We start from the raw sequence: 144179 nt of genomic DNA on the forward strand, positions 1-144179 counted from the left end.
AGAGTGGAACATTGTTCGCAGATAAAGAATTATGCCAAGCAGATACGGTACAATTCAATAGATTTTGATGGTATTTGGTAAGAGAATGGTAAGCTGGTATTAAACAAAATATGTTTTATTATTCACTCCTCGTACAGCCTAATAATTATAATTGATATCCTAATGCAGGTGTATTCAACTGAACTAGCCCAGAGTTATCAGATGAGATTAGAAGAGACACATACCTACTAATATCAATGTTAATTTCTGTGGGGGGCTGTTTGTTGGTGTTAGAGAGGCTGAAGCTCTGTCATTCCTATTGAATCCTGTTAGATGAACAGAGGAAGGATGCTACATGGTGTTATGTAAGATGTATTTTCAAATAAGCTCCTGTGGTTTTGCTCCCTCTACCTAACACCAGAAGGGGGCACTCTGTCATGTGGCTGCCAGAGCCGTTCCTCCAACCCCCCTCAGATAGCAGACCAGGAAGGATTGATGGGCAGGGGATTTGATCAGTAATTACTGGCAGTTTGTCACCATTAGAGAACATAGCAAATGGGTTTGATATGGCTATTAGGTATAACCATAACAGTTGTGATTATATTGTGTGGGCATGGCTGTGTGCTGGCTTTATATCTCCCCTGAGACTACTCAAGTCAGATCATGTTGTCAGTGGTATATCACATCTCTATGAAGACACCAGGAATGGGTTATTCTACAAAAATAGCAATATAGATAGTTGTACTGATATTGACATTTAACTTATTTCTTGATGTGTACATATTGGACTTAATTTGATATTGTAATATTACCCCCAATTTCTCTAGATTACAATGAAAATCAAACTTTTAAAACTTGTTGGGTATGATTTGATTTGGGTTGTACATGCAAGAGGTACCATTTTCCAACACAAAGCGTTAGTCATAGGTGCTGGGAGAAATGTGTTCAGGGCTCAGACACTGTTCAGGGTTTCTAGGAAGAAAGCAATGGAAATGTATTACCATGGAAACAGGTTCAGTATCATTCATGCTGGGCAAATTAGTAATGATGTTCGCCTCCTACAGATGTTGTCTGTTTGACTGTTGACAAGAAGAAAAAGTTCTTGTGACATTTTTGCAAAAATGGAATAGCATTTTTCTGAATTGATTAGGCTACTTTCAAGCTTTAAAAAAGAAAAACCCAGTAAGATACAGTATGCTGAAAATTGAAATGTTGAAAGCATTGACACGTACTAAAATAATTCATCTCATATTTAGGACTGCATGAATCATTGAAGTCATCAAAAGCAAATACAATATGGTTGTGTACCATAGCTATACCTCAACAGCTCTTGGTACAGTATATGATGTTGGCAAACACATAAACACTTACTGTGGCTTGAAAGGGGTCCACTAAAACACATACAAGTTTGCAGAATCACATTCCATAGTTAATTATTTTTCATTCATATGCCAGGCCACTCAAAAGTCTCCTTAAAATCGACTCTTCTGTTGAATCCAACACATAAGAATAATACATTCGGATTTTCGACTGAATTGTGTACACCATAAGATTATGCATTGCAGCATTAATTTTCTAGCATGAATGAAAATACGACCTCATTACTTAAACTGTATCTCTAACACACTGTCTGTCAGTCATTTGTAAGTATGAAGCAATGCATTTCCTAAAGTATGTATTATTAAAATATCCCTAAGAACTGGCCAGATAGATTCCATGGCACATTTTGAGATAATTACCCGCAGAGATTGATTATTCTAACCAGGACCATTTCCTTACCTGCACAGAAATCCAGTAAGAGGATTATTCTAAGCTATCACCTTCAGCTCTCCTATGTTCCTTTGACTATTGACTTGTTGATCTGAAAGCTACAGTATGACGGTAAATGTAGAGCTTTAGGGAGACTTTTCTCTCTGCTTTGAACCTTGATTAAAGTCCAGAGGGTTCATACTTCCATTCAGACAGATAAAGGACCATATTTGAGCTCAAACATAAATAAGAACTGCAGAGAAATCAGTGACTGAAAATGGAGACATCAATATAGAGTTGAAACAGTTCTGCCCAGTGGCCGTAATATGTGACCATAATATGAAGAATAATAGTCATGGGAATCTCAAATTTTATTAAAATATTTTCGGAAAGCCATGGTTGCCTCTAACTTGCATTCGGTCAGTAACGTTAAAGGCGTCATAAGTCAGTCACGTAACCATGTTAGACAATGGCATGTTCATGGCTGCACTAATTATCATTCTGAGAATGTACCAATTTGTTGCATTCAAACTGACAGTCAGCCTTGGGCCCTGAAAGGGGCAGTACACCAACCATTGCAGTCAAGTAAGAAGGGGCCCTTTCATTCAGGGTAGTGGGACAGGAATGACCCTGTCATCGCATATGTGGGCAAGGAAAGGGCAGCGTGCCAGCATCACCAGTCTGCTCCCAAGCTTCATCACTCAGGCCATTAATCCACCGTTGGGCTGTGACTTCAGTGGATGTCACGCTGGGCCGCCAAAATAACCGCCACTGTTGCTAGGATTCGGAAATGCTGGCCTCGTGAATATTTCAATTTTGTAGGTTTAACCCCCGCTCTCTTTTGCATCCTGCGTCTTACAGAAGCATAGGGCCCACTTATTGGTCTGTATTTACATAAGCACTTTCTTGGAGTGTATCAACAAAATAAACCACCGAAAATGCTATTATTTTGACATGTAAAACATTTGTTGGCATATTTCATGACATTTATCACTCCGTATAGGTATTTGCCATAAACATAAAAGTAAAAACCCTGGTGGAGTATTTTTGTTGTTGGACAGCATTGCAATAGCGAGAGAACCTTTTACTACAGCATTCTCTCATCATGCTGCAAAAAGCTGACTGTCACTTTGTTTGTCTGTCTTTGTTGTGGTGAGTCTGTCAGAGCACAAGAATGGAAGCAGCCTGTCAAATGATGGACTTTCTATCTTTTACTGTAGGAACAATATAGCAACATCTACCAGCTCTACAGATGTGCCTTGATGGTTCTCTTCATAACACCATTAAATGACAGGAAAAGATGCTGTTGGCTGTGTGAGAGAAGTTTGTATGGCCAAGCATTTTGTGTTCTGCAGACTCATGAATGCTATCTTGTTAACCAATGCAGACCTAGAGCGATGAGGACCATTTGTAATTTAAAAACCTGCTTCCTTCATTCATCTGCCAGAGTAAGAAGTATTGTCCTACAAATGGTCATATATCAGTGGGGGCATGTCGTTTATATGCATCTGAATCTGTTGTGTAGCTTATAGTGTGCCAATGTCTTCAGCTTCCTGAAAGAAAATGTTGCATAAGGACAGGGAGAAATGATGCATAGCAAAAGTTTAGGTACGTGCTGTGAACATTATCTCAAAGGTACTGACATAAAACATGTCTTTGGCTCCTGAATATGTGCCTCCAACATTTGGCAAGGAGGTGACTGAGAAATATTATGCTTGGCACAAGACACTGAACCATTTCTCCACCACAACACACCCCCCCCTCCTGCCCCCAAACTTGGGGACAAACATTTCTCTAATGAGGCCTGTCCGGGCCGGCTCTCCACTGGTAGGGAGAGCTTAGATAATGATCAGGCTGGGTCTGAATCACTGGCCTGACCTATGGCATAGTTAGAGTGCCATTAATATGCATGGGGCCTCCTGTTTGTGAGGCTGCTCTGTGAACCAGGCTTGACTGGTGGACATTGTTTTGCTCCCAAGTTTGAGAATGGTGTTTTGGCAGCAGAGAGGGTCCCCAAGCTCAACCGCCCTCCACAGGGAAGACTCATTATGACATAATTCCACATTGATCCACTATTAATAGTTCATGACATTGGCAGTAGTTTCATCCAAGTTCTTTAGACAAACTGAATGTACAGTATATGGTAAGAAACTATGCAACTGCCCATACTAAGACATCTGGTTGCAAAGTACAGTACCTACATACATTATAATCTCACAGTTGCCCTGGGATAATGGCTGTGTAATGTGCTGCTATCTATTATTTTGACATTGCATTGATATGCCAGGCTGAGTGGGTTATCTGTGCCAGGTATGGTGGCAGTCGAGTGAACACCAGCCATGTGTGTTCTGGTGGCCCAGACACATACAGTATACACACCAGTGTGTTACTGGCCTTACTTGTTTTGGTGGTCCTGGCCAGAGCACGAGTGGTTAATATGGACAAATAGGAGGCAGGGAGACTGGGGGATTATGGTGGTGGGGGGCTTGGTTTAAGGTCACAGACTTGGCTTCGGGACTGAATGAGAATGTCTGTGGTTGGGTTGTGGGGCCAGAGGGGAGAGGAGATGACACATCAAGATTGTCTTTGTCAGTCACAGTCCCTCTTTCTCTTCTTCCCACCTCCAGTGGTTGCGAAGGGAAAATGACTCAGCTTCTGTTCCAGTAACTGTCCCAGTTTACCAGATTCCCAGGAACACTTGGGCAATTCCACGGTAACAGAGTGACTCTAAGACTCACTTAAGTCAAAGACTTAAGTCATGCGTCCCCCGAAACATGACCCGCCGTGCTTCTTAACACCCGCCCGCTTAACCCGGAAGCCAGCCGAACCAATCTCTCGGAGGAAACACAGTTCAACTGACGACCGGGGTCAGTCTGCAGGCGCCTAGCCCGCCACAAGGAGTCGCTAGAGCACGATAAGCCAAGTAAAGCCCCCCCCCAATGTTTCACACCTTTGGGCAGTAAATCAAATCAAATCAAATCAAATGTATTTATATAGCCCTTCATACATCAGCTGATATCTCAAAGTGCTGTACAGAAACCCAGCCTAAAACCCCAAACAGCAAGCAATGCAGGTGTAATAGCTACTGTACAGTAGAGTACAGTACAGTAGGGCGCAGTACAGTAAAGTAAAGACAAGAAGAGTATTGTTAAGTACAATACAGAACAGTACAATACAGTAGAGCACAGTACAATATAGTAAAGACAAGTAGTGTAGGGTATAGTTCACTACAGTACAGTAAAGTACAGTCCTGTAGAGTATATTACATTATACTGTACTCTACACATGTTTGCTCTTCTGCAGCACTCCATCACTCTCCTTCTTGGTCAAATAACCCTTACACAGCCTGGAGGTGGGTTGGGTCATTGTCCTGTTGAAAAACAAATGATAGTCCCACTAAGCACAAACCAGATGGGATGACGTATCGTTAGAGAATGCTGTGGTAGTCGTGCTGGTTAAGTGTGCCTTGAATTCTAAATAAATTCCAGACAGTGTCACCAGCAAAGCACCCCTACACCATCACACCTCCTCCTCCATACTTCATACTTCATGATGGGAACCACACATGTGAAAATCATCCATTCACCTACTCTGTGTCTCAGAAAGACACAGCGTTTGGAACCAAAAATCTCAAATTTGGACTCATCAGACAAAAGGACAGATTTCCACCGGTCTAATGTCCATTGCTCATGCTTCTTGGCCCAAGCAAGTCTCTTCTTTTTATTGGTGTCCTTTACTAGTGGTTTCTTTGCAGCAATTCGACAGTGAAGGCAGGATTCACGCAATCTCCTCTGAACAGCTGATGTTGAGATGTGTCTGTTATTTGAACTCTGTGAAGCATTTATTTGGGCAAATTTTGAGGTACTGGTAACTCTAATGAACTTATCCTCTGCAGCGGAGGTAACTTTGGGTCTTCCTTTCCTGTGGCGGTCCTCGTGAGAGACAGTTTCATCATAGCGCTTGATGGTTTTTGCGACTGCACTTGTAGAAACTTTCCAACTTCTTGAAATTTTCCGCATTGACTCACATTCATGTCTTAAAGTAATGATGGACTGTTGTGTCTCTTTGCTTTTTTGAGCTCTTCTTTCCATAATATGGAATCTGCTATCTTCTGTATACCACCCCTACCTTAGGGACTGTCATTGTAAATAACAATTTGTTCTTAACTGACTTGCCTAGTTAAATGAAGGTTACATTTCAAAATGTACCTTGTCACAACACAACTGATTGGCTCAAATGCATTAAGAAATTTAAAAAATCCACAAATGAACTTTTAACACGGTAGAGCCGTTAATTGAAATGCATTCCAGGTGACTACCTCATGAAGCTGGTTGAGAGAATGCCAAGAGTGTTCAAAGCTGTCATCAAGGCAAAGGGTGGCAACTTATACCTTCTAAGACTTTTTCCACCTGTGTGACCAGAAATCAAAGCCTTTGCTTATTTCTTTGATTATACAGTGCATTTGGAAAGGTTTCAGACCCCTTCACTTTTTCCACATTTTGTTACATTGCAGCCTTATTCTAAAATGGATTAAATAAATGTTTTTCCTCATCAATCTACACACACCCTGTAAGAACAAAGCAAAACAGGTTTGAAAATCAGCAAATGTATAAAAATTAAAACAAATACGTTATTTACAAAAGTATTCAGACCCTTTGCTATGAGACTGGAAATTGAGCTCAGGTGCACCCTGTTTCCATTCATCATCCTTGAGATGTTTCTACAACTTGGTTGGAGTTAAAGTAAGTGGCCTGGATCCCCAAAACAAGTAAAGCCAGTAACACACTGGTGTGTATACTGTATGCGTCTCTGCCACCAGATCACACGACTGGTGTTCACCCTTTACTTCAACATGATTGTGTTTTGACCTATTTCTAATACCTTCTAAGACTTTTTCCATCTGTGTGACCAGAAATCAAAGCCTTGGCTTATTCCAAATTTTTAGGATGAAAAATGAAAAACATATACAGTGCATTTGGAAAGGATTCAGACCCCTTCACTTTTTCCACATATTGTTACATTACAGCCTTATTCTAAAATTGATTAAATAAATGTTTTTCCTCATCAATCTATACACAATACCACATATGGACAAAGTGAAAACAGGTTTTTAAATGATCAAATTTATTAAATAAAAAAACAGAAATATCTTCTTCGCATAAGTATTCTGAGCCTTTGCAATTAGACTCGAAATTGAGCTCAGGTGCATCATGTTTCCATAACTTAATTTGAGTCCACTTGTGGTCAATTCAATTTAGACATGATTTGGAAATGCACACACCTATCTTTATAAGGTCCCACAGTTGACAATGCATGTCAGAGCAAAAACCAAGCCATGAGGTCGAAGGAATTGTCCGTAAAGCTCAGAGACAGGATTGTGTCAAGGCACAGATCTGGGGATGGGCACCAAAAAATGTCTGGAGCATTGAAGGTTCCCAAGAACACAGTGGCCTCCATCATTCTTCAATGGAAGAATTTTAGAACCACCAAGACTCTTCCTAGAGCTGATTGCCGGGCCAAACTGAGCAATCGGGGGAGAAGGAACTTGGTCAGGGAGGTGACCAAGAACCCAACGGTCACTCTGATACAGCTCCAGAGTTCCTCTGTGGAGATGGAAGAACCTTCCAGAAGGACAACCATCTTATCAGCACTCCACCAATCAGGCCATTATGATAGAGTGGCCAGACGGAAGCCACTCCTCAGTAAAAGGCACATGACAGTCCGTTTGGAGTTTGTCAAAAGGCACCTAAAAGACACTCAGACCATGAGAAACAAGATTCTCTGGTCTGATGAAACCAAGATTGAACTATTTGGCCTGAATGCCCGTCTTTATGTCTGGAGGAAACCTGGCACCATCTCTACGGTGAAACATGGTGGTGGTAGCATCGTGCTGTGGGGATTGTTTTCAGCGGCAGGGACTGGGAGACTAGTCAGGATCAAGGGAAAGATGAACGGAGAACCCCCGAGCTGACAAGGTACACATCTGTTGTTCTGCCCCTGAACAGGCAGTTAGGCCCTCATTGAAATAAGTATTTGTTCTTAACTAACTTGCCTAGTTAAGTAAAGGTAAAATAAAAGACAATACAGGAGTGGCTTGGGGAAAACTCTCTGAATGTCTTTGAGTGGCCCAGCCAGAGCCTGGACTTGAACCCAATCGAACATCTCTTTAAAATACCAGAAAATAGCTGCTTAGGGACGCTCCCCATCCAACCTGACAGAGCTTGAGAGGATCTGCAGAGAATAATAGGGGGAACTCCCAAAATAGGTGTGCCAAGCTTTTAGCGTCATACCCAAGAAGACTCGAGGCTGTAATCACTGCCAAAGGTTCTTCAACAAAGTACTGAGTAAAGGTATGAATACTTATGAATATATATATATATATATATGTATTTTTTCAAAAATGTCTCAAAACATATTTGTGACCGACTGGCTTGATTCTGTCTTTTGTAGCAACATTTTAAATGGTGTTTTTATTTTATTGTTTACGTTGGATAAAGGTAGAGAAAGAGCTAGAAAATGGTACATCATACACTATAGTTGAGGAACCATGGGAAAGTAATTATGCTTTGAAAGTTGATAAACTTGTAACCTCACTTTTGAGAAAATGGCCTTTGAATGTTTTGGTACACCCTCTGGAGAGCTCTTCTTTATCTTCACCCTGTAACGGTTTTCTAGTGGTGATGAAGGAGAGTCGGACCAAACTGCAGCGTGTCGATTGCGATCCATGTTTAATACAACAAAGAAAACACGAACACTACACAAAACAATAAACGAAACCGAAACAGCCTATCTGGTGCAAACTAACAGAGAGTACACATAGGACACTAAGGACAATCACCCACGACAAACTCAAAGAATATGGCTGCCTAAATATGGTTCCCAATCAGAGACAACGATAAGCACCTGCCTCTGATTGAGAACCACTCCAGACAGCCATAGACCTTGCTAGACAACCCACTAAGCTACAATCCCAATACCACCACCAAAACCCCAAGACAAACACACCACAATTACAAAAACCCCATGCCACACCCTGGCCTGACCAAATACATAAAGATAAACACAAAATACTTTGACCAGGGCGTGACAGAACCCCCCCCCCTAAGGTGCGGACTCCCGAACGCACCTCAAAACAATAGGGAGGGTCCAGGTGGGCGTCTGTCAATGGTGGCGGCTCCGGCGCGGGACGTGGACCCCACTCCTTTAATGTCTTAGTCCCCTCTCCCTTCGTCCCTGGATAGTCCACCCTCGCCGCCGACCATGGCCTAGTAGTCCTCACCCAGAACCCCACTGGACTGAGGAGCAGATCGGGACTGAAGGACAGCTCGGGACCGAGGCAGCTCGGGACTGAGGGGAAGCTCGGGAGTGAGAGAAAGCTCAGGAGTGAGAGGAAGCTCAGGAGTGAGAGGAAGCTCAGGAGTGAGAGGAAGCTCAGGAGTGAGAGGAAGCTCAGGAGTGAGAGGAAGCTCAGGAGTGAGAGGAAGCTCAGGAGTGAGAGGAAGCTCAGGCAGGTAGATAGATCTACCAGCTCCTGGCTGGCTGGTGGTTTCAGCAGATCCTGGCTGACTGGCAGATCCTGGCTGACTGGCAGATCCTGGCTGACTGGCAGATCTGGAAGAGTCTGGTTGACTGGCAAATCTGGAAGAGTCTGGTTGACTGGCAGATCTGGAAGAGTCCGGTTGACTGGCAGATCTGGAAGAGTCTGGTTGACTGGCAGATCTGGAAGAGTCTGGTTGACTGGCAAATCTGGAAGAGTCTGGCTGACTGGCAGATCTGGAAGAGTCTGGCTGACTGGCAGATCTGGAAGAGTTTGGCTGACTGGCAGATCTGGCGGCGCTGGGCAGACTGGCGGCGCTGGGCAGACTGGCGGCGCTGGGCAGACTGGCGGCGCTGGGCAGACTGGCGATGCTGGGCAGACTGGCGGCGCTGGGCAGACTGGCGGCGCTGGGCAGACTGGCGGTGCTGGGCAGACTGACGACGCTGGGCAGACTGGCGATGCTGGGCAGACTGGCGGCGCTGGGCAGACTGGCGGTGCTGGGCAGACTGGCGGTGCTGGGCAGACTGGCGGTGCTGGGCAGACTGCTGGGCAGACTGGCGGTGCTGGGCAGACTGGCGGTGCTGGGCCGACTGGCGATGCTGGGCAGACTGACGGCGCTGGGCAGACTGGCGACGCTGGGCAGACTGGGGGCACTGGCGGCTCTGGGCAGACTGGCGGCACTAGCTGCTCCATATAGGCTGACAGCTCTGGCGGCTTCTTACAGACTGACCGCTCTGGCGGCTCCGTGCTGACTGGCAGCTCCTTGCAGACTGGCAGCTCCTTACAGACTGACAGCTCCGTGCAGACTGGCAGCTCCTTGCAGACTGGCAGCTCCATGCAGACTGGCAGCTCCATGCAGACTGGCAGCTCGATGCAGACTGGCTGCTCTATGCAGACTGACAGCTCTGGCTGCTTCATGCAGACTGACAGCTCTGGCTGCTCCATGTAGACTGGCTGCTTCATGCAGACTGGCAGCTCGGCCTGCTTCATGTAGACTGACAGCTCTGGCTGCTCCATGTAGACTGACTGCTTCATGCAGACTGGCAGCTCGGGCTGCTTCATGTAGACTGACAGCTCTGGCTGCTCCATGCAGACTGACAGCTCTGACTGCTCCATGCAGACTGACAGCTCTGGCTGCTTCATGCAGACTGGCAGCTCTGGCTGCTCCATGTAGACTGGCTGCTTCATGCAGACTGGCAGCTCGGGCTGCTTCATGTAGACTGACAGCTCTGGCTGCTCCATGCGGACTGACAGCTCTGGCTGCTCCATGCAGACTGACAGCTCTGACTGCTCCATGCAGATGACAGCTCTGGCTGCTTCATGCAGACTGGCAGCTCTGGCTGCGCTGAACAGGCGGGAGACTCCTGCAGCGCTGTGTCGGAGGAAGGCTCTGGCTGCGCTGAACAGGCGGGAGACTCCGGCAGCGCTGGAGATGAGGAAAGCTCTAACAGCGCTAGATAGGCGGGAGACTCCGGCAGCGCAGGAGAGGAGAAAGGCTCCGACAGCGCTGGAGAGGCGAGGCGCACTGTAGGCCTGATGCGTGGTGCTGGTACTGGTGGTACTGGACCGAGGACACGCACAGGAAGCCTGGTGCGGGGAGCTGCTACCGGAGGGCTGGGGTGTGGAGGTGGTACTGGATAGACCGGACCGTGCAGGCGCACTGGAGCTCTTGAGCACCGAGCCTGCCCAACCTACCTGGCTCGATGCCCACTCTAGCCCGGCCGATACGAGGAGCTGGAATATACCGCACCCGCACTGGAGACACCATGCGCTCCACAGCATAACACGGTGCCTGCCCGGTCTCTCCAGCCCCCAGTAAGCACAGGGAGTTTGCGCAGGTCTCCTACCTGGCATAGCCATACTCCCTGTGAGCCCCCCCAAGAAATTTTTGGGGCTGACTCTCGGGCTTCCATCCGCTCTGCCGTGCTAGCTCCTCATAATGCCGCCTCTCTGCTTTTGCTGCCTCCAGCTCGGCTTTGGGGCGACAATAATCTCCAGGCTCATTCCAGGGTCCTTTACCGTCCAATTCCTCCTCCCATGTCCATTTCTCCAGGTGGTGCAACCTCTCCCACTGTAGCTGCTGCTGCTCCTGCTGCTGCTGCCTCTGTTGCCTCTTCTCCTGTTGCTCCTTTGGGCGGCTACACTCCCCTGGTTTAGCCCAGGGTCCTCTCCCGTCGAAGATCTCCTCCCATGACCAGAAATCCTTGTTGAGCATCTCCTTTTCGGCTGCTCCTGCCTGTTGACACGCCGCTTGGTCCGTTGGTGGTGGGTGATTCTGTAACGGTTTTCTAGTGGTGATGAAGGAGAGTCGGACCAAACTGCAGCGTGTCGATTGCGATCCATGTTTAATACAACAAAGAAAACACGAACACTACACAAAACAATAAACGAAACCGAAACAGCCTATCTGGTGCAAACTAACAGAGAGTACACATAGGACACTAAGGACAATCACCCACGACAAACTCAAAGAATATGGCTGCCTAAATATGGTTCCCAATCAGAGACAACGATAAGCACCTGCCTCTGATTGAGAACCACTCCAGACAGCCATAGACCTTGCTAGACAACCCACTAAGCTACAATCCCAATACCACCACCAAAACCCCAAGACAAACACACCACAATTACAAAAACCCCATGCCACACCCTGGCCTGACCAAATACATAAAGATAAACACAAAATACTTTGACCAGGGCGTGACACACCCGTTCAGCATAATTCACACCGTCTTAAGCTATAGCCCCGCCTGTAAACTCAAAGCTTTGTCAGATTGTTCGTTCGTAAAATTCAAAGCATTTCACTCTCGGTGAATTCACAGCGTATACTAGATGCTCTGGTCGAGGAGTAGTGTTGATCTGATCACTCTGTCCTGACAACAGCAGTCAAGCAACCAAGCTATCTGGCTAACATTGGTTAGCTTGCTAGCTACTTCCAGACAGAAATGAAAGAACAGATCACTCTGACCATTTTATTCACCCTAACAGAGCTAGTTGGGCTGTTTTTATTTTATCCAGAGCATTGGTGACTGTAACTGTGCTGCTGGCAACATTTTTTAATGCTTTTTTTTAACCAACATTTACTAACACCGTTCATATTCAACAGGTGTTGAGCATTCGTAAATTCGTCAGTTATTCGGCTTTTTGGCACACTCAGATGAGAGTGCTCTGAAATCGGATTAGATAGCCAGAGCGAATTTACCAGCTACGTCTATCAACAGTTGTTGCAGTGATATCATTAGCATTCTATTGAAGTGGTTACTTGCATAGTGGAGTCTTTTGTTAAGACATGTAGCTAGCTAGCTAAACAATGAACCATAATCCCAACTCATGACGTAACTATCCTGCATGAATCTGCAGGTAGCTAACCAACCAGGTTCAATGTTAGCTAGCTAACATTAGGCTATAACTAGCAAAGCAAATGGCTCTGAGATACGAATATTATTATGACACAGATCATGCGCGTAACGTTAACTAGCGAGCCATCCAGCTAATGTTACCTAGCTAGCTAACAGTACACTTTAACTTGAAATGAAAACAACTTTCTGACAAAATTAGAAATGTGTAATATTGGAAAATGTAGCTAGCTAGACTATTTTACCCATATACATGGATGGATGCTTCTCCACAGATGCAATGCTTGCCCTTAGTTTGAAGATGTAATCCAGAGACAGGTGTTTTCTCCATCTCCTTAGCTATCATACTCTAATTCCACTGATTTCAAAACTCGACCTCTCGGCATGTCCAGCCAACTCATTATCTCAGCCAATCATGGATAGCGGGAAGGTTGATGTTTTTTTCAGTGGCTAGACCAACTAGGCTCGTAATTTAACAATTTTATTTGTATTTACAGATGTCATACAAGTTTGTTAATAAGGTGCATGAAAGTTCACATGTTCCAGAAGGCATTTCTGCCAAAAAACACATTTTGATAAAAAAATATAAAGTTTATTTTCAAATGGCTCTCCTGTGAAGTAGTGACGCGCGACATGAACCTAGTTTCCTGAAACGAGTCACATTTTTGCTTTGTCATTTGTTTATATTGTTTGTAGATTAATATGGGGGAAAAGGCTATTCGATCAATTTTAGAATAAGGCTGTAACATAACAAAATGTGGAAAAAGTGAAGGGGACTGAATACTTTCCGAATGCAATGTATACAGTGGGGGAAAAAAGTATTTAGTCAGCCACCAATTGTGCAAGTTCTCCCACTTAAAAAGATGAGAGAGGCCTGTAATTTTCATCATAGGTACACTTCAACTATGACAGACAAAATTAGAAAAAAAATCCAGAAAATCACATTGTAGGATTTTTAATGAATTTATTTGCAAATTATGGTGGAAAATAAGTATTTGGTCACCTACAAACAAGCAAGATTTCTGGCTCTCAGAGACCTGCAACTTCTTCTTTAAGAGGCTCCTCTGTCCTCCACTCGTTACCTGTATTAATGGCACCTGTTTGAACTTGTTATCAGTATAAAATACACCTGTCCACAACCTCAAACAGTCACACTCCAAACTCCACTATGGCCAAGACCAAAGAGCTGTAGACCTGCACCAGGCTGGGAAGACTGAATCTGAAATAGGTAAGCAGCTTGGTTTGAAGAAATCAACTGTGGGAGCAATTATTAGGAAATGGAAGACATACAAGACCACTGATAATCTCCCTCGATCTGGGGCTCCACACAAGATTTCACCCCGTGGGGTCAAAATGATCACAAGAACGGTGAGCAAAAATCCCAGAACCACACGGGGGACCTAGTGAATGACCTGCAGAGAGCTGGGACCAAAGTAACAAAGCCTACCATCAGTAACACACTACGCCGCCAGGGACTCAAATCCTGCAGTGCCAGACGTGTCCCCCTGCTTAAGCCAGTACATGTCCAGGCCCGTCTGAAGTTTGCTAGAGAGCATTTGGATGATCCAGAAGAAGATTGGGAGAATGTTATATGGTCAGATGAAATCAAAATAGAACTTTTTGGTAAAAACTCAACTCGTCATGTTTGGAGGACAAAGAATGCTGAGTTGCATCCAAAGAACACCATACCTACTGTGAAGCATGGGGGTGGAAACATCATGCTTTGGGGCTGTTTTTCTGCAAAGGGACCAGGACGACTGATCCATGTAAAGGAAAGAATGAATGGGGCCATGTATCGTGAGATTTTGAGTGAAAACCTCCTTCCATCAGCAAGGGCATTGAAGATGAAAAGTGGCTGGGTCTTTCAGCATGACAATTATCCCAAACACACCGCCCGGGCAACGAAGGAGTGGCTTCGTAAGAAGCATTTCAAGGTCCTGGAGTGGCCTAGCCAGTCTCCAGATCTCAACCCCATAGAAAATCTTTGGAGGGAGTTGAAAGTCCGTGTTGCCCAACAACAGCCCCTAAACATCACTGCTCTAGAGGAGATCTGCATGGAGGAATGGGCCAAAATACCAGCAACAGTGTGTGAAAGCCTTGTGAAGACTTAAAGAAAACATTTGACCTCTGTCATTGCCAACAAAGGGTATATAACAAAGGATCGAGATAAACTTTTGTTATTGACAAAATACTTATTTTCCACCATAATTTGCAAATAAATTCCTTAAAAATCCTACAATGTGATTTACTGGATTTTTTTCTCTCATTTTGTCTGTCATAGTTGAAGTGTACCTATGATGAAGATTACAGGCCTCTCTCATCTTTTTAAGTGGGAGAACTTGCACAATTGCTGGCTGACTAAATACTGTTTTGCCCCACTGTATGCCTTCATTTCCCAAATATATAGACTCTTAGCTTTCATTTAACACCAAATTTGACATGCTCCTATAAACTTTACATATTGGTGCTCATAGGTCCTTTACATGGAAATGCCCACTTGTATCTTTGGGTGTCAGAGCCCAAATAATTGCATCATACAACTGTGCTGAGATGGCTTGGATGACCAGTGATGTTTGACTAAATGTGTAATTTACAGTTTCATTGTAGATGCATTTTAATGGAAATACGAGTATTCCTGCTTAAATGAGTTACATTTAGAGCCAAGTTGTGGTGAGGCAAATATGAACTCAGTGGTGTCAGAGATGAACCAACACTATTGTTTCTAATGCACATGAGTATGAGGCAGAGCAGCCATTGACATCATATGACTGTGATGTGTTTGGAGTAAGGGAAAGCACATGCTGAGGACTATGAGTATTTGACTCATTCTGTATTTTCATTTTTCACACATCAAACATTCGGCTAGTATCTGGAACATGAACCACAGCACTTTGGCCTGGAACAACCGTTCAAAGATGAGCTTGGAACCGTTTGGCAATATGCTACTTGAACAATGTGTTCACATTTAGATTTTGCAGCAAAAAGGTTTGTTAGAGAAATTGGAGAGGAGCCATTATTCATTGAACCATGTGGGTTTCCTGTCTGGAGATGATCATGGTGCAAACACAGCTCTGTGGTGCACAACAACATCTCACTGGAAGTTGAAATGAAGACTACACACAGTATTACAAATATATAATTGTATGTCATGACACCTTTTTAGAAATGTTTGACAGTATGTGCTGGTTTGATATTGTTGACTGAACATGAAAAATCTAAATGTAGACCAGAGCTGGTGTTCAATACTGGGAGAGGGAGTGTCTGTTGGAGACACGGGCCTGAGTGACTGAGTGTAATTTCGCCAGTGGGCTGCGTTTGTGTGTGGCTGGAACTTCGGCCATGGCAAGGCAGAGAAGAGTCTCGTGTCGGCAGGTGCATGCCACGAAATTACCGCCTGCAATTTGCATTTTCCTCTGCTAAGAAGCATACCATTATCATATCAAAGGGACCCCGCAGCACCATCTAGCTTGGAGAGATGTGGCAAAGCTTCAATTTGAGCAATTAATGCAAGATGAAGACACTTGTCACACGTCCCAGTTTTTGCTGCATCCAACCACGTTGTCCCTGGCTCGTGTAGATGAGCCATCTTTTTTTTTTGCACACGTGCACACACACAACACTGTGATAATTTGACAAACACGGGGAAGAATACCCAAACTGAAGAGCTATTTCTTTCAAGGTCATTACGTATTTGTCCATTTAATTTTTCCATTTAAGTAGTGGATTACATTGGAGATAGAGCATTCGTACTGTATGATACATGATTGAATGTATTTCAGCATTGTATCGGCTTAATGAAGACATATTACTGCTCAGTCACTTCTCTTATACTGGACTATAATGCATTAGTGTTGTCATCATAGATGTCCAATGCTCCAATTCTATGATCTACCCTGCACATTATATTACATTGAATAGATGTTGAGTGAATCTCTTTGTTTTAACATCGACTTCAACATCCTAAGCCACTCTGATACAATTTGGCAGCCATTAAATCCAAAGTATAGTTCAATCAGGGCCATAATTGTACATATTTTTCCTGTTAGAATAATCTTTTTTTCTCTCTATTTTTTATGTTCAGGATTGTTCTGAAGCACTCCACATTTTCTTTGGGTCTAGCACTTACAAGACGGTATTAGTCACAGCTGTTCTCTGCGATTTCCATCCCTTCCTAGGCCTGGCATCTCTGCTAAGTGCCTATGAGTGGCTCTCTCCTATTCACTCAGCCTCCTGCCGGATTGCTTCCTCGTCTCTAGGACAGTCAGGTGTCCCTTACCAGCTTTGAATAGAATTTGATGGGAGTATTTTGTTTGGATTCCTTGGCAGAGATCCTCGTTCAGGATAATATGTCTGGATAATATATGGCTCCATGCAGTTTTAGTGAAGGATGAGAATATCATGTAATATTATGAGGCTATATTCACCCGCAATACAAGTTTACCCTTTCTTATGGATAACATAGGACATCCTTGGAGTCTGTCACGACTACCGCCAAAGTTGGCTCCCCTGCCTGTTCGGGCGGTGCTCGGCGGTCGTCGTCACCGGCCTACTAGCCGCCACCGATCCCTTTTCCTTTTTCTGTTTGTTTTGTCTTATTAGTTGCACCTGTGTCTAATTGTGTTTCCCTGATGTGCTTCCTTATTTAAGCCTAGTAAACGCGCCCTTGTTTTGTGCGGGATTAATTTTGTGTTACGTGTTGTGTCGTTGGGTATGTTAGTGCTCAGGCCCGCGTACCCTGTGTTTTGGGTTGGTCAGTATTTTCGTGCCCTGTGTTTTGGGCATTGTATTTTGGTGTCAGATTAAAGTGCACTTTTCCCTTTGGAACTCTCTGCTCTCTGCGCCTGATTCTTACTTCACACACCCAGTCAGCCGTGACAGAATCCCGCACCTTCTGTTATGGAATCAGCAGGAGCAGCCGCACCTCCTCTCCCATCGATGGAGGAGAGGGTCCTCCATCACACCACCATTCTCCACCGAATATGATTGGCAATGGATCTGATGATGGAGAGGATGGACCGATAGGAGAGGAGTGGCCTTCCCACCTCATCTCCAGCAGCACCACCTACCCCTGCTTCAGCATCCGGCTCCGGGGCCCTGCGTCTGGCGCTCCCCAGGGAGTATGATGGGACGGCGGCTGGGTGTCAGGGGTTCCTCCTCCAACTAGAATTATACCTGGCGACTGTCCGTCCTACTCCCTCAGGGGAGGAGAGCGTGAGCGTCCTCGTCTCCTGTCTGACTTGATGAGCCCTGGAGTGGGCTAACGCAGTGTGGAATGGCCCAGACTCGGCGAGGGATCACTACCCCAAGTTCACCCGCCGATTCCGAGCTGTGTTCTGAACGGCTGTTCCACCTGCGACAGGAGACGAGGAGCGCGCAGGACTTTGCCCTGGAGTTCCGGACCTTGGCCGCAGGAGCGGGGTGGAACGACAGGGCTTTGATGGACCACTACCGATGTAGCCTCAGAGAGGACGTCCGCAGGGAGCTAGCATGTCGGGACACCACACTCACCTTGGATGAACTCATAGACATGTCCATTCGTCTGGGCAATCTGCTGGCTGCCCGCGGGTGTCCAGAACAGGCCCTGTTGTTTCCACCCCCAGGCCCTCCTGCTCCCATCCCCATGGAGTTAGGGGGGGCTGCATTGAGGGGGACCGGAGGAGGAGTTTCCTCCTGCACCAGTTGTGGTCGGCGAGGACACACGGGTGACCGGTGCTGGAGAAGCTCATCTGGGAGTCGGGAGGGCAGGCGGAGCACTACTCTGTCACCCCAGGTGAGTCAGCACCAGACTCACCCAGAGCTTCCTGTCGGTCATGTGTTTGTGTTAACCTCTTTTCCTGGGTTTTCTCCCTCTCTACAGCATAAGGCGCTAGTCGATTCAGGCGCAGCTGGGAACTTCATGGATCGTGGGCTCGCGTTAAGGCTAGGGATTCCCGTGGTGTCGTTAGACCTACCTTTCCCCCTGCACTCCTTAGATAGCCGACCATTAGGGTCAGGAGTGGTCAGGGAGGCCACGGTGCCACTGGACGTGGTAACGCAGGGGGGTCATAAGGAGCGGATTAGTCTGTTCCTTATCGATTCACCTGCGTTTCCAGTGGTGTTGGGAATTCCCTGGCTAGCTCATCACAACCCGGTGATTTAATGGCGACAGGGGGCTCTTAGAGGGTGGTCAGAGGAGTGTTCAGGCAGGTGTATAGGAGTTTCAGTTGGTACAACTACGGTGGAGAGTCCAGACCAGGTTTCCACCGTGCCCATTCCCTCTGAATATGCCGATCTCCTTCAGTAAGAGGAACGCGACCCAATTACCACCCCATCGTCGAGGGGACTGCACGATAGACCTCCTGGTGAACGCTACACTTCCTAGGAGTCACGTGTACCCATTGTTCCAGGAGGAGACAGTGGCTATGGAGACATATGTCGCTGAATCGCTGGGGCAGGGGTACATTCGGCCCTCCACATCACCTGTCTCCTCGAGCTTCTTTTTTGTGAATAAGAAGGAGGGAGGTCTGCGTCCGTGCATTGATTATCGAGGTCTAAATTCTATCACAGTGGGGTTTAGTTACCCACTACCTCTCATCGCTACGGTGGTGGAATCATTTCACGGGGCGTGCTTCTTCACAAAACTGGACCTGAGGAGTGCGTGTAATTTGGTGCGTATCCGGGGAGGAGATGAGTGGAAAACCGCATTTAGTACTACATCTGGCCATTATGAGTACCTCGTCATGCCATATGGGTTGAAGAATGCTCCAGCCGTCTTCCAATCCTTCATAGATGAGATTCTCCAAGACCTGCACGGGCAGGGAGTGGTAGTGTACATCTATGACATCTTGATCTATTCTGCCACACGCGCAGTGCACGTGTCTCTGGTACATAAGGTACTTGGGCGACTGCTGGAGCATGACCTGTATGTCAAGGCCGAGAAATGTGTGTTCTTCAAACAGGCCGTTTCCTTCCTGTGTTATCGTATTTCCACCTCCGGGGTGGTGATGGAGTGTGACCGCGTTACAGCTGTGCGTAATTGGCTGACTCCGACCACCGTGAAAGAGGTGCAGCGGTTTTTAGGGTTTGACAATTACTACCGGAGGTTTATCCGGGGTTTTGTGTGCTGAAGGGAGGTCCTGCGCGCTTGCGTTGGTCAGCAGAGGTGGGCAGATCTTTCAGTCGTCTGAAGGAGCTGTTCACCAATGCGCCGTGTTGGTGCATCCGGACCCCTCTTTAGCATTCATAGTGGAGGTGGACGCGTCCGAGGCTGGGATAGGGGCCGTGCTGTCCCAGCGCTCGGGCGTGCCACCAAAGCTTTTTTCGAAGAAGCTCGGTCCGGCGGAGCGTAACTATGACGTGGGGGACCGGGAGTAGTTAGCTGTAGTCAAGGCTCTGAAGGTGTGGAGAGATTGGCTTGAGGGGGCTAAGCACCTTTTTCTCATCTGGACTGACCATCGTAATCTCGAGTACATCCGGGCAGCGAGGAGACTGAATCCGCGTCAGGCTAGATGGGCCATGTTCTTTACCCGGTTTCGCTTCACCATCTCGTACCGGCCAGGCTCCTAAAACACTAAAGCCGACGCGCTGTCCCGCCTCTATGATACCGAGGAGCGGTCCTTCGTCTGTGGCACCAGTAGTATGGGAGGTGGACGCGGAGATAGAGAGGGCATCACGGTTAGAGCCTGCCCCCCCTAAGTGTCCAGCAGGGACTCAGTACGTGCCAAGGGGGGGTCTGTGATAAATTAATACGTTGGGCTCATACTCTACCCTCCTCGGGCCATCCTAGCATCGAGAGGACAGTGCAGAGTCTTAGGGGGAGATACTGGTGGTCCACGTTGGCTAAAGACGTGAGATTTTATGTCTCCTCCTGCTCGGTGTGCGCTCAGAGCAAGGCTCCTCGACACTTGCCTTAAGGGAAGTTACAGCACCTCCCCGTTCCACAATGGCCGTGGTTACACTTGTCGGTGGACTTCCTCACCGACCTTCCCCCGTCCCAGGGAAGTACGACGATCCTGGTCATTGTGGATCGGTTTTCTAAGTCCTGCCGTCTCATCCCGTTGCCCGGTCTCCCTACGGCCCTGCAGACTGCGGAGCCCCTGTTTACCCATGTCTTCCGGGCACTACGGGGCGCCTGAGGACATCGTTTCTGATCGGGGCCCCCAATTCACGTCCAGAGTTTGAAGGGCGTTTATGGAGAGGCTGGGGGTATCGGTCAGCTTGACCTTGGGTTTCCACCCCAAGAGTAATGGGCAGGTGGAGTGAGTAAACCAGGATTTGGGCAGGTTTCTGCGGTCATATTGCCGGGACCGGCCAGGTGAGTGGGCGAGGTATGTTCCTTGGGCTGAGCTCGCTCAGAACTCCCTCCGCCACTCCTCAACGAACATCTCCCTACCAGTGTGTGTTGGGCTACCAGCCGGTCCTGGCCCCATGGCATCAGAGCCAGACCGAGGCTCCTGTGGTGGAGTAATGGGTACAGCGCTCAAAGGACACCTGGAAAGCCATCCAGGAATATTTGAGACTGGCGGGGGGACGGCAGAAGAAGAGCGCTGACCAGCACCACAGTGAGGCCCCCGTGTTCGCACCGGGGGACCTGGTCTGGCCCTCGACCCGAAACCTGCCCCTCCGCCTGCCCTGCCGGAAGCTGAAGCTGCAGTGTGTGGGGCCATTTAAAGTCCTGAGGAGGATAAACGAGGTGTGTTACAGGTTACAACTTCCTACTTATTATCGGATTAACCCCTCGTTTCATGTGTCTCTCCTCAGGCCGGTGGTGGCTGGTCCCCTTCAAGAAGGTGAGGTGCCTGAGGTCCCTTCGCCCCCTCTGGACATTGAGTCAATGGACATAGCGAGTCATAATCTCAAGATTTGGCTTTCTTTACTTGGCTACAGGTTAGTATTAAACATAGTTGAGTTCAAAACAATGAAGTGCTAACATACTCCAAATAACATGCCTAAATCACCTCAAAGTAACTTCCAGCCACAATAACCATTTTAGTTATATTTGATTTACTCTTTGATATGCATCCGTTAAAAAAAAAAATCATAGCCATTAAATACTGATGTAATACTGTAATACTAAAAAGTAAAGCTATGTTGTAACTGACGGCTATTGCTACTGTAACGCGCCGTTTGGAGGGTTCGGAGAGTGGACCCTTGACTATAAGAAAGATACGACTTGGACACGAGACAGCAAAGGGAGCTCATATTCCAAGACATGCAACCACCTTCTCAATTAGTTCACGTGACACAGATTAATTTATAGGCACAGGTCAGGCATTAGTAATCAATGATGAACATCCAATTCTCATCCTTACACTACGATTACTTATATAACGGATACAGACAGACACCATCATATACTAAATAGATACAGACTCTACCATGTCATACTGTACATTGTTCATTGTGATAAGGAAGAGTAGTTTTACCTGCAGACTAATTAGCCAGTTATAATGTGTGTGTTATTTCAATAGATGACAACCTTTTAGCTCTACCTGAAAATAGTCAAATATGGTCTCCTCATCGTGGCTTCTTATAAATGCAATTTACTTAACTTACTTCTCAACTTTTAAACATGGTAACACCCTCTTCTCCCTACCAACCTTATCTTTAATTCTTTTGATATGTCGCTTTCTCCTCTTCCCTTCCTGTGGGCTTGCACGGATCCTTGATGTTTGTGACAGGCCACGATAGGAGAAGGCTCTTATCGCAGTGGGGTTCGGAGGCCTTGCTAAATTGAAAATTGCAAATGAAATCCGCTGAGTTTAAATTCATCAGCTATTATGTCAGATGACCTTTGGTAGCTGCTGATAAAAATGAGCGAATGTTAGCTCTGATCCAATTTTCGACACTATCCGTTCTTTTCACTTCATTCACAGTCAGACAGCAGACCCACTGGAAGTGAAAATGATAGGGTTTCAAGAGAGCACCATTGTGTTGCAGATTAAGATTTTTTTCTCCCCATTTTCTGAGGTCGGTCTTGTGGTCCCGTCTGGTATTTTACCATTTGTCCAATCAGTTTCAATATCTGCTTCAGAGGACATGTAAGCCATCCTTACAGATAAACACTTTCAGGGGGAAATGTTGGACTTAATGGTTTTGCTTCAAAGGTACCTAGGGTCAGTATGTACCAATATTGACTGGCACATGTTAGTTTAATCTGACATTCTCCAGGACTCTGACAGGCCGCTCTTCCTTCCCAGAGTTCTGGAGCTGCTCTTGCTTCATTACAGGCTTTGGGATGATGTAATCTCCACACTAGATTGAAAAGTCCATCAATCGTAATTACACTATTTTTGCAGCAATGGGTTGTAGCCAGGGCCTTAGCTTCATATGAGGACACTGAGGTCCGGACGTCAGTAATTCTTTCAAATGCTGAGGGGGTGGGAGTGGGGGTGGGGTACTCAGTCAGAGTCTCAATTTACTGTTGAGAGTTAGAGTGGTAGAATACACAAAGTGCAATTTCAAAAAGTGATTGTGCATCAGCAGTTTTCCTCTTGTTATGTCACTCACTGACAGTCACTCAATTAGCCCATGTCAGCTAACATGTTTTAGATTGGTAAATTAGCTGGCTAGACTAACACGATTATCTAAACTTGTAGAAATCATGGCCAAATTACCGCCTGGGCATGCAGGGCACATGTCCCGGGGCCCTGACCTCAAGGGGGCCCCAATTGATTTAGTTAGTCACTTTCACTCAGCTATCAAATTAACATGGCATAAGTCATGACAAAATGTGTAGAATTGCAGGAAATTTGTTGTTAAACTGGAATATGTTTTCTCCGACCCATGGCAAAATGAGTAGATTTGCCTGAAATTTGTTATAAAATGGTAACAATTAGCCTACTCTCCGCTACAGCAACCAAAGTGATAGCAGCTGGGGTCATTTTGGCTTGCTTTTGCTCTTCATCAAATAGCATCTTCAAGTTTTTTAATTGTATAGAAATGCAGTCAGTAAATGAGCTTCAACTTTCTTAAAGAATCTTGGACCCTGGGAAGAAAAATATTTCTGGGAAGATTGAATTCCTGGAGTCTACCTCAAAAGTATTACATGTAACCCATATGGCAGTACGACTACTAGAACAGAGGGATCCCTAGGGGTGTGTTGTTCTGGATGTCGCCTGGTCTGAGTATAACATGAGCGTTGGCCTGAGATAGACAAGGCTTATTATTAGCACTGTCCCAGGCAGCTAAGTGATACAGTGATGGGAGAGGGGGGGGCAAGAAGGCTCAACCTTATTCAAAGTTATGCAGTCCTCACACATTTACATATGAAGTACTTTTGATCATACATACATGTACAGTCGCTAGTGAAAGTCATCCCACCCCTTGCACAGTCTTCACACTTTTCTGCCTTAATATTAAATCTAAAAAGGATTACATTTGTTATCTTCCCTACCGAGCTACACAACCTACTCCGCATTTTTGTAAGTGAAAGAAAAATCCAAATTAATATATATTTTGGGGGGGATATATTGATTGTGTATTTCTTTACAACCTAGAGTTAATACTTGATAGAAGCACCTTTGGCAGCCATTACAGCTGTGAATAATTTTTAAAAGATTCTACCAACCTTGCATAACTCTTCGGGGAACATACAGTGAGGTCCAAAAGTATTAGGACAGTTAATTTCCACTACATGTTGGAACATTGCTGCTGGGACTTGCTTCCATTCAGCCACAAGAGACTTGGCGAGATCAGGCACTGATACTGGATGATTAGGCCTGTCTCACAGTCGGCATTCTAATTCATCCCAAAGGTGTTCGATGGGGTTGAGGTCAGGGCTCTGTCCAGGCCAGTCAAGTTTTTCCACACCAAAAAAAGCTAAAGTTGTTTATTATGTGAATCAAACAAGCAACGTTTGGGTTGCTAGACCTTCGTGTTATACACCCACTCATTCTCCCTGACCAACCAATCTCCTATCATTTCTGTTTTAAATATTCAACCACCTTTATGTGATTGAGATGTACTGTATACAAACTTGTGACTTTTTTGTGTGTCTGGTGAATTTCATGATCATTTGTGATGGTGGGTTGAACCACAATACTTGAAAATACAGAGAATCTACTACATTGCATTCACTCTACAATACTGGCCTGTATGACAAAGTAAAAAGAAGCAAGCCTGTGTATAACAATCCACTTCAAATCATCAATTCTGTTTGAAACAAGGTCATTAAGTAAAACTGCAAGACAACACAGCAAATTCAAATCTACAGGTTTGGGTCAAATTCAATAAAACACAGCACTGAGTGAAATCCTCTATATTTTCAAGCATTGTGGTGGCAGCATCATGTTTTACATTGACATTTTATTAATTTAGCAGACACTCTTATCCAAAGCGACTTCCAGGAGCATTTAGGGTTAAGTGCCTTGCTCAAGGGCACAGACAGAGTTTTTTAAACGTTTGGCATGGTTACATAACACAGTTTACTTGAGTTAAAAAAAGGTGGGAGGTTGGTCAGGGTGGGGGCGCATACCTCGAACGTCTAGAAACCCAAAGGTTGCGTGTTCGAATCTCAATACATTTGTCCCTGATCAATCTACACACAATACCACATAATGACAAAGCAAAACCAGGTTTTGAGATTTTTTGCAAATGTATATATAAAAAAAACATAAAAAGTTTATTTACATTAAAGTAAGTATTCAAATCTTTTGCTATGAGACACAAAATTGAGCTCAGGTGCATCCTGTTTCCATTGATCATCCTTGAGATGTTTCTACAACTTGATTGGAGTCCACCTGTGGTAAATTCAGTTGAGTGGACATGGAAAGGCACAAAGCTAACAAAGCTAGCAAAAGCAATGAGGTTAAAGGAATTGTCTGTAGAGTTCCGAGAGGATTGTGTCGAGGCACAGAACTGGGGAACGGTACCAAAAATGTCTGCATCATTGAAGGTCCCCAAGAACACAGTGGCCTCCATCATTCTTAAATGAAAGAAGTTTGGAACCACCAAGACTATTCCTAGAGATGGCCGCGCGGCCAAACTGAGCAATCGGGGAGAAGGAACTTGGTCAGGGAGGTGACCAAGAACCCAATGGTCACTCTGACAGAGCTCCAGTTCCTATGTGGAGATGGGAGAACCTTCCAGAAGGACAACCATCTTAGCAGCACTCCACCAATCAGGCCATTATGGTAGAGTGGCCAGACGGAAGCCACTCCTCAGTAAAAGGCACATGACAGCCTGCTTGGAGTTTGCGAAAAGGCACCTAGAGGACTCACAGTCCATGAGAAACAAGATTCTCTGGTATGATGAAACCAACATTGAACTCATTGGCCTCAATGTCAAGCATCACGTCTGAAGGAAACCTGGCACCATCTCTACGGTGAAACATGGTGGTGGCAGCATCATGTCGTGGGGATGTTTTTCAGGGACTGGGAGAATAGTCAGGATCAAGGGAAAGATGAACGGAGCAAACTACAGATAGATCCATGATGAAAACCTGCTCCAGAGTGCTCAGGACCTCAGACTGGGGTGATGGTTCACCTTCCAATAGGACAATGACCCAAAGCACACAGCCAAGAGAATGCAGGAGAGACTTCAGGACAAGTCTCTGAATGTCCTTGAGTGGCCCAGCCAGAGCACGGACTTGATCCCGATCGAACATCTCTGGAGAGACCTGAAATTAGATGTTTAGCGACACTCCTTGAGAGCTTGAGAGGATCTTCAGTGACAAATGGGAGAAACTCCCCAAATAGGTGTGCCAAGCTTTTAGCGTCATACCCAGGAAGAATTGAGGATGTAATTAGTGCCAAAGGTTCTTCAACAAAGTACAGCGGACACGGTCTGAATAATTATGTAAATGTTATATTTCAGTTTTTTTTATTTTATAAATGTGCAAAAATGTCAAAAAATATGTTTTTGCTTCATCATTACGGTGTATTGTGTGGAGATTGATGAGGGGAAAATTATATTAAGGCTGTAGTGTAACAAAATGTGGAAAGTCAAGGGGTCTGAAAACTTTCTGAATGCAGTGTATGGTTTTTTTTCACCTTTATTTAACCAGGAACAATTGTCATTTACAACTGCGACCTGGTCAAGATAATGCAAAGCAGTGCGACGTGAACAACACAGAGTTACACATGGGACAAACAAACGTACAGTCAATAACACAATAGGAAAATACACAGTGTGTGCAAATGTAGTAAGATTAGGGAGGTAAGGCAATAAATAGGCCATAGCGGCAAAATAATTACAATTGAACAATTATGGAGTGATAGATGTGCAGAGGATGAATGTGCAAGTAGAGATACTGGGGTGCAAAGGAGCAAAAATAAATAACAATATGAGGGTGAGGTAGTTCGGTGGGCTATTTACAGATGGGCTATGTACAGGTGCAATGACCGGTAAGCTGCTCTGACAGTTGATGCTTAAAGTTAGGGAGAGAGATATAAGACTCCAGATTGAGTGATTTTTGCAATTCGTTCCAGTCATTGGCAGCAGAGAACTGGAAGGAAAGGCGGCCAAAAGAGGAGCTGGCTTTGGGGATGACCCGTGAAATATACCTGCTGGAGCGTGTGCTACTGTGCTGCTATGATGACCAGTGAGCTGAGTTAAGGAGGGGCTTTACCTAGCAAAGACTTATAGATGACCTGGATCCAGTGGGTTTGGCTACAAATATGAAGCGAGGGCTAGCCAACGAGAGCACACAGGTCACATTGGTGGGTAGTGTATGGGTATTTGGTGACAAAATGGATGGCACTGTGATAGACTACATCCAATTTGCTGAGTACAGTGTTGGAGTGTCACGACTTCCGCCGAAGTTGGTGCCTCTCCTTGTTCGGCGGCCGTTGTCACCGGCTTTCTAGCTGCCACCGATCCACATTTATTTTTCCATTTGTTATTTCTTGATTGTAAACACCTGGTTCCCATTACATTATTATTATTTCCCTATTTATCACTCTGATTCTCACTATGTTTTGTGCGTGATTGTTCCTGTTATGTGTTAGTCTTGTGTGTTAGGGTTTGTTATCCCTACGTGGACTTATTGTACTGTTTATTTTTCCTGAGTAAAGTACTTTATTTTTACTCAGTTCTGTTTCCTGCGCTTGACTCCGTCCTCACCTATACACCACTGATGCTGACATGGAGGCTATTTTGTAAATGACATTGCAGAAGTCAAGGATTGGTAGGATAGTCAGTTTTACGAGGGTATGTTTGGCAGCATGAGTGAAGGATGCTTTGTTGTGAAATAGGAAGCCGATTCTTGATTTAATTTTGGATTGGAGATGCTTAATGTGAGTCTGAAAGGAGAGTTTACAGTCTAACCAGACACCTAGGTATTTGTAGTTGTTCACATATTCTAAGTCAGAACCGTCCAGAGTAGTGATGCTAGACGGGCGGGCGGGTGCGGACAGCGATCGGTTGGAGAGCATGCATTTAGTTTTACTTGCATTTAAGAGCAGTTGGATGCCACGGAAGGAGTGTTGTATGGCATTGAAACTCATTTGGAGGTTTGTTAATCAGAGAATCACCAGCAACAAGAGCGACATTATTGATGTATACAGAGAAAAGAGTCAGCCCGAGAATTGAACCCTGTGGCACCCACATAGAGACTGCCAGAGGTTCGGACAACAGGCCCTCCGATTTGACACACTGAACTCTATCTGAGAATTTGTTGGTGAATCAGGCGAGGCAGTCATTTGAGAAACCAAGGCTGTTGAGTCTGCCGATAACAATGAGGTGATTGACAGTGTCTAAAACCTTGGCCGGGTTGATGGAAACGTCTGCACAGTATTGTATTTTATCGATGGCGGTTATGATATCGTTTAGGACCTTGAGCGTGGCTGAGGTGCAACAGATTACATAGTGGAGAAGGTACGGTGGGATTCGAAACGTTCGGTGATCTGTTTGTTAACTTGGCTTGCCCCAAGAGTTGTGCAAAGTTGGTAAAATCTTATTCAAAATGAGTCACAGCTGTAATGGCTGCCAAAGGTGCTTCCACCAGGGATTAACTCTGGTGTGTAAAGACATTTTTATTATTATTATTTATATATAACTTTACTTTGAAAATGTGGAGTAGGTTTTGTAGATCTGTTGGTAAAAAAAGCTAATTGAAACACTTTTAAGATGTAATTTTAACCCCCAAGCTACCATCATTTGGTTCCAGAGGCAATTTTTTTTTATCATAGCCAAAAGGTGGTTTAGTAAATTCTTCAAATTTTTCATGACCTTGTCAATCAACTTTTTCTTAAAAAATCTAAATAATTGTTTAGTATTTCTGTAATAATATGGACTAATTCAAGTAATTTAGGGTAATTCTGTCCCCAGACAAAAGCATATACTTCTGCCTTTGAAAAATAAGGCCTTTATTTAAATCTAGGTTTCTAAGGACACATAATTACAAGTATCCATACCACTAGAGGGTGGAGGGGGAACTGTATAAGTGATTTTGACCAGATAGATAGACAGATCGATCATCTGCAGAGATATATACTGTAGCTTCCCATGTACTCGCCTAAGATTGTACTTTTCTATATCACGTATCGCATGACTGTGTGCAAAACCAAAATTACCTTAGTTTTGTGAATATCCAGTCTGCCAATTGTATAAATATTTGATAGAACTGCAATACAAAGCTCAGATACAATCTGAATCTACAGTACAGGTAAAAAATTTAGACACACCTACTCATTCCAGGGTTGTTCTTTATTTGTATAATTTTCTAGATTGTAGAATATTAGTGAAGACATCAAAACAATGAAATAACACAAATGGAATCATGTAGTAAGCAAAAAAGTGCTAAACAAATCAAAATATATTTTATATTTGAGATTCTTCAAAGTAACCTTGATGACAGGTTTGCACACTCTTGGCATTCTCTTAACCAGCTTCATGAGGTATTCACCTGGAATGCATTTCAATTAACAGGTGTGCCTTGTTAAAAGTTAATTTGTGGAATTTCTTTCTTTCTTAATGCGTTTCAGCCAATCAGTTGTGTTGTGACAAGGTAGGGGTGGTATACAGAAGATTTGGTAAAAGACCAAGCCCATTTTATGGCAAGAACAGCTTAAATAAGCAAAGGGAAATGTCAGTCCATCAAGACTTTAAGACATGAAGGTCAGTCAATCTGGAAAATGTCAAGAACTTTGTGCAGTCGCAAAAACCATCAAGCGCTATGATGAAACTCTCAGGAAAGGAAGATCCAGAGTTAACTCGGCTACAGAGGATAAGTTCATGAGAGTTACCAGCCTCAGAAATTGCAGCCCAAATAAATTATTAACAGACACATCTCAACATCAACTGTTCAGAGGAGACTGTGTGGATCAGTTTGGAGTGCTGTATCAGATGATCTGGCTTCCACAATCACCCAACCTCAATCCAATTGAGATGGTTTGGGATGAGTTGGACCGCAGAGTGAAGGAAAAGCAGCCAACAAGCGCTCAGCATATGTGGGAAATCCTTCATAGTACAAATTAAGATAAATCATTGATGAGTAGGTGTGTCCAAACTTTTGCTGTTACTGTACATAGACCGCTGTATTGGTGTATATTCATCTTGAAGTTATTTAATACATCTTTAGACATTTTTATTTTTATCCAGATTTCTCTGGAGAGATGAAATTAATTTATCATCAGAGGGGGGAGGGGGACATGCATCAATGACTTTGACCAGATAGACAGATCGATCACCTGCAGAGATGGAGCACCATGTGTATATTCCTATGGTTATAACTGGTTATAACTAGGTACGGTCGTATATTTACAAAATATAAATGACCTTAGCTATATGCTTAGTTGTGACAAAACAGCTCATAAAAGACTGTCAGTGGTATGAAATCTTGGTAAAACTGTAATACAGAAACCAGCTACCCTTTGAATGTACACAAACGACGCTGGGCCAATTGTGCGCCGCCCTATCGGATTCCCAATCATGGCCGGGATCGATGCAGCCCGGGATCGAACCCGGGTCTGTAGTGATGCCTCAAGCACAGCGATGCAGTGCCTCAGAACACTGCAGGAGAGGCCCTTATGTTAAGTATTTTTGTCGAAATTCTAACATCTTTCTCACCAGCGTTTTATACTTTCTTATGTGCGGTCTTAAAAATGTAATTTGTTACTGAATTTGTTATGAGCTTTCTCTATTTATGTGAAGCATGTCTCTCGCCTTGCATTGCATCTGTCACAGGTGTTGATCATTAATCAGTTATTACTACAGTTTTTCTGACGGCTGACAAGTTGCAATTTCTCCACTGATTCTGAGTCTTTTGTCAGGTGGGAATTACAGCAAAGCTCATATGACAAAATACGTCACCCCCCTTTTCCCCTCTGGTTCGTGGCTTTGCCTGCTCTTTCCCCTCTCTCCCTCTCTCCCTCTCCAGTTTTTCTACAAACAATATCTGGGACTCTGAAGTAATAAGGCGGAATGTATAATTAATTACCCAGCTTGCTCTAATTAGGGATGAATAAGTTGTGTCCCTCTCATCATCACAAATGTGGTGATGGGTAATACCAGTTTATGCTATATTAACTGCAAATATGCAATCCTTCTGAGAGCACTTTCCTTGATGAATTTGATGAATGTGACAATAATTAGCAGAGACAGATGAGAGCTAAATTACTACTGACAATGTAATGCTATCCTGCTCGAGGGCTTGGGGACATGGCAGGCTAACATGGCAGGGACCAGGCCCAATTTCTAATTAATAGTATTTTTGCCAGTGAAAAAAAGGATGGTAATTGTTTTCGTCAAAGGCTGTGGGGAGCTATCAGGGTAATAAAGTTAATTAGCAGAACAAACAACCTTTCACTGCCTCTACCGAGACTGGGAAAGTGTCATTCAAGCTGTGGAAAGATATGACTAGATTTCACGATAGGAAAGGGCCATTTTACACTGGAGGAAAACAGAAAAAAATGCATTATTAAATTTTCTTTCTCTCCATGGTATCCTGTATAGGAGGGAAAAAAACATTATATCCAATTGAATGGGAAATGAGGGAGGGGTGGAAACGTCTTTCCACCCCTCCCCTCTGCTATCTTTTCTGCTCATTTCGAAGCTCATTTATTTTGTGTCGTTCCTCAAGAGCAGCACAGCCGTTGTTGCTGATGGTGGTAGCTATCTCTCAGGGTTTTGGTTGGCTTCATCCACAAATTTGTCAAAAGCAATTTGACTTCCATCACTTCTGTAATGATAAAAAAATAGCGATGTTGTAATACAAAGGCAATCACGAAGCCACATTACACAATAATGAATTATTTTAGCCTGAAATACAGAGGGAGATACTGAAACAATCTGACATTTGGCTTTGTGGTGATATGGTGATGCCCTGTAGCAGCTCAGGTAATGAAACTATGTACCGAACAAGCATTGAACAGGGAGCTGTGTCTGAGGGCTATGCACCGCAGGATATCTCAACCTGATATGGTATGTGTTTCTCTCTGGGTGAGTGAAGTAAACACAGCACACCTCCACAGCAGCATGGTTTTAGTGCCATGTTTAATTTCCCAGATACTATAATAATCCAGAGTGTGAAGTGTTTGTACACAAGGTGGTGGTAGCTACGCTATTCTTCTTCTCTGATTGGAAACTATGAATACTAAGCAAATAAGTTGAGTTGCTTTTTGCATGATATTTTGTGTTTTATTACTTGCAAAATGTTTGCAATTGTAACTTAGGGTAGTTCCAATTGTATTGGAAATGTGTAAAGAGAACTATGGAATGCAATTATATTGACTCTTGGTGTTTCTAATACTCCTTTGTGAAAGTTGTGACATTTATGTGGATGAATATATATATATATTTTGTCACCACAGATTTTGAATAAACTAGATAAACTCAGCAAACGTCCCCTTTTCAGGACCCTGTCTTTCAAAGATAATTCATAAAAATCCAAATAACTTCACAGATCTTCATTGTAAAGGGTTTAAACACCAATTCCCATGCTTGTTCAATGAACCATAAACAACTAATGAACATGCACCTGTGGAACGTTCGTTAAGACACTAACAGCTTACAGATGGTAAGAAATTAAGGTCACAGTTATGAAAACTTAGGACACTAAAGAGGCCTTTCTACCGACTCTGAAAAACACCAGATGAAAGATGCCCAGGATCCCTGCTCATCTGCGTGAACGTGCCTTAGGCATGCTGCAAGGAGGCATGAGGACTGCAGATGTGGCCAGGGCAATAAATTGCAAAGTCCGTACAGTGAGACGCCTAAGACAGCGCTACAGGGAGACAGGACAGACAGCTGATCGTCCTCGCAGTGGCAGACCATGTGTAACAACACCTGCACAGGATCGGTACATCCGAACATCACACCTGCGGGACAGGTACAGGATGGCAAAAAACTGCCCGAGTTACACCAGGAACGCACAATCCCTCCATCAGTGCTCAGACTGTCCATAATAGGCTGAGAGAAGCTGGACTGAGGGCTTGTAGGCCTGTTGTAAGGCAGGTCCTCACTAGACATCACCGGCAACAACATCGCCTATGGACAACGTCGCTGGACCAGACAGGACTGGCAAAAACTGCTCTTCACTGACGAGTCACGGTTTTGTCTCACCAGGGGTGATGGTCGGATTTGTGTTTATTGTCGAAGGAATGAGCGTTACACCGAGGCCTGTACTCTGGAGTGTGATTGATTTGGAGGTGGAGGGTTCGTCATGGTCTGGGGCAGGGTGTCACAGCATCATCGGACTGAGCTTGTTGTCATTGCAGGCAATCTCAACGCTGTGCGTTACAGGGAAGACATCCTCCTCCCTCTTGTGGTACCCTTCCTACAGGCTCATCCTGACATGACCCTCCAGCATGACAATAACACCAGCCATACTGTTCATTCTGTGTGTGATGTCCTGCAAGATAGGAATGTCAGTGTTCTTCCACGGCCAGCAAAGAGCCCGGATGTCAATCCCAATGAGCACGTCTGGGACCTGTTGGATCGGAGGGTGAAGGCTGGGGCCATTCCCCCCAGAAATGTCCAGGAACTTGCAGGTACCTTGGTGGAAGAGTGGGGTAATGTATCACAGCAAGAACTGGAAAATCTGGTGTAGTCCATGAGGAGGAGATGCACTGCAGTACTTAAGGCAGCTGGTGGCCACACCAGATACTGACTGTTACTTTTGATTTTGACCCCCCCTTTGTTCAGGGACACCTTATTCCAGTTCTGTTAGTCACATGTCTGTGGAACTTGGTCAGTTTATGTCTCAGTTGTTGAATCTTGTTAAGGTCATACAAATAATTACACATGCTAAGTTTGCTGAAAATAAACGCAGTTGACAGTGAGAGGACGTTTCTTTTCTTGCTGAGTTAATATCAAGTATATATAAATACATTTAGTGTTTGTTTACTTTGCAGATAGATGTTCATTATGAACTTGCAAGGACACTTTTATAACCACAAGCCTGTGTGCTGCTGAGTGTTGTGGACATGTGATGAAGCTGGGTGTGTTTGGTTGCCAGGCGTCGCTGGGTCGTTTTGTCCTGATGTGATGTGCTGTTAGCCAGCACTCACCTGGGACCAGTGATAGCTTATCAAAGCCTGAGCAGTACCTCTCCAACAGGCACAGATAATAGAGCCTTTCAGTTCAATGGAGTGGCAGAGGGGGGAACCATGGGAACCACTGGTCACCTGACAGTTAGATGGACAGCTTGACGGCTTCTGCTGGGGCATCATGGGAAATGGCTGTCAGCTGACGTCCCCGCTGCCTGCTGAGATAACCTTCAGTGAGACAGGAAAAACAAAGATAATGTTTTGGTGGAGTGGTTTTAGCAGTGAGTGTCCCCCACTCGGACCGGTCAGAGCTGTGATGCACGTGATTGATCCTCATTAGGATGATCAATAATCAGATTGCTTATTGAAGAGCACTATAAGAGGATCCCATGTTCTCATGACCATCTGTATTCCTCAGTCACTCTGACCTGGTCAAGAATGCCTTTTCTCTCCTCTCTCTACAGTTGGTATCTGTTTGGTTTTGATCACAGTAATGTGGTTTTGCTTTGGTTAAAGTGTAGTGATCTTACTTCATGATTTTTTTTTTTTTAAATTTCAGACAGATTAACCCCATAGGGTTGTCTGTAAATCCAGTCAAATGTAACTGACTGCAGTACATGCACAGTGAATATCTGCACCCTGTTCTTGTATTTGGGGAATATGCTGACAGGTGTAGATTTCCTCTGGAATAGAATTCATTTCACCTCCCTTTGAAATCCTGTATTGTAACTGCTGGTTATTTGTTCAAGTCATTTAACATCCTTGGCAATATTGGGGATTCCACTTCATTTTGTAGTGGGAGTAATGATGTTCTTCCATGTGGGCCTTGCAGACACCTCCTTTCAGAGCGTGCTGCGGTGCTGCAGTAGAAGAGCCACAGACCACTGGCTTGTTTTCACTTGATTGCCTCTGTGGTGAGAGCTGGGCTTTGATCAGGTGGCTGTGTGTGTTTGCTACAATCAGCCGTATTTGTACATGTGTAACCCTGGTGAAATCTGTCAGACGCTGGAATCCAGGAGCCGCTATTCGTGGAGCTTGGTCAGCTCAAAGTCACAATATCATGCCTCTGTGACATGATAACATGTGAGAGGGGCTTTGAAGTGAACCTACTACTGTGTGATTCGGATGTGAAATTACAGAACACCTTTGGATTCCTCCTAACTATGATGGTCCCTTGTTTTACATATCACTAATTGATAGACTGAATGAGTCTGTGGACTGAGATCTGGGCAGGTACACTGGGGGCTGGCTGCTGTCCTCAGGGCTTTAGGCAATAGGACTATAGGCTAGTTCACCACATACAGGTACTACTGTACAGGTACTGTACAGCTGCTGTGGCATCTGTTATTTGATTCAATTTTTTATTTTTAAATAAAGCCGGATGATGATGTTCAGTTTAATCAAGTACAAGCCTAACTGAATGAACAATAAAGAGAATGAGAATGAAAAATGACATTTTATTAAATAGTTTGGGGAATGGCCTCGTCTCCGAGGGAAGATCCTCAGAGCCAGATGATGTGATGGCAGATAGCCTGGCATCGAACCTCCTGTGAGAGAACGAGAGTAAGTTGACCCATAAATCCATCCAAAGATGGAGCCCATTGGTTGAGAGAGAGGAAGGTGATAATTGCAAGAGTGACCCCAGGGTTAAACAGCAAGTGTGAGGAATGTGCACTATTGTGCTGCGCTTATAGCCTATAAGGTAAACAGGTCAATTACATTTCGCATATGGCTAATAGCATAGAGGTGAAGAAACAAAACCGCTATGCTGATGATGATACGTTTGTATTCATTCCCACTATGTCCATCGAATAGGAAACAAAGTGAATTGTGTTATGTTTACTGGATGAAGTTAAACGAGGATTCAGAACAGTTTTCCTGATTGAACTTTCATCAACATCATTTGTCATGCTAACTGCTGAGCGCAGAATTAGTCAGACTAGACTAGTATTTTGAGTCTAAATACCAATATTTTTGTTGAAATGGGTGATCTTGTTATTACTGTATACAGTGCCTTCAGAAAGTATTCATACCCATTGACTTATTCCACAGCCGGAATGCAAAATTGATTAAATCGTTTTTTTCTCACCCATCTACACACAATACCCCATAATGACAAAGTGAAAACATGTTTTTAGAAATGTTTGTACATTTATTGAAAATGAAATACAGAAATATCTCATGTACATAAGTATTCACACCCCTAAGTCAACACATGTTATTGGCAGCAATTACAGTTGTGCATCTTTTTAGGTAAGTCCAAGAGCTTTACACACCTGGATTGCACAATATTTGCACATTATTCTTTTAAAGATTCTTCAAGCTCTGTCAAGTTGCTTGTTGATCATTGCTATTTTCAAGTCTTGCCATAGATTAGAAACCTGATTTCATTCAAAGCTGTACCTAGACCACTCAGGAGCATTCAGTGTTGTCTTGGTAATCAACTCCAGGATATTTGGCCTTGTGTTTCAGGTTATTGTCCAGCTGAAAGTTGAATTTGTCTCCCAGTGTCTGTAGGAAAGCAGACTGAAGCAGGTTTTCTAGGATTTTGCCTGTGCTTAGCTCTATTATGTTTATTTTTATCCTAAAAAACTCTGTAGTCCTTGCCAATGACATGATGCAGCCTCCACCATGCTTGAATATAAGAAGAGAAGTAATGATTTACTGAGTTATGTATTGTGTTGCATATGCCCCAAACATTACACTTTGTAATCAGGACATTAATTGAATTTCTTTGCCACATTTATTTTTTGCAGTAATACTTTAGTGCCTTGTTGCAAACAGGATGCATGTTTTGGGAATATTTTTATTTTGTACAGGGTTCCTTCTTTTCACTCTGTCATTTAGGTTAGTATTGTGGAGTAACTACAATGTTGTTGATCCATCTTCAATTTTCTCATATCACATCCATTAAACTCTGTAACTGTTTTAAAGTCACCATTGGCCACATAGTGAAATCCCTGAGCGGTTTCCTTCCTCTCCGGCAACTGATATGTGTGGTACAGAGATGAGATATTCATTTTTTTTTAAATCATCATGTTAAACGCCATTACTGCACACTTGAGTCCATGCAACTTATTCTGTGACTTGCTGAGCAAATTTGACTCCTGAACTTATTTAGGCTTGCCATAACAAAGGGGTTGAATACTTATTGATGCAAGGCATTTCAGCTTTTTATTTGTAATTCATTTGTAAACATTTCTAGAAATATAATTCCACTTTGACGTTATGGGGTATTGTGTGTATGTCAGTTACACAAAATCTCAATTTAATCCATTTTAAATTCAGGCTGTAATGTCAACATTTAGAAAAATTCAAGAGGTGTGAGGCACTGTATACCATGTTAGTTATTCTAAGCCCAGTGTGAAAGGTAGCCCTGCTCTGCTCTCCACCTGTTTGACTGTTAATGAGTGTTGATGATAATGTTTTAGTGGGTGTTAAGCTGAGCTTTGTTAGACAACAATTCCTTTTAAATATGCTAGATTCTTCAGCCCATAAAAGGTAGCGTACACACCTCTTACTGTGATGCGGAATTACAGAGGCGACAGCAACAATATATTCAAAAGGTGCCAACTACTCGACAATGCCTTTCAGATACCCTCGCACAATGGCCCTTCTCCCCAGCGGCCAACAATGGCTGTTCCAGGGGGTTCTGGCTGTGTGTATGAGGGGCCAAACTGTCATGCAGATCTGTGGAAATGACTGTCTCCTCCCTAAACACTGGCTCTTTGCCCTTTGTTTTAAACATGGGGGGTTGCTAATTGCTTGACGGGTTCTCACTCTGAAAGAGATTAGGAAGTATTAGGCAGGTTAAGCAGTGACTAAGCCGGCCCACAATTTGTACTGGTTTGTCGGATACAAATTCCCAACTCAATGCTTACTACTGTATGTATCAATGGTTGTGTTGGATTGGTCACTTATCAGTTGAATGTTAATTAATTTGGATTAATATCTAAATCTAGATGGCATCATGGTTTAAAGGCCCAGTGCAGTCAGAAATGTGATTTTTCCTGTTTTATATATATTTTCCACACTATGAGGTTGGAATAATACTGTAAAATTGTGAAAGTTATAATAATGCCCTTTTAGTGGAAGTGTCACGCCCTGGTCAAAGTATTTTGTGTTTATCTTTATGTATTTGGTCAGGCCAGGGTGTGGCATGGGGTTTTTGTAATTGTGGTGTGTTTGTCTTGGGGTTTTGGTGGTGGTATTGGGATTGTAGCTTAGTGGGTTGTCTAGCAAGGTCTATGGCTGTCTGGAGTGGTTCTCAATCAGAGGCAGGTGCTTATCGTTGTCTCTGATTGGGAACCATATTTAGCAGCCATATTCTTTGTTTGTCGTGGGTGATTGTCCTTAGTGTCCTATGTGTACTCGTTGTTAGTTTGCACCAGATAGGCTGTTTCGGTTTCGTTTATTGTTTTTTGTAAGTTCGTGTTTCTTGGTTATATTAAACATGGATCGCAATCGACACGCTGCAGTTTGGTCCGACTCTCTTTCATCACCACTAGAAAACCGTTACAGAATCACCCACCACCAACGGACCAAGCGGCGTGTCAACAGGCAGGAGCAGCCGAAAAAGGAGATGCTCACCAAGGATTTCTGGTCATGGGAGGAGATCTTCGACGGGAGAGGACCCTGGGCTAAACCAGGGGAGTGTAGCCGCCCAAAGGAGCAACAGGAGAAGAGGCAACAGAGGCAGCAGCAGCAGGAGCAGCAGCAGCTACAGTGGGAGAGGTTGCACCACCTGGAGTTATGGACATGGGAGGAGGAATTGGACGGTAAAGGACCCTGGAATGAGCCTGGAGATTATTGTCGCCCCAAAGCCGAGCTGGAGGCAGCAAAAGCAGAGAGGCGGCATTATGAGGAGCTAGCACGGCAGAGCGGATGGAAGCCCGAGAGTCAGCCCCAAAAATTTCTTGGGGGGCTTACAGGGAGTATGGCTATGCCAGGTAGGAGACCTGCGCAAACTCCCTGTGCTTACCGGGGGCTGGAGAGACCGGGCAGGCACCGTGTTATGCTGCGGAGCGCACGGTGTCTCCAGTGCGGGTGCACAGCCCGGTTCGGTATATTCCAGCTCCTCGTATCGGCCGGGCTAGAGTGGGCATCGAGCCAGGTAAGGTTGGGCAGGCTCGGTGCTCAAGAGCTCCAGTGCGCCTGCACGGTCCGGTCTATCCAGTACCACCTCCACACCCCAGCCCTCCGGTAGCAGCTCCCCGCACCAGGCTTCCTGTGCGTGTCCTCGATCCAGTACCACCAGTTCCAGCACCACGCACCAGGCCTTCAGTGTGCCTCGCCTGTTCAGCGCAGCCAGCGCTTTTCTCCTCTCCTGCGCTGCTGGAGTCTCCCGCCTGTTTAACGCAGCCAGAGCCTTTCTCCTCTACAGCGCTGCCGGAGCCTCCCGCCTGTTCAGCGCAGCCAGAGCCTTCCTCCTCTACAGCGCTGCCGGAGCCTCCCGCCTGTTTAGCGCAGCCAGAGCCTTTCTCCTCTCCTGCGCTGCCGGAGTCTCACGCCTATCTAGCGCTGTTAGAGCTTTCCTCATCTCCAGCGCTGCCGGAGTCTTCCGCCTGTTTAGCGCAGCCAGAGCCTTCCTCCGACACAGCGCTGCAGGAGTCTCCCGCCTGTTCAGCGCAGCCAGAGCTGCCAGTCTGCATGAAGCAGCCAGAGCTGTCAGTCTGCATGGAGCAGTCAGAGCTGTCAGTCTGCATGGAGCAGTCAGAGCTGTCAGTCTGCATGGAGCAGTCAGAGCTGTCAGTCTGCATGGAGCAGCCAGAGCTGTCAGTCTACATGAAGCAGCCCGAGCTGCCAGTCTGCATGAAGCAGCCAGTCTACATGGAGCAGCCAGAGCTGTCAGTCTACATGAAGCAGCCCGAGCTGCCAGTCTGCATGAAGCAGCCAGTCTACATGGAGCAGCCAGAGCTGTCAGTCCGCATGGAGCAGCCAGAGCTGTCAGTCCGCATGGAGCAGCCAGAGCTGTCAGTCTGCATGGAGCAGCCAGAGCTGTCAGTCCGCATGGAGCAGCCAGAGCTGTCAGTCTACATGAAGCAGCCCGAGCTGCCAGTCTGCATGAAGCAGCCAGTCTACATAGAGCAGCCAGAGCTGCCAGTCTGCATGAAGCAGCCAGAGCTGTCAGTCTGCATGGAGCAGTCAGAGCTGTCAGTCTGCATGGAGGAGCCAGAGCTGTCAGTCTACATGAAGCAGCCCGAGCTGCCAGTCTGCATGAAGCAGTCAGTCTACATGGAGCAGCCAGAGCTGTCAGTCCGCATGGAGCAGCCAGAGCTGTCAGTCTACATGAAGCAGCCCGAGCTGCCAGTCTGCATGAAGCAGCCAGTCTACATGGAGCAGCCAGAGCTGTCAGTCTGCATGAAGCAGCCAGAGCTGTCAGTCTGCATGGAGCAGCCAGTCTGCATGGAGCAGCCAGTCTGCACGGAGCTGTCAGTCTGCACGGAGCTGTCAGTCTGTAAGGAGCTGCCAGTCTGCAAGGAGCTGCCAGTCTGCAAGGAGCTGCCAGTCAGCACGGAGCCGCCAGAGCGGTCAGTCTGTAAGAAGCCGCCAGAGCTGTCAGCCTATAGGGAGCAGCTAGTGCCGCCAGTCTGCCCAGCGCCGCCAGTGCCCCCAGTCTGCCCAGCATCGCCAGTCTGCCCAGCGCCATCAGTCTGCCCAGCATCGCCAGTCTGCCCAGCATCGCCAGTCTGCCCAGCATCGCCAGTCTGCCCAGCATCGCCAGTCTGCCCAGCACCGCCAGTCTGCCCAGCGTCGTCAGTCTGCCCAGCGTCGTCAGTCTGCCCAGCACCGCCAGTCTGCCCAGCGTCGCCAGTCTGCCCAGCATCGCCAGTCTGCCCGGCGCCGCCAGTCTGCCCGGCGCCGCCAGTCTGCCCGGCGCCGCCGGTCTGCCCAGCATCGCCAGTCTGCCAGACTCTTCCAGATCTGCCAGTCAGCCAGACTCTTCCAGATCTGCCAGTCAACCAGACTCTTCCAGATCTGCCAGTCAACCAGACTCTTCCAGATCTGCCAGTCAACCAGACTCTTCCAGATCTGCCAGTCAACCAGACTCTTCCAGATCTGCCAGTCAACCAGACTCTTCCAGATCTGCCAGTCAACCAGACTCTTCCAGATCTGCCAGTCAGCCAGGATCTGCCAGTCAGCCAGGATCTGCTGAAACCACCAGCCAGCCAGGAGCTGGTAGATCTATCTACCTGCCTGAGCTTCCTCTCACTCCTGAGCTTCCTCTCACTCCTGAGCTTCCTCTCACTCCTGAGCTTCCTCTCACTCCTGAGCTTCCTCTCACTCCTGAGCTTTCTCTCACTCCTGAGCTTTCTCTCACTCCTGAGCTTTCTCTCACTCCTGAGCTTTCTCTCACTCCCGAGCTTCCCCTCAGTCCCGAGCTGCCTCGGTCCCGAGCTGTCCTTCAGTCCCGATCTGTTCCTCAGTCCAGTGGGGTTCTGGGTGAGGACTACTAGGCCATGGTCGGCGGCGAGGGTGGACTATCCAGGGACGAAGGGAGAGGGGACTAAGACATTAAAGGAGTGGGGTCCACGTCCCCGCGCCGGAGCCGCCACCATGGACAGACGCCCACCCGGACCCTCCCTATTGTTTTGAGGTGCGTTCGGGAGTCCGCACCTTAGGGGGTTCTGTCACGCCCTGGTCAAAGTATTTTGTGTTTATCTTTATGTATTTGGTCAGGCCAGGGTGTGGCATGGGGTTTTTGTAATTGTGGTGTGTTTGTCTTGGGGTTTTGGTGGTGGTATTGGGATTGTAGCTTAGTGGGTTGTCTAGCAAGGTCTATGGCTGTCTGGAGTGGTTCTCAATCAGAGGCAGGTGCTTATCGTTGTCTCTGATTGGGAACCATATTTAGGCAGCCATATTCTTTGAGTTTGTCGTGGGTGATTGTCCTTAGTGTCCTATGTGTACTCGTTGTTAGTTTGCACCAGATAGGCTGTTTCGGTTTCGTTTATTGTTTTTTGTAAGTTCGTGTTTCTTGGTTATATTAAACATGGATCGCAATCGACACGCTGCAGTTTGGTCCGACTCTCTTTCATCACCACTAGAAAACCGTTACAGGAAGAGCTGTTTTAAAAAAACGACAGAAATTTCAGCCTGTTTTTGTGGGATGGAATTTTGGCCATTCTGGTGACATCCCCAGGCGGTAAATTAGTTAATAGAACAATAAGAAAAAGTTCCAAAACTCTATAAATAGCAGCCATTTTTCAATTTTCCCATCCACACTCCCAGACAGTCCTAGCAAAACTCTTGCTTGATATATTGCTCTTTGCTCATAAACTATTTTTGTTTGTTTTCAAATAAAATTGTAAAAAATAATCACAGGAAGGTACTTAGTTGCTACCCAGAAAATATTTGATTTTGAGATAAAAATGGCTGCATTGGACCTTCAAATCAGAATTGTCATTGATCACATTGTGTATTATTTGTCACCTCTATGCCTTTTCACTCCATAAAATCTTCACTGAAGGTTACATTGTATCCACTTTACCACACGTGACTCCCACATTGAAACCGCTCTACCACCCTGTTTAATAACACATTAATGTGTTAATAACCGGAGATGCTGCTACAGGCCCCAGGACATTAGTGGCTCGTTATCACAAAGCTGTCTTCCAGGTGTGAGCACAGACACTGTTGGGAAATGCTCTCACCCCCTCATGCCAGGGGGCTAAGACTCCCCTGCTGAGAGAAGGGAGTCCCTGGTCTAGCTCACACCTCACACCTTTCCCTCAGGGTTTAGTGTTGCTGTTCACTCACCAGGGTGTGAAAAGGCTTACCTCAAGTCCACACTGGAGCTTTTGTTTATCAAATCAATGTTTATTGGTCGCGTACACAGATTTGTCGATGTTATCGCAAGTGCAGTGAAATGCTTGTGTTTCTAGTATTGTAGCTGGGGACGTGTTCTACAACCACATGCAACACCCACCCAGGATAATTGCATGTGGTTGTAGAACACGTCCCCAGCTACAATGAATGTGGCCTCACTGTTGTACTCTGTGTTTACCCTGCAGCAACGCCCCCCTGCCACACACACACCCACACCACTCACTCACTCACTCACTCACTCACTCACTCACTCACTCACACAACTCATTTGGGGTGTTGTAATGGGTGTTGTCGTCAGATGAAGAGGAATCTGACCAAAGCGCAGCGTGGTAAGTGTTCACGACTTTTCATTTAAACTGAACACTAAACAAAAATAACAAAGTGAATAACCGAAACAGTCCTGTCAGGTGCAAAACACTAAACAGAAAACAACTACCCACAAAATCCATGTGGGAAAAAGCTACCTAAGTATGGTTCCCAATCAGAGACAACGATAGACAGCTGTCCCTGATTGAGAACCATTCCCAGCCAAAACAAAGAAATACAAAAACATAGAAAAAAGAACATAGAACCCTTACCAAACCAAAATAGAGACATAAAAAGCTATCTAAGGTGAGGTGTACCTAGGCCTATTTACCTATGGCCCTTTCAAACATTCTAAAACAGTTTGTAATATATTATTGTGTGACAGTGATAGGACAAGCCCAGATCTCAGGGGGCATGGAAAGGACTTTGCAATTGAACAATGTTATGATATTCTGATGCAAATCGTTGACCTAAGCATTACTAGAAATGTATGTTTTATGCTGGTGTCTAGATGTAGGCCTAACTATAAAGAGTAGTGTAGGTTCAGCCAGGTGGGATAGGCAGGCCGTTGACTGCAGTAATTTCTGCTTGGCAGTGCAAGAAGACAAGAGATCAGGTTACCTTACAGTCTCTCATGCTGCAGTGGAACAGTCCATATAGTTACACTGCACCCCTATGCTCCCATTGTCATTTTCCCAATTAGGTGTAGTGACGTGTATAGTGTCTTCTGAGAAATAACATCAGCCAGGCAGTGTTGACAAAGATCACCTCCCGAATGCAGTGTTATCAAACCTAACAACCTGCTGCTACTGAGACTTTCTGTCTGTCAGCAACAATATTAATGCCAAAGTGAATGCCTCTATAGCAGTGGCGGCTGGTGCTGTTTAAAATTAGGGAGGACGTTTTTTTAAATTATGAGCATGGCCTTATTTCTGTTACAGTATATTGGATGAATGTCATTCATATTCCATTCACCCAGCTCAATGTAACATAAATAGGTTTAGGCTAATACATGATACTCAGATTTGCCCTATTCCCATCATGAGGTTGCTCCAACCTAGCCTACAAATTAAAGTTTATAAAGTAGGTGCAAAGGTCGAGAGACAAATTGGAGTAATCAAGGTGACAGACAGTGACACAATACAGCCTTGCCTACTCTTGCATGCATATAGCTGATCCGGGGTGTAATCATTAGCCAAAACAGTTGCAAAAATGTCTGTTTTGTAACTTAAATGAAAGTTTCTATTGGACAAATTTGGGTAGGTCCATCCCCATTTTGTCCCATTTGCTTCCATTTAAGAAATGTTTTGCAACAAAATTGGCAGAATGAATACAATCCTGATCACCCGCACACTTTCATAACAGCCACAAACAGCATCATCACCTTGCTTGTTGCATAATTCATTCTCGCATCTACGTGCTCCCCTCCTCTCACCATTTTCCTTTGTTTGTGGACTTCAGTGCAGCTCTCTGTGACCAGGCGCAAAAATCTCTCCAAGCCAAACCTCCTTACCATAACCTCTAACTGCTACACAGCAGTGGTTGGAACCTAAATTATTTTCCAATTGTTTAGCTCTGAACAGCACCATTAGGGGGAGGGGAAGGTAGCCTACATGCACACACACTGTCAAATATTTTCAGCTGGCAGGCAGAGGCTAGAAGAAGTTTCTAATTGACAGAGGTAGGGCTTTGCATAGGCACTTTGTTGCGTTTTTGTGGGACTGGAAAAGCAAGCCCGGAACGTAACAGAACATTATTAACCCGGGATTCATCCAATGGCATTGAGGAATACACCTACTCAGTCATCAACTTCGTCAATAAGCGCATTGATGACGTCGTCCCCACATTGACGGTACGTACATATCCCTACCAGAAGCCATGGATTACAGGCAACATCCTCATCGAGCTAAAGGCCAGAGCTGCCGCTTTCAAGGAGCAGGAGACTAATCCGGAAGCTTATAAGAAATCCTGCTATGCCCTCAGACGAACCATCAAAAAAGCAAAGCGTCAATACAGGATTAAGATTGAATCCTATTACACCGGCTCTGATGCTCGTTGGATGTGGCAGGGCTAGAAAACTATTACGGACTACAAAGGGAAACCCAGAAGTGAGCTGCCCAGTGACGCGAGCCTACCAGACGAGCTGAATGCCTTTTATGCTTGCTTCGAGGCAAGCAACTCTGAAGCATGCATGAGAGCATCAGCTGTTCTGGATGACTGTGACAACGCTCTCGATATCCAATGTGAACAAAACCTTTAAACAGGTCAACATTCACAAAGCCGCTGGGCCAGACAGATTACCAATACGTGTGCTCAAAGCCTGCGTGGACCAACTGTCAAGTGTCTTCACTGACATTTCCCAACTCTCCCTGACAGAGTCTATAATACCTACATGTTTCAGGCAGACCACCATAGTCCCTGTGCCCAAGGAAGTGAAGGTAACCTGCCTAAATGATTACCGCCAATGGCACTCACGTCGGTAGCCATGAAGTGCTTTGAAAGTCTGATCATGGCTCACATACAGAGCATCCTCACGGACACCCCAGACCCACTCAAATTTGCATACCACCCCAGCAGATCCACAGATGATGCAATCTCAATCACACTCCACACTGCCCTTTATCACCTGGGCAAAAGGAACAGCTATGTGAGAATGCTGTTCATTGACTACAGCTCAGCGTTCAACACCATAGTGCCCAGGAAGCTAATCAGTAAGCTAAGGACTCTGGGACTAAACACTTCCCTCTGCAACTGGATCCTGGACTTCCTAACAGGCTGCCCCCATGGTAAGAGTAGGCAACAACACATCTGCCACGCTGATCTTTAACACTGGTGCCCCTCAGGGGTGTGTACTTATTCCCCTCATGTATTCCCTGTTCACCCACGACTGCGTGGCCAAACACGACTCCAACACCATCATTAAGTTTGCTGACAACACAACAGTGGTAGGCCTGATCACCGACAACGATGAGACGGCCTATAGGGAGGACTTCAGAGAACTGGCAGTGTGGTGCCAGGACAACAACCTCTCCCTCAATGTGAGCAAGACTAAGGAGCTGATTGTGGACTACAGGAAAAGGCTGGCCAAACAGGCTCCTATTAACATCGACTGGCTGTAGTGGAGTGTGCCAAGAGTTTCAAATTCCTTGGTGTCCACATCACCAACAAACTATCATGGTCCAAACATACCAAGACAGTCGTGAAGAGGGCATGACAAAACCTTTTCCCCGCAGGAGACTGAAAAGATTTGGCATGGGTCCCCAAATCCTCAAAAGGTTCTACAGCTACACCATCGAGACATCCTGACCGGTTGCATCACCGCCTGGTATGGCAACTGCTTGGCATCTACAGAGGGTAGTGCTACAGAGGGTAGTGCGAACGGCCCAGTACAAGCCAAGCTTCCTACCATCCAGGACCTATATAATAGGCGGTGTCAGAGGAAAGCCCATAAAATTGTCAGAGACGCCAGTCACACAAGCAACAGACTGTTTTCTCTACTACCACACGGCAATCAGTACCGGAGCGCCAAGTCTAGGACCAAAAGGCTCCTCAACAGCTTCTACCCCCAAGCCATTAGGCTGCTGAACAATTCATAAATTCAACACCGGACAATTTACATTGACCCTCCCCCACACAATAACAACAACAGGGTAAACAGATCAGGGTGTGACAAGTCTACTTGGTAAATATTTTCTTCTTCTTGAACTGCACTTTTGGTTAAGGGCTTGTAAGTAATAATTTCACAGTAAAGTCTACACTTGTTGTATTTGGCGCATGTGACAAATAAAGTTTGATTTGATTTGATTTTAACCGGTTCCCATGCTTTTAATATAACGGTTCTGTTCCGGAACATTATAGATAACTTATGTTCCGGGTCTGATTATTTTCCTTGAAACAGTTCCACCCCTGCTACACAGCCTACGTTGTTGTCATCATATTAATTAATGTTATAGTCAACATAGCTACAACATAGCTACATAGCAACTAACATGTTAGTAAACCCACAATCCAATCCATGTATACAATCACGCAGTACATTGTATATCAAGCAGTTTAGCAATAAATGAATAAAACTGAAAGCTTACCTTGGAAGAGTTGCAATGTTGGATAACCTTAGCCAGCTAGCTAACATAAATATTATTCCTTTCTGTTTGAGTCAGGTTGTTGAGTAGGTTAATGTGGCTGCATTAGCTAGCTAAGGAAGTGAAAGGTAAACTAAGAAGAAGAAAAAAACAAAGTATAGCTATCTCTCTTTCTCTCTCTTTGCTGCGTCTATTTATATTTTTAAGAAATGAATGTGTTCAAAACTGTTAAACTAGTGTCTTTCTCTCTCTTTGAGTCAACTACTCAACATACTTGATGTAGTGCTAGCTAGCTGTAGCTTATGCTTTCAGCACTAGATTAATTCTCTGATCCTTTGATTGGATGGGTAGCATGTCAGTTCATGCTGCAAGAGCTCTGATAGGTTGGAGGATGTCCTCTGGATGTCATCATAATTATTGTGTAAGTCTATGGAAGGGGTGAGAACCACGAGCCTCCTAGGTTTTGTATTGAAGTCAATGTACCCAGAGGAGGATGGAAAATAGCTGTCCTAAGGCTAGACCATGGTGCTACCCTAGGAGGGGCTGTTGAGGCTACTGTAGACCTTCATTGCAAAACAGTGTATTTTAATCGGTTAGTTGGTGACGTGAATATATTTAGTATAGTTTTATTTAAAAAGGCTAACTTTTTAAAATGTAAATAAATATATGAAATTCACTCAGTAGAATGGTACTCCCCTTCCTCCTCTGAGGAGCCTCTACTGCTCTATAGCCCACTGAGGAACCTGATGTTCTGTTCCACCCAAATCATATCATAGTCTTTTTTCCTCTTTGTTATTTGCATTCAGTTTCTTGTCTAGAAATATTATGAGAGTTATATTCTTAAAAGGTGTCTGGATTTAGCAAGCGTGGATACACTCAGCAGATGATCACGCTTCATGGATAATGGTCTGGGAGCAGGTAATGATGGCTATTTCAGGGCTGTTACTGTCATCCTCATTGATTGACAGGATCACACTGAGAGAGACAATTAGGGGTGTCTTGCCTTACCCCCAGATCTGACTTGTTTGGACAAGAGGCTTTGCAAAGTGTGCCTCCTGGGTGCAAGCAGCTCTCTGCTCAGCACCTACCCTCACACACATGTAATCACATTTCCCCATGGAGGGAGAGCCAGAGAGGCAAGGGGACAGAGGCCTCGGGGGCTGGCACTGGCACAGGCAGTCTCTTCATTCAGCATTTCCTATAGGCTCCATCATGGATGTTTCACACACACAAATCACACCACAATGGTAAAGCACATAGAGTGGGGCAAAAAAGTATTTAGTCAGCCACCAATTGTGCAAGTTCTCCCACTTAAAAAGATGAGAGAGGCCTGTAATTTTCATCATAGGTACACTTCAACTATGACAGACAAAATTAGAAGAAAAAAAATCCAGAAAATCACATTGTAGGATTTTTAATGAATTTATTTGCAAATTATGGTGGAAAATAAGTATTTGGTCATCTACCAACAAGCAAGATTTCTGGCTCTCACAGACCTGTAACTTCTTCTTTAAGAGACTCCTCTGTCCTCCACTCGTGACCTGTATTAATGGCACCTGTTTGAACTTGTTATCAGTATAAAAGACACCTGTCCACAACCTCAAATAGTCACACTCCTAACTCCACTATGGCCAAGACCAAAGAGCTGTCAAAGGACACCAGAAACCAAATTGTAGACCTGCACCAGGCGGGGAAGACTGAATCTGCAATAGGTAAGCAGCTTGGTTTGAAGAAATCAACTGTGGGAGCAATTATTAGGAAATGGAAGACATACAAGACCACTGATAATCTCCCTTCATCTGGGGCTCCACGCAAGATCTCACCCCGTGGGGTCAAAATGATCACAAGAACGGTGAGCAAAAATCCCAGAACCACACGGGGGACCTAGTGAATGACCTGCAGAGAGCTGGGACCAAAGTAACAAAGCCTACCATCAGAAATAATGAATGGGGCCATGCATCGTGAGATTTTGAGTGAAAACCTCCTTCCATCAGCAAGGGCATTGAAGATGAAACGTGGTTGGGTTTTTCAGCATAACAATGATCCCAAACACACCGCCCGGGCAACGAATGAGTGGCTTCATAAGACGCATTTCAAGGTCCTGGAGTGGCCTAGCCAGTCTCCAGATCTCAACCCCATAGAAAATCTTTGCAGGGATTTGAAAGTCCGTGTTGCCCAGCAACAGCCCCAAAACATCACTGCTCTAGAGGAGATCTGCATGGAGGAATGGGCCAAAATACCAGCAACAGTGTGTGAAAAACTTGTGAAGACTTACAGAAAACGTTTGACCTCTGTCATTGCCAACAAAGGGTATATAACAAAGTATTGAGATAAACTTTTGTTATTGACCAAATACTTATTTTCCACCATAATTTGCAAATAAATTCATTAAAAATCCTACAATGTGATTTTCTGGATTTTTTTTCTCATTTTGTTTGTCATAGTTGAAGTGTACCTATGATGAAAATTACAGGCCTCTCTCATCTTTTTAAGTGGGAGAACTTGCACAATTGGTGGCTGACTAAATACTTTTTTGCCCCACTGTACATATACACAAATATATTTATGGCAATAGCCTCTTTAATAAAAACAAATGTACATCTCATTTATTGTTTTGTTTTTACTTTCTCTGCAAAAGCTAATTTGATTAAAAACAATGTAGAGAGAAAATAAAATGATAACGCTGTATGGTTTGTACTCGACAAACAAGTCTGCTCTACTTTTTACAAGTGAATGTCTGCCATCATGGGCTTTCCATGTGCTCTGTGTTACTGTGGATGTTGTGGCAGGAGGCAATCGATGCTGAGAGACGTGGTGAGAGCACAGGTTGTGTTTACGCCAGGCCTGATGTGTGATAGATAGAGTGTAAAGGCTGAGATATTCCTTGTGTCCCAACTGTTCATCACTGATTTGTTCAGTCCTCTTCTCAATCAGTGGCTCGGACCTGAGGATCACAACACGCTGGAAAAGACGGCCAAAATGGAATTAAGACTGTTAGAATTGAAAATTGTATCATTCGATTTGGTTTGATTCCACTAGCTTTCTTTGTTTTTGGCACACATCCCTGATTTAGTTTTTTTTTTTAGGTGATTTTATTAGGATAAAATGTCACCAATTATATCAAGACATTACTAAAGGAAACAAGACTGTATGTATGAGAGGGGGTGAGAGGGTGAGAGGGAAGGAGAAAGGAGAGAGAATAGTAGTGTGTTTGGAGATGTGTTCATTGCGGACTACAGTATGCCTCAATATGTAAGACAGAAGTGTAATCATAGACATTGTGGAATATTTCCATGGTAACATGAAATGAGTAGCAATTTGGGTTCAGTTGCTAAGGATATAGTTATTATCCCGACCTGATGCTGAGCCACGTATTTAAATATTCATACCATGAATGAACAATTAAACCCAACAGATTGGTACTCAAGTGGAGGGAAACAGCATGGAGCCAATATCTACGCCATTTGCATCCCTTCTCCTGTTATCAATTTGTTTATATAAATTTGAAGAGTTCCCTACAGTGGTTCATTAATAAAACAAGGCCGACATATCATGTATCTAGGAATTTAAATCAAACAAATTAAAAGAATTAGGACGAAGTTTGCTCCTTTCTGTTTCGTAGGTACATTTTCAGAGATAACATTGAGTTTGGTGTCTCAGCAACATGCTTAAACACTGGGCTATTTGACAGAGAAGCTTCTCTCTCTAACTGGGATCCTTGAATAGAGGACTCTCCTCCTTCAAAGTTGATATCTTCTTGGTTGGGTCCCATCTGCTCTGATTGAGAGGCTGTGAAAAGGAAACGGGGTGTTTGAGGATTGTGCTTCCATACAAAGAGGAGAGGCCAGCCCTGGCCCCTGTTGGCAGCTGAGTGTTCTGGGCTGGGGCTGCCTCCATCACTGGCCGCCAGACATCCTCCTACTCCTCCTCCATCCCCCCTTTCTTAGTCGAAGTCCATACAGGATGTGCAGAGATGGGGTGGTATGTGCTATGTAGACTGAGCTAAATTATTTTTGTGGGGGGCAAAAATATTGTTTCAAATGTCACTGTCATTGCATTGGGTAGTCATAGTTAGTTGTAGTAGTTCTGTGTGAGTGTGTACTGTAGATGTAATGCTTTCAGGAGGGCTAATGATCTATTTCACTGACTGATCTTGATGTAACACAGTGAGCACTGCATGCATGAAAAAGTGACTCAAGCAAGCAGAGGTTTGATAAGAAACTGTGCTGTTTCTATTTGGCCTGTTTATTTGAATGCAGAGAATGCATTGTGCTTGTCTGAAAAGCTTAGCTACATAGAATCTCCCCCTCCCCAAGGTCACTTGCAGTGTCCCAGCTCTTATTCAGATATGGCTTATCTATTTTTTCACAAGCCCTCTGTTTTCAATGCAAAGAATGGGCCATTCTGGAGAATGGCCGTTCGGCCTGGTACCATCCCTCATTCAAGGCCCTTTGTGCTGCCCCATTTAAAGAAGCTGTCATGTTCTCTGTGCAGTTGGCAGGGAAGGCCAAATCTAGAGCGCCCCAGAAGTGACAAAAAGGAAACTTTTTTGTTTGCCTGCCATCGTGCGGACTGAGTCAAGGAGGAATTTTAGCAACATGTAATTTACTCTTGGGCCTTTTTACTGTACGTAGCTTTAGAGATGGTAATTTCTCCCTTTCTCGGTGTGAAAAGATAACCATCAATCAGTTGTCAATTGGTCAATTGCAGAGGTGATGAAAAGGAAGGGGTTGAACAATCCCCTCTCTCTGGCTACCTAGAGTATTCAGGAGCCTTGGGAAAACGTGGCAGCTGGAGCAGAGCAGGGAGAGGATCAGTCACACAGGTACAGCAGCCATGGTAAGATCTCTTATCAGCCTTTTACTCTTCGCCTGCTGCAGTGGTTTTAACTTGGAATAATTCATACCTGTTTTACAATTGTAATGTTGATGTTAAATTTGCAAACATTTAAGGGCTCATTTGGTTTATTGCTTAAATGCATGTGCACATTTAGTTTATTATATTTGCTCAAATTATATTACAATTAAAACACATGTGCATGGCAGTGTTTCTGTATTTGTCTGAAATATATTTCACATAAAAACACATTGTTTGTGTTGTAAAAATGTTTTCGTGAAGGGCACAATTTTACACATTGATTTGTTATGTTGAACTGTAACAAGCACACATTTTTATAGCAGTACAGTATTTAATGATAGTCATAATTTTGAAAGAGAGCTGAGATTGGCTTATGTGGAAGTGTCTCTTCAGGGCTATCTCCAAGTGGAGCATATCTGTAATATAAAGCCTGTCTGGTCTGAACCCCCCCCCCCCAAAAAAAAAAAAAAAAAAAATATTGTGAAGCGTGCGGCAATGTGAAAACATCCTGACACCCCCCTCACCCTCAGGCCAGTTCCACCAATATTGATTTTGGTTTACGTCTGCTCTGTCCGCCGCTCAATGAAAAGGATTACAGGCCTGCGAAAGGATGAGATATCATCAGCTTGTAATCCAGCCCATGGTTTCCTAGCTACCGTATTGTCTATTCTGTTTCGCTATGTGAAAAATGTTGAATATCAACAATGAGTTTCAGTGCTGTATTGTTGAGTTTTGTATGAACTAATCTTGCCTCACTAAAAAAGACCTACAGCTTGGACAAAAGTCTATAGCCAGTGCATTCCTAGCTCCCCTTGCACTAAGGCAGGCTGAGGCAGAGGGGAAGACATTTTAGTCTTGTGCTCTTCTAGTTGCTAAAGCGTTGGGCTGCCGAGCTGTGGGAGTCATGAGGCGGCCCTGCTTCACTCGATATGGGCTCATGGGGAGAGAACCATGGATGTGCAGGTCTAGGCCCTTAGAGCAGTGAGGGGGAAAGGTAAGCTGTCTGCTGACTGCTACTACACGGCTGTTTCTCCTCTTGTCAAGCTACAGTATGCTGTGTTTCCTTCTCTCCTTCCCACTGTCTCTGCCTTTCCCTCCCTCTTTCTTTCTGGTTCTTTGGCCTTGTGAGGAAATTTGTTCTCAGGTGCAAATGTAGTCATTGAGTGTGTGGAACGACTAAAGACAAGCATGCTGGCTGTTTTGATTTGGAATGCAGATTAACAATAACCATACCTCCTGAGGTGGTGCAGGTCTGGGCAGAGTGGGGCAAGAGCAGCTCGTGGCAGGCAAGGTGTCTTTGTTATGTGATCTCTCTCTTACTTCACTGCTGTTTGTAGACTAGAATAGCACCTGGAGGGGGTGAGGGCGACAGGGCTGGTCTATGATGGTACCTTTTTCCATTTGGCACCTGCATCAGCCCAAATGTAAAAGAGTTATGTCTCTCGCTGAAATGTGCACATTCATTTCAGTCAAAAGTTGATTTATTTCTCCTTTCTTCAGCCGCTAGTGTGCAGAGTGACAGGCCATAGCCAGCCTGTCTGAATGGGGGTGGGCCACTTCTCACTTAGATGACATGAGGGAATGTCTAATTTAACGAGCAGCTTAAAATCATTTGTTGAAGTAAAATAGAGACTTAGTATTGCAGTACCTCGGAATGCCTGTAGTATTATTTCTCAAATTAATATTCCATTTTTTTGTATTATATTATGCAGTTATTACTGGTTTTGTGTATTGTTTTTGTGTAACTGATGTACATATTAAGTCAGTTATTAGTGTTTTTCTAATCCCAGCCAAGTTCATTCTGTGAGAGGATTGGGAGTATATTACTTTGTAAGCAGGTCTTTCTAAATGGTGGTGTGTGGGTGGGTGGAGGAGAGATGCAAGGAGGATGTGTGTTTGATGTAGGGTGGTAGGATAGAAGGATAGAAGGGAGGCTTGGCTCTCCTCTCGGCCGTGCTCACTGGAGAGTGCGCTTCAGTGGCTTCGGGCTGCTTGAGGTTGGCTTCCACGGAAACAAGGAGTTGAAGGGTGGACTGAGACCGTTTTGGTTGGCTTAACCCCCACCCCCCTCTCAACACAAACACATACCACACGCACACACCGACACACACTTACTTGAGTCATTTTCTATCCACGGCCCCGAACAGCGCTGGGGCCTGAGGTTTTCTCCATCCTTGCCCATCATTGTCAGACAATTATAGGGTGGAACTGAACTAGAAAATCTGGTACAATCCATCAATTAGTACAAAGGGTTTTCTGTGTAGTGTAAAGGCAGGGATGCAGGAGCCCTTGCGGCTAGAAAAAATGGTCCTGATTGGGCACGGACAGTGGATTTTAGTGCTGCTTGGATACACCGTAAAGATGCTGCCTCCTACCCCTACAGGTCTGAGCAGCAGAGTACCACATTACAGGGCTCCTTTGTGTATGTGTGTATTTTTTTCCTCCCTCGGTCTCTTCATCATCCATTTCAGCCATTACGTGCACTCAGTAAGAGTACGCCCTAACAAAAGGCCAAGTTGTCGGTAGTGCAAGAAAGTGACATTGTTAAAAAGAAATAGATGTTAATGTGGTCCAGTGATGGAAAGCCTGGCGGACAGTAGATGGGCTCTCCTTTATGTTCCAAGTATGTTTTGGTCCAAAAAGCACATCTGTTTCCATGCCTGGTGTTTTAGCATGGACATTAAGTTGGTGTTGGGGGCTGGTGGGTGTAGTGAGTGAAGTGGAGGGAGATGAGTAGTTATGAGAAGATATAGCTGCTGGCAACAGCTCCATTCACTCAAACTTTTCAACTCTAAAAAGCATCTACCATTTCTAAGTCTCTGTGTGCAGTTGGAAGGAAGTTGCTAACTGGCAGTAGCGCAAATGCTAACTAGTGTTAGCATAATGACTGGAAGTCTATGGGAACAGCTAGAATGCTAGCTTTTCCTTTAGACTTTGTCATTATGTTAATGCTAGTCAGCAATGGCTCGCAAAACTACCTCTAACTTCCTTCATAGTTGACACAGATTTTAAAAAAAAATTTTGTTGCCAAAATCCCGAACTATCCTTTGAAGGATTTCCAATCAAAGAAGAATTAAACACAATATAATATATATTTTTATACAGATTCACTGAATTGATAAGCATAATACACTGTAGATGAACTCTGTGGCATATTATACAAATATACTTGGCTTCAAATAATATTATTTTATATTCTGTATTTACTATTTTGCTTTTGTTGCAGTAATTGTTTTTATACCCCTTTTTCATGGTATCCAATTGGTAGTTACAGTCTTGTCTCATCGCTGCAATTCCCGTACGGACTCGGGAGAGGCGTGCATCCTCCGAAACATAACCCAACCAAGCCACACTGCCCACTTAACCCGGCCACACCAAAGTGTCAGAGGAAACACCGTACACCTGGTGACCGTGTCAGCGTGCGCTGCACCTGGCCTGCCACAGGAGACGCTAGTGTGCAATGGGACAAGGACATCCCTGCCAGCCAAACCCTCCACTAACCCAGACGATGCTGGGCCAATTGTGGGCCGTCCGGTCCTGGCTGGCTGCGACAGAGCATGGACTCGAACCCAGAATCTCTAGTGGACCAGCTAGCTACTGCAATGCAGTGCCTTAGACCACTGCGCCACTCAGGAGGCTTGTTGTGATAATTTAAGAGTATTATTTTCTTAGGTTTTGGAGCTTAGGACTCTTTCTATTCTGCTGTTTTCTGATTCAAAATCTCAGTAATGCTTTTGATCAGCTTTAACATGTTACAAATTCACTTTGATCACATAATTTAGTTTATTTGCAATGAGATTTCAAAACAACTTGTGTACATGCCTAGCCTTCTAAGTGAAATGAAAAATACTTCATTTTGGGCATTATTTGAGGTCATTTATGCTGAAGTAGCAAGCAACTCTTCCCCAGCTGGTATAGAAATGAGACAATTTATAGTTTTGATCACCATTGGGTTTTGTTAAGAAATCTGAAAATATTCTCAGGTATTTGTTTACCTGGGTTGCACGCAAACTCTAATATCAAACCAAAAAGTTGAGTGGTGTGAGTAACTTGATGATGATGTAGTGAGAGTGACACACTAATGACTGACTGTTTGTCCTCGTTAGTCGTGCTCTGCTCTACAGCTGACTAGCTACTCCAGTGCTAATGAAGGTAGCAGCCAGTCAGAAAACAATGAGTGCAGGCTGAGCAGGCTCACTAATGCTCTGTGTGCTGCCGGCATGCCCCTCATCCAGGAAGCCCCCTAGCCCACCCTCTCCTCTCCTTCCCCTCCTTTTGCCGTGCCGGGCGCAGCTCTCCTCATCCAGGCCTAACCTCGCAGGAGCTGCTTCCTTTTGTTTTCTGCAGCTTTGTGTTCATCCTCCTCACACTCTTCTCTCCTCTCAAGCCCCTCTGAACTGAGACTGCCAAATTAGCTATTCAATATGTGCAATTTGCGGTGGGGCTTTTTGTGATGTGAACATCTATCCTCAGGGTTGAGAGCGCAAATCCCCCTCATTGCGCTGCGCTCCTCTCCCTCTCTGGACAGGCGGAGAGAGAACCTAATCTCCTGCAGCGTCCCTGACCCTGGCTCACACCGGCCATCGGCAGCTTCCGCAGGCGCCACATCTCAACAAGGAATTTACTCTACATTAGCATAGGAGGAACTAAGCCTCTTTCCCGCCTCAGTCCACAAAGAGAACCACAGTAGCCTCTCCACATGAAGCGCCATGCTCGTGTGATGTCTGATCTACGCCTGTTTCAGAACAGTGAATCGCGTTCCGGATTTTCAGGATGGAAAGTAGCTAGCTGCGTAAACAGTCAAAATAATTTGTGCAATTGAAATTTAAAAAAAGTTTTTTTTGTTTTTTTCAATGTTTAGTTTGAAAACAAATACACATGACTGTAGTAAATCTAGTCAGAGTTAATTCAAATCAGATAAGCCCTATCTAACTTTTCCTCAGTTTGGACTGCTTTCCAGTTTCCAGTTCATGCTGGGGATGTCAGTGCTGAAATGAGAGGGGATTGTTTTTCCCGGTAGAGGAGAATAGAGTGCTTAGTCATGATCTGTATGTGGCAGACCTGCAGGCCCAGCCAGCCAGGCCCAGCCAGGCCCAGCAGCTCAGTGGGTGTCATAGGAATTCTGCTTGCATGTTGGTCAGTACTTGAAAATGTTCCCTGTTCAAAGAAGGGATATAAGGGAAATAGGATTAGAGGGAAATCAAATGGCCAGTTAGATGAACAATAATACTTTTTGAAAAGCAGATTTGGTCTGCCTCTAACTCTACTGAGATAACACTGACGATTGAAATGTGGGATTTTATTGTCAGTGTGAATCTTTTAATATGCAGAAAGTCAAACACACAGTGAGGTGTGTGTTTGTGTGCTTTGCCCGCGCACATGAATGTGTGTGTTTGTGTGTGAGAGAGAGTCTATGTCAGTCTTTGTGTGTCTGTGCATGTCTGTGGGTGTGCTAGGCTGTATGTTGGATGACAGAGATTCCTGGAGTGTCCAGAGGCAGCCTGGAAGTGCTGGCTTGTCCCCAGGGGATGGATGACAGGCAGGCAGACCCAGCTTGCAGGGTGTTCCCAGAGACTGGAGGTCAACAGCAGGCAGGACACTTCTCCTCTCCCGCATGGGAAAAGGGTGACTGTGCTGCTCACATCACAAAGGGCTGGACTGTCTCAAAATAAAGATGTATGGGTTTTTAATGTTCAACTTCTGATGGAATTTGGGTACATTTCAGATGGGTCAGATCTTTCCCATGGTGGGAGAGACATTAGTGAATAAGATATTCAGCATTTTTGCAGTTCACCCCATGCAATGAAATATGTTATTATGTCATTCTGTTATACTACGTCATAACTGCTAATTTGGATGATATTAAGCCAGTCACTGAACCATGTTAGTGGAACTGCAGCTGGGTCTGTTTTGGATTGGAAAGGTGACGAAGACCTCTGCTGTGTCTGCCACTATCTCTGATAGAAACCTCAGGGGTGTTAGGTGTCATTGGTTGTATGCTGATATGTGAGGTGGAGAAGATGGGTTACAGAGTTGAGAAGAGCCTTATTAGCCCACAGAACACACTATCCCACCACCAGCCCTCTCTCTGGGGCCAGAGGAATCTCCACCACTCACAGACTGATGAAAAGTGAAGCCACCGCGGGGCGCTGAGAAAATGAAAGCCATTACCACCACAAAAACACGGTCATTTGGATATAGAATGGAAGTCGGTGAGGCGCAGGCAGGGGCTAAGATATGGAGCTCAGTATTACAAAAGAAAAGGCAAAGGGGAGACTGCAATTTACTCTGAGACTGGCCACCTGACCGTGGAGAAGACCAGTAATCAGTAGAAAGGATTGGGATGGGGAGTGCCCTGGTGGAGATCTGTGGTGCATCACGGAGACCCAACAGCATGCATCTCCGCTTAAACAGTCCTTTAGCTATGATGTCATCTTGCAAGACAGGCCAGGGACCTGCTGGCCAAGCTAGAGGACCTGGAGAGGAACTCCATCCATACATCCTTACCTCTGATGTGGTTCCACCTGATATCACATAAAACCATAGCATGAGATCAATACAAAGTAATATCGCTTGATGGCTAGTTTGGATAAAATTATACAGAAAACGTTTTTGTAACATTAGCTATCCGGATAAGTAATTACCCTAGTCTCTATTGTAGGTAAATTCTCCCTACTGTATAGAGTGAAAGTGATTTAATTTGGGTACAGATGTGATTTATTGCGCATCGATAGCTTCATTTAAGTTGGCAGAAAATGACAGGAAACGGTAGCAAGTCACAGCTCACACTTGATGTTCATTGTGTATGCAGCTGAATCAAAAATCAATCTGCTTCTACATCTGCCATCTTGAGGGTTAAGGGACACAGATGGCTCCATCGCTGGCATGCCACCAAAGCCTGGTGTTAATCGGATGCCAAGGCTGAAGAGGAAAAGTTTGAATTCTCCCTTGTTCCTTCGTTAAGATCTCAGGTCTCCCTGCCACCAGATGTGACCGATTGCATGTTGTTGCAATCTGGATTTAATCACGCATCATTGACAAAATGACACTCCTATGGAAGGGCTGAATAGGAAATTAAAGCATTTTAGATAACGTTTATAATTGACTAAATTGTTTAAGCCCCCAGATCACATGTATAATCTCTGCCTCACATGACCGTGCTAAAACGAAGTGCCTTGTTTGATCATTAATGATTTGGATACTTTAAACACTAATCACATTTCCAGTTAAGTTTGTTTTGGGTCTTTGGTTCAGAGCGATAGGAATAGTGGCTCTAAATGCTAACGTGTATGAATATGTACATTTTGTGTATGGAAATGTCCTATTTTACAAAAGAAAGGCTAATCCTCTTTAAAGATCTTGAACTTAAAATGAATCTCATTGGAGCCTCTTGCTTGGTCCCCATTTAACTTCCATCAAAATATAGATATGATGAAAATTACAAGACTACAGCTTGATCTTAAATGATTTCTACTCAGGGTATGAGGAGCACTTCGATGCTTCATTGCTAGGTGTTATCGCTCTGTTTATGTGCTCCAGTATCATGTGCTTACGAATGAATAGAGCTCAAAGTTGAGCTTCTCAGTCTATAGCAATTATCCAACTCTCTGTGTGAACTAAGTCTTACCAGTGGTGTTCCAGCGGCGTACACAGTCTCATATATCATTATTTAGAACTAGATGATCAATAATTGAGAACCATTGGATGAGAGGAATACCATTATGTTGACAGTATACTCTGCATAGGGTACACAGTGTAATGTGGCTTGTTGTTTAGCAACTCCAACACTCTTTTAATCTGCAACTATTTCATTTCTTCTATCTGTTACCTCTTTAAGGAACTCACGTTTTGTCAATGAGTTTACAAAAGCAGTGTGTGCTTATACAAAATGTATCAGGTAGAAATGATAGCTTCCCCCATGCGAGGTAAATCAGCAAAGTAATTTTTGTTTTGTTTTATTCTTATCTGGTCATTTAATCGCTGCTATTGTCTCATTAGGAGGAGGCACCCATGAATGATAAGAGAAGTTGAAGTGAAAATGTACGTTTTTTTCTCAGTTTGCTTTGAATGGTTTCAGTTTGAAGACGGGCTTGTATATGATCTCTGCCAGTGCTGGTATTGTAAGCACTGCTAAACAGTACAGACAACATTTGCCAAATGCTGCCTTTGCTGTTTAACAGATCATTCAAAAATTCCTCTGCAAATTATCAAAATTTAATTAGCAATATAAATGCCAGAAGGAGCACATTATGTGCAATTGTCTTGCTATCTTTCCAGAAATTAGTCTTTTAAAATGAATTTGCTGTATCAGTCATCTTTAAAATATTTTTGATCACTGAATTCATAGTTTCCATCCTGTGTTTTCTTTAAGGTATTCATTGACATAGGTGATTGCCTCTTAATTACTAGCACAGCCTCCTCCTATTCACTCCTATTAATTCATGTTTTCTGGCACAGTCCCAAAAGGCAGCCTTGCCCTATATCTTCTAATTACTTCTATAATTGAATTTGCTCACTGTTTCTGGGCTATGTTTTTAAGTGCCTGTTTGTTCCGAGGGTTTATTGTGTCTTTGTGTGACAGCCCTCTGCAGACAGAACATGCATAGCCATCTTTCCTCATTTCTCATACATTTTCCACAGCCTGAGTTCTCTTTCTTTCTTTCTTTCTTTCTTTCTTTCTTTCTTTCTTTCTTTCTTTCTTTCTTTCTTTCTTTCTTTCTTTCTTTCTTTCTTTCTTTCTTTCTTTCTTTCTTTCTTTCTTTCTTTCTTTCTTTCTTTCTTTCTTACTTTATTACTTTATTACTTTATTACTTGCACCTCCAAACCCCAGACTTATGATGGGTTAGTGAAACAGGAAGGAAATTAATTAGTGAGGGGAAAACAATTACCCTGACTTCTTCTCGTCCAGTCATTAGTACTATAACCCAAATATGTGAACCAATAAATCCTCCATAACGTTTCTTTGTCACTGAATACAGTTTTATGGAGATGGTCCTTATACACTTCCAGTAGCTGCTCAGGGTTGGTAAATGGAAAAGCTTTATACTATTCCAGAAATGTGCCGTATAGAGTCGTAAATCATATTAATGACCTTGAGCCTATCAGAGGAGACGTGAACCTGATCAGGAGTGGCTATAGGAAATGTGAATGTAACCTTGATATGTTCAGATAGAAACTCAGGAGGAGCCTCTGCGGAGCTATGTGTACTCTGCTCTCTTAGTGCACCAGTGATGAATTAAAAGACATGTTGCATATTGATAGAGACTAACAGAAGGAGCATTGAGGATGCCACACGGCTGAGGGTCCAGCACAGTCCTGTGTGTTGTGTCCCTGTGAGTGGGGCTGAGAGGAATCTCCCTGACCGTTCCCTGTCCCTCTTATCTTCCTGGTGCTATCGAGGCCAGCCGACGACAAACCGGCAGTCCCCTGATGGGCCTGGAGGGCTCATTGTCCTCATGTCAGGGGGCATTATCCCACCGTAACGTCCGAAAAATTATTCCCCAGGCCTGACAGTGTGTCTTTGAAAAAACTTTCCCTCACTCTCATTGATTTATTTTCCCATCCGGCTCCTATCTCGCCTGCCTTTTGTTTCCTTATCATTGCTTCAGGTTATTATGTGCAAAGTATTGACAGGAGCAGGAGGCCGTGGTCGATGGAGAGCTAATGCATCCGTAATCCCGCCTTTGTTAAGGAGGAATGTTTCACTCGGGTCTCCGATGGGGAGAGAGGCGCAAAGCTGTTGATCCCCATTTTATTTGTTGGGAAGCCCATCCATCAATCAAACTGGAGACCATCTGACTGCTGAATGACACAGGGACTCGGCTGAAGAAATTTGATAACAGCAGTATTGTCAGAAGGCTCCCCTCACTCTCTTCGATAAGAAATACATTTGACTGGAGCAGATAAGCACATGAGGATTAAAGCCTTTAAGAGAGTGGGTTACACACATGCCACAAGAGTTTATTTTTTTCAAGAGCTTTGGTGTAAACGATACTTTTGGCAAACAACACAAAAATACAGATTCAAAGTGTGCTGCTTGTGATAGCGCAGGATATGCTTGGATTATTTACAAGGTTCCTGATAGTGACAGCAACCCCTATAGGTATGTGGCATTTTGAGGAGACAACTGGGAAGGTGCATAAAGTAATAGGCTTAGTGCTGTGGCATGTTGTCATGCTCTGTGAGAACCATTGTTATGAATGGCATACGTATAACAGTATGTTATGTGTCATACCAGCTACTGTATAGAGAGAACCTACTTAACATGTGACTCTGATCTGTGTGGATTGTGGATTGTAATCCAAAGACAAACCAACAACATTATCATCACCACCATCTAGAGTATTCTCTCAATCGGATTAATGCTAGGAGAAGGGTTAAATCCATCATGGATATTATAGTTAATCATCTAGGCATGAGGTAGCCAGCAAGCTTCTTGGCATACCTTGGCATACCTTATTCAGGACTGGGTACAGTACCTTTGTTAGATGGAGAAATTAGCTTTGTGTATTAGTGCTGAAACAGTGTTTCGATGTCAGGCGTTCTCAGGTTGGCTATACTAAGGCCATATAAATCATTTTAGTAGAATTCCATAGGGTTCGACAACTATGATTATTATACAAATGATGAAGTAATTAAAATAACAGAATAACAATATTTCCTCTAATGGCATATAAAAAATAATTTTGAAGAGAATACTTGAGTATGATCATATCAAACATACAGTTTATTAAACATAATCGAGTCGAGGAGCGAGAAGAAGAGGTTGTAAATACATTTATATTCTGTTCAGAAAAGGGTTAGGCCAACATTTGCCCAACTCTACATTTTCCATTTTCCAAAGTAAAAGGACAATGAACTGAAAAAGGATTTCAGAAGATAAATCCAAAAAAATCCTGAAATTACCAGAGGGCAAAAAAAATGGAGGTTATTGTGACCCGTGCATTAACACACTGTATGATTAAGTTAGTTTTTGTGTTCATAATGACTAGAGGCTAAGGAGTCAGAAGAGGGGGAAAAATCAATGTAAGAGTGCTGGAGATTAGCCTGACAAATTACATGCGCCTGGCTACTCCATTGTACAGTATGGCCTCTATATTCTAAAGAAGACGCCACAAGATCGAGCTGCCAAATGGCGTATGGACTCCAAGATCATTTTTATTGATTTTGCACAAACGTCAATGGGGGTAATTGTGGGTAGTCCAGCGACCCTGCATGTTGGATGTATGTCAGGTCCTGACAGAGACAGACAGACAGCTGTCATTGTTCCTCTGTCCGGGCCATTCACACTCCCAGACACACTCACATAGAAACAGACCTCTTTTTTCATTTACATTATAACAGAGATGGATCTTGTGTCTTGGTCTACTAGTCAGTTCATTACTGCTAAAAGTGAGACAGATACTTTGACATTGTTCAAAATCAGCACCTGAAAATCTGAAGTGGTAGCTATAATCTGTAATGTGCACATATTGAAGTGAAAAGTTATTATCAAAAAGACTCAGAAAACATTTAATAGTGAACAATTTCAGCAATAAGAATAGAATGTCCGAAATGATATACACAGAAATTGACCATAAAGTGTAGCTAACTCTTGTTACATGCTATTAGTTACTAATTGATTATTAATGTGATGTAATAAAAACAAGGATTTAAGTAGATTACTTACAAGAACAGATCCAAGCTATACAGGAGCAGTATGTTTATGTTTTCCGCCAGCCTCAAGCTTACTCTTGATTGATATTCATCTAACAAATCTGCTTGTTGCGTCATAATGAAATGTGTGCGTGTAACGTGATAAGGGTTGGCAGCGTGGGATCATTTGATTCTATTAGCCTGCATCTGATGTACCACCGAGTTACATGGCAACGTTAAGCATAGCAGATGTTAACAGTGGGAGGTAAAGTGCTGACAGCTATAAGTGCTCTCTGGCAGTAGCACGTACACACACGCACGCACGCACACAGACAGGCAGACAGACACACACAGGAAGGCAGATGTTGCATGCACTTGCCACAAGTTTCCCCCCTTCCTTTCTTTATGGCATTTAAAGTATCAGTACAGCACATTGGGATCTTTCCCATGGAGTTCCTGCCATTCCAAATGGTGAGAATGAATGTCATAGGCCTCCATAAGTCAAGGGCTCTCTTTGCTTTTCACAGACAGGCAAACGCCAAAGACTTATCTTCCCGTTGGCCACAGGCCTTTATGAGCTAGTTGTGAAATTCTACAACTAGTGTTTGAAGAAGGGGTAAGAAAGCTAAGGAACTGAGAAATGTGTGTCAAGTCACGGCTTGTCTGATGGTAGAGGCTACTGTGTCTCAGGTCTTTCTGATGTTCACACAGCTCCATGGTGTGATGTCTCTCTCTCTCTCTCTCTGGCTCTGGCTGTAGGCTACTACTGGACTCATATAGGACTGGAAAGGCAGGGTGGGCACTCATTCAACTCACTTCCCATATGTTTGTCTCTATTTTCTTTGAATATGATTTCAAACTTAGTAAGATTTGTATTTCTCCTGGAATAGTTAAAGTACATGTGGTGTGTGTGTGTTTGTTTGTGTGTGTGTGTGTGTGTGTGTGTGTGTGTGTTTGACTGTGTTCTTTTTAGAAAGTCAGGTGTGTCACCCAATTCAGTCAGTATCAACTGGGTGCTTTTGTTATGCTTCTGTGTCTATAATAGCCTATGTAACTGTAAGAAAAACTGTGAAAACTGTACAGTTGAAGTCAGAAGTTTACATACACCTTAGCCAAACACATTTAAACACAGTTTTTCACAATTCCTGACATTTAATCCTAGTAAATAATCCCTGTCTTAGGTCAGTTAGGGTCACCACTTTATTTTAAGAATGTGAATTGTCAGAATAATAGGAGAGAGAATTATTTCAGCTTTTATTTCTTTCATCGCATTCCCAGTGGGTCAGAAGTTTACATACACTTAATTAGTATTTGGTTGCATTGCTTTTAAATTGTTTAACTTGGGTCAACATTTTTGGGTAGCCTTCCACAAGCTTCCAACAATAAGTTGGGTGAATTTTGGCCCATTCCTCCTGACAGAGCTTGTATAACTGTCAGGTTTGTAGGCCCCCTTGCTCGCACACGCTTTTTCAGCTCTGCCCACACATTTTCTATAGGATTGAGGTCAGGGCTTTGTGATGGCCACTCAAATACCTTGACTTTGTTGTCCTTAAGCCACAACTTTGGAAGTATGCTTGTGTAACAGTATAACTTTAGACCGTCCCCTCGCCCATACCCGGGCGCGAACCAGGGACCCTCTGCACACATCAACAACAGTCACCCACGAAGCATCGTTAACCATCGCTCCACAAAAGCCACGGCCCTTGCAGAGCAAGGGGAACTACTACTTCAAGGTCTCAGAGCAAGTGACGTCACCAATTGAAACGCTATTTAGCGCGCACCACCGCTAACTAAGCTAGCTGTTTCACATCCGTTACACTCACCCCCTTTTGACCTCCTCCTTTTCCGCAGCAACCAGTGATCCGGGTCACAGCACCAATGTAACAGTATAACTTTAGACCGTCCCCTCACCCATACCCGGGCGCGAACCAGCGACCCTCTGGACACATCAACAACAGTCACCCACAAAGCATCGTTACCAATCGCTCCACAAAAGCCGCGGCCCTTGCAGAGCAAGGGGAACCACTACTTCAAGGTCTCAGAGCAAGTGACGTCGCCGATTGAAATGCTATTTAGCGCGCACCACCGCTAACTAGCTAGCAGTTTCACATCCGTTACACTTGGGGTCATTGTCCATTTGGAAGACCCATTTGCGACCAAGCTTTAACTTCCTGACTGATGTCTTGAGATGTTGCTTCAATATATCCACATAATTTTCCTGCCTCATGATCCCATCTATTTTGTGAAGTGCACCAGTCCCTCCTGCAGCAACGCCTCCCCACAACATGATGCTGCCACCCCCGTGCTTCACGGTTGGGATAGTGTTCTTCGGCTTGCAAGCCTCCCCTTTTTTCCTCCAAACATAATTGTCATTATGGCCAAACAATTATATTTTTGTTTCATCAGACCAGAGGACATTTCTCCAAAATGTACAAACTTTGTCCACATGTGAAGTTACAAAACCGTACGTACGTTCATCTCTAGGAGACAGAACGCATATCCTTCCTGAGTGGTATGATGGCTGCGAGGTCCCATGGGGTTTATACTTGTGTACTATTGTTTGTACAGATAAACGTGGTACCTTCAGGCATTTGTAAATTGCTCCCAAGGATGAACAAGACTTGTGGAGGTCAAAAAAAAAAATCTGGGGTCTTGGCTGATTTCTTTTGATTTTCCCATGATGTCAAGCAAAGAGGCACTGTGTTTGAAGGTAGGCCTTGAGATACATCCACAGGTACATCTCCAATTGACTCAAATGATGTCAATTAGCCTATCAGAAGCTTCTAAAGCCATGACATAATTTTCGGGAATTTTCCAAGCTGTTTAAAGGCACAGTCAACTTAGTGTATGTAAACTTCTGACCCACTGGAATTGTGATACAGTGAATTATAAGTGAAATAATCTGTGAACAATTGTTGAAAAAATGACATGTCATGCACAAAGTAGATGTCCTAACCGACTTGCCAAAACTATAGTTTGTTAACAAGAAATTTGTGGAGTGGTTGAAAAACGAGTTTTAATGACTCCAACCTAAGTTTATGTAAACTTCCCACTTCAACTGTATGTCTTTCATTATTTATAACCTGAAATAAAAGTGTGTACCCAAAGAAGTAACATTGTTCATGTCAGTAGATATATTTGGCAGAAGTGGACATTTAAAAAAATGACAGTTGAAAGGACATTTGAGGGGCTGTCAAATTGAATGTTTTATTTCCCTGAAGATTTTTATTTCATAATTGAATTAAAGAATTTGCAGTAGATAAATAATAGTGAGCATTGGTATTTTTCCACAGATGGATACACAATGCCACTCAAGCTTCTCTCTTTGTCCAGCCACTTACCCAAAAACATGATTTTGTTTGTGTGTGCAGTAGCAAGGGAATGGTCTTCATTTTTACCAGATTCTCCCAGCTTTCACAAACTCCACCTCAAGATAGCCATTTAGACTAAAGCCCTGGACGGCCATCAAAACAAAGCTCTATCAAAGGCAGCTCAGCCCTGTCAGATGGTTGTCCAGCCTTGTGTGTCTGGAGCATACTTGTATCTGCATGCTCCTGGCCTAAAAGCAGCAGAGAGGCCAATCCTATCCCGGCCTGCACTTAATGCTCCATGCCTGGCGCCAGCTAGGCCTGCCGACCAGGGTGAAGGGAGCCATGTCTGTGCCACCTAGGCTGCCTAGTGCCTTCCCACGCCCCGGCATCCTCCCTTGCAGCCGGGCGCCAGCCCCATCTCCCCAGGCTGTCTGGAGCTCTTCCCAAACGGATGGAGGATACGGTCAACAGCTTAGATCGATGCCACATTAGGTCCTGCTGGCCTGTGGAAATCCTACTGGAAAACTGTGCTGTGTTTTCATGGATGTGCTACGGATGTTGTGTTACATGGTTTATACAGTGGGCATCCAAAGTATTCACCCCCCTTGGATTTTTTTCATATTTTGTTGCATTACAAAGTGGGATTGAAATAGATTTATTTGTAAAAAGAAATTGTCAATGATCTACAAAAAATACTCCATATTTACTAAGTGCAAAGACAATTCTACAAATGTTAACAAATGAATACTGACTAAATAACTAAAATATAGTCAGTCATTGTAATTATTCACCCCCTTTGATTAGGTGACATTATATTTGAATGACTACCTCTTCTTCTGCCCCCACACATACATCTTCTGTAAGATCCCTCAGTCTATTGAATTTCAAGCACAGATTCAACTACAAAGACCTGGGAGCTTTTCAAAAGCCTGTGATTGGTAGATGAGTAACAATAACAAATCAGACATTGAATATATCTCTTTAAGCATGATCAGGTTAATAATTATGCTTTGGATTATGTGTTATAATTATCCTGTGGATGAAGATGGCGCTGCAATAGGTAGCTGCCGTTTTATGGGCTCCTGACCAATTCTGTTATTTTCTGTGATTTTGTTTTACATAATATTTCCACAATTATTTCCTAAGATCAAAAACAGCTTATGGACATCAGAACAGCGATCACTAACCTCAGTTTGGATGAAGATTTCTCACTCAACGAGTCGGTAGCTGTGGACATACTACTTGTTCCTGACCAGGCCCTAATCCCCTGGACTCAAAAGAGGAAGAGACGGCACAAGGGAGGCAAACGAACAGGCTCCTTGATGCGATTACGTAGGCGAGTAAAAGACAATGATAATATAATTGACATCTAGCTGGTTTTTCTATGAGGTGTGTGTCTCTTTGTTAACAACACCTGGTGCACGATCGCTAATGTTAAGGAAGTCTCAAGGTTTTGCTCATCTGAGTTAGAATATAAGGTCTACAGCGTAATGATAAGCTGTAGACCATACTATTTAGCTAAATAGTTTTCAGATAAAAAAAATGTGTAGCTGTCTGTTTACCACCACACATGGATTCTGGCACTAAGACTGCATTCAACAAGCTTTATAGGGCCATAAGCAAACAAGAAAATACAAATCCAGAAGCGGCCCTCCGATTGGCCGGTGATTTTATTGCAGAAGAATGGAACTCTGTTTTACTAAAAAAAATTACCAGCATGTCCCCTGTGCAACGAGAGGCAACAAGACTCAATGACCTTTACTCCACACACAGAAATGCAAATAAAGCTCTCCCTCACACTCCATTTGGCAAATCTGACAATAACGCTATCATCCTGATTCCTGCTTACAAGCAAAAACTCAAACAGGAAGTACTAGTGACAATACGGAAGTGTCCAATGAAGTGGATGCTAAGCTACAGGACTGGTTTTCTAGCACAGACTGGAAAGTGTTCCAAGGATTCATCCGATAACACCGAGGAGTTTAACACAGTCACCAGCTTCCTTAACCTGTTGCGACGAGCAATCCCGTATCCGGGATCCTATTTATAGCCTCAAGCTCATTACCATAACGCAATGTTAACTATTCATGAAAATCGCAAATGAAATGAAATAAATATATTTGCTCTCAAGCTTAGCCTTTTGTTAACAACACTGTCATCTCAGATTTTCAAAATATGCTTTTGAACCATAGCTAAACAAGCATTTGTGTAAGAGTATTGATAGCCTAGCATAGCATTAAGCCTAGCATTCAGCGAGCAACATTCACAAAAACAAGAAAAGCATTCAAATAAAATAATTTACCTTTGAAGAACTTCAGATGTTTTCAATGAGGAGACTCTCAGTTAGATAGCAAATGTTCAGTTTTTCCAAAAAGATTATTTGTGTAGGACAAATCGCTCCGTTTTGTTCATCACGTTTGGCTACGAAAAAAACCTGTATCCAGGAGCCGCAAGCTCATTAGCATAACGCAACGTTAACTATTCATGAAAATCGCAAATGAAATTAAATAAATATATTAGCTCTCAAGCTTAGCCTTCTGTTAACAACACTGTCATCTCAGATTTTCAAAATATGCTTTCGAACCATAGCTATACAAGATTTGTGTAAGAGTATTGATAGCCTAGCATAGCATTTAACCTTAGCATTCAGCATGCAACATTTTCACAAAAACAAGAAAAGCATTAAAATAAAATCATTTACCTTTGCAGAACTTCAGATGTTTTCAATGAGGAGACTCTCAGTTAGATAGCAAATGTTCAGTTTTTCCAAAAAGATTATTTGTGTAGGACAAATCGCTCCGTTTTGTTCATCACGTTTGGGTAAGAAAAAAAAAGAAAATTAAGTCATTACAACGTGAACTTTTTTCCAAATTAATTCCATAATATCGACAGAAACATGGCAAACATTGTTTAGAATCAATCCTCAAGGCGTTTTTCACATATCTATCGACGATAAATCATTCGTGGCAGTTTGGTTTCTCTTCTGAAGAAAATGGAACGCACATGGACCTGGAGATTACGCAATAATTTCGACAGAGGACACCGGGCGGACACCTGGTAAATGTAGTCTCTTATGGTCAATCTTCCAATGATATGCCTACAAATACATCACAATGCTGCAGACACCTTGGGGAAACGACAGAAAGTGCAGGCTCATTCCTGGCGCATTCACAGCCATATAAGGAGACATTGGAACACAGGGCATTCAAAATCTGGACCATTCCCTGTATGAAATTTCATCTTGGTTTCGCCTGTAGCATTAGTTCTGGGGTACTCACAGATAATATCTTTGCAGTTTTGGAAACGTCAGAGTTTTTTCTTTCCAAAGCTGTCAATTACATGCATAGTCGAACATCTTTTCGTGACAAAATATCTTGTTTAAAACGGGAACGTTTTCATCCAAAAATTAAAAGAGCGCCCCCTATCTCGAAGAAGTTAATAAGTGCATCGGTAGAGGTATATCAAGCCTTTTTTTTTTAAATATATACTCAAAGCTCCATTAATAGCTTTTTAACTACTCCTATAGAAATGGTCGTCTGTCAGGGACTCAGCAGGAAGGTCTGATTTCACTATTATTAAAACAATACCCAGATGACAAATATAAAAGGTCCAGTCCATTAAAAAAACTGGAGGCATCTTACACTTCAATGTTCAGATGCAAAAATACTAGTGAAATACAGAGCACTCAGAATAAAAAATGTTTTACCAGTTATTGTTCATTCAGATCAGACAGTTTTTTTTTACATGGACGATACGTTGGAGCACAACAACTACTAGAAATAATAGAACAACATGAAACACCTAAGAAGCCAGGCCTGGTATTCATAGCGGATTTGGAAAGGGCTGTCGATAAAGTAAGACTGGATTTTAAATATAAATGCCTAGTTTTTTTACCAATTTCGGTGAGTCTCTTATTCAATGGTTAAAATGAATGTACAACAATCCCAGGTGTAAAATAGTAAAAGTGGCTACTTCTCCAAAAGTTTTGAACTGTCGAGGAGTTAAACAAGAGTGTCCACTGTCACCATATCTATTCGTTATGGCCATTGAAATGCTAGCTGTTAAAAATCAGATCAAATAACATTAGATGATTGAAATCGAAGGCTTAAAAACAAAAGGTGTCCATGTATGCTGATGACTCATGTTATGTTTTATAATAAATCTGCAAGCTGGATCCCTGCAGCATCTCATTGAAGATAGGTTTTAGTCCAGAGAGGCTAGAAAAGTTAACCATGATAGGCATCCCATGTTACGTATTGGATCTTGAAAAAACACAGCTTTTACATAACCCTGCAGTTTACCTATAACATGGGCTGACGGTGAAGTAGACATACATGGTATTCATATCACAAAAGATATAAATGAGCTCTCCACAATGAATTTCAATTGAAAATGAGTAAAAACAGACAAGATCCTGCAAACATGGAGGTAAATACCAGTCTATTTATGGAAAAATGACACTGATTAACTTCTTAGTCATATCTCAGTAGACTCACTTCAAATCAAATTGTATTTGTCACATGCTTTGAATACAACAGGTATACTATGGTGCTTACTTATGGTGCTACCTACTGATGATTTGTTTTTCAAATCATATGAGCAAAAAATATTACGCTTTATCTGGGATGCTAAACCATACAAGATAAAGTGTGCCTATCTATATAATGAATATGAACTGGGTGGGCTGAGATTACTAAATATAAAAGCACTAAACCTCTCTCAACAGTTTTACTTGAATCCAAAATGGTTCTCAAGTATATTGTTAAGAAAAGCTCATCCCTTGTTTAAAAATGGCCTTTATGCCTTTGTGCAGATTGCCATGTCTCATTTTCAATGAATTGAACATGAAACCTTGTTCAAAGTACAGTACCAGTCAAAGGTTTGGACACACCTACTCATTCCAGGGTTTATCTTTATTTTACTATTTTCTACTTTTTAAAATAATAGTGAAGACATCAAAACTATGAAATAACACATACGGATGTGTAGTAACCAAAAATAAGTGTTAAACAAATCAAAATATATTTTAGATTCTTCAAAGAAGCCACCATTTGTCTTGATGGCAGCTTTGCATACTCTTGGCATTATCTTAACCAGCTTTCTTCTTAATGCATTTGAGCCAATCAGTTGTTTTGTGACAAGGTAGGGTTGGTATACAGAAGAGCCCTATTTGGTAAAAGACCAAGTCCATGTTATGGCAAGAACAGCTCAAATAAACAAAGAGAAATGACATTCCATCAATACTTTAAGACATGAAGGTCAGTCAATGCGGAACATTTCTAGAACTTTGAACGTTTCTACAAGTGCAGTCGCAAAAACCATCAAGCGCTACGATGAAACTGGCTCCCATGAGGACCGCCACAGGAAAGGAAGACCCAGAGTTACATCTGCTGCAGAGGATAAGTTACCAAGCTCAGAAATTACAGTCCAAATAAATGCTTCAAAGAGTTCAAGTAACAGACACATCTCAACATCAACTGTTCAGAGGAGACTGCGTGAGTCAGGCCTTCATGGGTCAAATTGCTCCAAAGAAACCACTACTAAAGGACACCAATAAGAAGAAGAGACTTGTTTGGGCCAAGGAACACGAGCAATGGACATTAGACCGGGGGAAATCTGTCCTTTTGTCTGATGAGTCCAAATTTGAGATGTTGGTTCCAAACACTGTCTTTGTGAGATGCAAAGTAGATGAACGGATGATCTGCGCATGTGTGGTTCCCACCGTGAAGCATGGAGGAGGAGGTGTGATGGTGTGGGGGTTCTTTACTGGTGACACTAACTGTGATTTATTTAGAATTCAAGGCACACTTAACCAGCATGGCTAACACATCATTCTGCAGCAACACAATATCCCATCTGGTTTGCGCTTAGTGGGCCTATCATTTGTTTTTCAACAGGACAATGACCCAACACACCTCCAGGCTGTGTAAGGGTTATTTGATCAAGAAGGAGAGTGATGGAATGCTGCATCAGATTACCTGGCCTCCACAATCACCTGACCTCAACCCATTTGAGATGATTTGGGATGAGTTGGACTGCAGAGTGAAGAAAAAGCAGCCAACAAGTGCTCTGCATATGTGGGAACGCCTTCAAAACGGTTGGAAAAGCATTCCAGGTGGAACTGGTTGAGAGAATGCCAAGTGTGTTCAACACTGTCATCAAGGCAAAGGGTGGCTACTTTTAAGAATCTAAAATCTACTGTATATCAAGACATTGTGCTTTTCAGCTAACCACCACACTATGGTGTTTGGCCTGATCATCGGCGACAATGAGACAGCCTATATGGAGGAGGTCAGTGACCTGGCAGTGCGGTACTAGGACAACAACCTCTCCCTCAATGTCAGCAAGAAAAAGGAGCTGATCTTGGACTACAGGAAACCCATATATAAAGCCAAGTTAACATTACTCATTGTGTATTTATTCCTTGTCTTATTATTTTTCTATAATTTTTCTCTTTATGCTTTGTTGGGAAGCATTTCACTGTTAGTCTACCCCTGTTATTTACAAAGCATTTGACAAATAAAATATAATTCAACCACCCAGACACAACAAAAATATAGTCGTCCTTCTGAAGTGAGCTGCCGGACAGGAAGGGAACTGCTCAGGGATGTCACCATGAGCTGAAACTCCATGGCAAGACTTAAAAGTGCTGACTAGCCATGACCCCCAACACCTTGACAGAACTTAAAGTTTGAAAAGCATAAATGGGCAAATATTGCACCATCCAGGTGTGCAATGTTCTTAGCGACTAACCCGAGAAGCCTCACAGCTGTATTCGCAGCCAAAGGAGTTTCTAACGACATGTACTCACTCACTGAAAACATATGTAATCCAGGTATATTACTGTTGAATGTTGCTATTTTTTTAGAGTATTATTGGAATTTGTTTTCCGCTGACATTAATGTTTTGTGTTGATAGTTGACAAAAAAATCTAATTAAATCCATTTTCATCCCACTTTGTAACACAACAAAATGTGTCAATACTTGTCATAATAAACAAACTAATCATTCAAAATAAGCCCATTAATTCTGCCTTCTATTGGTTCATCTGAAGTACCTTTCCATTCCCTTCTATAGTGAGATAAAAATGTGTTGATGATTCAATTAAAATATTCAATTTCCTACACATCTTGATTTTCTTCCGCCTGTCCCAATAATGTTTTTTTTTTTGCTGCTGAAAATATGTGTGATATCTGGGGGAAAAACGAATAGCTTGTTTAAAGATGTGGGATTGTACAGTAGCTTCCACCAGTCCAGTGTCTACTCTCTTCTACTGTACTTTGCTTGGTATCTCTTTCTGTGTGACGATGTGGCCAGCATCTAAAAGGTATCATTCTATGCTGCCTTGGGTGTCTTGGTTTGTCACTAAATTACTCGCCACACATAATTATAGAGGATGAGGTGAACGCCTCATTTCTCTTTGTTATATGCTAAGCAGTCAGCAATCTCAAACAAAAGGGCCCTGGCTCTGGAAACTATAGGATTTGCTGCTGGGATTATAGTCTCATGGATAATGATGTGTGGTCAGCAGAAGCAAAGCTTTATTTTAATTCACATTGGCCAGTAAACAAACCCATTGGTATGTCTGATGGTAAGAGTAACTGTCTAGTAAGCGCTGTGGTAGAGTATCGCCACTTAGCTGGATCTATTATGTATGTTTTTGTCACACCCTGACCATAGTTTACTTTGTATATTTCTATGTTTTGGTTGGTCAGGGTGTGAGCTGAGTGGGCATTCTATGTTTCATGTCTAGTTTGTCTATTTCTATGTCTGGCCTGATATGGTTCTCAATCAGAGGCAGGTGTTAGTCATTGTCTCTGATTGGGAACCATATTTAGGTAGCCTGGGTTTCACTGTGTGTTTGTGGGTGATTGTTCCTGTCTCTGTGTTTTCACCAGATAGGGCTGTTTCGGTTTTCGTTATGTTTGTTGTTTTTTTTGTAGTTTTTTGTATTGATTCGTGTTTTACGTTTGTTGATTAAACATGGATCGCAATCTACACGCTGCATTTTGGTCCGACTCTCCTTCACCAAAAGAGAACCGTTACAGAATCACCCACCGCAACAGGACCAAGTGGCGTGGTAACAGGCAACAGCAGCAGCACGTGCAGCGTGACAAGAATTTCTGGACTTGGGAGGAAATCCTCGACGGGAGAGGACCCTGGGCTAAACCAGGGGAGTGTAGCCGCCCCAAGGTGCAGCGAGAGAAGGACTGGACATGGGAGGACGAACTGGATGGTGAAGGACCCTGGGCTCAGCCTGGAGAATATCGCCGCCCCAAAGAAGAACTGGAGGCGTCGAAAGCGGAGAGGCGCTGGTATGAGGAGGCAGCACGGCGACGCGGATGGAAGCCTGAGAGTCAGCCCCAAAAATTTCTTGGGGGGGGGCTCACAGGGAGTATGGCTACGCCAGGTAGGAGACCTGTGCAAACTCCCTGTGCTTACCGGGGGCTAGAGAGACCGGGCAGGCACCGTGTTATGCAGTGGTGCGCACAGTGTCCCCAGTGCGGGTGCATAGCCCGGTGCGGTATATTCCAGCTCCGCGTATCGGCCGGGCTAGATTGAGCGTCGAGCCAAATGCCATGAAGCCGGCTCTACGCATCTGGTCCCCAGTGCGTCTCCTTGGGCAGGCTTACATGGCACCAGCCTTGCGCTCGGTGTCTCCGGTTCGCCTGCATAGCCCAGTGCGGGCTATTCCACCTCGCCGCACTGGCAGGGCGACCGAGAGCATTCAACCAGGTAAGGTTGGGCAGGCTCGGTGCTCAAGAGCTCCAGTGCGCCTGCACGGTCCGGTCTATCCAGTACCACCTCCACACCCCAGCCCTCCGGTAGCAGCTCCCCGCACCAGGCTTCCTGTGCGTGTTCTCGGTCCAGTACCACCAGTGCCAGCACCACGCATCAGGCCTACAGTGCGCCTCGCCTCTCCAGCGCTGCTAGAGCCTTCCTCCTCTCCTGCGCTGCCGGAGTCTCCCGCCTGTTTAGCGCTGCCAGAGCCTTCCACCTCTACAGCGTTGCCGGAGTCTCCTGCCTGTTTAGCGCAGCCAGAGCTGCCAGCCTGCATGGAGCAGCCAGAGCTGTCAGTCTGCATGGAGCTGCCAGTCTGCATGGAGCAGCCAAAGCTTTCAGTCTTCATGGAACAGCCAGAGCTGTCAGTCTGCATGGAGCAGCCGGAGATGCCAGTCTGCAAGGAGCTGCCAGTCTGCAAGGAGCTGCCAGAGCCGCCAGTCTGCAAGGAGCTGCCAGAGCCGCCAGTCTGCATGGAGCAGCCAGAGCCGCCAGTCAGCATGGAGCAGCCAGAGCCGCCAGTCAGCATGGAGCAGCCAGAGCCGCCAGTCAGCATGGAGCAGTCAGAGCCGTCAGTCTGCCAGGATCCGCCAGTCAGCCAGACTCTTCCAGATCCGCCAGTCAGCCAGACTCTTCCAGATCCGCCAGTCAGCCAGACTCTTCCAGATCCGCCAGACTCTTCCAGATCCGCCAGTCAGCCAGACTCTTCCAGATCCGCCAGTCTGCCAGACCCTTCCAGATCCGCCAGTCAGCCAGACTCTTCCAGATCCGCCAGTCTGCCAGACTCTTCCAGATCCGCCAGTCTGCCAGACTCTTCCAGATCGGTCAGTAAGCCAGACTCTTCCAGATCCGTCAGTCAGCCAGACTCTTCCAGATCTGCCAGTCTGCCAGACTCTTCCAGATCCACCAGTCAGCCAGGATCTGCCAGAGCCTTCCTCCTCTCCTGTGCTGTCGGAGTCTGAAGAGCCCCTCTGTCCCGAGCTGTCCCTTTGTCCCAAGCTGTCCCTCTGTCCCGAGCTGCCCCTCTGTCCCGAGCTGCCCCTCTGTCCCGAACTGCCCCTCTGTCCCGAGCTGCCCCTCTGTCCCGAGCTGCCCCTCTGTCCTGTGTTATTAAGTAGGGTTGCCGTGGCTAGGAGGTCACGGAAGCGGACAAGGTGGAGGAAGACTACGGTGAAGTGGGGGCCACGTCCAGCACTAGAGCCGCCACCGCGGACAGATGCCCACCCAGACCCTCCCCTATAGGTTCAGGTTTTGCGGCCGGAGTCCGCACCTTGGGGGTACTGTCACACCCTGACCATAGTTTACTTTGTATATTTCTATGTTTTGGTTGGTCAGGGTGTGAGCTGAGTGGGCATTCTATGTTTCATGTCTAGTTTGTCTATTTCTATGTCTGGCCTGATATGGTTCTCAATCAGAGGCAGGTGTTAGTCATTGTCTCTGATTGGGAACCATATTTAGGTAGCCTGGGTTTCACTGTGTGTTTGTGGGTGATTGTTCCTGTCTCTGTGTTTTCACCAGATAGGGCTGTTTTGGTTTTCGTTACGTTTCCACGTTTGTTGTTTTTTGTAGTTTTTTGTATTGATTCGTGTTTTACGTTTGTTGATTTAAACAGGGATCGCAATCTACACGCTGCATTTTGGTCCGACTCTCCTTCACCAAAAGAGAACCGTTACAGTTTTACAGTGGAGGTCTTCTGTTATCTGATGGGACCCGCCACCTATTTGCTATTGTTGCTACATGGCTGTTTTCCACGTGGGGCATCTCTCTTACTATTTTTACTGGTAGGCAGGTTCAAGCCAGTTCAACTCTATTGTCTATTGATTTACACTGTCTATGTACTCTGTGTCACATAGCTGTAAGATGGGATATGAAAATGCTAGTAGCACGCATAATTCTGTTGAGATTGTTTGAAATTGCATAGGTATCGCATTGGCTTCCATACCTGGGAAAATACAGATTATCAGATAATATGACTGGACATTGCAAGTCATGACAATTCACACAAGTATCACACATCTTGGCTGAGTTAATAGGATTATGTCAGCATTCATAATGCTTATGACTATTATTACAGTCTGTCACAGCATATTATGACAAGTGTTTTGTCACTCAGTCATTACTGTGCTATGCATTAGAGCACTCCCAGTGAATACTTACCAGGCTGAGTTATATAGGCATATAGTGTATGTCAGTGGTTTATGGCAGAGGGGTGTGTTAGGTGGGTTTACTTTGTGGGTGGGTGGGTGGGTGGATGCCCAGTTATATATGAATGCCCAGTTTTACATCTGAAATGTGTTAGCATTCTGTGATGCTCAAAACACTTCTAAGTGAACTCTCTCAGACATACTGCTATTAGACTCTGCCTGGAAAACAATGAGCTGTTGCATTGAATCCTTTCTCTCTCAATGTAGTTTTAATTCAAATCATCCAAAGACGTCCATTGTACGACTCATTTGACTTATCTTTATTTTATTTCACCTTTATTTAACCAGGTAGGCCAGTGGAGAACAAGTTCTCATTTACAACTGTGACCTGGCCAAGATAAAGCAAAGCAGTGCAACACAAACAGCAACACAGAGTTACACATGGAATAAACAAACACAGTCAGTAACACAATAGAAAAGTCTATATACAGTGTGTGCAAATGAAGTAAGATTAGGGAGGTAAGGCAATAAATAGGCCATAGTGGCGAAATAATAACAAATGTAGCAATTAAACACGAGTGATAGATGTGCAGAAGATGAATGTGCAAGTAGAGATATTGGGGTGCGAAGGAACAAAACAAAACAAAAATTAAAATCTAACTTGGAGATAAAAAGTTAATAATGTGATCTGTGGCAAAACATATTACTAACAGTAAATCTGTTAAAATCCTTGTGACAATAATACTCAAAGCCAAGATAATTTTCCTTGACTCTCAATTGAGAGGAAGGAAAGTGGATTGATAGTGAGTTTTGAGAAAAACATGAAACATTTTCAGATTACTGTTGGCTGCACTGATTTAAAACAAGGTGGAGGCAGCCAAACATTTTGTCACTCAACTCCTCCATAATATTCCTATTACCCGAGAACTGTTTTTGTTGTTGTTATTAGACATCCCCTTCATAATCTGTTCATCTCCCTCCATTTTTTGGGTGCACCTTGCAAGCTAATTAACGGATAGAATTTTGATTTAAGTCATTATTGCTCACACCTTTGCAGCAGCACCTCAGAGATTAACAGTGAACTGTGTTCTATGAGAAGACAAAACCCTTGCTGTCACTGGAGTGGATTACTGTCTGTATAGACCTATAGGAAGGTAGAGGAAGCCAGTAATTCCTATAGAAAAGTAGACAAAGTAGAGCCACTGACTAACAACTTTCCCCGCTGAGACCTTTTGTCTTCAGATTCCCATTTTCTCTTCCAGCTCCCTGACAGGACTGATAAAGACCTTGAGTCAGGCCAAAGCCAAAGCTTAGGTGACATGGAGAGTAAATTCAGCCCTAATGATTGGTGATATGCAATATGTTTTCTTTGGCTAAACGTCTGTGCTTTGTAACTCCTAAATCACTTCATTGATTACACATAGCTTATTTACAAATGGCATCAGCTGCAGATTGAATACGTTACTTTAAATGGCTATTGAGAAACCTAATGGTCCCTGAATGCGATATTCAATCATCTCACTTAACTAAAAAAAGAATAATGCTATGTGAAATCCATGGTAACAATACTATTGAGATTTTAAACCCATGTTATATGAAACTTTTAAGCTTGATTCAAAATCTGTAACCACAGTTCCTATTATCATAGTCTATTGTAGCCTCTCTCTCCAAAAAAAGTGTCTCTCTGGTCTGCTTTCTCTCCAGTTTAAGGATTCAGCTTATGAATGATCATTTTGGGGAATTGTTGATAATAATAAAAATATGTATTACTATGATAATATTATTAATAATAATGTTCATCACCAACCTATAGCGAACATTTTGTTCAACCAATGCCAGCTTCTCTTGACATTGCAGTGAAGCCTACTTTCTGCAAACGAAAAAAATCTTTATCAAATCCCCATTCTATGCCTTTCAATAATAAACCAAGCCCATTACCTCACGGCAGCTTTTGTTTGCCCTATACAAGAGAGAACAAAATTGTTATTCAGGAGAACGCTTTAGATTGGTATTGTGGGTAGAATTCACAAAGAACAGAGTTATTGTATTAAAAAGAACCATCTGTATCAGAAACAATGGCTTCAAATTATCTCTGAATACCCACTGAAAAAAATATAAAGCTTTCCCTTCTCATTATGTGGGGTGGTTGTAGTGGTGGTGGGGGTGGGGGGTGGGGGGGTAGGCAGACTTGGTATAACTGACTTTTGTTGTTCTTGATGCATTCTTCTCTTTTTAAATCGGCCCCTTTTCAGATTGTGTGTAGCCATAAACGGCTTTTCTTGTTACAGGGGTAGCGAGCAAAACACCAGCGTTCAGCGACCAGCTTGAGCGGTGGTACGCTGAAGTAAGAGCACTGGCTTTTGGAAAAATCTGCGGACTACCGGGCGAGCAAAGAGAGAGAGACAGCCTACCGCTGTGTCGGTCGAGCAGAGAGCGGGATCTCCGGCGGCTGAAGTGTGGTTCTTGAATCGGCCAGATACTGTTCCATCCTCTTTTCTGCCAATCAAGCAAAGATGAGGACAACACCCAAACTGGCACGTAAGTAGCATTACAGTCAAGAGTGGTTCGGGGACAGTGAAAAGCAGGCTGCGCCTATATGCAGTGCACTGCAGTGTGATAGAGTATCGCGTTATGAGCTTCAGTGGTTCGTAGGTTATTTTCCCATTGGGTACTCGGACATCATTTAAAACTTGCTCAACACTCGCAAACATTAGATTTCAAGTAGATTTATATTATAAATATCCATCATGTACGTGTTTAGTGGTTTGTTTTGTTTTTGTAATGGCTTTGTTTGTTTTGTTTGACTACTGTTTGAGATTTGTCCCATTATGTATTTTTTTTTTAAACATTTTGTTACACAATTCTCCTAATGTTCAGCCTAATTCAGCCTAATGTTTGACCTTTAAAAACTGTTCTTAATAATTTTTCAAGATGTATTGATTTGGCCTTGATCTAGGCTACTTGAGAGTAGGCTGTCAATCATAAATATTGAAACATCACACTTGTCAAATGATTGTTCCAAAGTAAATGTTTAATATGTATTAATCCATTTCTGAGTTTATACTGATTTATAGTTTGAAGTTAAAGAGCAATATAGTAAATTAGAGAACAGAAATGTTTGTGGGTAGAGTTAAGTTAGTATAACTATATTACGTTTAAAATTGCACTCTTTAACCATCCACTCTCCCTTTTCCTTGGGTATTTCATAGGCTACATGTATTGAGTGCTTATAAATTAATATTTTCTTTGGTGCAGGCCTACTGCTCTCCAATCACTAGCACGACACCTAGTGGACAATAATATAACATTTAGAGATTCATCATGGTTATTTTCTGTCATTTTTCTTACCATGAAGTCTCTCTCTATCTCTGTCTCTCTGAGAAAAGGAAGGATCTGTTTAAAAAGTACATCCATTAATTAAATAAACATATTACATCCAATTAGTAATATCAGTGCTGGTTATGTTGGATTATATTCAGTAAATATGGATATTTTAGGACTTTAGTGTGATTAAAGATATAATGAGTTAGGCTATAGGCAATAGGGTTATTATGGGATATATATTGAGGCAGGCCTAAGGGTTATTATGGGAGGTATATTGAGTTAGGCTATAGGCCTAAGGGTTATTATTGCAGACATGGTTTTATATCGGGTCAGATGTACATTTTGAAAGGGAGAAAAAGATGATTACATTTTCCAGAAGGGTGGGCTATAGGCTTTTAAAAACAATATTTAACAGATTCCCTCTAGGATATTTTCACACTCATTATGTTTAGAGTTGATAGGAATGGGCCTGCATTTAATGAGAAACAATGTGTTTTTATTAAAAAGTTAATTTGCTATGAATTACAGTGTTTTTCTTTCTAGTTTGTACATGAATAAAATAGCCTATAAATGTGTTATTATTGATTTTGCTCAGTCGATTTTGCTCAATTTTGCTCATATTTTTAAAATATGTTTGTTTTATGGTGCAAATAGTACTAGTTGGTTTGGTCTATCGAGTGGTCAAACGGTGTTTCCCGCAAATCGGTTAGTTGTCAAATAGTTTGCTAATTGCAAATGCAGGGAAATTCCTGTTAAGGATTCTTAAAGATGTTGCAGACTCCCCGCTGTTGCTTTTCCCATGATCGTAAACAGATTACAAATAGCGGGGAAAACACTCAAACGCAAAAAGAGAAGCGGCTATTTCTGACTGTTGTATCTCCACATCTCACCCAATTACTCAAAAGTGAAACCTTTTGAATATGGTGGTAATAAACTCTTTACCAGTTTGTATATCATTCAAATAGGTATTGATGTTTTGTTTAATAACATGTACAAAATAGGCATAGGCTATAATTATTATATTAATAGTACAGGCTAGACGTTGTAGATTTAAAACTTTATCTCGCTCAAACCTGTGTCCAAAAAAATACAATATATTCAGTGTCAAGTTTCTCAATAGATGTATGTAGGCTATAGGCCTATTTGATGCTTTTCCAACATTTCACTGATCATTGCCAACTGTTTTACCATAAGCGTGAATGTTTTGAAAATAAATTAGCCTTCTAAACCTGTAGTTGGTATACATGTTATATTATTAGGCTACAGTGCACAACAGAACAAACTAACATAAGCAATAATAGTGTTCCATGACACCTTTTAGGTTTATACGTTCATAAAGGTTATTTGCTATTGTCCCTTTCGCCAGCAGACGGCGCTAGTGGCATGTTTACAACGGGCTTCGTGTGGCTGATACAACCTTTTGGAACAATTATTATTATTTATTTTTTAACCTTTATTTAACTAGGCAAGTCAGTTGGAACTATCCTATATGTGAATTCATATGCATAAACACGTGCTTTTACTGAACACATATTAGGCGTGTTAGTGTATTTTCGCTGTTCATGCTCCATCAGCTTTTGTAGCTCACAGTAATGTAAATTATCCATCAGATATGCCTATAAAACATTGTCCAAGCCTATTTTCCAATGCCAATTGTTGATGTTATAAATGGAAAATCTATGGATAAAAGTGCCTGTTATATTGGCCTATCGTTGAAGTGGTGACCCCTCTTGGTCATATTGTTTGTGAAAACTTTTTTTATTATATAATTTTTTGTCTTGTGACGAAGTAAATTTCAACAAAAAAGATCTTAACGGAATGTAGTCATGCTTTTGTTCGGGCTGATGTACAGACAACACCCGAAACAAAACTAATTATTTGTGATGGGCATGTCTCTGTTTTCTGTTGGCATTCAACTTCAGTTGAATTGAAGCTCATCCATTTAAACAATGGGGAAACAGCTAAGATTACCTATCCGCTTTTCAGTGCAAAAACCGTGCTGAACTTGCTGATCGATTCCTTAACTCAAAACACTTATATTAATGTAATGGATTGCTACACATCGCCTAATTACTTAAAACGAATAACGTCACCCGTATTGCTAATAGCAGACTACAACTAGACTACTACTTTCACAACTATTTCTTCAACTGTCACTATAGGCCTACTGATAAAGAAGTGATTATTATAAGCAAAGGTTAAGTAGGCTAGGATATTTGTATGTGTACGTTTTGATTTATGCTCCATTTGCTTTTGCCCCTGTTTTGTCGTTGAACATTTAAAAAAAACACTATATAGCCGAAATAGCTATCTTGATCTAAAGACGCATTGAACATTTGATTCAGTGAAGATGAAATATCGAATGAAGTTTGAAATGTTATGTATTATGCTTCCAAATAACGTTTGAACCCGTTTAAAAATGGTAGCCTATATAAAAGTTTAAAAAGCTGAATTGGTCCGATAGGCTGTTTACTTAACAGCATAAATGTATCCTACTGTATACGTTCTGGAGCTTGTGTTCCTTCGAATTTCAGTAGGAAGCACTTAAAGTTTGCCTTCCTAGTGTAATGTTCCCACTTTAAGCACTTGGAATAATACATATATAGTTTCTATTGGTTGATAACCGCAGCTTCTGCCTCAGTGCTCCACCACTGACCGCGAGTAACCCCGCCCCTTTATGATAAATAAAAGACACAATCCTGGCCGAGGGAACAGTCGCTCTGTGATTGGTCAGGTAAAAAGGCATTTATTCCCTGACAGCACTCATCCCATGAATGGTTGTCTATTAACTTGTTCAAAAAGTATCCGGAGTTGTCAAGGCTCTGGCGAAGAGGGAAAAGTAGTTTGTTGTTTCTTTGAGACCAAGAGAGAAGTTTTTGGACACAACAGGACCTACTGGCTGAAGGCAAAAAGACGTTTACTATTTCTGCAAAGTTACTGAAAACGACAAGGTAACTCCAGCTACCTTTGTGTTGGACTTTTTTCATTGGTCGGGCAAGTTTAATAAAAATCTGTTTATAATGTATAACATGATGGAAACTGAACTGAAACCAACCGCACCCCAGACAAATTCTGGGGTTACGGGGAATTCAAATGCATCTGGAAACAACCAGAAAAACAGTCCGGACCGAGTCAAGAGACCCATGAATGCCTTCATGGTTTGGTCGAGGGGACAACGAAGAAAGATGGCACAGGAAAACCCCAAAATGCACAATTCGGAAATAAGCAAAAGACTTGGGGCCGAGTGGAAGCTTCTATCCGAGAGCGAAAAGCGACCTTTCATTGACGAAGCGAAGCGTCTCCGGGCTCTCCACATGAAGGAACATCCGGATTACAAATACAGACCCCGGAGGAAAACCAAGACCCTGATGAAGAAGGACAAGTATACTCTGCCAGGTGGACTTCTTGCGCCAGGCGGCAATGCCATGGGCGCTGGAGTGGGTGTAGGGGGAGGCTTGGGCGGTGGGGTTAATCAAAGGATGGACAGTTACGCACATATGAACGGCTGGACCAATGGAGGTTATGGGATGATGCAGGAGCAGCTTGGCTACGGGCAGCACCCTGGTTTAAACGCTCACAACACCGCGCAGATGCAGCAAATGCACCGCTATGACATGAGCGCACTTCAGTACAACTCCATGACAAACTCCCAGACCTACATGAACGGATCACCCACGTATAGCATGTCATACTCACAGCAGAGCACTCCTGGAATGACTCTGGGCTCCATGGGTTCGGTGGTCAAGTCAGAGTCCAGTTGCAGTCCCCCCATAGTCACGTCTTCGTCTCACTCAAGGGGTGCTCCGTGTCAGACTGGAGACCTACGGGACATGATCAGTATGTACTTACCCGGTGCTGAGGTGCCGGAGCAAACTGCCCAAAGCAGACTCCATATGTCCCAACATTACCAGAGCGCACCTGTACCAGGCACGACGATTAATGGCACACTCCCATTATCACATATGTAAATAAACTTTAATAACAGAAACTGGACTACTATGGACTATTTTTGTACAGACATTTTTGGGTGGTAAAAGTTGTACAGAACTCTAGGAGAGAACAACTTTTTCTAGAAAGTTTTTCAATGGTGTATGAATTTGGAAAGTAGAAAGTGGGAGAGTCTCAATCAGATGTTTTATTATTGCAATCACCTTTTGTACAGTATTTATATATAAAAAACATAACAATCAGATGTAATTTTTGTAAACTACAAGAGGTTACATTTTTATAAACCGAAATTCTGCAGAAAAGAAAATGGCAGAATTGAAATTGAGTTCAAGATACTCCTAAAACTGCAAACATTGGAATAGCGGAAGTAGGCCTATAAGCAAAGCAGGTAAATGTTTCTCCTCAAGGTTCATTAGTACTAAACCATTTTAATTTCTTTAAAAAAATAAGAATAAGCAGAAACCTTTCCTTACAGGTTAAGCATAATTGTTAATTTATATTTTGTCTCCCACTTTTCATCTGTTAGAGGTATGAAGTTTGTGTTCCTTATTTTCTAATGATTTGTACAATTGATGTATATTTACTGTGATATTTTAAGTTTTTATTTCACATTTCATTCCCGTAGTTGTATTTTAAAATGTGGTCTGTACGCAGCAGCCAACACTCCGTGTATATATATTCGAACTAATTTCATCATTATAACAGTTACAATTTCAGCGAAGTTTTTTCAATATGCAGTTTGAAATGAATAAATTTTTGAAATTTGGATACTTGAAATTGTATGAGTTTTGATTTTATTTATCATTTGATTCATTAGATAAGATTGTCATCCTCGCTCAATTTGTTGTGGATTGTCCATGTTTTGTATTGCATGTATGTTATTCATGTTGCATCAGTATTTATTCATCACATCAATATGTCAGAACTTGATAGACCTTAATATTCTGTCATATTTTTTTTTTTTACAATCCAAGGACACATAGGAATATAGCCTAATTAAGTTATTATAACAAGTCTTAAATCATATCTCATCAGAAATATCAACAAAAACTAAATCAAACCACATCATTTTGTGCGTACATGTGTGTATGCATCTGTGTCTAAGAACACGCGTGCATGCCTGTTTCTTTGTCATGTTAAGTCTTCAGATGATTTAGACTCAGTTTAACGACGTTTTTCATTTTTTTGTGAAATGAGCTATGCCCCTAAGGATTAAGAAGGACAACCGCGTGCGAAAGTTTGTTGCCTCAAACCCTATGCTTTGCGTGTAAGATTATTCGCTCAAAATGTTGAAGATTCTCTCCAGGTAGTCGTTCATTTTATATTTTTCTTTAATCAATACACACATCATTTGATGTATTTTATCATTCTAATTGAGAACCGGTTTGGTGCATATCATTTCATAGGACTACTGATTTGAATGAATTAAGTTTAGCTCTCATGTATCAGAAAACAAGTGTGACAACATAGACGCAGAGACAGTCCATGTGAGCTGGCTTATGAAGGCATGTTTCTAGTTTGGATAATATGTAGGCATGTTTGTGGTATGGATAATAAACATTAATAACATTGAGGCTCTAGATATATGAATAAAGATAGACCCTACTGAGCAACAACGAAAAAAATAGATTTAATAAATATGCCTGTTATAAGCCTACTTGTCTTGAAAGCATGCATGCACCACATCATTTTTCATTGTTCTGTTTAATGTCGCTCCATATTAGGCCTAATTGTATTATTTCTTTAATATAAATTGTTCTACTGGCTAACACTTAATGTAGCCTGTTTAAGGATTAAATCAAATGGAAAGTATTTCTGCAAAGAATCAAAAGACCCAAACAGCGCAAATAATTTTCACTCAGAGGCCTATAAAGCCTAAATATCTCCATATTCGAATGGGCATTGAATTCACTGTTTATTCAAATAATGATTTCTCTTAACCATGGTTCACACAGTTCATGTCGATGGGCATAACTTTAAAACATCTTGCCTGAAGTGTTCAAACTGTCGTCTGTCATTTCTCTAAATTAAACCTGGATGAGATTATGATCTATCCATTGAATATAACGTTTTAAATCTGTGGGTGTTTAAAACATTTTTTTTTTAACTACAGAGGTAGATTAGAACTGTTGCTTGCCAAGGCTGGGAAGCCTCTATGAGACTAGGTCCCGGGGGAGAGGAGCTCACATTAACCGCTAAATTAATATTTGACGAGGGCTCTTTCCAAAGTATTATTCCGAAAATCGTGTCCCTATACCGGACTTTCAAGGGGTCAGGCAGCAGTGGTTAAATTAATTATTTATACAAGCAGTACCTATAATTGGTTGTAATAGCTGAACATGTTTGATAAACTAGGATGTTTAAAGGTCGAGAGTGTTAGGCTTTTAATTTAAATTTAATGGCAGCACGAAAGGCCTATGTGATCAAATGCTAGCCTATATATATATTGAGTATGAGCATTTAGCTTTAGTTACATTCATGTTTTTGGAGATTAGGAGAAACGACAGATATGCATTTTTACCTTTAACGTATATTGCAAATACGTAAGTGGAAAACATTCATGAAAATATAAATGGAGCGGACGACTAGGCTATATTCGCAATAGTTGTGATAAGGTAAAGGAAATTTACTATTAACCTAATATTAGGCTCCTGAACCTCTTGAATTTAAGACTTTTGTGTTGGACTTTCATTGAGAGACTCCCGTTTTCTACACATTGAATAAGGGATATCAGGCTTGGACTATTCCCTGGAGGAGCAGTGATCAGTCAAGGAATCCCCTTGTTGGGCCACCACATAGGAGAGAAGGATAAAAGATGAGTGTTTAAATGTATTTTCAATTGCGTGATTTAATCTCAAAGCGCTCAATGGAGCGCCAGATTCAAACGCCGTTGTGTTGTGTTCAACCCTCTAATGTTTTGAATGCTTGGATATTGTCCCTTTTGTTATAAATGGAACTACCGAGTACACACGTAAAACATTGACAACTAAATGTGTCGTTTTGTGTGATTTAGGATAACAGCGCCATATAAGAAGAGGACCCAATTGTTCCAAAGGGCCCTGATTTTGCTCCGCCGCGGTCCGCGCGGAGGCTGCCGCAGCTGTGGACAGCAACAGGTGGTAAGCACTCTATGTTTTGCTCATAGTAAAACCCCTCAGATAATATCTTTTGATATCTTTTGATATCTTTGTGAAATGACATGCTCTCCCTGGAACGTAATAATCACAACATATGAGGGCCCAACGTCCCATAATGTTAACGGTGTTTGCTAAATCGGGATCCTTGGGACGTCCCAACTCTGACCTTAACCATTTTAACGTCGATCGGGTAAGGTAAGGGTTAAGGTTAGGGTTAAGGTAGGGGTTAGTCTTAGGGTTTAGTGTATGGATCTCCGATAGCACTAACTAAGTGTTCTCTGAGGTAGTGGAATATGCGCACACATATTAGTCCCCAATAGGCTTCTAATCAAACCCCTAATCAGTTACCAGATTTACTGATCGTATGGAGCAATGACGTCACATGTACTATATTGGTAAATAGAGCATTTCCTATGCTCCATGTTCCTCATTGTCTAATATTTTGTTGGACACACCATGTGAGAGAGTAGCCTATATCTTCATATAACGTATTATTCAGAAACTAAAACATAAGAAAATCTGGATGAAAGTCATGGTAGGCTACACAATAGGCATAGGCCTATACACATATGCACTATTAGCCTACTCTTATTTCCTTTGGTGGCATAATGGAATTTGAGGAGATTATATTTAATTCATTATTATTATTGTTGATGTTGTTTTATTGTTGTTGATGTTTTTATGCACTTATTATTTCGTCCGGAAAATATTAGGCCTAGGGCTATGTCTCGTTATTGGGCCACTAGTCAGTGATAGCATACACAACAGTGTAAAGAAAACGACTTTCCCTAAAGTAACGATTTTTGTCGCTTTATCTGCTGTAGTTTTTGAGGAGTTGGGGGTTGTAGTGGACGGGTATCTGTAGGGGGTGTAGCATTGTGAGATTCGTTGAATTGAAAACTGTCAGAGATATCGTCTATTTTAACAGTGGTTTCAGGGGTGAATGGCAGTCGCTCCCTGATCCAGTGCAGGTGCAGGGAAGCAGGGGGATGGGGGTCCCTGCGCAGCCAAAATGCGCATTCATTTCAATAGACCACACACTGTCCGCCAGCATGCCATCATCTCTGCGCCTCTCACACATTCTCAGTGCAGTGCAGTCCTTACCGAGCGGAGCTCACACACTTTATAGCTCGCCAGAAGATATACACAAGCATGGGCTGAATGACTCAGGATTGTTATTGTGTTTTCCTGTGTTTATATCACTTATAATTAATAATGAAAGGTTTATAGCAATATCAAAATGTATGCTTTGAGAACAGATCTTATCCTACATTATTTAAAACATTCTTCAAGTTGTTTTCTGTGGACATTTTGATATACTGTGATTTTATTTATTTGTTATTTAACTAGGCAAGTCAGTTAAGAACAAATTCTTATTTACAATGACGGCCTAGGAACTGTGGGTTAACTGCCGTGTTCAGGGGCAGAACGATAGATTTTTACCTTGTCAGCTTGGGGATTCGATTTTGCCACCTTTCGGTTACTAGTCCAACGCTCTAACCACCAGGCTACCTGCCGCCCCACAGTCTGTAATTAATAACAATCAAATGTTTAACCCTTTTCTCAACCAGCACCATGGCCACTTAGTTGTTTTAGGTTGTGGACACACCCTAATTTAATGGATGGTGGGTTTTAAATTCTAAAACGGCGACCCTAAACTCATTGCATATTCTGGCGTCTAGGGGATTAGGAAGGTAACCACTGTTCAATGGATAAGTAGGCACTAACAATGTCCTAGTAAATACAATATGCCCACTGGCCACACACTGGTTGAATCACACACTGGTTGAATCAACGTTGTTTCCACGTGATTTCAATGAAATTACGTTGAACCACCATGGAATAGAGGTTGAACTGACATCTGTTTGCCCAGTGGAAGACCACTGTACTGAAGTTGCTATGGAGGCCTATTGGCACTTGACAATAATTCTAATCAAACCGCGGGATTTAGCTCTGATAAGATACAACAGTTGGTCTCTCACGTTTCATGATTTCAGTGACTCAAGTTGTGTTGTGTTTTATTTATTTTTAAATCAAACTAACACTTGAGGTAGACATTGAGAGTATTTGTTGCTGGTTGAATTTAACATAGCTCTGCATATATCAGGTTATTCACCGCATAGTGCATACTCTACCAATGATGGGATACAGTAGGCTAAACAGAAACTGCATCATATTGGAAGATTATACTTCTTATGATGAAGCATATCACACTATGTATCATAGCTAATACAAACACAGATCGGGCCTATTTTAGAAAGGAACAAAACTGCTGAAAGTTGCAGGCCTAGCTCAAATTTAAATATACATATTGTTGTATAACTCATTCGAGTTAATACATTCTTAATGACAGGATAACAGCGTATAATGCCTTTTTTCACGAAAAACAATATAAATAACCATCTCTTTATTATTTAGGCTAATAACGTCAAACGCTTCGTTAGATTGGGTTAGGAACAATGCATATCTAATTGTGGAAATTTCAGAAGGTGCATGGCCACTGCAATTGAACAGCGAAGATATAATTTTGAGCAGAAGACACGAACACTGTCCATATAGACTACACCATTTGTGACTCAAATGCATCTATTATAAGGGGAATGTATACACTATTAATACTATTTATGCCATTAAATATACCATGAACACTATTTGCGCTTTACTGCCCTCTGCCCCTACCTCTTCAAAGAGACTAAACAAAAACTTTGACCGGTTACTAGTAAAGTAAAATATGTTTTAATCTTGATGGGCAACATTGTCATTGTGTGATGGGAAATAAGGCTGAGCAGACTTGGAAAACTTTAGTTTCACTTCTGGGACATTCTGTCTGTCAGGCTTCTGGTCTTTACTACCACATGTATAGTAGGCCTACCGCAGTCTGTCAGGCAACAGGTGATAACGGACTGCTACATGATAGGCAGAGTACGTTCTAATCTGAAAACGGCGCACGTTATTGGTTAGGCTGCTATTGTGCGGAAACAAAGTTTACCCATGCGCAACAATAGTGGCGGGGCAAGTGTTTGTGCTTTTCCACTTCTATTGGTCAGTCCACCCATGCCTAGAACAATATATGCTTTGATGCAGCGGTGCAGCCAGCAGGGGTGTGCAGTACGATGCAGATCAAGCTCGAGCTTTATGGAACACTGGCATAGCCTGGGAAACAAATGAGGCGAGAAGCTCAGCGTGGGGTGGGGAGCAGGATGCTTGTTTCAGGCAGCTTTTAATAGTTGTGCTGCTGTGTCGATGCTAACATAAAACAGATCCACTGTGACAAGCTTTTCAAACCTGATAAATAACATTGCGAAATACCATGCATGATTAAAACGTAGGCCTAGAACAAGTTGTAAAACCTTTTGTTAATGTTTCATTATATACTAGATGCTTTTTAAAAAAGTTGGTTGTAGTGTTGTGGTAGCTGGATCGAATCCCCGAGCTGACAAGGTAAACAACTGTTGTTCTGCCCCTGAACAAGGCAGTTAACCCATTGTTCCCAGGTAGGCCGTCATTGTAAATAAGAATTTGTTCTTAACTGACTTGCCTAGTTAAATAAAGGTTTAATAATAGCATAGTTTCATTATAAACATACTCATTTAAAAGTATCACTCTTCCATTTAGCCCATTTTAGCACGGATTTAGCCTATAGCAAGCATCAGTTGGTGACAAATATATGTAACCTGTTAACGTCTATATGCCTACATCTTGGCACCATGGAACGTCAGAGACGTTCACTAGGTTTTCTAGGCTAAAAACGTAATATGATGGGCCTACCAACTAATGCAATATGAATATAAATAAATACATGTCTTACAAAATCATCCAATTAAAACACGTACGTTTTAGATTGGTTTGTTTCGTTAAAGTGTGATTTTTATTCCAAGTCGTTCTAAAATCATACATGTGACATTGTAGGACTATATATTTGACGTTCGACGTTGTTTTTGCGTAAATCATCAGCAGACGAAACGGGAGCTTCTGTCACTTCCCAGTAGTGGCAATGGCCACGATGACTGTCACTATCCAACCCTCTGTTGACAGCAATGCACTGACTTCCCCAACAGCAGAACTCATTGTTCACTTCATTCCTTCACAATTTCAGTCTTCATGTATCCCATATTGATCAAGGACCACATTATAAGCATCTGAGTAACACATTTCGAGATTTAAGAAAAATAAACACATTAGAATGTAAATATAAAATATGTATTATCTTTAGATAGTTCAGTCATTCAATGTGAGCATATAGACCTGTATCTATAGGGAATACCAGTTTGAACTTTGAAACGGTAGGCCCAATGAAAAGTTTAACCTTATACAACTTTATCAATATGTTTATCCCTGTGGCTGATCGAGAGTGTGAGTGGAAATAAATCTAGGACAGCAGCTCGTTCGCAAGCGGCTGACTTTCAGTATGCTTTAGAGCAAAGTGTTTACAAAAGTTTGTCTGAGTACTGAAAGGGCACTACAAAGGCCCTTTATAGACATGCGACATGATGCCCGAGTCATTTGAATGGAAGTGGGAGAACTACTCTGCTTGAGCGCCTGGGTTTGTTGACAGAAGAACATAAAATGATCACATATCTAAAATACAGATGAAAAAGCTCACACATTTTGCCTGTAGGACAATCAAAATGAGAAAATATAGGAATAGCCGAATAAGAAGCCTATTCAGGAATGTGAGAGACATCAATCAAATAGGTCTGCTCGGACATAAAAAATAAAGATTGTTGTGCTTCATTAATAAACACGCAGAATTCTTTCTCCCAAATATGTGAAATGCTGAGAGTATGGCACAAACGAACCAACATCCTCTACAAAGTCAAATAATGATAAAAGCAGAGACTGAAACATGTAATGAGTTCACCCTTAATCATTGATCATTAAAAATGGTGGTGTTAAATATACTCAATTACACGCATGACTTCCCTCAAACAGTAAATTATATCCTCCAACTACTTGTCTATTCTATCCCGCCAGAACTGGAAAGTCGATTATGTTGAATCCATACATTTCTATGGATTGCATCACCCTAATTAATACTCAAGAGTGGTCCGTGGCTCACAGTTTTTGAATGGTCCCTCTCCTGTCGCTCTGACAGAAACAGTTCTCGAATGGAAAAGTGGGTCCTTAAAAAAAAGTCTCTAGAGACCGTCCAATGCGTTTTTCTGTGACTGATAATAACGCATGACTCAGATGCGACAGGGATCTGTCTGCACGGGGTAAACAATGCCCTGGCTGGGGCTGACACTCACTTTTGGGAAATATTATTCATATATTGGTCAAAATGTATTTTTTCGTTTCTAAAACGTGTACTGTTGCGACCACACATGTTTTTTTTTAACTCCTAAGGCGGTGAAAAATAATAAAATAATAACCTATGAATTATTTTGTTATAAATGTTTACACTATCTATATTGGATTTTGAGAGTTGCACCTGTGGCAGCGTTTAATAAATATAGGGCAATGAATTACATTGGGTTGGAACTTGGAAGTGTGCTGTTCTGGGCGCTACTCGGTCACTGCATTTGATTATAAATAAGAAGAGTTCACACGCTGATCGAGTGACTAAGGGGAACAAGCGAACCATTTTAATCAGGTGGCTATCTTCCTATCGCTGAGATCAGAGCTCTGTCACTCACGAGCTCGTCATTGTGTCCCCCCCTGCGAAATGACATCTCCCTCAGGAAAGCGAATAGTAGCTGGATGAGATTTCAGTGTCTGTGCGTTATAAGCCCATCTATTAGCATAACGCAATGTAACGAGTTCTGGAGTTGGGAGGGAGTAGAGACCCTGCCTTGTTAATTAGGCCACAGGAAACAAATGTTATTTATTTTTTCAAGCCCCTATTTGGGATACCGATTGGCGCTGCGGTCTAGGGCACTGCATCTCAGTGCTAGTGCTAGAGGCGTCACCCTGGTTCGAATCCAGGCTGTATCACAACCCGCCCTATGGGAGTCCCATAGGGCGGCACACAATTGTCCCAGCGTCGTCCGGGTTTGGCTGGTGTAGGCCGTTATTGTAAATAAGAATTTATTCTTAACTTACTTGCCTAGTTAAATAAAGGTAAAAAAATATTTTTTAAAATGGCATTAAAAAATATAACCTTCCATAGCAGGCTTGCCTCAAAGAGTAGACATAACATAATATATGTACAGTTGTATCCCTTCAGCAGACGTATGATATGTTCTGTTTGGTATAGTTACATAATACAGAAGGTTACTTAAGCCAAAAATGAAAGGAGATTGCATTATACCTAGCATTATATCTAGCAACCCAAAGGTTGTGTGTTCGAATCACATCATGGACAACATTAACATTTTAGCAACTACTTACTACTTTTTAGCTACTTAGCATGTTAGCTAACCCTTCCCTTAACTCTACATTTAACCCCCAACCCCAGTGCTTAATTTGTAAATTGGGTGGCGCTTTATAATAAAGCATTGCATGCATATAATCGCCTTTGTGCTTGCAAAGAGCAGTAGAGTAGAGCAGTAGAGTAGAGCAGTAGAGTACAGGCGCTTGCAAAAGTTGTACACATGGACAAACATTTTTAAGCCTAGGGTCAAGGGAAAAAAACTGGCCTTTTATAAATGCATTTAATGAAATTCTACACAATTGTAGATGTCTGGAGACATTACCATAATATTTTTCAATACCGCACAAATGATTGAAATGACAGGCTACTTTGACACGGACAAAAAAAAACACATTTTGTCGTAGGCCTAGGTGTCTGGGGACATAGTGTACAATATGAGGAGGAAATTATACTCATAATAAACCTTTCCAGTTTCACTGACTCACCCAATGATGCTCAGCTCACTCACCAGCGATGGCAGATGCGCTCCTGCCAATGCGCTCACTCTTGTTTTTGAAATGTATTTTATTTAACATTTATTTAACTAGGCAAGTCAGTTAAACTTTGTAAAAACAATGCTGTTCCCGCAATAGGACTATTTTGAAGCTGATAGCATATTTGGTAGCCTACAAACAAATTACTATTCTATTTTCAGCTAAATCCATTTGCTTTCCAACATGTGTTTTCCCACAATTGTATTGGAAATATTGTGAAAGGCCCGTTTTGCCTGCATGCTGTTCACTATTTGCCGCACAGTCTGTTTCCAACAGTAGGCACACAGTCCACAGCTAGGCATTTATACAATGTTTTTTTTAACAAGCTATTGATCCACTGTGGCTAAATTATAGGCCTACTGTTGTAGCATTTTTTTATTTTCATATATTTCTGAACAGACAGCAGTAATTCAATAACTTTGAGAAATGTATTTAAAATGTATTAAGGGTGCTGTGGATCTTCCAGCACCCTTCCTGCCGGTATAAGGAAATACATGATGAAGTGCAACAATGCAAATATTAAAGTTGCAGGGTTATGTCTATCAGAGAAGAGAGAGATCATAGAAAGCGAATCTCATTCTAGTTCCGTGAGAGATACAGGCGCACTTCCCTCTCTCACCACAGCAATGGCCACGCGTTGGTCTTAACAGACTACAATGTTGCCAAACCATAAAATCGGGCCGGCCGAACACGAACAATTCTTAGAACATCTGGCACGTTTTCACATTACGTGTTTTAGGGGCCGGATAATTACAGAAGAGGAAACTTGATTGGTTGAACTTAACTCTGATTTTATTATAATTTTTACATTGCAAACAGTGAACATAGTTTTTCATGCCAAGAGGAGGTATTGGATTCTGACAAATGGGTTCCGGGAAAGAAACAGAAAAAACGTAGAGGAGAAGGATTCTGTTCTGCAGGATCCAGCTCAAATCAAGTACTGCCTAACCTTAACTCCTAATCCAGTGTCTCCCAAACTCTTCTTAAGGACCCCAAGGGGTGCACGTTTTGTTTTTTGGCCCTAACACTACACAGCTGATTGAAAGCTTGAAGATTAGTTGACTATCTGAATCAGCTGTGTAGTGAGAGGGCAAAAAACAAAACGTGCACCCTTTGGGGTCCCGAGGACCGAGTTTGGGAAACCCTGCCCTAACCCCTAATGTAGGCCACACATATTTAAAATGGTAAGATATCATATGAAATGGATGATGGACATCCACAAATTAATACGTACCAGACAAAACATAACGCTCCATATTCATTGGAGGGAGACACATTTACCTTTACTATGTTAAGTCGACTCCTGGGTCAAGGTTGTCAATGTCCATAGTTGTAGGCCAAGAAGTAAACAGTAATGCCCTCTATTTCCATGGCTCATTGCTCAACTCATGAAATGTAATGGCCACATGAAGCAAGGCCACAAAGATGACATGGTGTCAGACCAAGTTGTGACTTCAAGAGGAGATGAAGATCCAGGACAGCTGGACCACACTTATCGATTTTGTGACAGCTTGTGTCATTTAACGTTTTGCCCGATGATACGCGGGACATTAACCCATGAGCACCTTCTACTCTGCGTGCATCCAATCACAATCAATCACAATCACAACATCACTCCATCACACAGTCGCCCCGGGTGAGTGCACTCAAGGCTTGTAGCTCAGATGTTAATATAATCAATCCTTGAGGTAATGAAGTGTACATTAAAGTATCTAGTTAGAACGACGTTTTTGCAGTCTACTTAGCTTTATTTGGTCGTGCATTGCACTGAAAAATGTATTAGCGCTCGCCAAGTGACCATTCATGTAAAACGCAAAACATTCCTGTCCACAAGAACAGTCTGAGAAAGGAAAATGAGTTAAAGAAAAGGATCAATTGATCAAATCATTATTGACAGGGAATGGGAAAGAAAACATTTGAACATTGCAGTTATTGATTAATCGTGTTAGCTTTCACTGACACAGATAGGAGACTCATTTTACTCAATGCTCTAGATGTCAGGACTTCTGATTGTCTTGAACTTTAGGCCAGTGTAAGAAGCAGCTCAAAGGATGACCCTTAGGCGATTATGTAGCCTTCCATGGAATACATGAATTCATTGAAAAGTTGAAAACCGAATTGATCCCAACCCTCTTTGTCACATAAGTGTATAAAGTCAAGTGACTGTTATGAAATTGTGGTTTAATAAGAGAATGATGTCGATGTTCTTTCAGATGAGTGTGATTATACAAATCAGTCTTTGTAAATTCCCCTTTTGATAGTCCAGTTTGTTGAAGCAGTATGAGCGAAAGTTTGCTCTGAATCTTGGACAGGAACAATCACTAAACACAAAGATTAGGGGGACTCAGATAGTTTTATTCAGCCTAATTTTATTCACATTTATAGACAATACAAAATGGAAAGACAGCAATGCTATTCAATAACAGTTATGCAGACATGGGGAGGAGGGCAGAGGGGCATTTCACCACATTAACGCCACAAGAAATGGCACAAAAACATAGCTTAATCCCCCAAAACAACAACAAAAACAACCACAGCCATAGTTACATAAACAAATGCTAATTTGGTAAATAATAAACTATCAATATGATGATCTATTACATTACACAGTTGAATAAATCCAACCTAAATGCTAAATAAATCACAATAGGTACCCTGTAAAAAAGGACATTCAGAGAAAATAAGGAAATGCAACTTTTTTGCCCAGTAGATTATGGAGAGAAGATCTGGTCCCACTTGTTTCAGTAGCCCAAGTAGGATAAAGCTTGGAGTGCCTCGTCACCGTGGAAACTGCCAGAACAATTCAGTTGAAGTTAGAGGAGGTCAGCTTGCAGGGTCATCAGCTCCAGCCTGCCTGTGCAAACTTCTGTTGGGCTGGGGACTTTTTAGTGGGCGTGTTAGCCTGGGCCTAGCCCTGGGTGGTAAGCAATTCTAAGTCTGATATAAATTTTTTGAGTCAGTTCGCAGCCTAGGCTCTCCAGGTGGCCTGTGAAATCGATTTTAACCCTGTGACCCTGTCTAGCAGAGGCATGGTTGACAACCTGAGTAAGAATTTAGTTGGCACTGACAGATCTCCACAGATTTCAGTAAGGGGTGGGAGGGGAGGGGCAGGGCAGGGGAGGTTATGGGTGTGCTAGAAGTGCTCATTAAAAGTTTTCAGCAGTTAGGAGAGAGTTGGTGTGTGTGTGTAGCACAGAGCTGCTGTTCTATTTAATCAGCTTAGGGTTGTGTCAGTTTGTTGCGTTACTTGTCACTGGAGTTCACTGATCTATACAGAAGATTGACAGTCTTTTTTTGAGATGTTTGATTGAGAGCCATTTGCCAATAGATTGTTGTAAAGTTATCAGGGTGTTCATGCAGTTCTGAAAGTCCCCATTTTCCCTCTTCACTTGAACAAGAAAAAATAAATAAACCCCACAAATTATATATACAGTATGTCTTAAAGTAGTGATGGACTGTCGTTTCTCTTTGCTTATTTGAGCTGTTCTTGCCATAATATGGACTTGGTCTTTTACCAAAGAGGAGTTGGATTAAATGCAGAAGACACATTTCAGTTGAAGGCATTCAGTTGTACAACTGACTAGGTATCCCCCTTTCCCTTGACTAGGTATCCCCCTTTTTATTTTTTTATTTCACCTTTATTTAACCAGGTAGGCCAGTTGAGAACAAGTTCTCATTTACAACGGCTACCTGGCCAAGATAAAGCAAAGCAGTGCCACAAAAAGAACAACATAGAGTTACACATAAACAAACGTACATTCAATAACACAATAGCACAATAACACAACAATTCTGTATACCCCCTACCTTGTCACAACACAACTGATTGGCTCAAACGCATTAAGAAGGAAAGAAATTCCACAAATTAACTTTTAACAAGGCACACCTGTTAATTGATGCATTCCAGGTGACTACCTCATGAAGCTGGTTGAGAGAATGCCAAGCATGTGCCAAATCAAATCAAATGTATTCATATAGTCCTTCTTACATCAGCTGATATACCAATGTGCTGTACAGAAACCCAGCCTAAAACCACAAACAGCAAGCAATGCATGTGTAGAAGCACGGTGGCTAGGAAAAACTCCCTAGAAAGGCAAAAACATAGGAAGAAACCTAGAGAGGAACCAGGCTATGAGGGGTGGCCACTCTTCTTCAGGCTGTGCCGGGTGGAGATTATAACAGAACATGGCCAAGATGTTCAAATGTTCATTAATGACCAGCATGGTCAAATAATAGTAATCACAGTGAACAGGTCAGGGTTCCATAGTCACAGGCAGAACAGTTGAAACTGGAGCAGCAGCACAGCCAGGTGGACTGGGGACAACAAGGAGTCATCATGCCACGTAGTCCTGAGGCATGGTCCTAGGGCTCAGGTCCTCCGAGAGAGAGAGAGAGAGAGAGAAAGAAAGAAAGAAAGAAAGAAAGAAAGAAAGAAAAAGAGAATTAGAGAGAGCATACTTATATTCACACAGGACATCCGATAAGACAGGAGAAATACTCCAGATATAACAGACTAACCCTAGCCCCCCGACACATAAATTACTGCAGCATAAATACTGGAGGCTGAGACAGGAGAGGTCAGGAGACACTGTGGCCCCATCCAACGATACCCTCAGACTGGGCCAAACAGGCAGGATTTAACCCCACTCACTTTGCCAAAGCACAGCCCCCACATCACTAGAGGGATATCTTCAACCACCAACTTACCATCCTGAGACAAGGCCGAGTATAGCCCACAAAGATCTCCGCCAAGGCACAACCTAAGGGGGGGGCGCCAACCCAGACAGGAAGACCACGTCAATGACTCAACCCACTCAAGTGACGCACCACTCCTAGGAACAGCATGGAAGAGCACCAGTAAGCCAGTGACTCAGCCCCTGTAATAGGGTTAGAGGCAGAGAATGCCAGTGGAAAGAGGGGAACCGGCCAGGCGGAGACAGCAAGGGCAGTTCGTTGCCCCTTCGCCTTTCCGTTCACCTTCACACTCCTGGGCCAGACTACACTCAATCATAGGACCTACTGAAGAGATGAGTCTTCAGTAAAGACTTAAAGGTTGAGACCGAGTCTGCGTCTCTCACATGGGTAGGCAGACCATTCCATAAAAATGGAGCTCAATAGGAGAAAGCCCTGCCTCCAGCTGTTTGCTTAGAAATTCTAGGGACAATTAGGAGGCCTGCGTCTTGTGACCATAACATGTACGTATGTACGGCAGGACCAAATCGGAAAGATAGGTAGGAGCAAGCCCATGTAATGTTTTGTAGGTTAGCAGTAAAACCTTGAAATCAGCCCTTGCCTTAACATTAAGCCAGTGTAGAGAGGTTTGCACTGGAGTAATATGATCACATTTTGTGGTTCTAGTCAGGATTCTAGCAGCCGTATTTAGCACCAACTGAAGTTTATTTAGTGCTTTATCCGGGTAGCTGGAAAATAGAGCATTGCAGTAGTCTAACCTAGAAGTAAGAAACGCATGGATACATTTTTCAGCATAATTTTTGGTCAGAAAATTTCAGATTTTTGCAATGTTACGTAAATGGATAAAAGCTGTCCTTGAAACAGTCTTGATATGTTCGTCAAACGAGAGATCAGGGTCCAGAGCAAAGCTGTCATCAAGACAAAGGTTACTTTAAAGAATCTCAAATATAAAATATATTTTGATTTGTTTAACACTTTTTTGCTTACTACATGATTCCATGTTTTGTTTCATAGTTTTGTTATCTTTACTATTATTCTACAAAATAGAAAATTGTAAAAATAAAGAAAAACCCTTGAATGAGTAGGTGTCCAACCTTTTGACAGGTACTGTATATTGTTGTCATATTGAGTTGTGTATTAAATCAATGACATGAATAAATATGTCTATATTTGGTGATGAACTTAACTGAATGAGTGTACATAAGTTAGTAAAATACCAATATCTAACCTTCGCAATACTAATGTTTTTAGAATGGTCATATATGCTTCCGACTTAGAAACCATTGATTTTCCATGACATAGTTTTGTTTGGTTACACGTCTTCCCATGTGGATTGAGGATATGGATTCCTCCCTCAGAGGGTAGTGGTGCTCATTGCCCTGCAAATAAGTGTCAACTTGTTCAGTGATTTTGAAATTGTCATGGCGAGTCCCACAGGAGCATGTGTGAATAAAGGGCAGCTCTTCACAGCCTATTTCTGCTGTCTCATTGGTCCTGGATATGCCCCATGGCCTCCCAAATGATGCCATTTGTCACATGTTTAACAGATTGATACTCCCTAGACTCGAGGGTGGCGTGTGTGTGTGTGTGTGTGTGTGTGTGTGTGGGGGGTGATAGAGAGATAGGCTTTGAGGGAGGACACTAGTCTAAGTGCCTGAGGATGCTATTGTGATTGATTGTTTGAGTGGGACCTTCATGACGCTTCTGAGAGCTGGTATCATCCCAACAGTTTTCCTCTTCCAGTAGGGAAGAGAGTGTATCCCTATAACTGGAAAAACACTCGCTGGTTTATTTGGAAGAGATGACACTCATGGAGTGTTTCACTATTATTTTCAAACTGAATGGATTCAGCAACAGTATCCTACATTTGAACTCAGTCCAGAGGGAGAACCTCTCTTACTTTAGCCTCTTGTCTAATCAATCACCCACAAAAGAGTCCTGAGTCATGTGTTCCTATGCAAATGTTTCTGCAAACACTGAAGGGTAAGCTAACCTTACATTACCTGTGTCTTATAACTCCATCCTGATGGAAAACCTGTCATTCCCCCTCTCCTCTCACATTCAGATACCAATACCAACATGGCCACATCATTCATGTCTTCTGCAATTACATAACGTTTGTCATTGAGATATGTAATGCCTATCATAATCTCAGCCACATTTAGATGCTGTTTGTCGTAATGTTTCAGTATTTGTTTGTTAAAATGTGAGAAGTGGTTGGGGAAGGACAGGCGAGTCAGCGTCAGAGACTAACAGTGTAAGTGCCAGGTCCACTTGTAGAGGCTTCATGAAAAGTGTTTGTGGCAGGAGTAATATTTTTCTGATTACCTTTTGGATTTATTGGTAACACACAGCTGTGTGCCTGTGTGCCTGTGTGAGTATGCACACACGTGCTTGTGTGTGATTTAATGAGGGATTTTTTGGGCAAGTTGGCGTTACTCATCAGTGTCATGACAGTTTTGTTTCAAAAGTGCTGGTGCTGGAGAAAGAGGGATTTCGGCCCGTCAGCAGTGTGTGATGTCAGCATTGCCGAGACAACAAAAGAGAGCTCCAAATCCGTGGAGTTTGCAGCATTATGGGGCCCAGTCTGGGCCGAACATAGCCCCTCTTTTCACTGGGACAAACATTCTAGTGTACAGCTATCTCTGTCACAGAGTGCAGTGCACACACACAACAGGATTTCTGCTTTTCAACCCTGTTTATTCATCATATCCTCCACACTCATTTACTTAGGCTTTATCTATCTAAGGAGAATATCTGGGTGGAATGTTAATGATAAGGAATTTGTTTTTTGATAAAGTTATGGTCAATTAGCTGACACTTCCATAGCATCCAAAGCAACACACAATATCAGTAAAGGCTATGCGTATATATGAAAAATGTGATATTGTGTGGGTAAATGATATACAAACAGTGATCACGTGGCTCAAACTTTGAAAAGACAATACAAATGTTCATTGTTCATGTTCAGAGCTGTGACATCCTGAAAATGAGCCTTTTGATTCGCCCCCTCCTGTGTTCCAACTGTAACAGAATAAATGTATAATCAATGTAGACACACACCTCTGTTTATTTAATGCTTTGGTTAGGACACTGTAAAGCCACCTGCAGTTCTCCTTGAAAATTAGAATTACATGTTGGCACAAAAACAGCTAGCATGCTGTCTGAACCAGTGGCACTCAAAGAAAATACAATCGCTATGCATTCTGGGAAATCTACATTTAACTAAGGCTATCAAAATTCAGCATATAGTTTCAATCCTTGTTGGTCTCGAGCTAATAGTACTTTAAACAATTCGGTATATCTCTAAACATGTTTGCAATGGAAAGGAATAGTCAACATTGCAATAAGGATTTTCTTCATCCCTGGCAGTATCACTATTACAAAGTTTAACCTTACTTGAACCTGTTTATCTACATTTTTGATAAAGTTCCTCTGAGCGACTCCAAGTTGAGTGAACAGTCTGGGCTTCAGAGACACTGCCAAGCCGAAGAACACAACTGGGTCTGGCTGGCATGAGCCAAGGACAGGCCCTGAAGGCAGGATATTGTAGAGGACAGACAGACCACACGGATCCCCAACAAGTCCTCTTTATGATGGGGAAGAATTATGATGGCGATGCCTCGCAGTGGAGCCTTCAGATCAGTCTGTAGTGGGGTTATAGGAGAAAGATGCCTACAGTAACATACAGTCACACAGCGGCCCCCATTCATTACATGCCCATGTGTATTAAAATACTGGAAGAACGTGAGGCAGCTGCAGAATGTAGTCCAACACAAGGCCACTCTTTCTTTTCTGCTCCCTACTGTCTGTCTTGGTACAGGCCTGTCTGTCTCTGGTACCCTCTGTGTGATTATACAAGCTTGCCCCAAAAAAGTTTCTACAGAGATTTGTTTTCGAGGTTTGGGGGGGGGACAACAATAGTTTCCTTTGGACTAGATAAAGAGGGATTTCATGTTCAAATGGCAACCCTAAAGTGATTAGTTTGTGTACAGCACCACTGCCTGAAAAATATAATTACTCAATCTAGATGCTCCCAGATACACAAAACATGGTGTTCTAAATACATGTGGGTACACATAGTAAGCCAGACTTTGTGTTTTATTTTGCTAGAGAAAAGGTGAGAGGAACCTGCTGACATCCATATGACCGTATGACCAAGACGAGACCTGTCTGTCCAGGAGACAGAGACCACACCAGATATGGTAAGTTTGGGACTGAAGAGAATAGACAGCTCTTGAATGTCGTCCATTGCTACACATTGGTACACCTTTTTGCTCACAGCTACTATTACCATTACGCTTCCCCTCTGAAAAATAAAGTGTTCTTGGGCCAGTAACCGAAAGGTTGCTTGTTCGAATACCCAAGCCGACAAGGTGAAAAACCTGTCGATATGCCTTTAAATATATATATATTGTTAATTTAACCTTAATTTAACTAAGCAAGTCAGTTAAGAACAAATTCTTATTTACAATGACTGCCTACCCTTGCCAAACCCGGGCGATGCTGGGTCAATTGTGCACCGCCTTATGGGACTCCCAATCACGGCCGGATGTGATACAGCCTGGGATTGAACCAAGGACTGTAGTGACGCCTCTTGCACTGTGCCTTTAACCGCTGTGCCACTCTGGAGCCTAAGCAAGGGAATTAACCCTAATACTGCTCGAGTGGCGCCGTACTACTCTGGCTGACCCTGTAAACAACAGTGTTTGTGACAATAAAACATCCTCCCAAAAATATTCCCATTACCTTTGAGAAGCCTTGCCATGCTTGTTTTTCCTGGTTGGTTGCTTTCTACAATGCCTTGAGAGGGTGGCAGGCCCAACAATCACTATTCCAAATTGTGTGTGGCACAAAGAATATGAACTCAGTCATTGGAAGACTACCATCGGATGGTCTTTAGAACAGCTGAGTGGAAATGACTCAGAGACTGGAGAAAGACTACTGATCAACTCACACATCTGACCCCAACCCACATCCATTCCATAATTTTAAGATTACTCTACATTATTTCACTTTTTAGTGTTTTCATCCCTGGTGCCCATTCTTTTCTTGTGCACCAGCCTTGGATTTCCCTCAAGAACAAACCAGTACAACGCATCATGGAACCTCTGAGTTCCTACACCCACCCTGCTCTCTTTGCGTATATAAAGAAAAACATAGTGTACATTCCTGAACCATATTCTGCTGGCGAGGTTTTATAGAGAGACCCTTCCCAGTTCTCAGTTCTTTAATGTCACCAGGTATTGTGCAAGCGTTCCCTCACCCCTACTACTCACACACTAGTCTGACGTGTCGAAAGAAAGCCGCATCGGCCCTTGTGGAATGTGGAATGTGGCATGTCCCTGTGAACTATTTCCTGCTTTGTCGTAAGAGTTATGTGCGGTGGAAACACAAAGTTTCCTTTTTTCACAGCTCCTCTGTGGCGCAGTGTCGGTCCTCTGCTGCAGCTTGCCTCTGCTCAGGAACAATGCCATTCTTTGAGTTTAAGGCCCTTAAAAGATGCCTATGTCAAGTCAGCAACCCAATGTTGCTGTGTGTCACCAAGCACGTTAACTGTGAAGCACTTGCCTTCTCCAGTCATTCAGTATGATGGGGCAGCAGGGGCAGAGTGGTTCCAATACTGGGTGATTTACAATAAAGCACAGTGGAATTTCACCCTATCTAAAATGGAAATAATGAATATCTTATTAGGATGGTTATTTCAGAACAAGTCACAATTTTAATATAAATTATTCTAATTTCAAAACCTTGGTCACAAAGAGTAAGACTCCATTTAGACCCAATCTAAAATTAATGAAAGCATCTTAAGGGATAGAGTGGAATTGGGAGGGTACTGGAGATACTCATGGTTATACTGTACTTTCATTGGCAAAACATTGTCTATTTATGTTAGTTAAGGACACTAGCTGGAGACGTATAACCCTTGGGAACCTTCAGGTCTTGACATTGTCACGACAGCCTACTAGATTGTTATGAGGGTATGAAGATGGCTTTAGGAAGGCGGTTTCCAGAGCAGGATTTGTTACTTTTGCTAGTTTCCATTGTTAAATATGTAGGTAATACAATTGAATATTTGAGTTTCATATTTGCTTTGCTTAATGGTTGTTGAAATCCAAACAGAGTGAAGTCCCACTGGGATGCTTGGTTTTATTGACCAAACTCAGGACGGGTTAGTCTAGACTCATTATGCTCACACACATGGCGCTTTGTCCACTTGTCCTGTTTAAAGATACATTTTTCTCTGCTCACACATCCCATTGTCTTTAAATTATTAATTCAATAATACATGTACTTTGGATTGTACTATATTATTGAAAAAGGACTGACCCTTCAACTAATTTCTAATACTGTAACCTGCAGTCCTTGTAGGGTGGCTGGTAACCTAGTGGTTAAGAGCGTTGGGATAGTAAAAGGTTGCTGGTTCGAATCCCTGAGCCGACTAGGTGGAAAATATGTCGCTGTGCCCTTGAACAAGGCACTTAACCCTAATTGCTCCTGTACGTTGCTCTGGATAAGAGTTTCTGCTAAATTACTAAAATGTTTAAGGACAAATCATAGAGATGAAAACTGTGATGTGTAGGAATTGTCAATGTTGTTGTGCAGGAATGCAATGATCTGGGATCTTTGTTGACATCAAAACGAAGTTGTTAGTTGTTCTGTGTACCTTGATACTTAGTATGGGACCACATCTGCCTGTCCCAGGGCAGCCATCACTCAGGTCAGAGAGGAGAAGCAGGACTTCTAAGGGGAGAGCGTGGTGTAGGAGAGGCCAACTCCATCTGTCGAGATTCTGTTCCAGCCGTGCGCCTGGCCGCACTGACGGGATTTGAGCCCACATGTTTGGGGTTGGGGTTGCCGGGGACAGAGCAGAGCAGAGGGGGTAGAGGGGCACTCTGGCTTCCTCCCACAGCAACCAGCATGGTGCTACTGGAGGCAGCTGGCTGGAGGAGTGGCCCGGGCTCCAGGCCTTTGTTGCTGGGGAGATGAGAGGATGGAGGAGTGGGGGAATACTGGGAACCTGCAGGGAAGGAAGCACTAATACTCCTCCTCCTCCTCTTCTCCCTCCTCTTCTAACAACAGCAGGGTGGAAAAGTCTATCCTCTGCTGTTATATGATGTACTCTATCTTGCAGTGAGACTGGTTCCTCCTCTCTTACTTAACTTTTTTTCTGCTGTTGTATGGGCACAAAACACCTACATTAGTGCTGAGCAATTTTTGTTGTTGTTGTGGTTATTAAATAACTAATCGACCGACGTCTGTTCAATTTCTTGAATTCCATTTTGTTAGTTTTTTTTGTAAGCCCAACTCGCCTTTTAAATAATATCATTCATTTTAGAATTAAAGTCAAGAACTATGTGGGACGCTGGGCTGAAGGGAGTTGTAGTTTTCATTAAGCAAATATTCAACCTAGTTCAGCACAGAAACGTGGTAATTAGCTACAATGACCATAAACCATTGAGCCTGACGGATACACTTTTACGCCTGCTACGGGTTAGATACACACAGACCGCATGAGAGAAGAATGTACACAACACAACGATGAGAAAGATAGAGATTGACAGTTCATGAAAGTTTGCCTGATATACTTTGAAGAACTAGTCAAATGATTTTGTCAGACAGCTCTGCAGCATACAGTACTTAGGCAGGCTAGCCTAGCTAAATAGAATGACAAAAGACAGTACAGGATATGTAGCACAGAGATAACATTAGATGGCCTGGCTGGCTGGCTGCTACTGCCTGAGCAGAGATGAGATGATGACTTTAAGGAATACAACATAACAAAGTCATACAATAAAAACAAATAAAATAAAAGTTATTTACACAACTGAAATATTTTATTATTTCATAGTAATTTCCTATTTTCTTTTGATGTCTACCCTACCTGACAGAGACAATGTCGTATTTTAAATATTTTGGCAATTGAATGTTCACTATTTTGGACTTTGAAATTTCCATTAAAAAGCACTAAAATCAATTGAATGTCATTATTTCATAATACATTTCACGTTTAAAAAAATGATTGAACCCGTGATTATTTGAAATAATTGAACCGAAAACGAACCGACCTCAAAAAGCAGTAATCACTCAGCACTAACCCACATATCCAAGATTTTTTGTTACGCATTATAATTTTTAAGGTTTATAATGTGCAGATGAGATGAGTTTCATCTAAAGTCTGAAATGTTTTTTTTTTTTTTTAATGGCAATGACATCTCTAGTTCTGATTTTCTCCTGTTTTTTCCCCCCTAGTTTTACCTACCATGGTTGTGATAATTGGATTTTCTGGACACCTGTATGAGTGCAGTATATCCAGCGGATTATAACCAGGGAAAGGGTGAGTCAACTCTAATTATTGTCATGTCAAGCAATACAAATGGCCAGCCATCCCCCAACCCCTTCTCTCTAGCATGGTAGCCTAGTTACTGCTGTTCCTCACATCCACCTCATATCTACAGAACTTGTTTACTGTCTCAGAACACCAAAGCTAAGGAAAGGTAGGCTAGAGGAGGCCTTCAAGGGTGGAGTTTCTCTCTGTTTCACACGAGCTGAAGTTGCCACAGTTTCATCAGAAAAAAAGTTGTTTATACGCTATACAAACCATAAGCATAAAAAACTCACTCTAGTCTCCTAACAAACAACTCTAAACATAGATAAGAAAATGTTTTTCTGGGAAATAAGTAGAGAACATACTGTGTCCTACTTCCGCCCACTCTGTGCTGGGCCAAAGCAGGAGTAGATAGTGAGGTGGGATGTGGGGACAGGAGAGGAGAATGGGAGTGGTGGGGTGTACTCTACTCACGGTCCCACAGTTAATCCCGAGGAGGGAGCTGTGACTGAGACTGAGCGGGGATGAGGGATGAACAGACAGGACTTGTCCACAGACAGTCAAAGGGAGAGCTGGAGCTCTTTAACCATGGGAGGGGAGCAGGACAGGGACGGATGGACTCACAAGATGTCCAGACGGGCCGGGCCAGGTCATTTATAAGGCCTTGCTTTCTCTCCAGGGTAGGCTGCCCGGCCGGCCAGGCCCAGCCAGCAGGAACTTCCCATGGCCACCTCCGCTCTGCTCCGAGGGACTGAGAATACGTAATGAGTTGCAGGGCTCCACATTTACCACGGCTGATCAGCTGAGAACAATGAACTCGCGGGCACACAATAGTGACTAGAGAGCCTCAAGGCATTGTCTCTGTATTTTTAGAGGGGGGAGAAAACGAGAGAGCCAGAGAAAGAGGAGAATGGAGGGGAGAAAAGTGAACAAGACTGTAGTTTTGTAATGCTTTGTTCTATTTGTTTGGGGGGAAAGAAGCAATACTTTGTTTGTATATTTATTGTTACTATTGTCAATACTTTGGCATCCATGTGGCCATTTATGTCCATAGGCAGCACATGCCATTGGTTTATGTTAAATAGGTTGGGGATAATGCTGAGGCTTTGGGTTTAGTGTTGAAGCACTTCAACTGCATCTAATGTCATGATATTTATCATGTTTTTATAGCGTTCTTCAAATGGTAAAAACGTATTTGCACTATTAGTGATTTCCTCTTGTAATTTTAGCCTAGCTATTTGCCTACATCGGCCTGCTGTGTGCAGTGAGACCTACCTACCTCCCCTTACAGAGGAATAGTGAATGAGGGTTGCTCTGGCAGCTAGTGACATTGTCATTTAAAGCCAGCCTACAGCCACCGATTACCATCTACATATTTATGGGGACTATGAGCATTATATGGTACCATTTAAATTAACAACCCCTTTTTCACTGACTGAATACTTTGTAATCTTGACTATGCAATTAGTTTAGAATGGCTAAGAAATCAACTTCATTAGCATTTTTTGTACTGAAGGTACCGGCTTGGGCCAAATGTTCGTTCTAGGGTGGAAAGCATATCTCTTTGGAAAAGCTGTCCTAAATTAGTTTCTGTATCAGTTAAAGACTATTTCCTCTCTGCCTTAAACTTGGGCATGATAGAAGAACCCCTGGAATATTTATGGGGGGAAAAATAAATCCACAAAGACAATTTTGCCCTTTGGTTACATGTTCTGCCTTCCCTTCTTGTGTTTTTCCAATTACTTAATGCTATTTAAATATAGCAGAGCCGACATATGCAGTTCACTGTAGTGGGGGAATGAAATAAGTCACGCTTTAATTGTATTGCATCAATTAAAATAGAAGCCCATCACAGTAAGCTAGCTGTAATAAAATGATAAAATGGACAATTAGGAAAAATCAAGTCCCTTAATTTTCTAAACACACTCTAGAGAGTGTCTTTAAGCCAGCCAGATTTGACTATATGTTGAGCAATATTCCCCTCAGTGAGGACCGCTGAAGTGCTGTGAATTACAGTTGAACTCTTTGGTATGTTGTACTGTAACATATAGTACTACAAACTGTAGTGCCACTTCATATTATTCATCCAATTCTCTGCTTGGCAAGCTTTTATATACATTTTATTTAGGCCAACTCATATATTGACTGGGAGAATAAACCATGCAGTAGAATATGTGTGTTAAAGTCAGCCTTTGCAGACGGGCCTGGATTGTAGACACAACCAGAGTCTGTAAATCAGTCATTTCCTCGTCTTTGCAGGAAGGATTTGGCTGGTTGGTGTTTGTGGTCCCAGGTCGACCGGTCGGGCAAAGAGATAACACCAATACCGTTTGCCTGCCAGGAGTACTTGCGAACCGAGTGCAAACCGATTTTACATGTAGAATCACTCGAAAATGTTGGCAATCATAAGTCAACAGCACACTGAACGATCGGCAGACGAACGTGAGATCCACATTCGGTGCGAAAGAGGCTCTCAGATTCCCAATCAGTGTTTGCCTTGGGAGACGAGTGATTACTCACACACCTAGGAGCCCCGGCCTCTTTCTGCCCCCCTGGGCTCCACCCACCTCAACCCGCCCTGCCCCGTGCCATGCATGATCTGTGGGTGTGGTGTGGTGTGTGACGATACGCCGTCTGCTGGTGGGCCAAACCCACTGCTTGCTCTCCCTGTCAACCAATCAATATTTTTTTATGGAACACATTTCATACAAAGCAAGGGCTTTACAAAAATCATTAAAAGTACATCTGAAAGGCATTATGGTAACCATAAAAATAAACATTAAGTTACACAGAGTAAAATATAAGGACAGGCAATTAATCCCTTTTATCCAGCTAAATGAGTATGAGTATATTGCTATTACTTGGAAGGCAGCAAGAACTCAATCAGGAAATGGTGTTGTATACCTGTATTTTGTATTTCTTTCCAGGTGTCCTTCTGATGTTCTTGATGCACATCCAAGGGTACTCGTCCGTTGATGGGTGATGGAGATGAGGTTCCTTCTGCTATAACCCTGGCCTCCAAGAACAGCTTCAAAGACAGGACCTAAGGAGAGATCAGTCACGCAAAACACATCTACACACCACTGCTTCTGCTGCAAATGTGAGGGCATGATCTGTCTCTGTGAAGACAAAACAATATGCACCTTGTGAAATTCTCAGAACATGGTTAATTTTGAAACTGTTACAACTGAAACGACAAAACCTTTTACCAATAGAGGTTGCGCTGCTTATGATATGAACTGTATCGTCCATTGATTTATTGGATTTCATGATGTTACATGTCTTCAATCTGTGATCATATTAAATCAATGAAATCATGGTGTGCTGTGTCTTCGGTAGAAACACACTGAGTTTTCAAAACATGAATAATATTGAGCTGCACCCTTTTGCACTGAGAACACCCTTAGTTCGTTGGGGCATTGGACTCTACAAGGTGTCGAAAGCATTTCACAAGCATGGCCAATGTTGACTATAATGCTTCCCACAGTTCTGTCATGTTGGCTGTATGTCCTTTGGGTGGTGGACCATTCTTGATACACACAGGAAACTGTTGAGCGTGAAAAACCCAGCAGCATTGCAGTTCTTGACACAAACCGGTGTGCCTGGCACCTACTACCATACCCCCTGTTTTAAGGCACTCCAATCTTTTGTCTTGCCCATTCACCCTCTGAATGGCACACATACCTAATCCATGTCTCAGTTGTCTCAAGGCTTAAAACTCCTTTAGCCGGTCTCCTCCCCTTCATCTACAGAGATTGAAGTGGATTTAACAAGTGACATCAATAAGGGATCATAGCTTTCACCCGGATTCACCTGGTAAGTCTATGTCATTGAAAGAGCAGGTATTCATAATGTTTTGTACACTCAGTGTATGTTGTGCATTACAATATTTGAGGTAGGGTTTTCACATCCCCAAGCCAGGGGAAGGTAACTGCAGGTTTTTGTTCAAGCCCTCCATGACAGGAGTTGTACACCCCTAGATTAAAGTTATAGGAGATGCAGACGCCAGAATATGGTGACAGAGAATACCCCCACACACCCTACCACACACACCATTTGCAGCTGCAGGGTTAGGCATGTTGACACTGTTATGGCCTTAATAAAAACCTGAATAAGGCTGGTCACTACTATGTAAATGATAACACCATTTCTGGTTATAATTCATCTAAATACAGGACATGGCCGGGTAACTCTATCTTCCAGTACGGTGTGTGGTATCTTATATTGTTCATGTTGTATCACTGCAGCCCTCAGGTGATGAAACTGTCTCTGCCACATTAGCTGCTCTCTCTCTCCTTTCTCTCAAAGCCCCCAGGCCGGCTTTCAGCCATGGCTACTCAACACCCCTTTATTTTAAACAAACACACACACACACACACACACACAGCATTTCCACTGCCTACCACGCAGCCCAGTCATTTATCACTGCCAACTAAAGTGGGTATGTGTGCCCATTTGGGCTTATTGATTACCCATATCTCTCTCATGTATTTACTGTGTAAATCAGCAAACAGAAACCACACAGTAAGTGGATATACCTCCTCACTCACACTTGATTGTCCTCTCAGAGGATCCAAGCGGGAAGAGTTCTCTATCATGTCAAGCCAAGTCAAGCCCAGGAGATGGTTAGCATCATGACACTCCGGAACATCTTTAAGAGAACCAATCAAAGGCCCATCTGTGTTCAAGTGCAGATTGAATCCTGTGTTTCCAGGTTTATACAGAACGTTATGAAAGCAAGTTGGCGGAAAGGTCAGGAGAGAGCGGCACACAAAAACAAACAATTCATTTGGCATGGAGGTGTAATGGGATGATCCGGGGCTGGGGCTGAGCCTATTGTTCTGCTGCAATTAACCGTGGCAGGTCATGTGTCACTGGGCACTGACCCTGGTCCCATTCAGGAGCCCACACTCTGTATTAGCCATGGCCCAAAGAGAGGTCAAATAGTCACAGACCAGGCAAAACTCTGCCCCTTCCCCAACCCCCCCAACAAACACACTCGCTCATGAACACACAGTTCTGACTAGGGCAGCACTTAAAAAACAAAAGGGTATTACCATGGGGTGGTTGGGACACTGTGGCGGCATCTAAGCCTGTGTGACTCATCCTTCGGCCTGAATCTGATGGTCTGGTGCATATTGGAGGCATTAAGCATGGACGACATACACCTAACCCCTAGTCCTATTTCATCTGTGCAGAGAGAGTGAGCATGAGATGACTCCACTTCCCATATCCAGGTCAGCACCAGGCTGAGGTGCAGATTTGGAAGGAGATGGAGAGTACAGAGAGCAGAGGAGTGGATTTGGTTCCTGTGGGGCCTGCTCGGGCTCACACTCCTCAGATCACCCATCAGGATTGCTTTGTGCGGTCCAGTCGGCATGTTGCGTTTTCTCTCCTCAGCGACTCAAAGTTGCTGACTTCGTTTAGTGTCAGTCACCCGAGGACTGGGGAGACTGCAGCTTCCTCGCATGTGGAGTTCGTCGCTCGGCTGTTAGAGGCGGTACATTTCCACCTGACAGATGCCTGGTGGAACAGTGGCATGTTGTAAAAACATATGATCTTTTAGCTGCAGGCTACAGATACTGCTAATTGAAAAACGACCTCTCTCGAGTCATGAACGCCTATTACAATATTACTGTTGCACAATGCAATCGCAACCTATAATTTCGCAACACTTGGCTGCTTTGCCTCGTCTCACTGACATTCCGCCTCCCTCTGTCCACTTGAGTGAATATTCACAACATATTTATTGTTTAGAGAAGGACAAACATTAGCTAGCTCAACATGACTCAACTCCTTCATTTGATTTCTATTCAGCGTGGTGGCAGCAGTACTTGATGACAGCCAGCCTCCGCTCCAGCATGGCCCTGTTCTGCCTCTCTGTCCTAATTGACTGGGAGGGGAAAGGCAGAACAGCTGCCCCAAACCACCGAGCCAGAATTAAAACTTCAATCCCGCTGCCTAACACTCAATTTCATCCATGACCCAGCATTATACAAATGAGTTGAGAACAGACAGACAGGTGTATGGTTCCCCAGTAGGGTCCCTGGGAAGCATACAACTGCTCCGCTCTCTTCCTCTCTTTCCCAGCAGAACCAGGCCCTCTGCTCCCTCTGTGTTCCCTGCCCTCCTCCAGACCGCACCAGCCAAAACAACAACAATTCCCGTTCTTAGGGGATCCATTCACAGCACTTTTCAAGAGTCAACAAGAGTGTGTAACAATTACATTATCATTAGCCCAGTAGGTCTGGCTGTCATTTTTAGGCCCTCCTCCACACACACACAGTAACCAGAAGAGCCATAAAATAAGTAGAGATACTAGCCTACCGGTAAGTACTAAGTACACATACACCACATGACCAAAAGAATGTGGACACCTGCTCGTCGAACATCTCATTCCAAAATCATGAGCATTAATATGGAGTTGGTCTCCACTTTGCTGCTATAACAGCCTCCACTCTTCTGGGAAGGCTTTACACTAGATGTTGGAACATTGTTGCGGGGACTTGCTTCCATTCAGCCACGAGCCTTAGTGAGGTTGAGTGCTGATGTTGAGCGATTACAAGCACTGATGTTGGGCGATTAGGCCTGGCTCGCAGTCGGCGTTCCAATTCATCCCAAAAGTGTTCGATGGAGTTGAGGTCAGTTCGATGGGGTTGTGCAGGCCAGTCAAGATCTTCCACAGCGATCTCGATAAACCATTTCCGTATGGACCTCACTTTGTGCACGGGGGCATTGTCATGCTGAAAGGGCCTTCCCCAAACTGTTGCCACAAACTTGGAACCACAGAATCGTCTAGAATGTCATTGTATGCTGTAGTGTTAAGATTTCCCTTCACTGGAACTAAGAGGCCTAGCACGGACCATGAAAAACAGCCCCAGACCATTATTCCCCTCCACCAAACTTTACACTTGGCACTATGCATTGGGGCAGGTAGCATTCTCTTGGCATCCGCCAACCCCAGATTCTTCCATCGGACTGCCAGATGGTGAAGTGTGATTCATCACTCCAGAGAACACGCTTCTGCTGCTCCAGAGTCCAATGGCGGTGAGCTTCACACCACTCCAGCCGACGCTTGGCATTGAGCATGGTGATCTTAGGCTTGTGTGCGGTTGCTCAGCGATGGAAACCCATTTCATGAAGCTCCAGACTAACAGTTTTTGCTCTGATGTTGCTTCCAGGGGCAGTTTGGAACTCGGTAGTGAGTGTTGCAACCGAGGACAGACGATGTTTACACGCTACGCTCCTAAGCACTCGGCGGTCAAGTTCTTTGAGCTTGTGTAGCCTACCACTTCGCGGCTGAGATGTTGTTGCTCCTAGAGGTTTCCACTTCCAAATAACAGCACGTACAGTTGACCGGGGCAGCTCTTGCAGGGCAGAATTTTGATGAACTGACGTGTTGGAAAGGTGGAATTCTATGACTGTGCCATGTTATAAGTCTCTTCAGTAAGGCCATTCTAGTTCCAATGTTTGTCTATGGAGATTGCATGGCTGTGTGGTCGATTTTATACACCTGTCAGCAACAGTTGTGGCTGAAATAGCCGAATCCACTAATTTGAAGGAGTGTCCACGTACCTTTGTATATGCAGTGTATAACTTTCACAGAGGACAACAAAGGAGATGGGTAGGTAAGCAAAAGCTCAGAATATGTTCGAAAGTCACTGGGATAATTATAGTTTAACTGTTTTAAAATGTGAAAAAAAAGCTTCTTCTGTATTGAGGAAAAATGTACTTATTACAACTGTGATATGTGGTTGTCTCACCTAGCTATCTTAAGATGAATGCACTTACTGTAAGTCACTTTGGATAAAAGTGTCTCCTACAGATGTAGGATCTTAATTTGATCACTTTTTTTGTTGCTGGGAAATTTCCTGCACAGCAGCAAACTTATTGTGTATTTGAGTTTTAAAAAGGCTTCTACAGTTTGTCTGAAATTTCAGACTTTATTTGCCCTAACAAAACATTTATCAACTCCAACAAAACTGTCCATGAATTATAATCCATATAATAATTCACATTTCCTGTTGCTGCATGATTTCCTGCTGCAGAAAACTCGCTCAAAAAAATCCTACATCTGTAAATGACTCAAATGTAAAATGTAACATTCAATACAACAGATACGATTTGTCAAAATAACACAAAATATTTTAATCATTAATACACATTTCAAATCACAATTCAAAGTACAGGAAGGGTTTTAGAAATCCACACATTATTGTATCACCATAAGCTAAACAGTGTACTCTACAGTTCAGTCAGTAGTGCATAAAACAGCAATATGTTTCCATAATAGTGACATTTTTTCTGGCTGCTTTATGGAATCTAGACATTATTGCACATGTGGCCTTTTCAGTGCAGAGATGACTGGACATATTCTTCTGAGTGGGGTGGGTCCATGCAGTCGGCAGTCAGGCAGGGATGAACAGAGTAGGATCTTCACTACTAGGGCCCACACAAGCCAACTGTGTTCTCTTTTTGACTGGACGATTGTCCTGCATGGGACACAGGGATCATCCAATCACTTTTTTTCCACAGCTGCAACAACAAACATCTTTTGGCTAACTGGTTTGTACTGGTTACAGTAACGTTGTCAAGAGGGGTTGAAATGTTTTGGCTAACTGGTTTGTACTGGTTACAGTAACGTTGTCAAGAGGGGTAGAAATGTTTTGGCTAACTGGTTTGTACTGGTTACAGTAACGTTGTCAAGAGGGGTTGAAATGTTTTGGCTAACTGGTTTGTACTGGTTACAGTAACGTTGTCAAGAGGGGTTGAAATGTTTTGGCTAACTGGTTTGTACTGGTTACAGTAACGTTGTCAAGAGGGGTTGAAATGTTTTGGCTAACGGGTTTGTACTGGTTACAGTAACGTTGTCAAGAGGGGTTGAAATGTTTTGCGTAAGGATTGTGATACACAATGGTCTGTCAACATAACAAGAAAACTGAGTTATTAAATATTTTATTTATCATCGTTCCCATTTGAAAACCTGATCGTGGATAGCACATGTTTTACCCAATTAAACATTTCTTAACATTCCTAAATGGTCTCATTAAAATGTGTGAATTCTCTAGAGAAGAAGTGAACGTTTCACTTCACAGTTGTCCTCACATTAACATGGAACTGACGGTTCGGGCTTAATAGGCAAGTCAGGGGCCTTGTGTAGCTTGTCACAGCAATCTTTGTAGTCAACAGATCATATCTTAGAGCCCAGCGCTACTTGCCTTCTGGTGCTGCATACAAACTGAATGAATGGGAACCGGCTGGTCCCTTACTCCAAAAAGTCATCTGAACTGTGCCAAACTGGGCCCAGGAAACAAACCCAGCAGTAACACTGTACACAGCTTTCAAATACATCTTTGTCCCAATGTTTAACAGAACATAATGCACAAAAGTCAATAAAACAAAGATGGCCATCCATCTCGTAAGAGCCTGAGATAACATATAAAGTAATCACGAAAACATTTACTAACACCTATAGGACTCTTGAATCAACATAAGCCATGTTCAAGCACTATTTTTAGTGTCATAAATTGCCACCCCCAACAAAGCAGTAAAGTGCATATAAAGTGCATAACAATCAGGTAAACGCCACACAAAAATGATATTACAACTAACTTTCTTCTGAATTCCCCATGCTCTCTGTCTCTCTCTCCTGTCTCTTTCTCTCTCCTGTCTCTCTCTCTCCTGTCTCTCTCTCCTGTCTCTCTCTCTCCTGCTCTGTCTCTCCTGTCTCTCTCTCTCTCTCTCTCTCTCTCTCCCCTGTCTCTCCTGTCTCTCTCCTGTCTCTCTCTCTCCTGTCTCTCTCTCTCTCCTGCTCTGTCTCTCTTTTCTGTCTCTCTCTCTCTCTTTTCTGTCTCTCTCTCCTCTCTCTCTCTCTCCTGTCTGTCTCTCCTGTCTCTCTCTCCTGTCTCTCCTGTCTCTCTCTCCTGCTCTGTCTCTCCTGTCTCTCCTGTCTCTCTCTCTCTCTCTCTCCTGTCTCTGTCTCTCCTGTCTCTCTCTCTCTCCTGTCTCTGAACATGGAATTATGTTATTTTTGTATTACATTTTTTACAAATTCATAGAAAATGAAAAGCTGTAATGTCTTGAGTCAATAAGTTTTCAATCATTCCTGTTGCTGGTGCTGATCATTAGAAAACATGTTTGCAATTGTGTTAGCACAGGTGAAAACTGTTGTGGTGATTAAAGAAGCAATAAAACTGTCCTTCTTCAGACTAGTTGAGTATCTGGAGCCACAGTATTTGTAGGTTCGATTACAGGCTCAAAATGGCCAGAAATAAAGAACTTCCTTCTGAAACTCGTCACTCTATTCTTGTTCTGATAAATTATGGCTATTCACTGCAAGAAATCACCAAGAAACTGAAGATCTTGTACAACACTGTGTACTACTCCTTTCACAGAACAGCACAAACTGTTTCTAACCAGAATAGAAAGAGGAGTGGGAGGCCTCGGTGCACAACTGAGCAAGAGGACAAGTACATTAGAGTGTCTAGTTTGAGAAACAGACGTCTACACAATTCCTCAACTGGCAGCTTCAATAAATAGTACCTGCAAAACACCAGGTTCAACGTCAACAGTGAAGAGGCGACTCCGGGATGCTGGCCTTATAGGCATAGTTGCAAAGAAAATACATATCTCAGACTGCCCAATAAAAATAAAAGATTGGCAAAAGAACACAGACACTGGACAGAGGAACTCTGCCTAGAAGGCCGCCTCTTCACTGTTGACGGTACTATTTAATGAAGCTGCCAGTCAACTAGCTTTTTAAAATGATGAACTTGGATTAGCTAACACAATGTGCCATTGGAACACAAGAGTGATGGTTGCTGATAATGGGCCTCTGTACGTCTATGTAGATATTCCATAAAAAAATCTGACTTTACGAGGTACAATAGTCATTTACAACATTAACAATGTCTACACTGTATTTCTGATCAATTTGATGTTATTTTAATGGACAAAAAATGTGCTTTTCTTTCAAATACAAGGACATTTCTAAGTGACCCCAAACTTTTGAATGGTAGTGTACGTCTCATGATTGAGCTGTCTATCGTTGTCTCTGATTGGGAACCATTCTTAGGTACCCTTTTTCCCACCTGTGTTTGTGGGAAGTTAACTTTGTTTGATGGCACATAGCCTGAAGCTTCACGGTTTGTTTTATATTGTTTATTGTTTTGTTGGCGTCATTTTGAATAAAAGAGAAAATGTACGCTCACCACGCTGCGCCTTGGTCCAGTTCCTCCAGGGATCCTGGAGGCAGGCTGGGGAGTATCGCCATCCACGGGAGGAACTGGAGGCAGCTAAGGCGGAGCGGCAACATTATGAGGGAACACGGCTGGCAAGGAAGCCTGAGGGGCAGCCCCAAACATTTGGGAAGGAGGCACACGGGGAGTGTGGCTGAGTCAGGTTGAAGACCTGAGCCAATTCCCCTGTGCTTACCGTGGCGAGCATGTGACTGGTCAGGCCCCGTGCTATGGGGTGATGCGCACTGTGTCGAGGCTGAGCATTCACAGACCTGTGTGCTCGGTACCAGCGTCCTGCATTTGCCGGGTGGAAGTGGGCATCCAGCCAGAACGGGTGGTGCCAGCTCTGCACTCGAGACCGCCAGTGCGCCTCCACGGCCCAGTATATCCGGTGCCTCGGCCAAGGAAGAGGCCTTCTGTATGTCTCCCAAGCCTGGTGAGTCCTGTGCCTGCTCCCAGAGCCAGGTCTCCTGTGTGTCTCCCCAGCCTGGTGAGTCCTGTGTTTGCGCCCAGCCCGGAGCCTCCAGAGACGGCCTCCAGCCCGGGGGCCTCCAGAGTCGCCCACCAGTCCGGACCTTCCAGCGACGCTCTCCGGTCCCTATGGTTCTCAATCAGGGACAGCTGTCTATTGTTGTCTCTGGAACCATACTTAGGTACCCTTTTTCCCACCTGTGTTTGTGGAAAGTTAACTTTGTTTGATGGCACATTGCCTGAAACTTCACGGTTTGTTTTGCATTGTTTGTTGTTTTGTCGGCTTCATTTCGAATAAAAGAGAAAATGTACGCTTACTACGCTGCACCTTTGTCCAGTTCCTTCAACAGCCGTGACAACATCTCTGCCTTTCCTCTTCCTGGAGAGTTCTATATTCCTATCTGCACAATGTACGGAGAACCCAGCTGGCTATATTCACGGGGACTGTATATCCAGAGAGAGACATAGTTCCGTGAAACAGAGTATGTTACAGTCCCTGATGTCTCTCTGGATGGAGATCCTTGTCCTGAGCTTGTCTACTTTATTGTCCAGGGACTGAACATTAGCGAGTAGTATACTCAGGAACAGTGGATGGTATGCACACCTCCTGAGTCAGACTAGAAGTCCACTCCAAATACCTCTTCTCCACTGGCGGCGTCTTGGAGCAGCCTCAGGGATAAGTTCAATTGCACGGGGCGTACGAACAAAGGATCCAACTCAGGAAAGTCGTATTTCTGGTTGTAATGCTGGGGAGTTACTGCTGCTCTGATACCCAAAAGTTATTTCCGGCTCTATGTAATAACACAAAAAATGTTCTGGGCTGACAACGTAAGAAATAACACCAAAATAACTAAATACTGCAGAGTTGCTTAGGAGCTAGAAACAGAGCTGCCAAGTCTATCGGCGCCATCTTGATCGGTCTGTGGCTCGGGTGACTGAGGTCCTTAATGATCTTCTTGGCCTTTATTTGACACAGAGTGCTGTAAATGTCCTGGAGGGCAGGATGCTCATCCCATTCCCAGCAATCTAGAAGGGAAATGGAGGGAGAGATGTTTTTCTTCTCTCACACCACTTGTGTTTAAGCACGTCTTGGAATAATATTTAAATAATTATACAAAATATGCTGAAATTCTGCTTTGTATTTTTTTCTAGAGTTCTCATCTTTTAGAAAGCTTACAGACGGTCACTACTTCTATAGCCATCTGTGTTAGTCAGGGAAGGCTCTTACTTATTATCACCTACTGAAAAGAACTGACGATAAAATATTATAGTAAATTGTAAAAAAAAAAAAAAAAAAAAAAAAAAAAAAGGGTCATCCGTTTTTTGTTTGACGTAATGATGTTCAATTGGTTCTCCTTTACTGTTGACTGCTTCAAATAAAGCTTTGGTTAGCAAACGTTTAAGCATGAAGAACAAGACCCTCTTGAATTGAATGAAGCTGGGAGGGATTAAATACATTTCCTGTTCCTAATCTGGAAATTAGCCCTCGAATACCAGTGAGAAAAGACAGGCACTTTTCTTGGGGATTTTTAACCCTTTGGAGGAAACAGTGTGACCGAGACATGGAACCCGGAACCCAGAGGCCTAGCTGGTCGGTTGGTTTTAAGGTTGGAACCAGAACAGAGTTGAACAGGACAGAACTTTCACGTCTATTAGAGTGAAATATGACTGAGGGTTGGTATGAGATACCAACCCATCCTTCCCCATCATTGAGCGACCGCGCCCTTGAGGTCCCGTTCATGGAATCCCAGTAATGAGAGTGGAAATGTCAGCTATGATACACTCAGAGTATAGAAGGGAAACAGAGCGCCACACAAAGGCCTTTTATGCTGCCTGCCTTCTATTTCCTCTGCACTTGTTTTCCAACTCTTTTGTGACTTGATTAGTGGGTCCTTTCACACATTCTCACATGCAGAAAGAGAGCTATTTGCTTGCAGATTATTTTTAGTAAAGAACAGACTGCCCTCATTGTTTTGGGTGATGGTCGTGGTCATAGTGGTGATGGTGGTAGTGAGTGAGGGATATATGGTTAGGTGAATTGACTTCCTATCTGAACGGTGTCCTCCAGTTGGGAAAACACAGACTGTCTAATGCATGCATGGCCGCTCTGTGACAGTGGTGCTACCACTTTCTGAACAGAGGATCACTGATGGGGGATGCAGTAATGACAATAATTATATTTAGATAGTACAGTTAGTTAGTTGAAAGCTAAAAGTGACATTAAGCTGGTATGGGTATTGGACACACAGGATGAGCAAGATGCCACTGGTCTTCATGTTGTCATCGCCACTGAAGCAACTGACCTTGTAGTGCCAAAGAGTAACAGCAATGTGTTCCTTGAACTGATCTGAGAACCAAAAGACTGGCTGTACACATGGCAAAGTAGGTTACATAGTTAATTAAGAAAACTTGGCTCTAAATCCGCTAAGTATGATCAAGTTACCTCCCATAGACATAGTGGGGGAAAAATGGGAGACAGAAAATAACAAAATCCTGTGTAAAATTATAAAAAGATGAACCTGTCAAAAACGGAGTCTGGCGCCTGGGAGTATGGCATTAGATAAACTAACCTCTAGACGACTCCAGAGGAGGATGTGTGGTAAGGACAGCCATGTAGAGAGAGATGGTACAGTTCTACATACTGTACAGAGAGCGTTAGAGAGAAAGAGAGCGAGAGAGAGAAAGAAAGAAAGAATGAGTGAGAAACACAGAGAGAGAGTGAGAGACACAGAGAGACAAAGCCTGAGACAGAGAGAGAGCGCCTGAGACAGAGAGAGAGAGAGTGAGAAAGAGAGCGAGAGAGAGAGAGGGAGAAAGAGAGATAAAGAGATAAAGAGATTTCCTGGGTTAGAAGGTAATAGAATATCCTTCCAAGGTTTCTGTACTACAAAGAGAGAGGTGATCTCAGGTGTGAGGCCCCTTTTCCCTGGATCTGATCAATCATACACAGACAGTTCCCCCAGGACAGAATCATAAGGCCATTACACCTGTCTCATTACCACACTTTTCGACACAGTCTAACCTTCAGGCTGCCTGGATGTGAAGAGAGAGAGACAGTCATCTCCACTTCCACACATTTCAATGCCACTGTTTCCTTATAGAAATACATCTACTGTCACTACTATCACTACTAATGTGTTTTGCTCCACTTTAAATGACAAATAATGATGTCGTTTTTTAGTGATGGTGAATGGTGTCAAAACCCATGTTCTGTAATTTATAACAACACGTCACCAAACAATTCAAAACAACATAACCTCACAACCTCCTTAAACATATTGGATGTGGGAGCTTTGAAATGTGTTTTTCCAGCATGTATTTTCTCAGTGGCAGAGCACTGGGGGTTACAGTGAAAAGGTGTTCTGTTCTGGAACTCACTGTCACAGAGTGGCTGACTTTCAACAAACTCAATCCTGCGATAAAGTTTCACATGCTTGCTGAGTTCACCGCAACTGACTGACGGCCATGGAAGATGGCTAGGCAGAGGGGAACGGGACCAGCCAGCCAATCACTGTGTAAACCTGCCCTCTGCTCAAACCCTCCTCCATCTACCTGCTGCTCTCTGCCTCACCTGGCTGGCCTTTTCTGCAGCAGAACACAGCACAGGCAGCCTGCTCTCTTCTCTTTGTCTCTTTAAGCTGCAGTCTGCAGTCCATCTCAGATGCAGGTAAAAACAGAGAGTGGGGGGGGAGAGCGACAGACAGACACCTGAAACCTGCATGGAGTGTTTTTGGAGAGGCCTGGGCCATCGTGCCTGTCGTTACCTGTCTGGGATAAACAGCAGCAGGCTGGGTGAGCTGAGCTGCAAACCCTGGTCACACACTAAGCAAACTCTCCCCAGGTGTGCATGCAGAGCCGACCCTCCGTCAGCATCCTGTCATGCACAAGATGTTTATCCAATTTGTCAAGGTAATCTTTCCTCAAACAAGCGCTGGGCCCAGTCCCCGGGACACACTGACTGACTGGCTGCTGGGCCTGAAATGCAACCCCTGGTCTCCATCTCGCTGCGTCAACTCCATTCTGCCTCACAGAAAACCAGAAGTAATCATATCTCCCTTAACTGAATTATCTGGCCAGCTCATTTGCTACGGGAGTTTAAAAGAGTGCTTTGAATCGACTTCATCCCTCCTCAAGCAAATCAAGCAGTGCAACACACTTAACACATGTCCACTCCTTAATGGAGCCAATATCTGTTGACTTTTTCTTCAGGATTACAGCATTCTTAATGATGTCAGTTTTACTGAAGAAAAAAAATGGCATGTGAATTTGCATAAACAACACACACTCCAACAGATACACACTCTCTCTCACATGCATGCACAGCCACACGCAAAGTAAAAAATCCTAGAACGTTCCAAAGCTGATCATTTTATAATGAATCTTTTCATTTGGCATGCTTCGGATTACTTTAAAGGGATTTTGGGGGACTATTTACATGCATTTTAATGATTCACTAACTTTATATTTATAGAGTTTGGTTTATCAACGGATATCATCTTCAAATTATAACGGCTATAAAACAAACCTCTGAAATGATGTACTGCACAATTACACGGCTACAGCACATATTCATTTCAAATTTGTGACAACATCTATGAAGTTAATGTGTGAAATATTAAGTCTTAAGAGGATAGAGGAAAGTCTTGGAAATCACATGTCGCGCGTCTACTACACTCTAACTCTAGCATTGAAAAGTGTAGTAGGAAGCTGTGGAGACTCAGATTTCACCCAAATTATTTCCGGCAAAAGAAAAACCCAGCTTGGGGAAAAAATGGAAAAATGTTTAAGGAATGTTAGAGCTCAGTCGCTGTGCAGAGAGAGACTGAAAGCTTAAAAGTACTGAAAATACTACAATTTTGCACAATCAGGTGAGAAATCACAGGTAAACAGAGCCTGAGCACCGATAAGAATGCAAAATGTGAACAGTGAATTCTAGCTAATGGATAAATCACTAGGCTCAGATCAAGACCAAGTAACACATAGGTTTCAATGACTTCAGAGAGGCCACGTCCTTTAAATTTGTGTTAGTGATTGAACTGTGTGCCAGGGGTTGGCTGGTAACTAAATGGTATACTAGTGTTTTAGTGATGAGAAACAGACATGACTGAACTGATTTGACAGAATTTAGGGCTTTGTGTGACAAAATATCACTGTCTCAGCCTGTGGGGCAACTGTCATTAGCACAGTGGCCACTCTCACACAGTAATATCTCAAACTCACATGATCAAATCCCCCAAACAGTGAGTAATACCATGTCTTTTCTGTCTAGTTCTCTGTCCTCTCACATGGTTAACCTGAAGAGGCTGATTACTTCTAGTTTAAACACACACGTACCTCATTGTCTTGTGAGAGGCTGCTGCACCGGAGAGAGTGCTGAAGGCATTTCTCTGGACACACCTTCACCTCCACCTGCTGTCTGTCTGAGCAAACACCCGGCCCGTCCAGATATACCTCACTCACCCCACCCCTAGCCAATGTGCGTTCTGGCACACACACACACACACACACACACACACACACACACACACACACACACACACACACACACACACACACACACACACACACACACACACACACACACACACACACACACACACACACACACACACACACACACACTCACACACACTCACTCTACTACCCCTCGGGCCATGGAAGTGTCTGAGGTGAACGCCTTAATGAGGAACACAGACATTGCATTGACACTGCCCGCTCACTCAAGTGCTTGAATCTGAACTTTGGATGAGATGGTCACATTCCTGAGATTTCATCAATCGGATCCTCATTACTTGAATTCTTAATAACTGGGCTTTACATTCAGTGACCTCTATACATAGAATCCTTAGCTGCCACATTCATTTCTGAACAAATATTGACATATAGCCATTGATTCTTGAAGAAAAAACGTATACTTGCCTCTTGAGCTCATGAGCTGTCATATGCCATCAGAACGCCAAATATAAGCTTGTTTAACTTCAATATTTGTACAAAATGTAAATGTAAACAAACACTGTATCACCTCAAAACATGGTAAAACTATACTTTTGACACCATGGATGGTCAGTCCTTGCATCCATAGCTCTGTCTTCAGATTTGAGAGTGGTTCAATCTCTCCAGGCCCATCCCTTTTTTTACCAAAACAGAGGTGGGGTGTCCCTTTGTTGTTGTTTCAACTAAGGATTCTGTCTTTAAATAGATGTTAACTGCTTAGGGCAGGAGGACAATCTGCTAGTTAATCACATCATTTGGGCCAGTCCCAAGTATGTCTGTTCTAATCAAAAGCAGAACATCTGCACTCAACCAACCAATAGGCCACTTTTCTTTCTCTCCTGCAGATTATTGAATAATGAGCAATCATGTAACATTTTAGAAATTTCATCACACAGACGGACGGACGGATGGACACACACACACACACACACACACACACACACACACACACACACACACACACACACACACACACACACACACACACACACACACACACACACACACACACACACACACACACAGAGTGAATGTGTGTCTGGGAGTTCCTTGTCCAGAGAGATGTCTTCAGCACTTTCTCCAGTGCATCCACCTGACAAGGAGGTGCGTGTGTCTCCATACTGCCCCAACAGATCCATAGACGATGCAATCTCAATTGCCCTCCACACTGCCTTCACCCACCTAGATACTATAAGAGGAAGACCTATGTGAGAATGTTGATTCATTGACTATAGCTCAGTATTTAACACCATTTTCCCTTCCAAGCTCATCATCAAGCTGAGGACCCTGGGAATGAACACTTCCCTCTGCAACTGGATCCTGGACTTCCTAACGGGCTGACCCCAGTTGGTGAGGATAGGCAACATCAACATCAACACCGCCACGCTGACCCTCAACACGGGGTCCCCACATGGGTGTGTGCTTAGACCCCCACATGTACTCCCTGTTCACCCACAACTTCAGGTTTGCTGATGACACAACGGTGGTAGGCCTGATCACCGGTGACGATGAGGAGGTCAGTGACCTGGCTGTGTAGTGCCAGGATCCACATCAACGGGGTTGCATTGGAGTGGGTCGAGAGCTTCAAGTTTCTCGGTGTCACAATCAAATCACTAAGAAAATCAAACTTAAAATAATCCACTCACACGTGCACAGTCGTGAACAAGTTGCGACCTCAGGAGGTTGAAAAGGTTTGGCATGGGCTCTCAAAACCTCAAAAAGATTGACAGCAGCACCATTGAGAATATATTGACTGGCTGCATCACCGCTTGGTATGGCAACAGCACCGCCCTCGATTGCATGGCTCTACAGAGGGTGGTGTGGACAGCCCAGTACATCACTGGGGTCGAGCTCCCTGCCATACAGGACTCCTATATCAGGCTGTGTGAAAGGAAGTCCCAGATAATTGTTAATGACTTCAGCCACTTAAGCCATACACTGTTCTCTCTGCTTCCGCACAGCAAGAGGTACCGGTGCAGCAAGTCTGACACCAACAGGCTCCTGAACAGCTTCTATCCCCAAGCCATAAGACTGCTAAATAGCTAACAGAATGGCTACACAGACTCTCTGAGTTGACCATTGTATTTTATTTGGATTTCTCCATGCATATCCTCAGGACTCTACACACTCACGCACACTGACACAGCAACACAAACATTACATGCACATACAGTGCATTCGGAAAGTATTCAGACCCCTTGACTTTTTACACATTTTGTTACATTACAGCCTTATTCTAAAATGGATTAAATCCCTCATCAATCTACACACACTACCTAATAACGACAATGCAAAAACAGGTTTTTAGACATTTTTGGAAAAAAAAACAAAAAAAAAAATGAAATATCACATTTGCACAAGTATTTTGACCCTTACTCAGTACTTTGTTGAAGCACCTTTGGCAGCATTTACACCCTCGAGTCATCCTCACAGCATGATGCTGCCACCACCATGCTGCACCGTAGGGATGGTGCCAGGTTTCCTCCAGACGTGATGCTTGGCACTCAGGCCAAAGAGTTCAATCTTGGTTTCATCAGACCAGAGAATCTTGTTTCTCATGGTCTGAGAGTCTTTAGGTGCTTTTTGGCAAACTCCAAGCAGGCTGTCATGTGCCTTTTACTAAGGTGTGGCTTTTGTCTGGCCATTCCACCATAAAGGCCTGATAGATGGACTGCTGCAGAGATGGTTGTCCTTCCCAAGAAGGTTCTCCCATTTCCACAGAGGAACTCTGGAGCTCTATCAGAGTGACCATCAGCTTCTTGATCACCTTCCTAACCAAGGCCCTTCTCCCCCGATTGCTCAGTTTGGCCGGGTGTCCAGCTCTAGGAAGAGCTTTGGTGGTTCCTAACTTCTGACATTTAAGAATGATGGAACTTCAATGCTGCAGACATTTTTGGTACCCTTCCCCAGATTTTATCAATTTGCAAAAAAATCTAAAATTTGGAGAAAGTCAAGAGGTCTGAATACTTTCTGAATGCACTGTACAGTTATACTGACTCTACACACACGCACGCACGCACACACACACATACAATCATAATTTACGCTGCTGCTACTCTGTTTATCATATATCCTAATGCCTATTCACCTTACCCCTATACATACCTACCTCTATCACTTCAACACTGCACATTGTAAATATGGTGTTGAAACTGACCCTGTATATTGCATCTTACTTTCTCGTGTTCTTTTAATTTCTTACGTTTATTTCTCTATTGTTTTTGTTTTACCTTGTGTTATTTTTAGTGCTACATTGATATTGATGACTGCATTTTTAGGTTTGGAGCTTGCAAGAAAGGCATTTCACTGTACTTGTGCATGTGACATTAAAACTTGAAACTTGAAACACAGAGAGACACACACACACACACACACACACACACACACACACACACACACACACACACACACACACACACACACACACACACACACACACACACACACACACACACACACACACACACACACACACACACTCTCTCTCGCCTTATCTTCAGCTGTGTTTTTGTGACTTGTTGGATGTTTTTCCCCAGGTAGACAGGCAGGCAGGCCCGACTCAGCACGGCGAGTGGCCCACACAGAGGGGAGTGCTGCTGTGCGGGGGGTAAGTCTTCAGACAGCCCAGAGCAGTGGGACTGGTCCAGATGGTTACTCAGAGCTTTAGCAGCAGACCAGGACCAAACAAGAGATCATTCCACAGAACACCTACCCACTGGCTACCATTTTATCACAGGGGGCCCACTATCTGGCATGTGTTTTTGCATGCACAATCACTTTATCGGGATACCACTATGCTTGATGCAGGCTCATGAAACGACTATAATGACAAGATGCTACAAGACGTACAGTAACACAGACAGTGTTCCTCCAGTCAAGCCCTGGGCGCACTCCTCGACAGCTAACACAATGTTTATCCCTTTTTCTTTATGTCAATTACAGTGTCAGTGACTCATCAGCTGCTTGCTTAGCATACAGCCCAGCACATATTCTGATCTGACCATTAAAATCCCTCTGCCACTGTCACCTAATGACACAGCTGGATCCATTTCAAGAACAAGAGAGGTAAGGTGTCTTCCCACAAGGATACAGTAGCTGGGTGAGGGATCCACTTTGTAGTCTAAAGCAACCCCATCTCACTTCCTCCATGACTACACATCATATCAACACATTCTCACAGACTAACAAGACATTGAGCAACAAGGCCTGTTGGGTTGATTAGGGTGTGGAAAGGTGTGAAACTTGGCTCTGTGTGTGTGCGTGTGTGGGTCTGTCTGCTCCTGCCTTCATGTTACTGTAACCTTAATAACTTGTTTTAACTCATTAATGGCATATCCATAAGAAACACATTAGAATGACAAAAAAGTTTGATTATTTAGTTATTTTGAATAGCTTTTCTAATTGACTAATGTGGTGTTGTAGGACTATGTGGTTCTAGTGTACATTTACAATTGGGCTAGTATGTTGTGTAACATTGTAGTGAGTCTAAAGTGGAAGGACTGGGCCCGGGGTGGGGGTGGATTTAGAGAAAGGGGTTGATTTATAAATAAAGTTGAACTCCTCTGTCATGTAGGAAGTAATGGAGCATGACAGTTCCATGTTGTTTTAGGACCTTTCACCCTTTGTAATGGTGGCATGAGAGCCCACCTAACAGAGCCCGTATGTAGACCTCATCGTTTCATCAGATTAGTGTTGATGCTGGAAAACTCCAGCGGACGTGGAGCTTGTGTGCACAGTAAGCCTGCTATGATTGTCTCCTCAGCCACACTTCTAAAAAAAACAACCAAAGCTCCCAAGCTCATTACATGTGCTCCTTTCTGCATTACACATGCAAGAATGGGAAAAGGGTGGCAATAAATCACAGAAAAGCATTACGCTTTCAAAATGTATCAGTTTACTTGAGTGGTCCAAAATTTGAAAAGGCTTAGAGAGTCTGTGTGGAATAAAAGAGACACTCACAGTATTGGCAATTCAAATCCAAGTGCACAAGACACCAAGTAGAGTTAATTAATGCTGGCCCCTTAAGTAAAAACAATTTCCATCAGCTACTGTATACAATTTAAAATTATCCAGATGTTAATCGCAACAAGACTGTGAGGAATTGGCCTTTCCCCTTGCCTCCATTCTGACTCAGATCTTATCTCTTTGACAGGCTCTGCCAGACCGGGGTCTCCGCTCAACCAGGGTTGGGGAGTAAATGATTAATTAAGGTGTCAGTCACTCATCAGAGCATGGTTAGCATCCATCCCAGCACAAACTCTCATCTGAACATTAAAATCCCTCTGCCACTGTGACCCAATCACACAGCTGGATCCATTTCAAGAACACGAGAGGTAAGGTCTTTCCCCAAGGAGACAGTAGCTGGGTGAGGGATCCACCTTGTTTACATGTAGTCCGATTACATTTTTTTTTACTGTAATCTGTTACATTACCAACAAAACAAATTTGATCACATCTAGATGATTACTTCATGGATTATTTTTACATTTAGAAAGGATGTTTAGCGAGAACAAAATACATTGACACCTTTCTGTTTTCTTAATTCAGCATTGAAAAAAGGCACAAGTTTAAGTTTGTTCCACGTGAGCGAGTGTGACTACAAGTCTAAGGCTGGAGTTACACAAAGCAAATGTCATGCTATTTTAGTTGCAGTTGCGGTTGCAAGTGACATCATCTCAAGCAACTTTGCTTTTACATGAAGCAACTCAAACGTGATTACAATTGTATGCAACAGCCAATCAAATTGAAGCTGCTTCTGTCATACCTTTTGAGAATTAGACACTCACCCATGTCATGCGCTGCATTACATCATGATTTCACAAATTATTTGTTTATCCAACTGTTTTGTTATTGTATGACGCAACATTTTTTTATGAGCATGACCTTATTTCAGTTACAGCATATTGGATGACTAACATTCATATTCCATTCAACCAGCTCAATTTAACATTGATAGGTTTAGTCTGCTTACTGCATTATACTCCAATTTTCCTATACCCATCATGAGGTTGCTACAACCTAGCCTATGAATGAAAGTTTACAACTTAGGTCCATAGGTCCAAAGAAATTTGAGTACTCAAGGTGACAGACATTGACACATTCAATATCGCCTTGCAGAATGTTGCCTGCATCTAGCTGGTCTAGGGTGTAATCATTAGTCCAACAGTTGCAAATGAGAATTTCTATTGAAAAATGCAGGTATGTTTATCCCTGTTTCGTTCTGTTTGCTTTAGTTTAAGAAATGTTCTTCAACAGAATCGGTGGAATGAATACACCCCTGATCACATGCAAACACAGTTCACTTTCATAGCAGCCAGATTGTTATAGTTATAATTCCTCCTTGCATCTACGCGCTCTCCTTCTCTCACTTTTTCCCTTCGCTTGTGGATTTAACACATCAGCACACAACACATCAGCTGTCTGTGACCATGTGAAAAAACCTTTCCAAGCCAAACCTTCATATCATAACCGCTAACTGCTACACACAGCCAACATCATTGTCACCATGTTAGCTAACGTCAAGTCAACCACATAGATCTGACACGTTAGTAAACCCGCTACAATCATGCAGTAAAGTGATAAAGCAGTTTAGCAATTACACTGGCAGGCCCGGTGGCAATAAATAAAATAAACATGAATTGAAAGACTTCCTATGTTGGATAGCCCTAGCCAGCTAGGTAACATAGCATCCCTCTCTGTTTAAGCTGGGTGTTTAAGTAGGCTAAACAAGCTAGCTAGCTGCATTCACTAGCTAAGTAAGTGAAAGTGAAACTGAAAAAAAAGAAATATAGCTAGCTTGCTCTCTCTCACTCTTGCTTCTCCTTCATTTTTTAAGACATTAATTTGTTCAAAACTGTTCAAATATTATCTTTCTCTCTCTTTGAGTCAACTACTCACCAAATGTTATGCACTGCAGTGCTAACTAGCTGTAGCTTATGCATTCAGTATTAGATTAATTATCTGATGCTTTGATTGGGTGGACAACATGTCAACTCTTGCTGCAAGAGCTCTGATAGGTTGGAGGACATCCTCCGGAAGTTGTCATAGTTACTATGTAAATCTATGGTAGGAAGTGAGAATCACGAGCCTCCTAGGTTTTGTATTGAAGTCAATGTACCCAGAGGAGGACGGAAACTAGCTGTCCTCCACCTACACCATGGTGCTAACCTACAGAGTGCTGTTGAGGCTACTGTAGACCTTGATTGCGAAACAGTGTTTTAATAAATTATTTGGTGACGTGAATTTTTTTGTATCGTTTAATCTAAAAATGATAACTTTTTTTTTCAGTATTTTTATTTTTATGAAATTCACTGAGGAGGATGGTCCTCCCCTTCCTCCTCTGAGGAGCCTCCACTGACACACACACATACACACAGACACACACACATACACACGCACTCACAAACAGACGTAAAATGTATCAACCCCTACAAAAATTGTTCATCAATTATAATTCACATAATAATTAACATTTCCTGTTGCTGCAGGATTATTAACCTGCTGTAGAAGATTGGGCTCAAATTAAGATCCTACATCTGTATCTCCTCTTTAGGAACACTTCCTACGGGAAGTTAGTCTTTAATCCTCTAGGGATCAAGTAATTAGTGACTCAAAATTAGGTTCATAGCATTCACTATACAATAGCATATGTCGAAAGAAACAATTTTCAATAAAATCTTTTCCCCCAATAAGTTGCAATTTACCTATACGGTATATTGAAACTATATCAAACAGTAATTAATTGAAATTATCACACTGTCTGATAGCAAATGAATGTTAAAGTTTTCATTGAACTTCCATAAAAATGTGTAAATTGACACTCACTTAGTCAAGGAATAGAAATATGTTACTCAACAGGTCAGACTCGTGTGTTTGCTAACCAACATTGGATTGGGCGTGATGTGTTTATGTGTGTGTGTGTGTGTGTAAGGGACAGAGAGCGTGATTCCGTGATAACACCAGCATGTCAGGCATCAGTGGGCCTTCTCCTGTCGTTAACCTCAGCAGCTGTCAGCGCACAGTTGCAAGCGCCTAGACGACTTGAGACAAGCCCCCAGTGAAGCAGAAAAGAGGGCTGGTGACGGCGGGGCGAGGAGCCCCAAAGCAGATGTCCTGTGACAGCTCTCCGCTGAGCTGGGATGCAGCTGGAAGCAGCTCCTGGAGGAAGGGAAGGGTACCTGCTTTGGGGCTCCCCCCTCTTCCTTACCACCCATCCCGCAGCTGTATCCAAAAAAAGAGGATGGGACAGTTTGAGATGAGTCATTGAGTGAACTGAGGAACCCCTATGGAGACTCCCATCCCATTCCCATATCGTAGGTTCCTAACTAACTAACCAACTAACTAACCACCCACTCTTATGCCATGCAGTCTGTCTCAGTGAGCCAGTTAGGGACAGTTAGGAGTCCAGCAGCACCCTGTGGGGGCTCATGGCTGTGGTGACCTCATGCCTCCGTGTCTGTCTGTCCCTCAACCTGTTTACGGCACACTGGGTCAGGAGCGGTCAGGCAGAACACTGGGGCCCCATTTCAGATGACGTGTCACATCTCTCTGCATTTCTAGACATTGAAGTTATCCCTCTTTCACTAAGCAGCCCATCTCATCAGTAAAGAGCAATACGGTGTTGAACTACATTATCATGCTATCATATTTTTTTCCTACTTAGTAAAAAATGATTGTTTAAAATGTCAAATATTTTGACAATCTACTCTTTATTTCTATATTTTACATTTTTGTCATTGGGCTTTTCGCTGTCTTTACCGATTTTCATGAAATTGTCAGTATTTGTTTTTATTTTGTACACAACAGCACACTGAACATTTCAGTTATAAACATTGAAGTCATAGATTTTCATGCCAATGTAGTGAGATCAACTCTGCAAACTGACTTGTTGAGCCAGAGAATAAGGTCATACTCAGATGAGACATGAGGGTTTGAGTTCCACAATAGGCCTTCCTCTTATCATACTACATCGGCTGTTTGGGTTTCAACAGGTTTCACATCACTGCTGCCTCTGTATCCTCTGGGATTGCAATTCATCCTGCCACAATGAGCTAATCTGATACTTGAGGTTTGGGGGACGGACAGCACAGTGCGCACTTCAACAACAAACTCACTTCAGAACTGCTTTGATAACAAACACAATTATTACACTCATTGTTTCTCTTTTGATTGTTTATGTATGCCAGCAGCATACCACCCTGCATCCCACTGCTGGCTTACCTCTGAAGCGAAGCAGGGTTGGTCCTGGTCAGTCCCTGGATGTGAGACCAGATGCTGCTGGAAGTGGTGTTGGAGGACCAGTAGGAGGCACTCTTTCCTCTGGTCTAAGTTGATCACAATCCCCCAGGGTAATGATTGGGGACATTGCCCTGCTTAGATGGCTGTCTTTCAGATTGGTTGTTAAATGGATGTCCTGACTGTTAAAGATCCCATGGCACTTATTGCAAGAGTTAACCATGGTGTCCTGGCTACATTTCCAATCTGACTCTCATACCATCATGGACACCTAATCATCCCCAGCTTCCTATTGGCTCATTCCTCCCCCCATAACTATTCCGCAGGTTGTTGTTCTAAATAAGAATGTGTTCTTGGAGTCAACTTACCTGAAAAAATAAGAAACTTTGAACGTTTTTTCCCCCCCAAGATAACAATATTATTTCACACACATATATTACTCAATTAGTTTTAGTAAATTAAAAACAAAATACCTAACAGTGAACATTTTATTATTTTATTTCCCTAATCAAACACAAGCCTGTTACATAAAATTAACATATTCCTTACCTAACACTTGTAACTCCTTTACAACACCTGTACTTTAATCTTCAGTAGTTCACTCAGGTCAGTTTGCCAGAACACCCAGCTAATGAGAGTGTGACCACCACAAGCACCAGTAGCAGGAGCAGCAGAGCTGAAACTTTACTCTGGGAACCATGTCTGTGCCAGAGATCCTCTGTCAAAAGTCTACCTGACGTGTTAATTAGGCTGTGAACTCAGGTGGTGACCCCTGTGCCACAGAGTGCAGGCTAGGGTTGTGTAATTTCTGGATGTTGACCCACTTCAGATACAGCTGTAATTATTGAAATAGAATAATAGTTCAAGCGGGGCCTCCGATTTCAGATCATTACTGAGCTTCCTGATGAAATATTAATCCCAGCTTTGTTCCCATGTTTGTGTGTGAGGAGAGATAGTGTGTGATAGTGAGAGTGAGAAGGTGTGTGTGTTTTCCTAAGAGACTCTCCACACACCTGTGTGGATGTTTTCAGGTGGAGGGGGTTTAGTTGAGACAGAAGTTGGCTACACATTCTGTACTAACTTGTGAAAGCTTTTCTCTCTGAGTACATTTCCAAGCCATCCCCATTTTAGGTGGTTGGACCGACTCAGACAGACTAACAGGTGCTGTACATTCAAACCTATAGTACAGCATAAGCAGTGATTTAGTGGTATGTGTATACACGGTACGGCCTGCAGGTATTCTGCTGGGTTAAGCTGGGGTCTTTGATGGGGAGAATGAAGATGGCTTGGCCAAACAGGAATAACTGAATGCCTAATCCAGCCTGATGACAGGAAGTAATTCCCTCTTCTTACTACCCATCGGCTGAGGTTGTGTTGGGGGCCACACTCACGCACGCACACACCTATGCAAACACACACGAACAGACACATACTCATGGGAAAAATCATCCTGGTAATACAGGTGGAGTTGGCGAGGAGAATCCAAACAACCCAAACAACAAATCCTGTTGTTTGGATTCATCCCACAACGTCTTTAACAGTTTTGTGCGTCTGCAACGTCTTTAACAGTGTTGTGCGTCTGCAACGTCTTTAATAACAGTGTTGTGCGTCTGCAACGTCTTTAACAGTGTTGTGTGTCTGCAACGTCTTTAATAACAGTGTTGTGTGTCTGCAACGTCTTTAACAGTGTTGTGTGTCTGCAACGTCTTTAATAACAGTGTTGTGTGTCTGCAACGTCTTTAATAACAGTGTTGTGTGTCTGCAACGTCTTTAATAACAGTGTTGTGCGTCTGCAACGTCTTTAATAACAGTGTTGTGTGTCTGCAACGTCTTTAATAACAGTGTTGTGCGTCTGCAACGCCTTTAACAGTGTTGTGCGTCTGCAACGTCTTTAACAGTGTTGTGCGTCTGCAACGTCTTTAACAGTGTTGTGCGTCTGCAACGTCTTTAATAACAGTGTTGTGCGTCTGCAACGCCTTTAACAGTGTTGTGTGTCTGCAACGTCTTTAATAACAGTGTTGTGTGTCTGCAACGTCTTTAACAGTGTTGTGCGTCTGCAACGTCTTTAATAACAGTGTTGTGTGTCTGCAACGTCTTTAATAACAGTGTTGTGCGTCTGCAACGTCTTTAACAGTGTTGTGCGTCTGCAACGTCTTTAACAGTGTTGAGCGTCTGCAACGTCTTTAACAGTGTTGTGCGTCTGCAACGTCTTTAACAGTGTTGAGTGTCTGCAACGTCTTTAACAGTGTTGTGCGTCTGCAACGTCTTTAACAGTGTTGTGCGTCTGCAACGTCTTTAACAGTGTTGTGCGTCTGCAACGTCTTTAACAGTGTTGAGTGTCTGCAACATCTTTAATAACAGTGTTGTGCGTCTGTAACGTCTTTAACAGTGTTGTGCATCTGCAACGTCTTTAAAAACAGTGTTGTGCGTCTGCAACGTCTTTAATAACAGTGTTGTGCGTCTGCAACGTCTTTAACAGTGTTGAGCGTCTGTAACGTCTTTAACAGTGTTCTGCGTCTGTAACGTCTTTAATAACAGTGTTGTGTGTTTGCAACGTCTTTAATAACAGTGTTGTGCATCTGTAACGTCTTTAATAACAGTGCTGTGTGTTTGCAACGTCTTTAGCAGTGTTGAGCGTCTGTAATGTCTTTAACAGTGTTGTGCGTCTGCAACATCTTTAACCTTGATTCTAGCCATCCCGGATCCGGGATCGTGAATACAGCCTCAAGCTCATTACCATAACGCAACGTTAACTATTCATGAAAATCGCAAATGAAATGAAATAAATATGCTAGCTCTCAAGCTTAGCCTTTTGTTAACAACACTGTCATCTCAGATTTTCAAAATATGCTTTTCAACCATAGCAAAACAAGCATTTGTGTAACAGTATTGATAGCTAGCGTAGCATTTAGCGTTAGCATTGAGCAGGCAACATTTTCACAAAAACAAGAAAAGCATTCAAATAAAATCATTTACCTTTGAAGAACTTCGGATGTTTTCAATGAGGAGACTCTCAGTTAGATAGTAAATGTTCAGTTGTCCAAAAAGATTCTTTGTGTAGGAGAAATCGCTCCGTTTTGTACATCACATTTGGCTACCAAAAAAACCTTAAAATTCAGTCATCAAAACGCCGAACTTTTTTCCAAATTAACTCCATAATATCGACTGAAACATGGTAAACGTTGGAATCAATCCTCAAGGTGTTTTTCACATATCTCTTCGATGATATATCGTTCGTGGAAGTCTCATCTCTCCCCTCAATCACATGGATCAATGCGTGCAGCTTGGAGATTACGCACCAATTTAGACAAAGGACACCAGGCGGACCCCTGGTAAATGTAGTCTCTTATGGCCAATCTTCCAATGATATGCCTACAAACACGTCACAATGCTGCAGACAACTTGGGGAAACGACAGAAAGGGCAGGCTCATTCCTGGCGCACTCACAGCCATATAAGGAGACAATGGAAAACAGAGCCTCAAAAATTCTGCTCATTTCCTGTTTGAAGTTTCATCTTGGTTTCGCCTGTAGCATGAGTTCTGTGGCACTCACAGATAATATCTTTGCAGTTTTGGAAACGTCAGAGTGTTTTCTTTCCAAAGCTGTCAATTATATGCATAGTCGAGCATCTTTTCGTGACAAAATATTGCGCTTAAAACGGGCATGTTTTTTTTATCCATAAATTAAAAGAGCGCCCCCTATATCCAAGAAGTTAACAGTGTTGTGCGTCTGCAACGTCTTTAACTTCTTGCGTCGAGCCATCCCGGATCCGGGATCGTGAATACAGCCTCAAGCTCATTACCATAACGCAACGTTAACTATTCATGAAAATCGCAAATGAAATGAAATTAATATGCTAGCTCTCAAGCTTAGCCTTTTGTTAACAACACTGTCATCTCAGATTTTCAAAATATGCTTCTCAACCATAGCAAAACAAGCATTTGTGTAACAGCTAGCGCAGCTAGCGTAGCATTTAGCGTTAGCATCAGCAGGCAACATTTTCACAAAAACCAGAAAATCATTCAAATAAAATAATTTACCTTTGAAGAACTTCAGATGTTTTCAATGAGGAGACTCTCAGTTAGATAGCAAATGCTCAGTTTTTCTTGAAAGATTATTTGTTTAGGAGAAATTGCTCCGTTTGGTGCGTCACGTTTGGCTACCAAAATAAAACGAAAATTCAGTCTTCAAAACGCCAAACTTTTTTCCAAATTAACTCCATAATATCGACTGAAACGTTGTTTAGAATCAATCCTCAAGGTGTTTTTCACATATCTCTTCATGATATATTGTTCGTTGAAAGCCTCCTCTCTCCTCTCAATCACTGGATGACTGCGTGCAGCTTGTAGATTACGCACCAAATTAGACAAAGGACACCGGGCGGACCCCTGGTAAATGTAGTCTCTTATGGCCAATCTTCCAATGATATGCCTACAAATACGTCACAATGCTGCAGACACCTTGGAGAAACGATAGAAAGGGCAGGCTCATTCCCGGCGCATTCACAGCCATATAAGGAGACAATGGAAAACAGAGCTTCAAAAATTCTGCCCATTTCCTGGTTGAAGTTTCATCAGTGTTGTGCGTCTGTAACGTCTTTAATAACAGTGCTGTGTGTTTGCAACATCAATGTTTCGAGGGAGGTGATGAAGGAGGACGAAGGTTACTGTCTTTAAGTCTTTACTGAAGACTCATCTCTTCAGTGGGTCATATGATTGAGTGTAGTTTGGCCCAGGAGTGGGAAGGTGAACGGAAAGGCTCTGGAGCAACGAACCGCCCTTGCTGTCTCTGCCTGGCCGGTTCCCCTCTTTCCACTGGGATTCTCTGCCTCTAACCCTATTACAGGGGCTGAGTCACTGGTTTACTGGGGCTCTCTCATACCGTCCCTGGGAGGGGTGCGTCACCTGAGTGGGTTGAGTCACTGATGTGATCATCCTGTCTGGGACCATGCCATCCTGTCCTAGGACCATGCCTCAGGACTACCTGACATGATGAGTCCTTGCTGTCCCCAGTCCACCTGGCCGTGCTGCTGCTCCAGTTTCAACTGTTCTGCCTTATTATTATTGGACCATGCTGGTCATTTATGAACATTTGAACATCTTGGCCATGTTCTGTTATAATCTCCACCCGGCACAGCCAGAAGAGGACTGGCCACCCCACATAGCCTGGTTCCTCTCTAGGTTTCTTCCTAGGTTTTGGCCTTTCTAGGGAGTTTTTCCTAGCCACTGTGCTTCTACACCTGCATTGCTTGCTGTTTGGGGTTTTAGGCTCTCCAGGAAAAGAAACCTCATGCTGGATTATTCATAGTTATGGTTCACTTATCAAATAAAATGGTTACTACTGTAACATTTTTAAATTGAAGTAGTTTTGAATTAAGTGGATATGCACATACTATTTTTAGTTGAGGACAAAAATGACAAGCCAGAATGAAGAAGATGGATGATATAACAGGGGATTGTCTGGAGGTTTACGAAGGAAGATGCTGAGAGAACTGGTTTGTCCGTACCTGGTGTTCGTGAGGGCGGGCTGATAGAGCGTCTGGGCTGGCTGGCTGGGTGGCTGGCTGGCTGGCATGGGAAGTTGAGCATCTCAGCGGGTTTGACGTCTTCAGGGCGAGGCCTTGGCATGCCAGTCGTACCTGATTCCAGTGATGTGAGGCCCAGCCAGCGGTGGAAGCTATGAGGGGAGTGGTGCCTATGTGACGTTACTCTGGGGAATACCAACATACTGTCATGTAATGTGTCAGGATGACAACACTAAAAGCTACTGCCATGGGGCAATATGAAAGAATACCACAATTTTGAGTCATAGCATATCAAGCATATACTGTACTCTCCCCTCCATATGTATTTGGACAGTGAAGCAATTTGTTAAAAATTTGGCTCTATATACCAGCATTTTGGATTTGAGATAAAATGTTTCATATGAGGCGACAGTACAGAATGTCACCTTTTATTTGAGGGTATTTTCATACATATCTGTTTCACCGTTAAGAAATTAATGCACTTTATACATGTAGTCTCTCCATTGAAGTGTTTGGACAAATTCACTTATAGTGTATTAAAGTACTCAAAAGTATAGTTTTTGGTCCCATATTCCTTGCACGCAATGACTTCATCAAGCTTGTGGCTCTACAAACTTGTTGGATAAGTTTTTATTAGGTTCCCCATTAACTGACACCAATGGCAACAGCTAGTCTTCCTGGGGTCTGACACATTATGAAAAACACATTACAGGCAAAAATACTTTAGAATTTACATATATTTAAAACATGAACATAGACATTACAAACATGAACAGTATGCGTGGGGTACAGAGATGAGGTAGTCATTCTACATTTTGAAAATTATTATTGAGCACAGATTGAGTCCATGCTACTTATTATGTGACATGTTAATCAAGTGTTTACTCCTGAACTTTTTTAGGCTTGCCATAACAAAGAAGTTGAATACTTAGTGACGCAAGACATTTCCACTTTTCATTTTTTATTCATTTGTAAAACTTCTACTTTGATATCATGGGACATCATGCATAGCCCAGTGACACAAAATCTACATTTTATCAGGCCTTAACTCAATAAACCAGGCCGTAACTCAATAAAATGTGAAACAAGTAAAGGGATAGCAACACTTTCTGAAGGCACTGTAAGTGAATATGTCCAAATGCTTTATGACCTCCTCAAATGGGGGGACTACATACGTAAAGTGCTTTCATTTCTAAATGGTAAAACAGATACAGTATGTATGGAAATAAATCAAAATAAAAGCTGACATTCTGCTCTGTCGCCTAATATGAAACATTCTCAAAATCTAAAATGCTGGAGTATCGAGCCAAATTAAAACGTTTAGATTCACTGTCGAAATACATATGGAGGAGAGTTGTACCTATAACATTAAAACAATTAAAATGTGATTTCCTAAATGTGTTCCTCTTCCGTTGGAGATGAAAAACGTACAAATCCGTAGTGTCCTTCACATTCTGTAAACCTTTAGCATTAATACCTTTATGTCTGTTGTTGTTGTTCAGTCCTATCAATTATCTTCAAATCCACAACAAAAAAAACAGGAGGTTATGGGAGTTCAGGAGTTCACAAATGTCTAAAAGATGTATGGCTTAATGGACACACCAAAACAAGCACATGGATGTCTTGCATTGACAAAGTAATCCAAATAGTTTGTGTAGAAATACCTACAGTATACAAACAACAGTTCCACATTTTCCACCACCTGAGTGACAGCACACAAAGACACTATATTATGAAAGGGTTAATCTAATGCAGCTATTCTTATCTCAATATCAAATCATTTCTGGGTAACATTTAAGTACCTTACTTGGATTTGTTTTTCTATTTGACTATTTTAAATTGAAAACAAAGTGCTTCTTAGCAAAGCGCAATATCACAAGCAAGAATTATGCTAGGACTGTATGGGCGTGGTTCAAGTGGGGGTGGGGGACAGAAAATGAGTTGTTATTGAGAGATATTTGGAACTCTTTCTTATTGGCCTATTAACTAATATAATGCAATGTGATGTTACCAAACCAAAACTCCCTCCCACCTCACAGGCTGAAAATGTAGGTTATCTTTTCAAACAGCTCTTACACTAAAAGGCCATTATCATTGTTTTCACAAGTTCACAGTGTTACTCCAACCTCATAGTGTGGAAATATATACACACAGCAAAAAAAAGCCACGGCCCTTTTTCAGGACCCTGTCTTTCAAAGATAATTTGTAAAAATCCAAATAACTTCACAGATCTTCATTGTAAAGTGTTTTAACACTGTTTCCCATGCTTGTTCAATGAACCATAAACAATTAATGAACATGGACCTGTCGTTAAGACACTAACAGCTTCCAGACGGTAGGCAATTAAGGTCACAGTTATGAAAACTTAGGACACTAAAGAGGCCTTTCTACTGACTCTGAAAAACACAAAAAGAAAGATGCCCAGGGTCCCTGCTCATCTGCGTGAATGTGCCTTAGGCATGCTGCAAGGAGGCATGAGGACTGCAGATGTGGCCAGGGCAATAAATTGCAATGTCTGTGCTGTGAGACGCCTAAGACAGCACTACAGGGAGACAGGATGGACAGCTGATCATCCTCACAGTGGTAGACCACGTGTAACAACACCTGCACAGGATCGGTACATCCGAACATCACACCTGCGGGATAGGTACAGGATGGCAACAACAACTGCCCGAGTTATACCAGGAAAGCAAAATCCCTCCATCAGTGCTCACTGTCCATAATAGGCTAAGAGAGGCTGGACTGAGGGCTTGTAGGCATGTTGTAAGGCAGGTCCTCACCAGACATCACCGGCAACAGCGTTGCCTATGGGCACAAACCTACTTTCGCTGGACCAGACAGGACTGGCAAAACGTTCTCATCACTGATGAGTCATGGTTTTGTCTCACCAGGGGTGATGGTTGGATTCGTGTTTATCGTCAAAGGAATGAGCGTTACACCGAAGATTGTACTCTGGTGCGGGATCGATTTGGCGGTGGAGGGTCCGTCATGGTCTGGGGTGGTGTGTCACAGCATCATAGGACTGAGCTTGTTGTCATTGCAGACCATCTCAATGCTGCGCGTTACAGGGAAGACATCCTCCTCCCTCATGTGCTACCCTTCCTGCAGGCTCATCCTGATATGACCCTCCAGTATGACAATGCAACCAGCCATAATGCTCGTTCTGTGCGTGATTTCCTGCAAGGCAGGAATGTCAGTGTTCTGCCATGGCCAGCGAAGAACCTGGATCTCAATCCCGTTGAACACGTCTGGGACTTGTTGGATTGGAGGGTGAGGGCTAGGGCTAGGGCCATCCCCCACAGAAATGTCCTGGAACTTGCAGGTGCCTTGGTGGAAGAGTAGGCTAACATCTCACAGCAAGAACTGGCAAATCTGGTGCAATCCATGAGGAGGAGACGCACTGCAGTACTTAATGCAGCTGGTGGCCACACCAGATACTGACTGTTACTTTTGATTTTGACGCCCCAGGGACACATTATTCCATTTCTGTTAATCACATGTCTGTGGAACTTGTTCAGTTTATGTCTCAGTTGTTGAATCTTGTTATGTTCATACAAATATTTACACATGTTAAGTTTGCTGAAAATAAACGCTGTTGACAGTGGGAGGATGTTTCTTTTTTTGCTGAGTTTATAGTATAAAACACATGAAAATATTTTTTTTTGACTGAACTGGGCCATTCAAAAGATATGAATGTGACTCCTCAAAACACCAAAATAATGACTTTTTTTATGCACCAAAAGTGTTATCTTCAGAATAATATGAGAAATATCATGCTTTGTGTGTGCTACTTCTAAAACTTTTTACTGAAAATTACTCAAAGCTGACAGACATGCTTGTACAAAAAAAGAAATAATGTGAACCTCTATAACACTGGCAAGAAGTGGAAATAACATTCAACTGCAATGTGTACTTCCAGAGTGGCTCACAATGAACTGCTGAACTGTTTCCTGTCTGAGTGTCTCAAGGGTATG

General features: G+C 43.0%; 1 protein-coding gene and 1 long non-coding RNA gene across 3 annotated transcripts; both read left to right on the forward strand.

Moving 5' to 3' along the window:
- The first annotated feature begins 52922 nt into the window (after positions 1–52922).
- On the forward strand, positions 52923–111558 carry LOC112246149. Of its 2 annotated transcripts, XR_002952876.2 has the most exons (6): positions 52923–53093; positions 80258–80507; positions 88255–88360; positions 104030–104121; positions 108170–108254; positions 111173–111558. It is a non-coding gene; the product is annotated as an uncharacterized LOC112246149 (long non-coding RNA). The 2 variants fall into 2 exon arrangements; XR_002952872.2 differs by lacking the exon at positions 52923–53093 and having other exon boundaries at positions 80152–80507.
- LOC112246061 (transcription factor Sox-2) lies at positions 83999–86018 on the forward strand. The gene has a single exon (XM_024414355.1). The coding sequence runs from the start codon at positions 84314–84316 to the stop codon at positions 85259–85261; it is 948 nt and encodes a 315-aa protein (XP_024270123.1). The 5' UTR covers positions 83999–84313; the 3' UTR covers positions 85262–86018.
- Positions 111559–144179: the final 32621 nt, after the last annotated feature.

This window comes from Oncorhynchus tshawytscha, linkage group LG01 (assembly GCF_018296145.1).
Source record: "Oncorhynchus tshawytscha isolate Ot180627B linkage group LG01, Otsh_v2.0, whole genome shotgun sequence".
NCBI lineage: Eukaryota > Metazoa > Chordata > Actinopteri > Salmoniformes > Salmonidae > Oncorhynchus > Oncorhynchus tshawytscha.

Excerpts from the sequence above, each read along its gene's own strand:
- LOC112246061 (XM_024414355.1), top strand. The coding sequence starts at position 84,314 with ATGTATAACATGATGGAAACTGAACTGAAACCAACCGCACCCCAGACA.